The sequence below is a fragment of the Misgurnus anguillicaudatus genome, chromosome 9 (genome assembly GCF_027580225.2).
Source record: "Misgurnus anguillicaudatus chromosome 9, ASM2758022v2, whole genome shotgun sequence".
Classification (NCBI taxonomy): domain Eukaryota; kingdom Metazoa; phylum Chordata; class Actinopteri; order Cypriniformes; family Cobitidae; genus Misgurnus; species Misgurnus anguillicaudatus.
In genome coordinates, this window is record NC_073345.2 from 17488834 (window position 1) to 17633012 (window position 144179).

Genomic DNA, 144179 nt, shown 5'->3' on the forward strand with positions numbered 1-144179 from the left:
AAACTACGATAAAACCTGTTGGAGAGCATCTTTTGCAGCGGTTTTTGTGTGGGCGTGTCGGTGGGCACCCCTGACCGCTCGGTGGGTTTCACGTCTTTGTGGACGAAAGTTTGGTGCATTTTGGGAGGGATTGTTCCGGTGCACCTATGCAGCCGTTGTGGAGGTGGGGGTTGGTGCAGCAGACACCCGAGGATTCTCGGGCCGGCATCGTGTGTTCAGGTTTCGGTCAGACCCGTTCGATTTCATCATAAACAATATGAAAACAGGGCTTTAAGTGTAAAATACCGAACTGTCCTTTAATCTTTTAGAAGAGCACATTTGGAGTTATTTTAGGAAATGTGTCCTTCCAAGCTTTATAATGGTAGAAAACAGGGATCACGGAATAACTTCTGACTTTAAACCCCCAAAAAAGTGCATCCATCCTTCACAGAGGTAATCCACATGGCAACAAGTGGTTAATAAAGATCTTCTGCAGGTAATCAATAAGATTTTTATAAAGTTTGAAATATGGATATTTTTCTCACAAAAATGCATCGATTACCCGCAGAAGATCTTTATTAACCCCTTGAAGCCGTGTGGATTACTTCTGTTAAGGACGGATGCACTTTATTGAGCTTCAAAGTCAGAAGTTGTTCCCTGAACCCTGTTTTATGCCATCATGGGGCTTGGAAGAGCATTTACTAAAATAACTTGTTCGTCTGAAAGATGATGGACATACGCATTAGAGTTCTCAATGGGTCGGGTCGCCCCGACAAACCCAACGGGACCTGTGGGTTTGAGTCAAAAATATAAGCAAATGACTCGGATTGGACCTTGGGCTTAATCTTTTCCGCTCAGTGGAAAAAAACATTTATTAATCATCGCTGCTGTTCACCCTAAAGAAAGTCTGGCTGCTGCGTGCAACGGGAATCATGGAGAGGGGCGGAGGGAAACCTGACGCTGCTGCGTGCACACTTTAGCATGAAGAAGATGATGGAGTTGGTGAAAAGTAAACTTGAAGCAGGAGAATTCACCGTCGCTACAACAGGAGTGGGAAAATCAGAGGTCTGGAAAGTGTTTATATATTTAAAGTTTTTTGTTTCAGTTGTGTTTGTATTGTTAAAAGGCGTGAACATTAAATGTTGATTTGAATTCCCGTCTGCTGGTCGTGATAATGTGTATGAGGAGAAAAAAAGGGGAGGGGGCGGCGTCGGGCCGGGTTCAGGTCAGGTTGTAATTTTCAGGCCCGTTGAGAACTCTAATATGAGGGGAGAGTAAATCATGGGATAATTTTGATATTTGGCAGGAGTAATGCTTATACTAATACAATTATAAACTCTTTTAGCATTTGTAATGAAACTGAATTTTATAAATATTTTAACTGTATTTTTACTGAATATATTTAATGTTGACTGTATGAAAGATCACATGTGCTGCATGTCTAATTTTTGTGTCCATTACTGGGAATTATGATCTTAAATTATATGACTTTTTATTGTTACATTATTATATTATTTATTTTAAGTCTATATACATTATTATACGTTTTAATACAATTTGAATTAAAGCAGAAACACTGTTACCTAGTTATTATTGACTAGATTTACTACTGTATTCATGTTTTAGGCTCTTTTAGGTATGTTTACTGATGTAAATACGCTATAAAAATAATAAGCTTATGAATTTCTGATGTAAGAAATGGTATTGTTTTTGGATTTGATGTTATTGTTTGCTTTGTATAATAAGTACAAGACAGTGCACACATTGAAAAAGATTTGATTTTATTTGGTAGCAACTGTTGGTTGTCACCGTCCACAACAACACTGAACACTTTGACACAAACGCTTTGAGGAACCAAAAGTCTTATTCTCATAAAGACCTTATTCTTAAGTGCAAATGTAACCATTTCCCCTACAGATAGTCAATCGGATTATAAGCTTTGACAAGTATGTTATTTCTAGTAGTGCAGAGTTCGTTTCTATTTTAAAATAGGTTGAAAAGTATTTTTCGTGTTTGGATTACATAAATGCCACCCTCACGCAGCAAGTTCACTCTTGCCAGCACTTTCACACGCTTTCACATGTGGGAAGTGTGGGATGCGGTCCGATCCTACGCAGGAACAGAAACTTCTAATCAAACTCTATTTAATGTGAAACAATGGCAGCTGTGATTAGAAAAGCTGAGATTGTGACGGGGAAGGTAAAGCGCTGGGTGTTATACAGTACATGTGCGTCTATGTGTTCAAATGCGTTTTTGTTCTACATGTAGAGCATTTTATAATCACTACTTCATTCTCCACTTAGCAGCCTTTTGTTCATTTCTCAAAGTTCCTGTGGCTCATCGTGGTCTTAGATTTGTCCAATTAGATTTTCAAAGAATGCAGGGACCTCTTAACACCAGCAGGTGGCATCACAGGAGGCCATTTCCAGCAGCTGAGCCTCAACCTCCTCGGTATCGTCAGGAAAGCGTTCGACGAAAGACTGGATCAGCCCTGCAGCACTGCCTTCATACTCGACTAGCTCCACAGCATCATCTACATAAACAACAGCATGTTAATCTTTTTGTGTACTCCACCTGGTATTGGTCAATGAATCAAGCTGAAAACATACCTTTGATGTGAGTGTTGGCTTGGACAAACATCTTGCGAGCTTCCTTGCGGAGCAGAACGGTCTCTCTGAACTTCAGGAAGTCATGGGAGCCATCCGCAGTCACTGCAGAGTACCCTTCATACAGAGCCCTTCCTCCCTCCACATCAGCTGTGGACTTGTGCACCTTCACAAAATAATAGTACAAGCATGCTTATCCTATGGCTATGTTTGGAATAGTATTTTAATAGTAAATAAAATGTTCTGTATGCATGAAGTACTCAAAATAATCTGTGCAATTCTTGTATTCCTTCACGCACCTGCAGTTTACACAGAAACCTCTGGATGGCGTTCTTGCCCACCGTTTGGATCTTGCTCCGGTCCAGGGTTATAACGGCATCCGGCTTTCCGTCAGCCCCTGTGCACTCCTTCAGACCAACCAGGCCCTCTCCGGCCTCCAGCAGAACCCGCAAAATCACAAACCGGGCCTGCATGTGGGCCTGCGAGAGACACACAAACACATCAAGGACAAAAGAACTCACATGAGAGGTGAGCACAAGTAAATAATCGTTTCCATCCCACCTGTCTCCAGCTCTTGCTCTCCGGTGTGTAAAACTCGAGCCCCAGCAGACCGGCACGCACCATAGTCAGCCAGTTCACATAGACCACTTCCTCTGCATCCTCCCCCTCATGCCCGAAAATACTGAGCACACGTTAATCACTCAGCATCTGCATTTATACAAATCAATGAATAGATGAGACTAAATGATAAATCACTTACCTGAGCACCTGCTTGTTGAGACACAGGTAGAGGCCGACACACTCGGCTCGGCACTCCTCGTAGGAGGAGGCAATGGTGGAGAACTTGCTGTCCCATGTCTCGCTTCCCTTGTACCAGCTTGAGATCTGGATAGCAAATGGTTTATGTATGACTTATTATATCTTGTAAGCAATAGCTGAGGCCTGGAGATGAAAAATAAAGCTGTCACTCACCAATTCTCCTGTTTCTGGATTACGAACAGCAGTTTGCTCAAAGTTGAACTTTCCGTTATCATCCTGTTTTATGACAAACACACACACAAATAAGCTGAAGAATGTTTGTTTTAAAGGGCACCTATTATGCGAAATCCACTTTTACAAGGTGTTTGGACGTAAATGTGTGTTGGCAGTGTGTGAACAAAACCCTCCCACAAAGAAAAAAATTCACCCACTCATTTTCTTTTAATTCCCATTAAACCAAAGCAGTGTTATTAGATATGCTGTTTTGATTATTTTATCAATGTGATGTCACACTGATTAAGTCCCACCCATAACCACTGACTGACAGTCTGGCATTACCATAGTTTTCACTCTCAGCGAGCTGTATAGAGACAGAGTGCAGTTATGCCAATTTGAAAACCACGCCCACCGCGGGGAACAAACCAACCGCCTTCATTCACTTTGTATTGTGAAAGGCCGCCTCCTTGTCATTTCTGGCTTATAACAAAAACAGAATAATGCATAAAAGCAGCTGTGTGACAGGGTGTACAGCTAACAAGCCAAAACACCCAGAAATAAGGTTTTATAAGCTGTCGACTCCAAAAAAACGCGCGTTTTAAGACACAAAAGTGGAAAACACGCAACTTTTTATAGTACTACTATTAGTAGAAAAGCGCCCACTAGAGGGAAACATAGTCGGCGATCCACTTTTTTCTCCTTAAAGGCTGGGTTTTGTGGCTCAACAGCTTATAAAAACTAATTTCTGGGTTTTTTGGCTTGTTAGCTGTACATATTGTCACACAGCAGCCCCTAGGCACCACTCTGTTTTTGCTACCAGCCAGAAATGACAAGGAGGCAGCCTCTCGCAACACAAAGTCAATGGAGACGGATGGATTCTTCTCCACCGGTGGACGTGTGTTTCAGGTTATGACGCATTGTGGTCTGTATCTATGCTGAGACTTTTGCATATACTTATGCTGCGTTTACACCAACCGCGGTAGAGGCGTGAAGCCCGAGTGATTTCAATGTTAAGTCAATGCGAATGGCGCGAATTGAGCGCCTGGCGCGGTACGCCCGAATGGTGCATTTTGTGTTTGATGCGAATTGCCGGCTGACGCCCCAGTTGAAAAATTTGAACTTTGGCGGAGTCACTCATTCAACCTGAAGGAACGCTTGATATTGTCCGTAAGCAGTCACTCGGAGCTTTATCAACATCAGTCATCTTGCAAACAGTCAACCGCATAGCACTTGCCCCTCCCACAAGAAGCGTATTTTGCCTCTGACGCGCGTCAAATGCTTGCTTTATCTGCGCGTCTACTTTGCTCTAGACGCGCGAATGCATTCAAACTGTTCAAGCGGCAAACTAGGCGCGGTAGATGCGATTTTGACGCCTGAAACGTGGTTGGTGTAAACGCACCATTAGAGGGTTTTGCAGTGAAAGACAGTCAAATTAAATTTGTCATTAAAGTGAAATTACTGAACCTAAACATGAAAATGCCCTTTTATAAGAAACTAAAAGATTGTTTTGCATCTAAAATCTTCACATCTTTTTGAACTGCAAGTGTCTTTCTCACCTGAACAAAGAGTTTTCCACTGCCATGACCAAGCAGCTCATGGAGTCCCACCTGCACCTCAAAAGAAGGCCCTTTCCATTTGATATACAGGTCCTGCAAGACATACATTAGCATTTTGAGACTCCATTACATTAAGAAAGCTTTCATCAGTCTTATGTACTCAACGCTACCTTATCGTTCTCCTCAAGAAAGGTGAGCTTGTCTTTCTGCGTGGCATACGCGACCGTCAGCACGTTTCCCAGGGACACGTTCTTGAAACCTTCTGTCTGTCTGATGTCATCATCTACAGTAAGATAAATGTGTTTGGGTTTGAACTTTCACGGATCATTTATCAACAAAACCTAACTGCATAAGTTGGGTAAAACGGCTCACAGTTTGGAATGTTGATTCCTGCCGGGATGCCGCTGCCGGCAAAGGTGAGCACATCCAGAGAGGTGAAGTCTGGCTTGAGGAAGCGGTCCTTCTCGAAGGCTGCAGGCCAAGGCAACTCTGGAAGTAAGACCTCGGCTGAGCTCACCAACTGAGCGAAGCGAGCGCTCATGGCTTTGTTTACTACTGCAACAAAACCTGAGGATGTGGGGACAAAAAGGACACGGGTGGTTATATGCAAAAGGAGACTTTTAAAGCAATTTGTATGAATATTTGAGCTTACCTTCAAATTCACCCCTTGAGCCAAATGGATCTCTGTAGCTCTCAATGAAACCAATGTAACTGTTAGGAAGAAAGAGCAATTTTAAGCCTTGTTCGAACCAACAAATCTTTATGGATATTTCAATCGGCAATGTCAGATACGTTGTTGAATAGTGTCAGTCACCTTTCCACAATGGGTCCTTTGTCTTTGATCCAATAACGTGACCCTTCTTTATGAGCTTCCAGTGAGCCATAGGTAAAACTGCGAACATACTCCTCCAGCATTCGCCTCTGGTTCTCATTGGCTGCATAATCCTAAGAGAAAACAGCCTTTTACTTTTGCTACATAAGTTCAGGGCTATTCATTTGTACCCGAAGATACCACAGATTTAGCATTGCTGTTGCAAACACCTTGGCTTTCTCCAAGTTCTGGCTCACTTTCTCCATAAGAAAGGCATAATCGCCCCTCTGAACAATGAACACAGCATCCTCAAACTCATATCTGCCACAAGATGTTTCGCCTTCCCCCTCAACAGCACAGTCTGTAGGAAGAAATGTAAGTGGGAAAAAATGCTAGTAAAATTGAAACAAATGGCCCTGATCAGATTAAAGTAAAAAATATATTCCCCTTTTTTAACAGACAAGGCTTAAGGGTAGTCCAGACATGTATGAGCTCAAAAGAAAATAACTTGCACTGACAGATCTTAAAATATGCCAGTGCCAATGATTTGTTTCAAGATACACACCAGTAATGTCTTTTTCAAAGGCATGTTTATAAAAGATGCTTAAAGGAAAACAACACCATTTTTTAATATTTTACTATGTTTATACCTCAACTAAGACGAATTAATACATACCTTCTTTTTTTTAAAGCGTGCACTTAATCTTTGTACAGCGTGTTGTGAATGTGTTAGCATTTAGCCTAGCCCCATTCATTCCTTAGGATCCAAACAGGTATGAATTTAGAAGCCACCAAACACTTCCATGTTTTCCCTATTTATGGCAGAAGAGCACTTAGATTGCAGCACTTCGACCTCGGAGTAATATTGACGGAAGTTTGAGAGAGAGAGGGGGGTAGTCAGGAGTGATGATGTCACTGCGCGCAGACAGAGGTCGAAGTGCTGCAAACTAAGTGCTCTTCCGCCATAAAATATAGTTCTCATTTTTATCCGCTTAAAAATCGCCATGTTTTATGTTGTGCCACCATACTTACTCGTGTAACTACTAATGTAACAGTCTTTAAATAGGGAGAACATGGAAGTGCCTGGTGCTTCCAAATTCATCCCTGTCCGGATCCCAAGGAACGAATGGGGCCAGGCCAAATGCCAACAAACTCACGACACGCTGTAAAAAGATTGAGTGCGCACACATTGAATAAAGATAGGTATGTATTCATTCATCTAAGATGAGGCAAGAACATGGCAAAATATTGAAAAACTGTGGTGTTTTCCTTTAACTAAGGCCTAGTCCTGGCTTTAGCTAAGCCTTGTATATGAAAACAGGCCTTTATAACAGAAACACTCACCTTTTTTCACGGCAGACGCCAAACGCACCTCATAGCTCCGTTTCCCGTCTACTTCAGTCTTGAACAGTCGGGTGTTGTAGGCACTCAGGTTCTAAAATGACAACGTTTCAGATTTACAACACAAATGATGCACATTACAAATGTTATCTTTCATCTGTGCACTACAATGTACCTTGGAGTCCAGAAATTTCTGCGCAAACTCTGCGTCTTCCAAGCAGCAATTCCCTGAGAAGTATGTTGTGATTCCCTGGGAGAGCAAGGTGACAAACACCAAGTTATGTACTTGAGAAAAAAAGCGAGATGGCTTTAGCAACTACTGCTTGTGATTCCCTTCTCCCCTAGTCCGAGCTGTTTCTGCCTGTCCTCCAGGGAGTAGAGGGCCTGGGAGCAGTTGTTCCACAGCGCCTCCATCTCAATAGGATTGTCTTTAAAGGCCTGACTCTCCCAGACCAGGGCCTTGAACTTATCCTGTAGGTTTGAAAAAATTTCCTTTAAAGATACATTGTTACAGTTCCCTTTCAAGGGAACTCGAGCTGCGTCACTGCGGTGACACTTTGAGGGCACCTCCAAGGGTAAAGGGGATCGCACACCGCCCGCGCAGCTCAGCGCCGCACAGCACAGCGTCGTTCTAAAAAAATCTAACACATTGCTTTCTATGAGTATACGCACACCAGCGCCACCAGGTGGCGCCTGTCCGCGCCACCCAGCTGTGACTCAGGAAGTTGTTCAAATCCCTGTCGCGCCACACAGCGCTACTCACATAGTTTAACATTAAATAACATCATATTTGTCCCAAATCATTAAGGATTAACATTGGCTGCTAACGTATATTTTGCATTTTGAAGTAGACGCTATCTGACGAAGCTCGCGCTATTTAATGTGCACTTCCTGTTTACAATACGTCCGAGTTGTCCTAGACGCGACGCGGCGCGCCGCTGAGCTGCGCGGCCGGTGTGCGATCCCCTTAAGTGCGTCTGAATGTGTATATCAAATTCAACCAATGCTAAACGACAAAGACAGGGTGACGCGGGAGTGAGGAAGTATATCGCTATCTGAAATATTGCCAAAGACGGCGTTACAGGGACGCAGGAAGTATGTCAAGGGAGATGCAGCGTCACGTTCCCTTCTCAGGGCACAACAGTTACATACGTAACCCGAGACGTTTTCATGTGTCAAACACAACTACGCAAAAAAGCATTTTGGTATCTTGTATCTTAGGATATGGGATGCTAACAAACGTTATGAACGGGTGTCACATGCCACAAACAATACTACCACGTGCCACATAATATATAGGACAATTGATGTATTAAATCTATAGCTTAAATAAACTGTAACTTGCCTTGGTGACAAGTGTCAAATGCATGAATGTAAACGGTTTACCTTTGGTAGATTAGGAATAAATTTGGTGTCCCCGAACGACTTGTAGTTCCCCATGTTTGCATAAAGGCCGGCAGTATATACGAGAAAGGCCTAAAAACAGAAAAAGAACTTTAATGCAACATTTAACACAAACAGATTTTAACACTAATACTAGACTAGTTGCAAACCAATATAAATAACCAGTCATCCACCGCTGTTCGTACTGTTATTACATTTGTTTGTTATATTGGCCTCACATTGGCTTATCGGTTGCATTTTTTTTTATAGGCATCAGCATTGGCCATTAATAAAAATTGGTACTCCTGTTTTTCAACAGGTAGAGCATTGTGTTTCCAATAGCATGGGTAACATACAAACTGATGTAATGTATAATCTATTCCGTTCTTCGAACAAAATCCTAAATGTAAATGTTTTTTTTTACTAGAGATCTCACCTGATAGTCGTCTGCGCTCAGTCCGACTGCAGTCGCCACCGCCTCCAGCTGTGCTGGTGCCTGTTTGCGAAATATTTTTTGCAGCAGTACATAGATGTTGGCAGACTCAGGAGACGTCTGAATCAGCACAACCAGGCCGCCGTACCAGGAGGCCCGGGAGAGGTAGTGTGCGTATAACTTCTCCTTGGGTGAAAGCAGCCTGAAAGCCTCCCGACAGTCCAGAGCAGAGATCCCAATATCATTTGGGAGGTAGTACTGTGAGTCCACCATTTCACTCTGTAGGCAGCTTGATCTTTTCCACTGAAATACACAAGAACGTGGGGCTTAATTAGTTAAACGAAAATGAAAAAATCTACTAACTAGAATCAAAAACAGGAAACAACGCCGTTGTATCCATACAATTAAAGGGAATAGAAACTGGGGCTGTTATTCACCTATACTTTTATGTCATTTTGTGTTTCAAAGAATTAATAAGACTTACCACTTATGAAAATAAACCATGATTAATTGTTTAATTGGTAATAAAATCCATAGTAACTACAAATATAGTATTGTCTCACTATAGTAACCATATTTTAACCATGCGATGTGAATAAAATTACAGTAATACAAATGGTAAAATATGGTAACTATACTATTACTGTAACAAAACCGTGTTGAATTTCCTAGGGGACGTCAGAAAAGACGGCACTTTTAAAATTCATGAATAAACTTAGCCTATAAGTATACTTGAGCTCATTGGTTTTTATTAGCAGTTTATAAATCGCCTCACGTCACATCTCTACCCTTGAACTTTAATTTTTACATACGCGCGCGCGCGCCCACACATTTGGCATGATTTTATTCTATATTTTATTGCATTATAAGTTGAAACTTTGACCGTAAGGGTCTATTCTAGATTGTTAAGATCACGCCGGTTTCTGTTTCATTTCTGAGACTTTAACTGTCCTGCTAATACTGTTAGCACACTTGATAGCCGGTCTATCCTTTAACAGTACAGAGAAACAATGAAACATCACAAATTTGTGCCACACATACAAAAACGAGCTCGCCAACTGTACAAATTTGCTACAATCTTCCGTTGATCAATATTTCAGGTCTTATGTTAACAGCATAAGTTATACCTGAAATGTGCGTCCAATCCTGTCAAAATGCAACACCAGCGTCTGAATTCACTTCCGCTACTCATTCAATTGAAAGATCCGCCCTCAGCCAATCAAACAGCGAGAAAGATGACTGACAGCCCGACAAACCAATAATAGCAAAGATAGAAAAGGGGGCGTAGAGCTGTTGTGAGAAAGAAAGAAAGAAAGAAAGAAAGAAAGAAAGAAAGAAAGAAAGAAAGAAAGAAAGAAAGAAAGAAAGAAAGAAAGAAAGAAAGAAAGAAAGAAAGAAATTAGTTTATTTTTAAAATTAGTTTAATTTTATTTTTTTCAGCTTATTAAAATTTCACTAGCAAATTAATTTCATTAATATGGCCAGCTTTCTAAATTTTCGAGCTAAACACAGAATGTTTTTTTTATTATTAGAAATTATTACATTTCTTTTTTATTTAGATTATTTTTTATTGTTTGATTTTGCTTGTATTTGTTTAAAATTTACTTTTTACCTCAAACATTTGTTCTGAAAATATACTTCAATGTATAAATCTGTTCTGAAGAGATGAAGCACAAAGGGAAAAATAGCTCAAAGAAGCAATAGGATAATGGAAAGCCCCACAGCAGTAATACCATCTGTGAAATACATATTTGGGAAATAAGAGATGGATTAGTTTACAAGCCCAGACTCAAATATTCAGCTTGTGATCCATGTGGAGAACAGAACTTAAAGGTTATGTTTCAGTGGGCCTAATAGGCGCTTGTATTTTACACATTTTACCTTGTAATAGTTGAATAAGAAAACTGAAAATGTTGACTGAAAATGTGTTAGCAAATAAATTAAATTGTTTAAACTGTGACTTAAATAGTTACAACTAAAAAAAATATACATACCGGAAATTAAGCCCCACATCTTTCGTATTTATGTATCCTGATTATGTGATCACAGTCTTGTGCCCTTGACATTATTTATATGATGCTGCTAAATTATCTTAATATATGAAAATATGTTTATTTTTTAAAGTTGTTTATCAATTAAGGTATAATTTCCTTATATATTATTAACACATTGAAGTTATTATTGAAAACCACAGGCTTATCTATAAAAATCTGAGTTCTTGGAAAAGTGAAAGCCCATCTTGTTTTGACAGATACAAACCTAACTGTCACATGTGGTGAGAGAGGTGGGACTTAAGACCCCAACAGAGGATATGAGTTTAAGCATGATTATTCACACCAGAGATCACATTGGACAGATTACTATGAGTATGTTAATTGCTTATTTCTCTGACCATGACCACATGCCACCTGGTAACATGACATAGCTGTTTATAGTCATCTTACATTTACAATGACTTCAAAACATTTCGAAACGGTTAGGGAATTTTTGCATGACGACCACCAGGGAAAGGCCAAAAGACGACAAATATTTACTGACCAGAAGAAAAAAAGGTAAGTAAAAAATTAATCCCATTCCATGCAATCGGCCAAGTGAATTTACACACAAATATTTAATGTATTTCTTCGAATAAAAACAAAACAAGGTTAAGGGTTGTAAATATTTTTTGCAAATAATAAAATGCATTTGTTAGCACCAACTTTCTTAACCAAATCTATTGATCTTTTGTATATAATGACATCAATTTAATCCATTAAAGAAACAATGCTGATCATTTGGCATTTTTTGCACTTTGCAGAGATTATGTTTAAAATGACTACCTAAAAAAAGTGTTCCTTTTCAATTAACCATTTATTTCTTATGGTTCAGAAATTAAAATAAATAAAATTCAGCAACTCTGTTTACCTTTGAAAGCCAAAAAATTATCAAATGAAATAGTTTCCGAGTATAAATACACATGCACATTGAGTATCTCAGAATGCATGTCATTGTATCAGAGGTTGCAGGCAAACACGCACATTGGTGATAAGACATGGTGACGCAATTATGACATCGCTTTTTCCATTAGTAACAGTGTGGTTTCTTCTCTTAATGACGCTGCAAGGCCAACAGCAGTGTGGTCCCTTAAAATGTTTTTCATCCAACCAAGGACCCACATTGTAAAAAGCATAGAATTGAATAGTAATGTTAGGTTATTGTAATAATATGCTATCTTAAAGGGGACAGAGAATGAAAAAACATTTTTACCTTGTCTTTGTTGAATAATGGTAGTCTACCCACATTCACAAACATACAAAAAGTGCTAGACATGCTAAACATCTCAGTCTCACAGAAATTCCTCTTTTGGAAATGTCAGCCAGAAAACAGCCCAATCTAAAAAACTGATGCTTATGACATCACAGGCATCTAATTGCCCCTCCACTTTAAAATAATTGGCTACATTTTTTGAGTGGCAGCAAAGTCAGCCAATCAGTAATGAGATTGCAAGTTAAGCCAGTAGGGGGAGCCAAATAGGTGCAAAACCACTTGTTTAAAATCCCCCTCCCTAATAGAGCTATCTGAGAGAGGTTTTTAGGAAGCTTCTAAGGCATTACAGACCCAAACAAAAACATTTTTGTCTACATGTCACATCACAGAACAAGGATAAATAACCTGTTCAATCATTCTACGTCACCTTTAAATATGCAATATGATTATATAACAATAAACAAACCATTAGTTTGAAATTTAGATCTTTGATAATAAGAAATGTCATGAAAATTCTCTTCTCCACTTTAACCCAAAACAATCAAATGTAATGCAACAATTTCTAGTTCTGTTTGCATGCTTACTCCAGGATACAAAATCATTTAATAGTTATTGTAAAAATGCTGTATGATTTGTCAAAATTGTTTGTCATTTTAAACACAGGGCCTGCACAGAATGGAGGAAAACGTGTTCTCGATTGGCAGCACAGAGCAGAAGAAAGATGGAGAACCAGCTGTTCAATGAGTTAACAGCTTTGCTGCCCCTAGATCCGAGTATGGACGGTCAGCGAGACAAAGCTTCAGTCATACGACTCACAATCGCTTACCTGCACCTGAGGAGCTTCCTTAACAACAGCCCAGACACCTTTGCACTGTCCTCTCCATCTTCAGCAGGTAGAAAATATTTTAAGTAGAGATACAGGGTTGAACGAAAGCTCGTTTCTAAAGGCCGCTGTAATCGTAGGAGTGTTGGCAAAATCTCACGAAAGGGGTTTGCTGGGTTCTGCTTTTGGAGGGTTCGTGGTTCTGTTGTCTTTGAACGGCAAGGTCATCTTCACCACAAGTGATGTGTTTACACATACTGGAATTAGCCAGGTAATGCTATAAAACAGATTGTAATTATAAATCAGACTCACATGAGAGTTACATAAAATGTGGGATCTCTTTCCCAGATGGACTTGATCGGAAGAAGCTTGCTTGAGTTCTTGCATCCATGTGATCAGATGGAGGTGAAAGACATTCTCACTAAACTAATAGGTGAAAATCTGCACCTGCAGTGTCCGTATGAGCATGTTTTCTCAACTGTTATGTTTAATAGCATTCTGGATTGGAATTTACATTTCATTTCTTGCTTAAATTTTAGGAAACCAAGGACAGCAGGAATGTGAAGTTTTTCTCAGAATAAAAAGTGCAGTGAACCAGAAACTGTCTCCTTGGAAAGTAAGCATCTTTTCTCTCTGTTGCAAAAACAGAATCCACATACTCCTCAGTGATTTCCTTTCACATCTTTACATTCACTGTGCAAAGGTCATTCAGTGCATGGGAAAGAAGTCGTCTTCTGCTACACGCGGATCCGGCTGTCTAGTCCTTCAGTGCAGGCTGCTGCCAGTGCGGCAGTTCATTGAGATGGATGCAGCATCGAACACAAATACATTTATGAGCATACACAGCCCAGACATGAAGTTCACCTACTGCCACACAAGGTACAACCTCATGGATTGTGTGTTAAGGTGCATAGATAAATGTGACTATCTTTTACACCCTTTTTTTGGCTCAGGGTTGTGAAGCTGATTGGCTTCAGAGACTCAGAGCTGTTTGGCCAATCTGTGTACCAGTACTATCACCCGTCCGACTGCCAGAAACTCCGCATGGCACACATCTGCTGTAAGAATGAATGATTTTGTCATCTGTTTCCATATTTTGTTCATATTAGATGTGATTTGTTTGATGGTATAGCACATTTTGTTCTTCCCAAGCCTAATATGCAAATGGTTGATTTCTATGTTACAAGTATCACCAAGCAGAATTAGTAAAAACTAAAGCACCGCTTCCATCTTCAAACAGTTGGGATGAGACTATCTCTTGGTTCAACCAATGAAAGATGAAAGCAGATTTTTGGTTTTGTTTGGTGACACTAGTGACATAAATTACACATTTAAGCTTTAAACTTGCTTCAAATTTATATTTTAAACCCTAAATTCATGTATTCCTGTATAGCTCAGAGGTAGCGCTTTGCGTTAGCAGTACAAAAGGTCATGGGGTCAAACCTAAAAAACAAACATGCTGATAAAAGTTTGCAAAATGCATAAAAATAAACTGTATTCATATATTTTTCAAAACAGTGCTTTCAAAAGGACAGGTGTCCACTGGGAAATATCGGCTGCTGCAAAGACATGGTGGTTACGTGTGGGCCGAGACAGATGCATCATTGGTTTGCAACAGTCACACGGGTGTACCAGAGAGCGTCGTCTGCATCAATTACATTCTTAGGTTAGAAAATTGACAGTCACACTCACAGTGGATTCATTTAAAGGGCCGATATTATGTCTGTTTTTACAATATGTTATATAATTCTCAGGTGTGCCTGTGAAGTTTTAGCTCAAAATACCTCCCAGATCATTTGTCCATCCAAAATGTCCCTAAAAAGTGCTGTTTTCATGTTTCAGATTAAAAATAGATCTGATTCCTGTGTATATAGTCTGGAACAATAGTATCTTTAGCCACATTAGTGCTACAATGTGCTAACCAGTGTTGGGGAAAGTTACTTTTAAAAGTAATGCATTACAATATTAAGTTACTCCCCCAAAAAGTAACTAATTGTGTTACTTAGTTACTTTTTATGGAAAGTAATGATTACGTTACTTTTAAGTTACTTTTGCGTTACTTTTTCTTACTTGGCTGAGGCTTGATCTCTTTCAGGCCTTGCAGGTGTTTTTTATGATCGCAAAAATGTCAAGCTTTGGCCTGCCATCTCCGTTTCTGGCGCACAGAGTGTGTAATTGTACGTTAATATGTTCAGTTTAATTCGGTACATTAATTTATTTTTAAATTAAATTAATTAAACTGAAAAGTAACTTGCATTACTTTTTTAAAAAAGTAACTCAAATATTAATGTGTACATTTAAAAAGTAATGCGTTACTTTACTCGTTACTCTAATGAGACGGCTCTGGTTTAATTTGGATTGAAAGAAAAGGAGTGGGTGAATTTCTTTCATTTTAGGGTTGTGTTCACACACTGCCAACACACATTTATGTCCAAACACCTTGTAAAAGGGCATTTTGCATACCATGGGCCCTTTAAGAATTTCTTGATGCGTTTGAGAAATGAGATCACTATAAAACCGTTATTTCTACTGTGTCATTATAGTGGAGTGGAGCATCACAGTTTGGCATTTTTACTGGAGCACACAGAACAACTGCTGAAACCACATGACTCACTTTACACAGAATCCCAGGCTGTTTTTCTTCCATTGTCTGCAGCTCTGCGCGATAAAGACGACCTTAAATTCCAAAAAACAGCAACAGACAAACACAATGATTCTGTTACATCCACAAACCCTACAGGTAGACAGACTAGATATGCATATATCAAACTTTTCGCAGTATAGTATGTTTAAAGATGTCATATCAACGTGACTTGTCTTTTTGCTCAGAAGGTGATGGAAAGGAAGTTCATGGCGGTTCAGAGATGACACATAAGACAGAGGAGTGCTGCAATTTCAATTGTGTGAGTATACTGTAGGGGTGTCACAATGTAGCAGTATGTCAATAACAGTAATAGCAAAAACCATAATTATCAATATTGTGCTAAAACTACACGTGTGATAATATTGTAAATAATTCAGCACCTATTTAAACATTTTCCTTAAGAGCCATAATATCTACAAACTTGTCATTTGAGTATAATTCATTTAACCCCTTCAGATAATTTCGTACCTTTTTGATAGACATCAAGCATTTGCTTATTGATAGTTTGCATTTAGAAATATACAGTAGGTCAAAAAGTTGATTTAAATAGGATTATTAATTTGGAAACAGATGTAAGTGTTTTGACATTGTACATGTTTCTCACCATAGGATCTGTGTGATTTAGACTTGGACAGTCTGGCTCCTTACATTCCCATGCATGGAGAAGATTTCCTGCTGACACCCATTTTAGAAGGGACGGTGGACAGTGCACATCACAACCTGAACCCTCAGATGCCAAATTTGGAGGAAACAATCTTTCAAAGCATGAACAGCCTTACAAAAGATCAGCAATGTGTCAGTTATTGTGTATCTAACAGGTGTGCATCTTAAAGGTCATTGTCTGCTACAAAATAAATCACTCTTTATTTCTTACTAAACACTGACTTTCTCATTAGGGTTAGTGATGCATCTAATCTGATATCAGGCCATCAGTGGAATAACAGCCTCGATATTGTTAACCGGATTTCAGAGGTGTGGTGCTAATGATGCATTAAATTACCTATAAATTATCTTAATCCACCATGAGCCATTGAATAATAAGACTTCTCTTTCCAGGTTCAGTATAATTACGAACATGTCTCAGCTGAAAGAAGGACGTATCATTGGAGGACCGATGTAATAAAAGTCTCACAATATTTCAACAGGACACACTGGAACTACGGTAAAACACTGCTTCCATACATCACAAAAAATATATGCACATTTAGTGCATAGGGGTCTTTCAGACTTTTTCCATGTTTAAGTGCTACCCAGTGCTTCCTTAAAACCTAGAAAATGTGAAAAAGATCAACCCAGTAACTTAGTTTTGGTGAACCATTCTCTGCAAGCATTTAAAAAAATTGAAATTTGGTTCCCCCTGCGATGTCAGAAGGTGATAATACCACCCCTTAATCTGCACTATCCAACCACGACACCGCCATTTAAGGCAGAGATCAACTCATTTGCATTTTAAAGGACACACCCAAAACGAAACATTTTCGCTCACACCTAAAATTGGCAATTTTAACATGATATAATAAATTATCTATATGATATTTTGAGCTAAAACTTTACATACGTACCCTGGAGACACCATTTTTTTTTTACATTTTAAAAAAAGTCTTGTGAAATGTCCCCTTTAATACTGCATCAATTCCACTAGATGGATCAACAACAAAGTCACGTGGCAAAGACCAGAATCAACTCGGATCAAAGTTCAGGTCACTTCAGGACTCAGAGAAGCCTTCTCCTCAACACAGAAGACAGCAGACACGCGAAAGGCACCAGAAACCTTTGAATCTGCCTGTGTTGAGCAGGTTGGAGTGTGAAATTAATGCTCCACTCGACTCCACATCTTATTTACTCCAAGGGACTGAAATTACAGCCGTTCTGGACCAAGTGGTTTCAAGAATGCCTTGGTGCTGACGCAAAACAAGAACTTCATCACTCACCTGACCATTAAGTTATTTAAAATTAAAGGCTTGTTCGACTTCCTGTGGCGCCGCAGGAACCGACAGGCGGGTGACGTCAAGGTACCGCGAGGTAGTTTAATTTCTACTCGCTCTCGCGGTGCTTCGACGTCATGCGCCTGTCGGTTCTTGCGGCGCCGAATGAAGTCATACACGCACACACCTAATAACTCAAAGCCTATAATCGTATCTCAGCCTCTTGTACCTCAGCGTGGATGACTTAAACCTGTGTGATTTAAGTAAGAACCATGTTTTTCATCTAATATTAGACTTTGCATATAATTCGTTTAAAGTCTCTGCACCATTCTGATGTCAGTGTTTGGCTAGGTATGTAAATATGGCTTTGCATCCTTAACCATCACTTTTGTATTTTAGCATTTTACACATTAAATATTATATTAAGTACATTATATTTAAATAAAATAAAAAATATGAAAGACATGTTGCTTTATGTTAGCTGTTTGATTCGTTTTCTTAAAGCGTAACTAAACCCCTGGTCAGAGCCTGACTCCACCCACTGGCAATATTTGAAAAATGCAAGAAAAGTGGGCAGATCCTAACAGAGAGAGGGGACGAACTAAGCTCGTACCAAGCGTGTGGTGAGATCGTAACAAGGGCGTGGTAAGCTTGAACCTGCTTACGTCAAGAGTCATTTTTTGGACCCAACATCCAATAGGAAAATTCAACTGCAGTAGCCACCGTTCAACCTGAAGAGGGCAGCACTCAGACGTTTTTACACCATATATTGCAGTATTGCAACACTTTATATACAAATGTCAAAAAACTTACTAAAATCAATGAACAGCACTAATAAACCATCATTCTTACAGATAAGTAACTAAAAAAAAGTTGGATTAGGGTTTAGTTACTCTTTAAGTTATTTTCATTCGACTTGCATTTTTTAGTTTATTATTAAGTACATCATTTTGCACTATGGCTGATTAAGATTTAGCTATAAACACCCCAAAGTATATACAAAGTATTGTTTATAACAGACATGTTATAAACAAAACTCCTGCAGATCTACAAAAATAAAGTCAGACTGGTGTTATCGCAACAGCTTTTAATGACAAAAAAAAGTTTTACAGAAAATTGCCCGAATCAAGAAACAGGGGATATAAGTTCACACAAGACAATGTCTGTATATACATCACTAGTTGCGACAGATTTAAGAAATGGCTAAAAATGCAAGAGTTGAGTGTAAGATCCTCCGTCTTTGTGCTCGAGACTCCAGGTTTATTTCGTAATGGTATTCCTGTGAGAAGAGGTGAAAAAACATTAAAATCAGGATATAACTACAACACAGCCAAAGAAAGATATGCCATGATGTGATGGATTAAACTTAAATTACATTACTAAACTAATACTACAAAAAAACAGTATATTAAAATACTAAATAATGCATATCCTGTTATTATGATAACATAATGAAAGATTTAATGGTACGTTTATTAAAATTCCTCAGCATTTGGGGATTTTTATCACAGGAATATTGTATAAACACATACGCATTCATGCTCTTCCCGCTGCCGCTCAGCACAATATAAGGAGTTTTCTGGGATTTCTGTTTCTCCTGCAGAAGAGCGACGGTACCCAGAGGAGTATCACTACTGCTCATCTTCTTCAGCAGCTGTGGAAACAACCAGATAAAAAACTTGACTGTTTAGTGATAGGTCATTGTGGACAATCCCATTATGTCCCGTGGAATCCCCACGCACACTTGACATTAATATCACCAAAACATACCGCTTCTTCCTCTAGTTTCTTCATCCTCCGTTCTGTCTTCATCTTGCCAGAACCCTTCCCGTGAAAACGATGAGACAGCTGTCTAAAAGCCTGTAGGAGAAAATACATAAGATCTGAAGTAGTGCTGATGCATCTAAAAATGCAATGGTTGAAAAGCAGAACATATACGGACCTCTTTAGGCGTGAGTTTGCGACCAGACTCATCAACGTATTCAATCTTGACATCTGGCCTGTAGTTATCCTTTTCTTTGAAATCCTGAGTGAAGCCTCTGTATTCCTCCCTCCTGCTGTATTTGTCGTCAATATTCCTGTGAAGGCAACATCTCAGCTTTAATGAAGAGCTTACCAAAACTACATGACATGTTTGTCCAGTGGAGGCTACTGTAGCTTTACTATGTGCTTAAAAAAGGGAGAGTTGAGTGGTGGACTGAGCCGTTGGTTGCAATTCACAACCTCACTGCTAGATGTCACTAAAACACTTTTAAGATGTCCTTGTTATTTTGTCTTTACACAAAGACATGCAGAGTAATATTATTTTAAAACATGTTTATAAAGAAAGCCTCAATGGCTTGAAATATTGCATTATTTACTGTTATTACTACTGTAAGTACATTCAACTTTCATCCATGCAACTTTTTAATCCAAAAGAAAAATTTACTGCTACATCTACCGGTACTCACATTTTGTCTTCAATGCAGTAGTTATCATTGGGTAGAGCAGCTTTTGGACCTTTAACACGAGCCATCTTCTGCATCTGTGTATCTAGCAGCCCTAAAGGGGTTTAAAAAGAGAAAACATTTATAAATACATCCATAATTAATTTATTATGGCGTTTCATCCAGTTAATGTGACTGAAACCCCACCTTTGTTCTTGCATAGATGCAGAGCTGCAGCTAAACCAGCTTTTACAATGGGCTCTTCATCAAGAATAGTTGTAGATGCTGTAGCGAACTATAACACAGAACAAGAATTAAGAAAACATTTTATTGTACAACTTGTAGGTCAATTGGTAGAGCACAGCGCTATCAACCCCAAGGTCACGGGTTTGATACCCAAAAAAACAGCACTGTAAACCAACTATACATAAACATTAAAGTAATCCTGATATTACAAATATTGGGTAAATAAACTAAAAGACATACATCAGTGCTTTTCTGCTCCTCATCCAGGTTGACGGTGCTCCAGCCCACAGTGTCATCCATATCCGAGTCTGCGTCTCCAGCTCCCTCTTTCTCATCATCTTTTTCAAAGTCCTGTGTAAGCCACAAAAAAATTAAACGTTTAAAATCAGGATCAGCAGGTGAAACAACATATCTTTAGTGCGAGGGGTTGGGATATGTACCATCATGTCCTCCTGGTCCTCTCGATTGCCTGACAGCCCGTAAGTTGGAATATCACCAAGAGTGCGACAAAACTCAGAGGTGGCATTGAAGACAATATTATTTTTTCTGTCCGGGTCGTTGTCATTATCTTCTGCTGACTCAAGTCTATTTATGTGCTGAATCACCTGGAACGCAAAACACATGCATACATTTCAAAGTTAACTCGTCATTTAAGAGAAAACGCTTCCCTGTCAATAACGAGATTTTGTGGCAATCTGTATTTCCGCTTTTATCCTCCAGGTGGCGCTCCTACCCAATGTATAAAACTTAGGGCAAACAGTTCAAACTCCGTGTACGTTTTGAGGAACACTCTAAAACTGATCTCCAGGTAAGTCCTTCACAAAAATTAAATTATCTCAGCTTTTTGCTCAAAATTTAATAACAACTGAAGGGGCAGGGTTAAAGACAGGGTGCATGATCTCTGAAAACCAATGTTGACATTTGAAATCACCTAAACAAAACACCCCTACCCCAATAGAATCTGGACCTTCTTTTGATAGACCCACCCCACACATACGCAACCCAGGCAACGATGTCGGTTAGTAGACACGCCCCTTACTGCTGATTGGCTTTGTTTTGGTAGTTGGGCCGAAAGTGTTTTTTTAAAAATCATGCACCCAGCCTTCATTACTGAAGTGTACAAAATGATCACTGGAAAAACTGAAACTGACCCGTTCTCCTGAGTCTTTAAGCAACCGTTTCTGTCTGAGTTTCCTTTGTTTCTCCAGCTGCTTCTGGAGCTCCTGTTCAGCTTCATCTTCTTCGATCCCAGCAGGTTCTGGAGAAGCAAAGTCCTCTGGAGAGAAAGAAATCAGAAAATTTTTTATCCGAGACAACAGTGATGCCTTTTTAATGAGACATTGTCTGGTTTGGATAGAAACAGATGTCTTAAAATATAATGGTTCTTTAGGCATGATGAAGCTCTCCCACCATCATCACTAATGTCCATGTCAGCCATTCTAATGTCATCTGACTGCAGCAGTACATCAGTCGCCTTGCTGCTGGTTTCCACAGCAACACTTTTTGGCTCGTCCTCCTCTTCCTCTCGTTCTCTTCTGCCTCGACCTCGAGTCCTGAGTGTAAGAAACAGTTTTGGAGTGATCAGACAGCCGAGACATCTGATTGTGGTCAAATAATTTTTGGTGTTATTTACCTGGAGCCGAAATCTGTGCTGCGAGTGTCATCTATCAACAACTCATCTGCCCCGAGAACTTTCTCCTTCTTTCTAATTTTCTTTACTTTGCGTTTGGTCTTTTTAAAGCCCACCTGATGTCACAAAGAACAAAGAAAATCAAAAATTAAAACAAACAGGATAACTTTGGCAACCAGTCTTTTTTAACAATTTTCGAAATTAGATCCGTTCATTTCTCAGAACGAAGCACTAAACACATATAGAGCCCACCATCTCTTGTGGCGTGTAGTATTCAGTGGCAAGGATAAGCGCAGGCATGTCCAAAGACTGCGCCTGACTGCGCAGATTCTCTCTGATGGCCTGCAGCTCACGCTCTCTCTCACCCCCCACAAAACCCCCAGTGCTCAGCCTGAAGCTCTTCTTCTTCTCCCCGTCGATCTCCTCATCATACTTGGACAGCACAGATTTCTGCTTGAACTGGAAAGAATTTAAAGAGGAAAAACAAGTGATGCTTTAATTTAAATGCTACATTTATATATTTATATCAAAATTAAGCTGCAATCGAGAATGTCTGCCCATCTATCGCCATTGCGGTTTAAAAAGGTAGTACTAAACAATGATATTTTATGTACTTCCTATGGCTGTCATGGTTATGAAATTTGGCTGATGGTTAATTGTCTAATAAATTGTGACTATTATGACGATTAATTGTTTGTTTTATTGCTTTGAATACATTTTTTTCTTTGTTTATGAAATAATTTTCACACATTGTTGTGATATATATATATATATATATTAGGGGTGGCACGGTTCACAAAACCCTCGGTTCGGTTCGTATCACGGTTCTATGGTCACGGTTCTCGGTTCAGTACGGTTCTTGTTGTTATTTTTTTAACACTCCAGAAATGTATTATCTTATTAATGTATTAATTATCCATAATTTAGGATACAACTTGGCCGAAACTGAAAACCGAAAAAAGCAAACCAAGGCCGAAAACCCGAAACCGAAACACCGAAAGAAATTATTATGCCAATTAGTAGTACAATTGCATTTATGGCTTTCACTGTGTACTAACTAGGGGTGTGTGACGGATTAAAAAACTCACAGTTCGGATCACATTACAGTTTTTGAGGCACAGATCAGATTATTTTTCCGATCAGCAAAAAGCGGGTGGGAAAAATCTAATAAACAATAAAGAAATTGCAAACATTTATAAAAAAGAACAAAGTTGTACATTAATAAGGTCTGAAATTAGCATTACAGAAATCAAATTAAATGAATCATAACACAATAAATTAATATTATTATTTTTAGAGCTATTTGTCTCTTTGTCATGGGTTGTTTGATTAACATTAATGACACAGACTTAAGTAGGTTAATCTGACTGTAATCTATACATACATTTTAGACATAAACACATTTTTTATTAGAAAAAGAATACTGTGGAGAGAATTTTGTTTATATGTGCCCTATCAATAACAGAGAGATTTTATGTTTGCTTGTTTTTTTTTTAAACGCGTCTCTCTAGTATGTGCACTACCGAGGGCACTTAAACGCGCGCGCTCAAACAGAGGAGGATGAATCTCAAACAGCGCAACAGTCGCTCCACATAAAAACGTTACGTTGCGTTTCATTGCTTTATTCGCCAAATGTACGTTAATGGATTACAGTATGAGACACATTAGCGCGACTCTCTCTAAAGTTTACACATCAAGACATTCTTAATCTTTGCAGACGCGTGCAAACGGCTCGACCGTTAGTGAAATCTGCTTTAGCACGAAGGGGATGGGTGGGTGATGACTGGACTGATCACCGTGAGTGAAACCCAAGCGCTACCGCACAGATGAGAGGGGCGCGGTTGACATTCATTTTCGGTTTACATTTTCGGCTGGATTTTTTATTTCGGTCCCAAACCGATAATGCTATTTTCGGCGACCGAAATTTCGGTGCACCCCTTATATATATATATATATATATATATATATATATATATTTTATATGTTATATTTTAATAAAAAGTGTTTAAAAAAGTGTAAACAAATTGTAAAAAAAAGTTTATAGTAATAAACAACCTGCAGTTTAATGTTTGCATTTCTCCCTTACTGTACCGAAAATGAACCGAACCGTGGCTTCAAAACCGGGGTTCGCACCGAACCGTGATTTTTGCGTACCGTTACACCCCTAATATATATATATATATATATATATATAAATACACATAACACATATTTAAAAGTAATCTGATACAGTCTCATTTATACATGCGCTGCAGCTCCCCCTTGTGTTTTTTACAGAGATGTGCAATCATTGTGGTGATCTGAAATCATCGCAACGAGTTCAAACAATTGCGATGAGACGATCATTTAATCATTGCGACAGCCATAGTACTTCCTCTGATTTTTGTTTATTCCTAAACCCAAAAAAGTTACGAATTGCACCCATTACCTCACAAATTAATATGTTAATATCCATTTATGTTCTGGTATCAAAACTAGAAGGACGAATTTTACTTGCATTGATATCAACTACAAAAGATTTGGAATTGCCAAAAATGTATGACACCAAGTGAACAAGGTGAAATTAGTGGTAAATAAAAGTAATAGATGAGCTTACAGTAACCATGTCATCCACACTCTCCTCTTCTTCATATGGTTTATAATCAGGTTTCTTCTTTTTCAGCTCCACATTTTTCTCTGCTTTCTCTTTGTCCACAAGCCCCACATTCACCAGTACATCCTCCTTCTCTTCAAGCACGCCTTTATAAATCACCCACACAGAAAAACCGTGAGTGGGAAATGCCAGTAATGCTTGCTTTTTTAATGCAACAGTACATTTACTACAGCAAGAGATGCACTTTTAACATAACAGTTGCAAATTGTTTAGGATCATCTTACCTTTATCTTCTAAAGTAAGGATCACGGTCTCCCCCTCTCTGAAAGAATCCACCTTGTGTTGGACTTTGAGTCCTCTCAGATCATGCGAGCGATATGAATCCTAGTTAATACAAATAAATTGGTTAGTAAGCCTGTAACCAAAAACCTTACTGAGAATATTTTTTTTGTGCATGAGTTAATCAGGCAAGACAGCAACAATACCATATACAAACAAATTGTCAATGCATTAACCATCATAGGCCGAACTATGGTCCAGTGCACGTGAAGCAAATTTCGTCAATTTCGACACAAGTGTGTGTGCATACTGTACATGAACGGCTAGATTTTTGAAATCCTGCGTACATTTTGGCGTAGGTCGCGCATGCTCTTATAGGAGAATGTAGCCCAGGAGATGCATTGCATTTTGTCACAATGCGTATGAGTGGAACGTCTGTGTACATGTACAACTCAAATAAACCATACTTTGCAAGGCTGTGCATTCAACATTCGTGTACACATAAAACACAGACTATACTGCAGCCTTAATTCAAATGTATCAGTTGATTAGTGTTCAAACTTTCTCAATTTTTTCCAAATGTCAATTAAAAATAAGTATTACAAAATGTTGCGTTTCAATTAAAGGTGCATTGTGTAACTTTTAAAAGGATCTTTTGACAGAAAAGCAATATAATATACGTAACTATATTATCAGTGGTGTACAAAGACCTTACAAAATTAACTGTATTGTTTTATTGCCTTATTTTCTACGTACACATCAAGCGGGGGGCATTGCGATACTCGGTCTAGATTACACTTCATGCCATGCAAATTTTTCGCTCGAGTTGAATATTTTCAACTTAGGCAAAGACGCATTTGAAGCAAATAGCGCGTGTTTTCACGGCAAACGCGCCGCCCATAACGCATAATTTGCATCGCCCCACGCGAGGACGCATCTGATCGCGTCTTTACATTGACGTACACATCAAGCGGGGGGCATTGCGTTACTCGGTCTAGATTACTCGCGGGATTTAACTTCGTGCCATGCAAATTTTTCGCTCGAGTTGAATATTTTCAATTTGGGCGAAGACGCATTTGAAGCAAATAGCGCGTGTTTTCACGGCAAACGCGCCGCCCATAACGCATCATTTGCATCGCCCCACGCGAGGACGCATCTGATCGCGTCTTTACATTGACTTTGTATGTAATCTACTCGCGTTTGGTGTGTATGCCCCATTAGAATGAGCCGTTTTTATCTACATACACCGCCGGTCCTTGTAGATTGAAGTCGCCGTCATGTTTTTTTTTAAAGTAGCCCTAAATGGACAAACTGTTCTACAGAGTTTATTTAGTCCCTACGCTGTCTCAGATGACGATATGTTTGTCCTGTGACGGCAACAATATGAGTTTTGAAATTGAGGGGTGAGTTGTTGGTTGCAGTTCACAATTTCACCACTATATGCTGCTAAAATTGACACACACCACCTTTAATAGACCTCATGATACATCATTCCAAAAATCATGGCGACAGATGTTGTTAGGTTTACATATCGCAGTCAGCGAACTAGCTTTTCTTTTATTGAAGGAGATGCAGGTGTGTTAACCCAGCATTAATGGCAAGAACAGCCATAATATTTGGAAGCTGCCACATGAGGTGTTTCTGGAAGGTTATAGTACTTGATTTCACATTTTGAAATAAGGGTCATGTGACTTTTACACACATCAGGTTACATGTAAATGGAGAAAAAAAATCCATTGCAGTTTTGCGATTTATTCATTTTTTCCGTATGTGAACGTTTTTCAATATGCGGTATTTTTTACGAAATCAGTGTGTCTCCATTTTTTATTTAAATTATAATGGAGTGTAAAGGCAAATAGTGTCTGAATAGGGACAGTAAAAAAACAAGGTCACACACCCTCTTTTCCTGTGCAAACTCCTGCTCGACCAGATTGCTCACTCCAAACTCCTGATCCATCTCCTCCAGGAGCTTTGCCTGATGGAAGAACGAATGCACAGAAGGGAAAGATAAAGCCACATATGGTTACATGAGACCTAAAGCAACTGCTTGTTTCCACTATCCATACCCTTTTCTCAGCCATCTCCTTCTCCTTTGCTAGCTTGCGACTTTTCTCTACCCAAGCAGCTGTATCGTCCAGCCATGGTTCATCGTCTCCAAGTGTCTTCACCTTTCTGAATACATAAAAAACATTTTGTATTGTTTGACTTGTGTAAAAATTAAAATCCTAAAGTTTTATTATCTGTAGCCGATGTTAACCATATCCTACCCTAGTTTCTGATTAAGTAGACGCTTTTCTTTAAGAGCAGCTAGTTTCTCTCTCATCTCAGCCTGCTGTTTCATGTAGACAGGGTTTATGGTCTCAGCCACCAGGGGTTCCTCCTTAGTTCCAGCTTCTGAGGAACCAAAAAATAAAACAGATTTAGGTCAAATGCATTAAGTTGTACAATGAAATGCACTTAAGATAGACAATTAATGTAATATGACTAGGAAAACCTTACCTTTTTTGCTTTCATTGAGTTCAAGGGGTTTCAAACCCAGTTTGGCCCTTAATTTACTATAAGAGAAAGAATAATGACATTTTCACCTCACTGTTTTGGATGTAAAGAAACATTAAACCCATTTTTTTTAAGACAAACATACTTGGTCTCTTCAATGCTGAGCGAAGCGTCACCACTTGCAGATTTTGGACCAGGCTCTGAAACATAAGATGACATAATTATCCAACTTAAATACAAACAATGACATCTTAGATCTCTTGCAAGTCCCAGAAACAACAGCGAGCCACAGATGTACTATGAAAACGTGTCCCAAAAACATTATGGTGCCTATCAAAATAGCATACAATAAAAACACACTCACCACTGCCGTCCTCATAGGTAGGATCGGTTCTCTCCTTTTTGACTCGTGGTTCTCCATTACCCCTGTCTGCTTTACCGCGGCTGTCTTTCTCCGCGGCCCGGCTGCTTCTGTCTCTGGAGCGGGATCTCTTTCTCTTTTCTCGCTCTCTGTCTTTATCCTTGTCCCGGTCCTTGTGTCGGTGTTTCTTGTGCTCGCGGTGCCGATCCTCTGGATCCCGTTCCTTCTCCTTCTCTTTGTGTTTCTTGGATGAACCCATGTCAGGTTTGTTGAATTAAATAAACTGCGTCTCAGAGCTCTCTAGCGCACTTTAAACGATTAGCACGGCAAACAGTCACTAATCCATCTTAAACACCAGAAAGTGCAAAACACGTAACGTTACTATTGACAATAAAATGTGCTATCCTGGTTGTCATTAGTACATTTTAAGAGTTTATTTGTGTACAACAACTGACCCGACAGCAACAACACAATCGTAAGACAAACGCGGTGCTCGCTCTACATTTACTTCCGGGTAAGCGAGATTTGCAGCGCCAACTAATGGTGTGGAGGAGTGCTGTGCTTTATAATAATACTGCCCTGTTGGCGCAATGCTGTTTTAGTTTTGAACTCGAGATCTATGTTTATATGCTTTATAAATGCACAAATCCTAAATATGTACAGCTTTTTAGATTAATCTAAATATTTTTTGTTATTACCACTGACAATATTGCTCTTATTCATTTATTGTTAACCTCTATATTTAGAATTTGTTTGATTTACATTTTTATGTAGGCTAAAGGCTATGTGCATTCAAATACACTTTAAATAAATAAATATTAGAGCAAAAGTTTTTATAAAAAATAAATACTACATGTATTATAATTAAAATTGTTTATTGTTTATATTTTTAATACACACACAGGTTAACTGGAGAAGTAAACATTCTTTATTTCAATCCTGTCTGTACATAATCTACTTGAGAATGTGCAAGCTCCATTTGGCATAGTTACTTATATAAATTTGGAAGATTAATGATTTGATTAAATATAAATAAATAACACAAACATATACACATATTATTCAAGTCATTCAAAACAAATTACAGCAACACAGAACAATGCTATGAAATTTCACAAACTATAATAAAACTAAAATTAACTACTGTTAATTACGGACTATCATAAAACAGATTAATAAACAAAATAAACATCTAAATCGACATGTAAAATAAAATTAATTATATGGCAAATCAAATATGTTCATTATTGCTATTACTATTCATTAATATTCATTATTTGCCTTTGATGTTGTTGTTAATTCAGACTATGCCAACAAACAACATCAGGCTATAATTAGGCCCATAAGGCAAAAAGCAATCCAAATGAATGTCTATGGGGCTTTCAGGTCATTATAATATGTCAGGATATTTTTTATCAAAAAGCATCTGGACCATAGACTGTAAAAAAAGATCTGGACACTATAATCTCCCAAATGCCATCCAGATACTCTTAAATATTAAATTAGCATTATTTATTACATTTTTTATATAACATTCTTGCAAACAAATTTCAACAAGATGCACTACATACAAATAACCCATAGAACTGGAAAGCTTTAATTTTGTAATGGAGCCTAGTAAAGTCCTGTATGAAGCCTGTATGATATATGTTGATACATTTTTGTCAACTACTAAGTTATCAAATGGGAAAACTTGTGTTTAGGCCATAAACCTACTAAAAAATGTATTTAAATGCATTTCCAAAGTTCAAAAGATCAGGTCTGGTGAACTAAGAATTAAAATCACATGAATACCATTGTTTAAGTAATGATCTGTACATCACAGCGAAAATAACAGTATCACACAATCCTATTTTGTACAATAATAATAAAAGCAACCATAATGGTGCAAGCACATTGTAATGTGTAGATAAAAAACACTTTAGCACTTGATCTGATCTGATATGTCTGGTTGCTGCCCATATGCAGGTGTCTTCATATTACAGGCTGAAAGTCTAGTGTGACTGTGGCTTTATTCCCATGGAAAATGTATTTAGCTTATTTACTGTCATGCTTTCATATTTTGATCCTTTCATAATGAAAATTCTTTATACATAACATTAAAACTTTTTATGCAAATAGACATGCCTAATCTGCATAAAATACATTGTGGTAAACAAATTGTCTTTCCATATCAGTACTTGACATCCTATATTAGCACCCCTGCGGTGGAACTCGTAGCTCCCTCCACAATGTTAGCATTTCTTTCGGGGAGCGTTTATGCACTAGGAGAACATTATGATACGCGCATGGCTTTTCTCGCTGGTCCTCCGGAAGGTCAAAGGTGAGGAAACCAGAATGATGAGTGGGAGACACTCTGAGTCTGTGAAGGCACATCCCCAAGTAAACATCATCAATAGGAAACAGGCTCACCCACCGAGAAACTTCCCGTAAACGCATGGCCAAAGACCCGGTGTAAACCACGCCCCCACCTCCTGCATATGCTGGGTACGTTCCCTTATAGAAGCTTTCAGGTATGTAATATTTAGTACCAGGTTGCCGATTTGGCCAGGCATTGGCGATAACGTCCCCCATAACGAAATCATCCGATTGCTTTGTTTTGTTTCGGTCTGTCTTTTGTACTGTATCTTCATGTTGGTTTAGATAGTCCAGTAGAGCTCTCGTCCTGACAAACACATCATCATCTCCTTTAAAAATAAAGTGAGCATGAGGACAGTGCATTGAAAGCCAGTCCCAGAAAAGGATGTCCTTCAGGGTTAAATTGAAGAAAGTATCTCTGAAATCCCACTGTAGGATGTCCTCGTGATTCCTGCTCTCCAACTCCAGCAGGGCACCCAGGTCCGGGTGAGGGCCCGTCTCTGTGTCTTGCCTTGCGAGCAAGAAGATGGTGCGTACGAACCAGACTCTTCCTCCACCGTCTCCTTGGATCCATCCGCTCCGCCCCCATGTTTCTCTTATGGCCTGCCTGTTCTCAAAGTTTCCGACTTGAGACTTAATCGCCATTAGGAGAAAAGGAGTCTCTGTTGAAATGTCCTCCCCGGCACACAGTTCAGGTTGATTTAGTAGGATTGGATAATGCCTGCAGTGCATGGACAGGACAAAATCCTTCATTTGCTGAGGTAGGTTATTAAAGTCATGCAAGTGTGATGCCCACATCTCATCCTGTCCACAAACAGACACTTTCCTAGTTTCTTGGAGATGTACCGTGCCAAATCTCGGACTTATGGGCCTTGTCACGTTAACTCTCAGTATAGGATTGTGCTCTCTGTCCCAAATGTGTTGGAGGCGGTTCCACAGTGCCCCTTCTTCTGGTTGGAGGTTCCAGAAGGGGTTAATTGGATGGGATGCTAGATCTTCCGAGCTGTCAGAGGCTCCAGTGGCGATGAAATGAAGTGGCAGCTGTGGAACAGGAGGGGTGTAGGAGACGGCAACAAATATGGACACCATGATGTACACCAACAGGTGGCTTACCATCACACAAGGCAAGAGACACAGGCATAAGATCTTTCCATTGCATCTTGAGCGTGCCATGGACTGGAAAGAAATAGAAGAAATTGAGTGGGGAAATGCAGTTTTGAATTACAAATAGTGAGAAACCTCAGAAGCTGTTTTGATTTGTGTTCAATCGTAGGGCTTCTACCACCGGAATGGCGTCTCGGATGAATTTAGTCTCCATGGCTTTGCCTCATGAGACTCGTTATCTGCTCCTGACTGAGCAACGTCCACAGCATCATACCGCCCGTGATATTTACATCACGCACAACATTTACGCTGCTATGAAAATCTCTCCTTACTGTACTTTCATTTGCTTTCCCTGGAGTAACACTAATACTGAGATAAGTAGAGTACACTAATCTGAAAAACACCCCTAGCTTATAACTTTCCTGTTTTCTGTATGTTTTAATGTAATGCTGCTTTGAAGCATTTGATTTGAATTATTTGATTAATAGGAAATATATTTTTTATTAAGAAAAACATATTTTGTAACACATTACAACACTTCAAGCACGATCAGTTTCAGCTGAAATGCCTGATAAATAATATATGACTTGGTAACACTTTGCAATAATGTTGTATTAGTTAAAGGAATAGTTCACTTTAAAATGAAAATTATGTCATAATTTACTCATCCTCATGTTGTTCTCAAACCTGTATGAATTTCTTTTTTCCTAATAAACACAAAAGAAAATATTTTGATAAATTATTGTAAGCACACATTTGACGGTACCCATTAAATTCCATCATATTTTTTTGTTCCTATTATGAGGGTCAGTGGTCACTCGCTGCTGTGTCTTTGCCATCATTTCTTCTTTTGTGTTCATCAGAAAAAAGAAATTTATACAGGGTTAGAACAACATGAGGATGAGTAAATGATGACAGAATTGTCATTTTGAAGTGAACTATCCCTTTAATGCATACATGAACATTAAACAATACTTATTCAGCATTTAATTATCTTAGTTCATGTTCTTTTCAGAATTGACTAATACATTTTTTAATCTGTTAACATGCACAATGAACTAACATAATTGCATTGGCATTAACTAATATTAACGAATATTGAATGAGTATATTGCTCATTGTTAGTTCATGTTAGCTACAGTTATGCATTTACTAATGTTAACAAATATGTATTGTAAAGTGTTACCAATTACAAAAAATTCCCATAGTAAAAGTTTAATTTTAAGAATAGATTTTCATCTATTTAAGTGAATGTGACATAACACATTATGTAAAATAGCTTACATTTAAAAAAATGATTTTTCTTATAATAGAGAAATCATTTATAATACCTTTAAATTATGAAGTTCAGTTTTTTTCTGATGGTTTCAGTTAACCCTATCACTTATCTGGAATTTTCTCCCCGGCAGTTCCCATAACATCCTTTCTTCACCAGTCCTCCGAGATACCCAATGTTTTTTCATCCTGACTTTTGTGCTCTCCTGAAATCAGTAAATGAATTAAACAAATTAACTCGTTTTTTCCTCGAATCACCATTACGTCCTGGTTTTGCCAACGCAGCGTTTAAAATTAAAATTAGCCTCTTATCTCTTCACAGGTGCAGGTACTAAATGACAATATTTGCATGCCACAGGTGATTTGGAGCACATACGCCACACCCATCTATATTATAGGGAAAGCTATTTTGCATAAGCCCTGTTTTTATATGGGTAAATCTCAGATTTAACTATGTGTCAGTATGTTTTTCACTGCTACAGTATTGAGCTCCGAATGTGCATTGAGCTTGAACATTTATGTTTCCTATAAATAAATAAAAGTGTTGCTGAGCAACATGTTGGATGACCCTAGAGAGATCTAGTGAAACGTGCCTTGCAAAGAGAGCAAGCTTTCTTCAGTATCAGGTATCAGAAAAAATCAATCAGATGATAAAGATTTGCACATACACGTCTCTCATAAGCTATTTGCATGTTTTCCATTCCAGATTTATCTATTCTAACTTTAACCTTTGAAAAAATAAAAATATATTTATATACAGTACATCTGGTTAACCTGAAAAACTAATGTTTCACTTTTGATTAATGTATTAGTAAATGCTGCAATTAACATGAACCATACGATGAATAAATGCTATAGATGATAGGTTATTAGCTAATGCATTAACTAATGTTAACCAATACAACCCATATTGTACAGTGTTACCATGAACTGCATGCTTCTCATTTTAGTCACGCCACCAGACTGAGCTGCTGCATTGACTCATCAGGTTCCACCAATGTTAGGGTTGATTTTGAGGATCAGCAATGCAGTGCTAAGCATATTGCTTATGCTGGCTTCTCAGTAAGTTAACACACACATATATACTGCACATATTCATACAAATATAAAATATAATCTTGATATCTTTAATATTGACTATATTGACTGAGTAAGGTTATGTCAAAGATTTTAATCAATGTGGAATAAAAGGTTAAAAACTTTAATGCTCTCATCTCATTATAGATTATAAAACTTGATTTCAGAGGTGTGGTCACATAGTGATGTTCGACTATATTTGTGATTTTTTCAATTTCTCCTTCACAAGTATCAACCCAACTATAGTAAAACCTGTACACAGACTCTTTTAACCCCCCCCCCACACTAGTTTTCATTCCTGTTATAGCACCAGTGCTGTAGAAGTTTGTAAACACTGACAGTAGACAGCCACCTGTCAGCTCTCTCTCTCTCTCTCTCTCTCTCTCTCTCTCTCTCTCTCTCTCTCTCTGTCGCTCTCTCTCTCTCTCTGACACTGAGCATAAATCAGATTGTGATGAGGGCACTGATGGAAACTGAGCTCTGTTCTTTCCCAGAGAGAGATGCACTAGATAGGCATACAACACATTCATTGTAAAAAATTTGCTGTATATGCAGCTGTTTGCCAGTAACTTACTGTAGCTTTAAATTTATGTTATTTACAGGCAACTGTTCAAAGTAAAATGAACATTAAACATTAACAAGTTTTTATCTTTACAGAAAAAAACTACAAAATAGTAGCAAAGCAATCGGGAAAACCGTTTTCATTTTTTTCCTTCAGATTTTGGTTCCCAGAATGCTACTGTAAAGACGTGTTAATGTTTAATGTTCATTTAACTTTAAACAAACAAACAAACATAAATAACATAAATTCAAATCTACAGTAAGTTACTGGCAAACAGCTGCAGTAATACTGTAATTTTTGCAGAATTTTTTTACAGTGTTGAAATGTTATACCCTAAAGTTATAATGTACACAATAGGGACACAATAGGTATAAGTAATGTACCTAAAAAGGTACAACATCGTATTATGTTTAGTATTCATGTGAAGGTTCAAAACAGAACCTTAGGGTACCACCCCAGTGTAGGTGTTCTGTTTAAGGCCATGCTGCCTATTGATTCAAGCCCTCAGGGTGTGAAATCACAGCTCAAAATACAGTAACCAGCACTTATGTAACCATAGCCAGCTGCAGTGGTGGGCAAGGCCACTACCACTGGAGATTTGTCAATGGTAATCTGTCTGACTAGATTGTAACAAACTAATAATTTCCAAACTGATATCACTGGTTCTGAATGAACTGGTTCTGGTAACACTATAAAAAATAAAGAAAAGGATCATGGAAGAAGCTTTTTTTACCTTTCAGTCAAAGTTTCTTAAAGGTCCCAAAAAATGCATTGAAATATTATGTTAAATTGTTTATTGATATTGACATAAAAAGTATGTAACTTTAATAAAGGTACAATTTGTAAGATATTTGCAGTAAAATATCCAAAAACCACTAGTCCGGTGTTATATATTGTGTACAGCTGATTACTAACAATATGTTTTCAACTACTTGTGAATTATGAGAAAATTGCTGCCCCAAACAGTGACACGGGGCAGTCGCCTGTAAATGACGTTAATATCTACGTTACCCTTTGTTACCGCCTTTACTGACGTAAAAACACATGACAACAGTGTCGTGGACAAAAGTGGAAGTAATCGCGTCTGTCGGGCCACTCGCTTGTTTATGGTAAGTTTGTTCATCTGAACACTTAATTCTGTGCTGTGTTAACAAACCATCGTATTGGACTAATACTGTAACATCTATGATTAACAATTGCGTTTTGAACATTACATGAAACCTTACATAATGAAAAAAAAAAACGATGTCATCAAACACAACATTTATAAAACTTGATCATGTGTAACATGATTTCTCGTTCCCGTCTGATTGATGGGCATCAGCGTTTGAGTTAAAGACAACAAATCCCATCAGTCCACGCTGCTTCAGAGCATCATTAATCTACATCATTGTTATTGATTTGATCTGGCACCCTCTAGCGGCGCGGATTATACAAATTGCATCTTTAAGGGCAAAAATGATCCAGAAACGTTTTTACATGTCCATATACAACCCTTTGTCCTTTGATAATAATGTTGAGCTCTGCTCTAATTGCTCTGCTCTGAGGTCAGTAGCTCACATTAGTAAACATTTTAACAACTTTGTACTTAATTTAATGTGTAATTTAATTTTGGGGGCGTACATCTTGACTGTGACATTACAGTCTGTGTCATGTTGGCCTGTTTTCCAGCAATCTTTTACGTGTACGAGGTTTACATAAAAATGAGGAAACAACCGCCTTTGGGGCTCACGATATGTCATTACCATGTACAGAGAGCTCTTATTATTCATCTATGCAGTTTTTTATTCTATGGCACCTTTAAAGGGGCACTCCACTTTTTTTGCAAATAGGCTCATTTTCCAGCTCCCCTAGAGTTAAACATTTGATTTTTTACAGTTTTGGAATCCATTCAGCTGATCTCCGGGTCTGGCGGTACCAGGCTGTAATCCATTGATCTGATAAGACCATTAGCAGCGCTAAAAAATAACCAAAGAGTTTCTAGGCAAGTGTCCATACAATCGTAACTTATTTAAGTAGATTTTTAATGCACTTGCGAAACTGTGATATCAGTTCTGTCACGGTGATCCGTGTCATGTTTTGTGTGTCTCCGATTACGTCACCTGGACAATTCATGGACTGATTCATCACACCTGTTCCCTGTTAAGTGTTGTGTATTTATACTGCTGTCTGTTTCTCACCTGTCGCCGGATCATTGTCATTGTCATTGTGTTCATGTCTGTTCCTGTTCCTTCTGTTAGATGTTCCTGAGTTTACCCGCCTGTTGTTTTATTTTACGTTCTGTTAATAAATGTTATTTATTTCATGGTGAACCCTGCACTTGCGTCCTCACTCCTGTTACCAGTCGTGACAAGTTCTTGCCAGTCTGTTTTAATAACATAAAAATTAATCGGTGGCTAAACCAAAGAGGAGTCAAAAAAAAGATCAAGCATCAACTGAAAGCAGCTAAAATCCACAGATCTATTAGTTTTGTAATGTAGTAGTTTTTGTTCATGTGTAAAATCCCTGTAATTTCAGTGATTTTGGACATTAAGGGGAACGTTTTTTTCAGTATTTTATTGTTACCATAGTTACAACCATAGACTTAATATACCCACCACCTCAGTTTTAAGTTAATGGCTCTTTGGAATGACATTAAGTGGGACCTAGGCTGTTATAGTATGTTTAATTGCATTTTTTTTCACATGTGCAGTTTTTTGTTCATATTAAGCTGAAACTCATTTGACATTTACTTTTTCAAATGAAATAAAATTCATATAATAATTTCTGAACATAGCGTTGCATTTGTTTTTAAAAAATTAGTTTTTGACTTGAAACAGTTATTAAACTTAGCTTATCCTTCCTATTTTGTTGTTTTTTGGGGGAGTGTTAGAGTGGGATTCTGTTAGGTGGTCCTCAGAAAAAAATTGGAAGATAAAGTGGTCCTTGGGCTGAAAAAGTTTGAGAAACACTGGCCTAGAAAATCACAACTTTTAATTTGGCATCAGTCTTAGTACACGATGTAACTACAGAAGAGTCAAGTTTTAAATAGGAAACACATTGAAACTCTTTGGTTATTTTAAAGCGCGATGCTAACGGTCTAATCAGATTCAATAGATTGTGCTAAGCTATGCTAAAAGTGGTACCGCCAGACCCAGAGATCAGCTGAATTGATTCCAAAACAGTAAAAAACAAATGTTTAACTCTAGGGGAGCTGGAAAATTAGCATTTTTCAAAAAAAGTGGAGTGTTTTCTTTATGGATCCATAAATGCATCCAGACAAATGACCTTTTAGTAACCTTTAGTTTTAAAAATGTAGGCTGTGTTACAAAAATTGTAAGCTATCCTCTTAAACAAACATCACAGGATTGCGGATCTGTTGTAAAAAAATTTATTTCAACAAATCATTTTAGCTTTGCAGATTTGCGAGAACCTTATTTTGAGGGACAATTTTATTATAACCCAACTCTCTTTTCTCTGCAAATCTTGTTTTAAAGAGGTACATTATTCTCATAGTCATTCCCGGTAAGAATCTGCCTATAACACTTTGAATGTTTTTGCTTCACAACAGTATCACAGTCTCTCAATCACAGTAAAGTTTGTGGAAACAGGAGAAAAAATAAAGCCCCATCATTTGTCAATGATAAAAAGCAAAGTACACACAAGTATATGGTCAAATCGAGACAGGCCGCCACGTCCAACATCTTCTCTCCGAAGCAGCATTAGATTCATTGAAGTCAGTAGGAATGGGAGAGAAGACTGGTAGGTCAGTTTGAAGCAACATGCATTCAAAGTACATCAAACTTCCTCAAGGGATCTATTTAAATCTCTATCCAAAGAGATAAATTCACAATGATCAAACAAAAAGAATGTCAACATATGAAAATATAAAATCTTTTAATAGCATTGCCATTTAGCGGATAGGAAAATCTGCACAAAGTATAAATTTACAGTAACAAAGTACACTGTACAAAATTTAAATCAAATCATCATTTTTTGTTACTTTAACAAATTAAGTTAAACAATTTTAACTTGATTTTATAAGTTATGTCAACTTATCACAAGTTAAAGCTTAAAATACTAGGTTGAATTGACTTGCAAAACCAAGTTGCTTTAGCTTCATGCTGCTTTTTTATACAGTGTACTGTAACATAACATATAACATTACAGGTTAGATGGACACATGTTATATTTGCTCAGGGGAATAAAATGCTGATCATTAAGGAATAGCATTTCTTTTTTTTAGAGGGCACTTCTCTTTTACTTTCCCCAACTGCATTAATATGCAGTTTGTACAAATATCATTAGCCCAAAGCCAACCTTAATTTCAACATTTGGCACAAAAATGAGGCTATATCATTATAATAAATAAACAAAACAGGCATTACACATACATGAATAAAGAAGTCACAAAGTATCCTTACACAAATGTACAACATGTTCAAACAAATTTGACACCAGACTTCACATGTAATTCATTTCTATGTGCAAGCCATAAATGGTATATTCGAGATTATTCAAAAGGAAAAATCTTTACTGTTTATGTATACTGTACTGTACAGTTCGTATGTTTTGCACACGTTATAAACAAATTTTTTTATAAACCTCATCACAAAGACGTCATCACCATTCTGTATTGTCTAACATTATTCAATCCTGTTCAGCCAGGTGGTTCTGGCAGGCCAACACAGTTTGATTATATTATCTACAGTGAAAGGTATGATTGAATGTACAGAGAGGTAAATAGTTCCCAAATATCTGGAAGAGCAAAATCTTGGCTAAAGAAGGCATACAGTTGTGGCTAATGGCATTGACAGATGCAAGCTCACAGCAAGGCTTGAGTTGTGCCAATGGACATCTAACAGGCCTGAGGTTGGGATTCCTAAAATAATGGGATTTCTCATTTCTCCACATGCATGCAGGGGCCACTTTATCTTTTCATACACACACACACATACACACACACACACACACACACACACACACACACACACACACACACACACACACACACACACACACACACACACACACACACACACACATTTTGCGCAAAACCAACACGCAATCTCATAACAATTCATTCATATTTAAAGTGGTGGCTATTTCATATTAATTAGACCACATTCGTATACGTTTGTGTCCGATTTGCTTTTTCCCCGTGTCGTTTAAGTTAGGGACAGGGTTTCATTCATTTTTTTTTAAATAGTCACTTTGTATGAATAAATATGAATTAGCCAACCTGTAATACGTACGAATTCCCCATGAGATCAGGCTGACAAAACATATTCAAATAATTTCAGGACTTCCAAGTGCTTTGATAGTTGATAGGTGCTACATCGACTCGGAAGACAGTTATTGTGTTTTTAGCATTACCAAAAGGCATCCCTGGCGAATCTTTTCTTTTATAACACACTTTATACATGTAGCCATGTGAAGAGAGGCAGTTGGCAGATTTATTGAAATGATAAACATGAGCAAAAAAAGAAGAGGAACGAAACACAACAGCAATGGGGAATAAAACTTGGTACTTGATGCAAGATTCCAAACAAAAAGCACAAATAATTCAAGTTTTAAAAACACAAAATGCTCGAACTATTCAGCAGCATCCATGTTAAAGGGGCGTGTACACCAAGGAGTTTTTATTGTTTTATTTGTGCTGCATGCTGGCGCACTGCGGTTTTTCAACGTTAAGCATTGAGCGCCCAGAGGTAAAAAATGTTTTGGGTGAAATGCTCAGCTCAATGTCACTTTTCACTCAGCCATCCAATCACAATGGAGGAGGGGCGGGACAAATACCACAACAAGCAACCGGAGCATCGTACAACGACTTAATAACAAAACAGAATTATAGCAAACAAAGCACTTAGCTAAAGAAGCTCTGGCAAGCACCCACAATTGCCTTCCGCTTGGTGCTTTCAGCCGCGTTTAAACGCTTTGGGGTACACCCCATCTAAAGGGGGTCGCACAACAGACGAAAAGCGCACCGTCGCCCCATGAATCTAAAAACAGAACACATTATTTTCTATGAATGTACGCGCACCGGCAGGGCCTGGCGGCGGCTGTCCGCTATGACTCTGGACACGGCTCAAATCCCTGTCGCACTCACATAGTTTAATATTAAATAACATCATATTGGTCCCAAATCGTTAGCGATTAACATTGCGTCGCTGTCCGATGAAAACCACGTATGTCCATTTTGCCGATTTTTAGATGGATTGAATGTCCAGGTTCATCTCCGTATACAGTATGCTTTACATATCGTAATGGCCAATGAAAAGTTGTGAAATCATGCCATCTTATTTTCACGTATATCCATTTGGTGTCAAAGCTGTCAATCACGCGGCGTATCTCCCACCCTGTGGAAGCATCTCGCCGGTCTCGTGAAGTTTCATCGAAGCTCAGCACTGGATAGCCGAATAAACATAGCCTGGTGAGCCATTAATTTCCCTTTATCGGGGTAAACGTTTCCTCCTGGCGCAAGTCTAGGAGTGACAAAATTACGGTAGAGGACTGTGCCAACCAAATATCTGTCTAGCATTACCATGTCAGTGTATTGATTCATTGTCCCTTCATAGTTTGCCAGAGACATTTAATAAATTTACAATTAATATTAAATAAACCAAGCATATTTAATAAACTAAGACGTAGGCTATTTAATAAACTGAGCGTATTAGCGTATAGAACGCGTATCGACCACGTTACTGTAAAATATGCACGTATGTCGATTTAAACTCAATTTAGGTCAAATGTGGATTATATCATTACACTGGCAAGAATATGGTTACATGTAAAGATGCTGTACCAAGTATGACAACGCTACATTCAACTGCTTTTGAAATACGGTGTTCCTGAAAAGTAACCGTTTTGGACATACGTGAGTTTCATCGGGCAGCGACGATTGGCTGCTTACGTATATTTTGAAGTAGACGCTATCTGACTAAGCTTGCGCTATTTAATGTGCACTTCCGGTGTACGATACCTCAGAGTTGTCCTAGACGTGACGCGGCGCTTCTCGTCCGTTATGCGACCCCTTAACACTACAATTTGTCTTGTTTCTCAAAGCTCTGACACCTCACCGAGGTCTTTTTATTAGATGATCGCCCTCATTTTTCCTCCGGGCATAATAAAGCTACAATCAAAAAACACTCACAAAACCTTGTCAGCAAACTAAGAAAATGAAAAAGTCAGCTTGTTACTGTACTGTACTGATAAATACAGCGCTGGATCAGCAATAGCACTGGGCTAGTACTGAAATTAGGGCATTTATTGTATCATGTACCAGGGGAACACTGTCCTGGGCACCAGCCCTGCCTTTAACAGCCTTTATGTCTATCCTCACATTTTAACCTTCACTGTAGGTAGGAAGCTTTTAAACTGGAACTCATTTGAAGTAAAATGCAAAAGCGCACTATGTCATGCACTGCTGCCCAGAGTTGATTAATGGCGACACAGCAGCGGTCTGGAAAGGCCCGATGGCTCACTGAGGCAGATAAGAGCTCAGAGACGGCAGACAAATTCCCTGCTTGCCAAGATGGATGCGTAAGAGCTTCAAAGACAAAAACTTGACAATATGTAGGAAGAAGGATGCATTTCACAGTGAACTAAACCCGAGTCTTTTCCCCAAAATGTATTACTAAAATGGTGCATAGTCTCTTGGAAGAGGTCCAAGACCAAACAAAGGGAAAATATGCCTTGGATAGAGATGCTCTGGTTTCAATTGTGAATCATAATACAACTCCGGATAAACCTGAGAGCACTAAGCACAAATCTGATGATTTTTTTGTCAAATTAGGCAGAACATTTCAAGTGTTAATGGTGTTAAAGCTAAAGGAGTATTCATTTAACTTTGTAAGTACAGAAAGCATTGCATTGGCTGCACCTGCCGCATTGAAACCTTAATGCTGATTTTGCATAAACTAAAGCTATGCATTTGCCACCTTAGGTTGATGTGCTGAAATGCAAATTTGAACCATACCGGTAAAACCATGAAATGAGAGATGCATGATGATGACTTGGCCCAATCTGCTCCAGTCACAGTAATTCTGCACAGTAATAAAAAGCTGTATATCATAGATCTCCCCCATTATAGCATGTCAATTGGGTTTCTCTTTAGACTTCAGGAGTTGCTCTCCTCCAATGTCTCAAACACCATCTCGAGCACAAAAAGTGAAGAGCAATAAAACACATATAGTAAAATAAATGTGTCTGAACAAAGCAAATAATTAGTTAACTATAAAAAAAACATAACAATAACTATTTTACAGTTAAGCGACACAGGGCTTTATACAAATTGTCCAATATAAGGAATCGAAATAAAAAATACTATGTTTTTTGATTTTATTCAGCCTTGGAATAGCTGATAAATGTCCCGTGAAAAAATATCCAGTGTCCATAAATAAACAAATCGATGTCAGTCTCTATTGCACACCTCCCACATAAAGACACCAAGATAAAAGATGCAAAATCAAGTAACAAAAATAGCAATATCCAAAAAAATTCAAAGGCAAAATAAATCAGTGAAATTTATAAATAGCTGGCAGCTAACACAAAGGTAACTGAGATAACTTAAAAAAGTGCCTTTGAATTATCTAGAAAAGTGCTGTGCACAGTGAGAAAGGAGTTTAAAGTTTGCTACAGGTCTTGGGTCTCGAATGTGATGCTTGTCACAGTTCTGTGATTCTCAGTGTGCATTGTTCTGTGCAGAGTCTCAGTACTTTACCCTCAATATTTGTATAGTTTATACAGCATATCTAACTTTTTTTTAATAAAGCTTCATAATAGTAGCAATTATAATACAATAATAATTTAAGCAGATTGAGTTGTAATGGTAATTTCATTCCTAGAACGCTATGAGTCTGCAATAAAACTTGGCACATCATTAACACAGTATCAGGATAAAGGTGGGTAGCACAAACATCAATTAAGCGCTATTTTTATGAAACAAAGACTCAAACTAGTTGAAGTACGTCAATTAATTTAGACCAAGACACCTGTTTCGTTTCGACTGTTTGCCTCTCGTGTTATCACTGTTAGCTCTCGCTTTTAATTTCTTATCTACAGTCTGATTTCATCTTTTTACAATTTTCTTGCTCCACTCTTCACTCTTTTAAACTTGGGTTTCTAGGCCACTCAGTTTGGGGGTGAGGATACGAGGTGTTACCCCGGAGTTGAGGTCTCTCTCGAATTCTAGCAGCTGGCCCATGAAGTTGAGGTTGGGGGAGACGACTGGCCGCCGACCTCGTACGTACTTATAGGCATCGGTCATGGTCATGAGGGTGTGCTTCATCAGATAAGCAATGACAATGGTCGCTGAGCGGGACACGCCTGCTTGGCAGTGTACAAGAACGCCCCGTCCACACTGGCGAGCTTCCTCTGAAAGAAAAACAAAAAGTGGTAGACATCAAAAATCAGCCAAGTGCCGCCTGATAATCTTTATGTCTGTTTTTAATTTGTTTCAGTCCATTTATAGTCTTAGCAGTCCTTTAAATAACTACAAACAGATACACAGAACAAAGAGATTTCTATGAATACATTTTAGCACCAACCTCATGCCAGCTTTTAGACAGAGTGAGGTAAGAACTAAAGCCTTGATTATAAATAAGTATTTGTATACATATCAAGTGGTCAGCTTGAATAATGCATAGCACACCACTGTTTACATCTGTAGTGACAGCTTCTATATTAATTGTGCCAAAAACATATTTAAGCCTTTTACCTTATTTAGAAAGGACAGTGAAGAGTGACTGGAGACTTTTTTATATGGAGATTTTGGATGCACTTAGAGGGTTTTGCAGCAAAAGACATTTTCAATTAAACATGTCAGGTGCACTTAAAGGGTTTCTTCATTTTGTAAATCCATTGTTTTAAACAATAAACTGATCAGTTTTCTTACCAATGAACTCAAACACCTCCTCAAAATACTGCCGCAGGTTCTGCTTGCTGTTGTCAGTAGCAGGAAGCCTTTTGTAACGCACCAGGCCCGTGTCAAGATGGTATAGGGGAAGATGGGTTGTGACATTGACCACAAAACCAATGTTGAGGCGAAGCAGAAGGTCCAAATCCTGTGCATCTCTCTCGTTCCCCAGGAAAAGGAAAGGAAGGATGGGACTGATTACGGCATTTTCAACATCCGGGGTCATCACACTCTCCTCGGACAGTGATGCTGGGAGGGAGGAGGAGAGGGGGAGGTAGAGGTGCACTGATAACGAAAAACAAAACAGGTTGATTATTTAAGTCCTTTAAACATCAAAATGCTTCCTAACTACTTTGATTTTTGAAGTGTAGGGCAGTAAGTAAACGTCAGTGGGTTGGATAGCAATGAGCTCTTATGTAAGAAAATCTAATCATTTTACTTTTTTATTCCTCTTATCTTATCTTCCCCCCCCAATAGCATGGTTAAAATTAGCCAATATCACCTAATTCTTTAACAAAAGGAACTGCCGTTTAAATAAGACATGAAACCGAAGATGGGATAAAGCAGTCTGGATTTTAAGAAAATGAATATCAAGTATAAAGGATTTACAGCTGAAAAACTATTTGAACTCTGAGATGTGAAAACTCCATTTGAGATAATGGTAATGTAACCCTGGCAATCATTTGAAGCTGGTAAGGATTATGAACTCCACAGATTATAATTTTAATTTGAATACTATCAGTGCACAAAGGCCTACAGCCTAATGGAAGTCATAAGAAGGTCAGTATATTCAAGTGGCAACGAGAACATGGAGTGCTCATACATTCACAGGTAGTTGCACATTAGGATTTTTACCTCGACCATTTTCTTCTTCTTGTTCTCTGTTGAGGACCAGGTGGAGTGATTGTGCAGATGGCAAGGTGTGTCCGCCCTCTCTCTCTCTCTGTTTAGGTTTGGGCTTATTGAGGGTGCTGGGGGCAGAGGGTGGGGGTGAAAAAGAAGGAGGAGAATCTGAAGAGGGAGAGCGCAGGGATGGAGATTGTGGAAGAACTTCATCATCAAACCCATTGCCATCCCCCATGCAAGCATCTCCTCCTTTGTTCCAAAGCCGCTTCAGGGAATCTCTCCCCTGGTCTCTACTGCTACCTGATCCGATAAAGTCCAAAACCGCCATCTTGCCTTGCTGGAGCCTCCGACGTCCTGCCTGATCTGTCAGATGAGAACGTGTAAACTCCATAAGGTTTCGGCAGTCAAGGATTACAGGATTGTTGCCAGTGCCATTGTTCTGGTTTTGGCCAATGCGGCCCCTCCCTGAACCCATCCCGATCCCTGCATTGTGATGGTTTGGTTGACTTTTAGAGCAAGTCATCTTTTTTGCTAGTTCCTCAGGCCAGATTGTGCGTACACTGTAATCATCATCATCGGGCTGGTATCCTTCCATGGTATGTGCACCAACATTAAGGCCCATATTGGGAGGATTCCCTCTGTGCGGGTTAAAGGTCACTACAATGGGGTCACTACTGCAGTAGCTGCATGTGGAGCTTCCAGTTTGGCTTGCTTTGGGATTGCAGCCACTGACGCAACTTTGGAGTGCTCGAAGAGGTGCAGATGAAGAAAGGGGTGTACAGGGAAGACAACCGCCAACAAGCTTCTTACGAAAGGCTCCAGGACTTTCAAAACCTCCAGCTTCCCCAGAACAGGATGCACAACCCAAGGGTCTGAGAAGCCCTGTGCGGCAGTCTGAGACAGTGCTGTTTGAAGAGGAAGTGTTAGTGGTGGAAGCAGTAGACAGACACCCTCCTAAAGTCTTCAGTCCCATGGTTCCGCCACCTCCGTTCACAGCACTAGTTCCTTGGGTGTGAGAGAATGACGACGATGTGCTCGTGCTATATCCGTGGCAGCCAGCTGAGTGACCTCTCCCTCTTCTACAACGCACCAGTCTCCAGCAACCACAAGGATGGGAAAAGTCAATAGTACATGTGTGATCTGGACTAGGGAAACCTCCTCGAGAAGAAGTGGGTGAGAGAGGCAAGGCGTGAAGAATTTGGGGACGATGTTCTCTAGTGCGTGAGGGACGAGGCTGACCGATGTGCTGATAAGAGGATGGGGCCCGGGAAGGGAGTTGGGGTGGGACAGCAGGGTAATGTGAGTTTAGGATGGCAGCATGGGGTAACGGGACTGAACCATGGTGACGGGATAGGCTGTGGGCGTGGGGCAGTTGATGACCGGGTCCCAGTTTGGAGTTTTCTTTGTTTCCTACAGATAATACTTCCTTGTCACTACGAGAGGGGTAGCTGGCAGTGGCGGAGCAAGACTTTAATGATAACTCGTTCTCTCTTGATAGCTTGGATTTGGTTTGCTGTCTTTGGGCTGGAACAAATTCCAAGATCCCACCAGGAGAAACAGTGAGTTGGTTCTGAAGATGTCTACCGTGCTGAATCCTGTTTTGATTCTGATGATAGTTCTGGTGATTCTCCACTAACTCGGAAGACTTTCCTTTGCATTTCCTGTCACCTTGACCTGGATCTAAGTGAAGGGATACCTTTTTTGTTCGACTGGTCTTAATGCTTCCACGTTGGGTAAGACTACTACTGCCCCCTTTGTCTATATACGAACCTCCTCTTCCACCCTTGTCCACAGACACTTTAATGTCAATGGTATGTGTGTGCTTGTGAAGTCTGGGAGCCAAAGTTACAGTCCCATTGCTGTGACAATGGCTAGCATTGTGTCCGCTGCCCTCAAAGAGGGCACCTCGATCTCTTTTATCTCTCTGAACATGGGACGATTGCCTGCGCTTGCATTCCAGAGACAGGAAGTTAGTACCTGGATGGGAGCGGGATGTAGGGGGTTGGGATTGTGGTAAGCGGGATGAGGGGTCGTTGTATGCGGCCGGTCGGTGTGATGAGGAAGAATGAGAGGTGGTCGGTGGGGAGGCCACACGCAGGGCCAAACTTTTGGGGCGCTGAACAACCACTATGCGCTCGTCAAGAGGGAGTGGAGGCATCTGGGGCTGAGAAAAGCTGAGAGTTGATGATGCAGAGAGAAAATAAGAGAGACAAATAAATCCTACAATGCTCTTTGATTTTGATACTTAAATAACTAATAATTAAAGTACACATAGAAGACACATAAATGTGAGTATTGCACATACAGTTAATAAGTTTAAAAGTTAGTTACACACAAAAATACATAATTGTGATGAGTAACACAAAGAATAGAGGGTCTTCTGTTAGTCATTCACAAACTTCCTGGTAATTGATCTCACAAAGTTCCGTGGGATAGTCACAGAACCCTTTGATCATCCCTCCATGGCACCCCCACGGACCTCCACAATCCTCCACGACCCTGCCATGGACTGTCTTTTTCTGTGGCAATCGCACGGATTGGTTACTCAACTGCTTTTTGCTGGTTGGTTTATACTTTTTTCTGGTTTATTCTTTTATATTTTCTAAACTTTAAACAATTGTCACCTGGCGTTGGGGTTAGAGTTGGGTTTGGGTAAGGATGTCATTTTATCTAACCCTAAACCTAAACGACAATTGTAAGAAAATAGGACAAAACAGTTGAGTAACCAATCCGTGAGGGTCACAGAAAAATGCGGAGATCCGTGAGAATGCCACCGGAAAAATGTGCAAAAAATTCCGTGACCATCCCACCGAAATTCGTGAGATCAGGCTGAATTTAACACAACAATAAAGAACAGCACACAGGGTACAAATAAAAAGGCATTTCTGACCCATTACCCTTGTAACAAAAGTCAAGGGTTCATGTCTGCCAAAGCCATAAAGTAATCATTATTACAGATACACAAGCAACTCATATAAGAAACTGTATAAATAAGGAAAAGGGGGCTGGGGGGCTGTTATATTGTCACATTTTGTAAGGATGTAACAATACGCATTGTGTTCCTTCATACTGAACTATACCCTAAGTGACTTCCTATAAGATAGTATTAGGATTTACAGAGTTTATTTTTTAAAGCTTATATTATAATGAAACATGTAATGGAATGAAATAATGATTTATTTTATATGACAATAGAGATAAAATCTGGCTCTCCTAATCTCCAAATAGCAGAGCAAACAACTCATTATTCTAAATGTTAGCAGTGCCGGTCTTTCCTATACGCAAACTACGCAATTTGCATAGGGCCCCGCACCACTAGAGGGCCCCCTTGATCTCAGAATTATTTAAAACCATTATATCAAAGAAAAATTATTATTATGTTTAATGAAAACAAGACGCTATAATTTAAATAATTTGCAAACTTCCGAATTTATGCGGGTTTTTAAAAATACTTAATGATTTCTTAAATCAGTGATATACTCGGACAACATGCAGGCAGTTTCTCAATCCGAAGGCTGCAGCCTTCAGAGGTCACATTTGTAGGCTGCATATGCGTCATAAAAACGTATTTCAGAATATTAACAATTATAATGTTGACTATTATTCTTAGTTAATGGTTAATTGTTATATTATGTTTATGACTTGCAAATGAAATGCTCATTTAACTTAAATAAATCAGCCTTGATGACGTATGCAGCGCGCATATGCGACATCCGGAGGTTGCAGCCTTCAAATTTAGAAACGGCCGCGTGGATGACGCAGAAGAGTGATTTGGTAACGATGCGCATATTATATGCCCACCATTGATTTAAAACAAAGCTATCCGTCTGGGGCAGAATAAAGGGGAAAAAACGTGAAGCAAGGGAACAAGATAAAGGATTTGCGCGAGCAGATTACATATATAGTCAATGCAAAGACGCATCCACACGCGTCCTAGCATGGGGCGATGCAAATGACGCGAATTGGGTGACGCAATTGCCGCGAAAACACGCGCTTTTCCCTTTGAACTTCAAGAACGCGCTCTCGCGCAGGATAATTTGACATCATGAGAGAGAGAGAGAGAGAGAGAGAGAGAGAGAGAGAGAGAGAGAGAGAGAGAGAGAGAGAGAGAGGTAAGAATGGTGCCCACGTTGAGAAAACTTATTAGAAGACTTGAAATTTGTAAAGGATTAAAGTCCTATGTCACTCGTTTAATAACTGGATAACACTGGATATAACTCATTGTATAGTTTAATAAAATAATGTATTTTGATTACACAAATCAAACCTAACTATATGATTGTTTTCAGCTGCTGACCAGCATAGGGAATCTCTATGGCTAATTTATAAGACATGTTGCTGATACAGTACCGTGTGTTGTACCTTATCTTGTTAATTGAGTCTTTTGGGCATCTTATGCCTAGAATTATTCAAGGAGATTGATTCTTTTAACTTCCTTTAAAGTTTGATCAATTGTGCATAATGACATGTGCAACAAATGGATATAGGGTGTCAAACTCATAGATTTGCAATATTTAAAATCAGAAACTATTTTTAAAATATTTGGGGTCAACCTCTATGACAGCTTTAAAGGGACACTTCATCATTTTGCATCATTGAAAGAAGGAAGTGCAATATCTTTGTTGAGGGAGTGAGACTACAAACACCCCTGTTACATTTCGACTACAAATATAACACTTTCAATAAAGATTAATGTTTCTACGGGTGAAATGCTCTTTTAAAGCTGAAACTTATCAAATCCTATCAGAGGTCCAGAATGTCATTGAAACACACCAGTGGCTTTGCTGTCATCAGTATTAAACATGTTACCCCTCGAAGTACCCCTCCCCACAGAGCCCCCCCCCCCACATAACAAATCCCAATTTAACCCCTGTGTATTAACAGTATGTATTTATATTCAATTTAATTTGATTCATTACATTCATTTAGATCAGGTTAATTTTGTAGTGCTTCTCACAACACATTTTAAATCAAAACAACTTATCAGCAAATACATGTTTCATGTTATAATCAGCAAGTTTATCAGTCAGGGTTTCAAAGTAATGTGCATATGGGAATAATATACAGCTATAAGATAATACACTATGTGGTTAGTTAACAACTAACTAACAGCAACATTGAGAGAGCGAGAAGAACAGAATAGATAAAGCAGCACAGAGAGAACATGTGCATTTGACATGGCTGGACTTCATAGAAAGGGGATGCATGCAAAACAGCACTATAGACATATACCCACACATACACACAGATCCTATAGGACAGAGCCAGCACACCATGCTCATATTTTCACATGCATACATTCACGCACAGAGCCTGGTGATGGTATCCTCATCCTGTTTGTTTTTTTCAGTCTTGCCTTTTGTAGCCTGCAGTAGTGAAGGGGGGTGGGTGGTTACATTGACCCAGATTTGTCATATTGCAAGTCAACATCACTTCAGTCAGTTTATCTCACACACTTAACACCTCATTGGCAGTGTTCTGCACACAAACTGTATCTGTAATGTTTTATATCAATGCATCAAGATGCACACACCCGGGCATGTGCTTGAGTCAGAGGGTTTACAGCATCAGCATCTATGAGCTCAGATAGCGACTGAGCGCCAAAACAACTACACAAACAGTGATCATGTTTCACTGACATCACCAAAAGAACAGTGTGTGACCAAAACAAATACGGTAATATTGCAGTGAAATATTATTAAATGAAAACAAACACTGTTTATGAGAGGTGTATTACAGACAGGTGTAAAAGACCTGTCTTCAATAAGAAAAAGAAAGAAAGCTTTTTAACAGGTCACACGTGCATTACACCATATATTCAGATTACTTATATATTTAGCTTCTATCTTGAATTTGAAAACAGGTTAATCCAGCATGGCTCATTTCCAGGCATGTTTTACATCTAAACAGTCTGCGACAGACCTGGGCCTGCACAACAACTGGCTCGGTGACTGGCTGGCATGTAGCCTACCATTTGCCTAATAAAATTACTATAATTGTCTTAAACCTGAAAGTGGTATGATGTGTGGTAAATGAAATGGAAGGTGAACAGGATTAAATGGAGAAATGCATTTCTGAATCTCAGTTTTGTCCATCACTAAAAAGCAATTACAGCAGTTATCAAGTCTGAGCCTTTGTTTCAGAAACCGCAACATTGCGCTTGGTCTACTGTCAGAAACCTGAAATATTCGTCTATTTTTATGCTTTATTTTATTTATTGAGTGTTGTTAATTTTATTATTAACACTGAGATGTTTTTTGGGCCTAACTCCGAATTGTATTGACTGTCACTTGTTAGGCCACGCTGATGCTGTCGCGCATATTTAGATGCGCTTTCATTACGGTCTAGTAGATCTCTATACGCCATTTGAGCTCACTTTAATTGGTTATAAAGATGTTATTATACTATTATATTTTAAGTATTTATTTTCCTGTTTACCATTTAAATTCGACATTGCAAATTTTTGATGCATATATGTTTCATAAAAGATCTGAAACGTGCGCCTCGTAACAACTGTAACATATGTAAATAATAGGTGGTTGAAATAACGGCGACATTTCGTTAAAAATATATATATTAAATAAACGATTTGATATAGCAGGTTGCATGTAGGCCATAGTAAATAAATGAAATTACTTACGTTATAATCTGTATGTCCGCTGTATCATCATTATTGGTGGTTCATTGGGTCCCCTTGTGTTTCTCCGCGCTCCAGTGCCGCGAGACATTTACATAGCTGCAGATATCTGCGGTCTGCAAAATGTGAGGGTTGCGCTTTAAACATCCAGTGGTGTCCATTCGTATATGAGATTCAGGCAGTGAGTTCTCATATTGTTCAAAGCATTTGTCCTCATCTGTATGCACAATAGTAATACTATGCACCGCAATACTATGTGCGCTTACTGTGCACAGTGTGCATGAGACAGCTCTGTATGTGGGGACGGGGGCGTTACGCTGATATGAAGGCGGGGTTTCTGTATGGATGACATCATCCTAGACCAATGACAGGCAAAATGTGACGAAATGTCCACACAACGTAACTTAAATGGACCTACAAACAAGTGCAATAGAATTTAACGGCAACCAATGTGTAATGAGTAAAATCACATTTTCGGTTAAGTAATGTTTTTTAATGTCAAATAACTAAATATAAATCACAGTAAAATGCTAGTTAATTTAAACAAAATCATATAAAGCAGGCGCAATTTCCTTCGTTAAAATTCGAGTAAAGAAATTAATTACAAGTCAGATGACAGCCATGTGAGCCAGCACTAATAAACAAATATTACTGATTTCCTCTATTTTTTTTTACATTTCACCAGGTAGGTAATCTCCCAGATCAGTCATTGTGCATTGTGCAGTCATTGTGCATTTAACAAATAAATAAACATTTGGATGAAAGAACAAGTTGATATATGTAGCAAGGGATTCTCCTATTATTAGTCTTCTTAAGTGATTTTATTATGGTGATAAAAGGCTGATTTAAAGTTTAGGTTTTCATGGCCCCAAATACTTATGAACGATGTACATCTTGAGCATTTGCATTAAGATATCAATGCCTGGTAGACACGCGCATAGTTTGGTCCATAATATCTCTCATGACTGGTCCCCTCGTCCTGATATTTTAATATAATACATGTATCTTAACACACATTCTTAACAAATGGTCGTCAAATGGAATGTTTTATATTTTAATTTAAAAACTACTGTGATTTAAAGACTTTTATTTTAAAACATATTATGAGAGAGACAGAGGAAGTCGATCCGCGCAAGCTGGTTTCACATTTCTCTTGAACGCAAACAACACTCACTGGCGTCCGGGCGCTTCTGCGGTACCAGTCGTGACCGCCCGACTGCTCGCATTTTCACCGCTCACAGATGTTATTTGTCTCCTATCACCGACTGGAACGGAACCATTTAGAGTCGTTTACAGCGGAGTAACGGTTAGAGCTTATTCTTACTACCGTACTGTCAAAATATCAGCGACTTTTTCGAAGTCCCTCGGGCAGCTAACGCTTGTTAGCAGGTTAGATGTGATTTTCTGAGGCGCACAGAGCCAGTGTATGGCCATCTTCACGATGTTTTCGTGCATGGATTATTAATTTGCCAGCTCGACACCGAGACAAGTGTTCGACTGGGCTTTTAAACGATTGAAAACATGGACATGTAGACACCTGTATGGCGGATGATTTCTCACAGTAACGCTATACTGAGTTTGCTAACTGGAAGGAGCAGCTCGATAACTTGCCCTGAAGTTTCTCCATACTAAACAAGACTCTCGTCTGTCTTTCTTTTCTGGCTTAAGGAGGAAAAGAGGACTTAAATTTTGACATCACAAATGCACAATAATATACAGCCGATCATCGATAGTTTGGGCTAAATTCGGGACCTTCCAGACTTTTGTCACCCGGCCTAATAAAACTTGGAGACCTCGGACTCGATTTTGCACATCGGTGCTGGGAACAGTTATTTTCTGTACTAACGAATTCAGTTTTTAATCGTTTATCCTTCGATGGTCATATTCACTGGGTATTTCCCACCGAAATTTTCCAGTCTGAATACACCAAACCCCGTAGGAAGTTGAGATTCAGTGTTGACACCCAGTCGGTAGTGTTTGTCGAATAACTGATACCTACTTTACTCGGATTGTTTCAGGAAAGTTTGCTTATTTGTTTAACTTCCTGATATATCGCGTAAACTATGACTTAATGAGAGGGCCTTATCAAAACTGATCTTTAGTGATTCGGGATTTACCTAGAGCTCAGGGTGGCTCTCTAACAGTTGGACTTCGGACACTTCTCATCTTGTTGTACCGATGTCACGTCTGATTGAATTTTGAGGACTGTGAATACATTCAGTTTTTAGAAAATAAACTGTCATCTAATTTGGGAAGATGTCGACCAGAACACCACTGCTACAGATCAATGATCATTCAACTGGCCAGGTGAGTCTATATGTATCTAAAAGGTGAGATAGGTTTATCAATCTGTCTCGTGTTTATGGTTTGTTTGGTTTGCACATAAGGTATTTTTCAAGAGGTGTTGTTTATATGCATTACTTAAAAGATAATTTATTTGGCCTGGCCTGGCCTGGCCTGGTCAGGCAAAATAAAATACTGCTTTTTATTATAGAGATCAAGTTTTTGTCATTTTTGTCTTTTTATGTTATCAACAATCCTAAATTGCTTTTTTTTTTTTACATATATTTATAGAGTATGTAAAAAAGTTTGGAAAAATTGAGGGGATGTACATGTATTCATTAATATTAGGAATGCACAGATTTTAACAAACTTTAACATAACAACTTTTAACATGCCAGTTTTAATAATTTTTTGGTCGATACTGATATGTCACTAGCTAACTTGTTATAAAATATTGTCTTTTATGATGGTTATAAATCAACAAATTTAAAATGCATGCATTATTTTAAACTAACAAGTTCATGGATTGGATCAATGTATCATTTAACAACAGGCCTTCATTACACGACAAGCTGAATTTTGTACATATTTTATTCTGTTTTGGCAAGTGTTTTTATTTTACACAGAGTTAAACATTGGATTCCTGCAACAAACATACAACTCCATGCCCTCACACTGTTACCTATCAATTTGATATACCTACCCTTTTCATGCTATAGCCCATGTCACTATTTGTAATTCATTAGAATAAATAAGCTTATAAATATTGGCAGCTGATAAATATCGGTGGCCTGTGCATCTGTAATATATATACAAACACATGCAGACAACAAAGCCCCTTATAACTATTATTGATTTAAACGCAGTTAATAAAATAACTTGATCGTTTAGTTAAAGTTTCTGTAACTTTTTAAGATCAGTGGTTAGACCTAGTATAGATGTATTGTTGTCTTGTTACAAAGTTCTGCTTTTACAAAAGACCTGCTGTGGGTGATGATGTAGGTTTTGTAATAGCTTTCAAAATAACTATTTTAAACACACACCAATTTGTCTGTCCTCTTACTTCAGCTTTTCACCTGCTTGTTATCGTCTCTAGACACAGAAATAGTTTTTAATGCTATTTCATACATTCTGACTTATTTACACTGTTAAAGATTTGGAAACTCATCCTAAACATGGACAAAGTAAAAAAAAACAGTTGGACATATGACATGCAAAATAAACTTAGTTAGGGTTTGTACAAGTTTTGAAAAGTTTTCTTGAGTATGGTTTTTCTTGCGTCACAACGAATGGAAGTACAGTGGAAGTCCTTGTGTAGACTCTTCTGACGTAAAACGCCCATCAATGTGCTTCATTCGGGTTACAGAAGTCGTACAGGACTTGGTGGAAGCAGATTTGTTGCTTTTTTTTAGATCATGAAAACTACTGAAGTAGTTGGTTTCTGTTTGTGAGGGAAATTTAAGCTTGTTCAGCTTCCCATATAACCCAGTATTAAGGTAACACATTGGATGCAGTTTGTTTTTCAGAGGAAGCAACAGATGTGTGCAACTAGAGGCGATTCTTATGCGTATTTCAACAGTAAAGCTGGTTTCGTTATTAGTGGTAAAGTGTCTCATTGGTGTGGCTGTTGATGAACTGCACAACGTTGTCCTATGGTGAGTAATGTTGTTTATTTAGATGCTATTCGGTTGCGGCTGGTTATTTCAATAACTGACTTGTTGCAGCCGGCTCGTTGTTGTGGGGAGTCCGAAACGTGACGCTAGACGAAACAAACTGTGATTGGTTGTTTGACATGTCGGTCAAACAGCTTGTGGGCAGGCTTTGTCCAGAAAAAGCAGCAAAAAACACCAGACCTTCAGTATTGAAGGTCTGGCTACGCGAGACTAGATGCCCCCCACCCCTCGTTCAGACAGCCAGCGACTTTATCGCTGTGTGTTGCCTGTCTCTTTCAATGAGGCGTTTCTAAATCTGCTTGTCATAAACAAATGAATTACGTCCACTCCAGTAACTGACGAGAGATGGATGACATGAACTCCACTGAGTGCGTTTACATGCACAGTCTTACGCTGATTATGCGTAATAAATGGATGGATAACACGTGGGGTCATGTAAACGCGTAAATCGTTTTTCTTTAATCGGGGAAACCCCATAAACGGCATAACCAAAAACCGATCGGCACAGGTAGTTTTTTGCTCATTACGCCGATTTCACGTGGCATGTAAACACCTTAACCAGCTTTCTCACGGTTTTGTCCATGTGCGCATGTCTCCGCATATGAAAGATAAAAGTCACACGCGGAAGTAAGTGGAAAGTAACGCATAAAAGTCTCCGCTCGACTAAAGCAGTTGGCATAGAAACTGTTAAAATAGCAGCTCATGTTACATTTACAGGTTCTGCAGACACGAGAAGAGATACAACAGTACAGCTTAAGACAGATATGCCGTCGGCTTTTTGAACGACTATTGTGTATTATAGGTGGTGACGTCACTGTCTGCGAGAAAACTGATAATTTTTCAAGTCTCATGTAAACGCAGTTGTCTGCATAGCCGGCTTATTGATTTGCATGTAAACGCATGAAAACAGTTTTCTGTAATAAGCAGATTTTTGATAGTTATCCGCTTATTCTGTGCATGTAAACTTACTCAGTGTCTCGTTCTCATTGGTAGTCGCTCCCAAAAGTTGCTCATAATTTGCATACAACTTTGATGCGTGACAGAACCCCCCCATCCAGTCGCCAATGGTCACTGTTGTTCGTGTCGCTGGAAGTTGTCAAGCTTCCATTAAAATCAGTGAGATCGCGTTGCTCTGCTACTGCTAGTCGCTGCTTTTCTGATGCCGCCTTAAGTGCATATGTAAAAAATATGACTGTATGGTTAATCAGAAATTATTCAGAGATTATCCAACAATGTATTGTTTGTTGCGTGCTCATGACTTGCTCCGCCCATGGTATGCCTCCAGGAGCCTAACTGTTTTTGGAAAAAAATCAGAAGATTCAACTTTTTTTTTTTACTTTCGGTTACAAATAAAAAGATAAATGTAAAATTAAATACTGATCATCTGCGTCTCTCAGGTACTGTACCAACAGTAAGAAGCTGGTAGTTTAAATCTCATGCGGCAGATTTGGAGTTTGTTTTGAACTGTAAGACTGTATAGTATGTACATATTTTTAAAGCCAAAATGAAATGTTTATTAATGTTTTTTTGCCAAGCCATACCCCATGCATTTGTGATCTGCTGTCAAAAAAGTTGGTCAACATTTTCCCTCAATAACTTTTTATGTGGCTTAAGCAATCAGATTTAATCTGTTTGGCCTGATGTAGTGTAGCCTAATAACTTTTAATAATCTCAGCCTGTTCTTCATGTAAATCTGTCTTGGTTCAGATCAAGACTTTTTTATTTATTTATTCCTTAAGCGATACTAGCATTTGTGGTTGTGTGTTTCTGGGAGAAGGTTTGTAATCCTCAGCCGCGTCAGTCTGGACTAGCATTTCCAGTTGAGCTGGGCATGGTTTGAGGAGTGTCACTGGGGGTGTGTTTTCATTTTGAGTGTTTACAAAGATTGATCTTCATGCACAGTGTGTATTTTTTAAGTCTTACCTAACCAGAAACGCCCGCAAGCTGAAAAAAGCAGCCTTCTACAGTATTGCCCATGTTTTTTTCCTTTATGATGTATTTAAATTCCTATATACTTTTTTTTGATCATGCCACAGCAAAACAGACTTCCATTCCAACTTGATAATAAATGTTTCAATTTCCATGAATGTAGCAGATCACCTTTAGCCTGAGCTTGGCATTAGCCAGTTTCTTTACAGTACAGTAGCCTTACAGAGTTTAGTAGCGTTTTACAGATGGGGGGTGGTGGTGTTCAGCTGGTGTCTATTTGTGTACTTGGCTGCTACCTACCAACTCTGGAAATAGTCATGGTGTAATAAAAATACTGATGAATGACAAGCCAGCACACCCCTCCCCTTTATTTACCCCTCCCCTTTTTATGTACCCCACTGTTTTCCCCACAGTCTTAGAAAGTTGCCCCTCACACAGGGGCGTATGAAGCGCTGGCATTGAACGTGGTTGTGAGCGGTCGCTCCGCAACATTCCCGTAACCGGTGTCCTCTTTCGGGTGTGCATTACATCTTGAGGTGGTTCATGTCCTTGTCGGATATTAGCCATTCACGCAGATGTGAATGTCCTCCTTCAAGTTTCTGTAATTAAAAAACAGCAATTCAAAAGGATGTGTGCAGCATGCATAGTTGCTTTTGACAAATGGCACCTCCCCAACCCTACGGTGACAAAGTTGTCTCCTGGCCAGCATATTTGTTTTCTGTTATTTTGTACTTCTAAGGAAGAGTGGGGTAAGCTGTGCCAGATTTTACCTGATTGTCTCTAGGCAGAAAAATGTTATATAATATAGATGTAATAATTCATTTTATAGGCCATGTTGTAGAAATTTTCTTTGATATGCAAGGAAATTTTAGTTCAATCAGAGGCAACTATGAATAATAATCCTTTTCTGATGCTTGATGTTCAAATAATCTTCCAAACCCTGTTTGATCAGTCTCATGTCTTACAATGTTAAACTAAAATGTCATATAAATATGTTGAATTGTCAACATTTTTTAGAAAAAAACAACTTTCCACTATTCCAACAGGTATAGTCTCTTTTGTTGAAAGTTTGTAACTTGGTATAGCACTTCTTGTATTATTGCCTCCTTAAAGGGATAGTTCACGCAAAAATGGTGTTATTTACTGACCCTCATGTTGTCATTTCTAAACCTGAACAGAAAAGAAAACACTTTGATAAATAAATGGTTGACGGTACCCATCTGACGGTACCCATTGACTTCCATAGTATGTCTGACTGTATGCTTATCATCATTTGTCAAAATATCTTCTTTTGTGTTTAACAGAATAAAGTAACCCATACGTATTCAGAATAAGATGATGACAGAATTTTAATTTTTGGCTGAACTATCCCTTTACAGGAACAAATAAGTGAAAATTCTGTCATAATTGGCTAGTTGCACTATGTGTGATTTCCGTTATAGCACGGGTATATGCATAAACACTTCCTGTTTAATAATAAGTATGTAAATGCAGACTCGCACAGTGATTGATAAAAGATATCAACAGATACTGACAAGCACAAATGTAATGTTATCGCAATCATCATTAGAAAACTACCTGGTGTTAAAACAAATACCAGGCACAATAACGTGACGTAAATCTGTGATGGTTGTCTTAAACCAATACATTAGTCATGTTTATTTGTATAGTGATGATGTAATGTTTTATTACAGTGTAACTTCTCATCTTTCTCGCTTTAAGAATGAGTCTACTTGCATATCCGTCTTCTAGCAAAGCAACAACAAACTCTTATAGTGCTAGTAGAGAAGTAGATTTTTTTTTTATCACCTTACTGCCTCTGGGTCTATGAGGTTAGCTAAAGGGTTTTTTGAAGCTTTGATTGTGTTAACAGTGAGCAATATAACGTGTTCATGTTTCACGTGTTAAAAAAACACTGTATTTTTCACACAATTTACTTATCTGTATAGCGCTGTTTTCACTGTCCTCAAAACGGCTGATGTCTTCCTTGTTCTATGAAGTCCCTTCTTCAGAAATACGTATCGAGTTCTGATTGTGTTTGTTTAGTGTGTTGTAATTCGACAGCAGCTTAGCTTAGCAGAGCCGTTTGAGCCAAAGCTGACATTTTCCTGTGGGCGGAAGTTAGTAAAAAAACACTGACGTCATTAATGCAGGAAGTAAAGGGCTGTAGTCCAAACCGTCCGTTCGCTGTAGGATTTGAAAGGCGAATTCTGTTAAAGGAACACGCCCAGATTTTGGGAATTTAGCTTATTCACCGTATCCCCCAGAGTTAGATAAGTCCATACACAGCTTTCTCATCTCCGTGCATGCTGTAACTCTGTCTGACGCAGCCCCCGCTAGCTTAGCTTAGCACAAAGACTGGAAGTGAATGGCTCCAGCTAGCAAACTGCTCCCAATAAGTGACAAAATAATGAACACATACTAGATTATAAATGAAACTAAAGGGTTAATAAACACAAACTAAAGCAGATGTTGTAGAATGTCTGGCGAACGATAATAGATAGCGCAAAACTTGTAAAAACTGATTATTTCCCACTATTAATTACATTATCTTAAAGGAGTGTAACAACTGTAGCATGTAAATAATGCACATAAATAAAGCGTCCCCGTTCGCGGTTTGATGTGCGTACGCGCTATTCTCCGAGATGCACTTGACAGCCTTTTGCAGCGAATATTTTTTTTTTTTTGACGATCTTGTTAAGGCGGTAGGGTTTCCAAGCTTAGGGGGGGCCGCCTTAACTGATATATGCTGCGGGAAACCCTGAATAGTACACACTAACTAGGGTTTTAAAAATGGGATCAGAAAGAACATGAGTCATGACCTTTAAGTTCTCTACAGTGAATGTCGTTTAGCTGATGTACCCTGCGCTGTCAATTAAATGCATTAAAAATCACTTTCTGTTAGCTTAGTTTTAGCATTTTGTGTTGCTTAATGTCGTATCTTTCCCGCCTGTCAAGGCAAATTACCTGATGTGAAAATGTACAATAACACAAAATGAATGGTTTTTGGTGTTCGGTTAACCATTCTGGGTGGATTGTAGTTCTTCGAGAACATTAACAATACATTATGTATTAATTGCTAAATAAGCACAAAATGCTATGTGTTTCTTTTCACAAACATATAATTTCACTTTTGTAGACATTTATTAACCGTGTATGGTTGGATGGTTTACTTTATGGTAGATCTTTCGGCTTTTTGATGCTTCGGAAAGCTCGGATACTCTTCAGTGCCATTACAAAGCTAAGAAGAGCCATGACATTATTTACTATAACTCCGACTGTGGCATGAGTAACGGGATGGTTGAAAAAGCAAGGTCATGCATGTGTGTGTGTGGCGCCTGGCATCCGTAGTGGATCTGATAGGGTCCGATACAGAAAATGCAAATATGGTTAGCCTATTGAAAGCAAAGACCCTCTTCAGGGAAGCCTGCATGCTTAGCATAAAAACCCTGCTATACACAGGGAAGGAGACCAGAGGCCGTTTTTAATGAACAGATTAAAATGTAATCTTAAAGACACTATATGCCACTGCAGTAAAGGCTTATTGCACTATTACAGTTAACGATTTTATTTGATTGATCTTTAAAAAAAACTAGAATCGGATAATTGGGGCTCTTTAAGATGAATAAAAGCGCTCAGAAAATGCTAAAATTTTATTTGCAAAAAATTATTTTATCAGACTTTGCCAAAAAAAACTGTATTTTTTTGGATGGTCTGAGGCTGGGATTTAGCAGATTTGAAGGGAAAGTAGTTGATGAACGCATAATACGTGTCAACAGCATTCAGTTTATATCATTGACTTATGAGGTTTGAGGCTTGTGCAACTTGGCTTCTCAATTGCTTCATTTTCATCCAAAGCGATTTAGAGGCTGTTTACACTTGGCATTAACATGTGTTTTCGTCGATTGGATCACAAGTGGACGACGTTAATGCCAGGTGTAAGCAGTGTTCAAAACGCTTTGAACGCGTCCACTTTTGACCACTTTCAACCACATTCCAAGATAGTCAAAACCCCTTTTGATCGTATTGCTTTTGTAGTGTAAACGCACATGTGGTTGAATGTGTCCGAACAGCTACACGTGACTGCCTTCTCTCCGCCCATTTATCTAATCTGAGGTACTTAACACAAGTTTTACGTCTTTTTTTGACTTCTGGCGTGAACACTCGGTGAACAGCGCTATTTTTAGCCTTTCATTGATAAAACTAAAGCGGCTGATCTCCGTAGTTTCGTTTTGATAATGCTTGAAAGTTGCGCGATCCTATTTCATCAATTGCGCTGAAAATTCAGAGAAAGCTCTAACATATACACGTACAAAACTCTGAGCAGCATGTTTACTTGCTAAAAAAGCAGCAGACCCCGACATAATATTAGTTTCTATCCATATAAACTCATAATTACTCCCGCTCGCGTTTGAATGACAGCAGAGAGACTTGCCCACCGTCTCACAGACCACCCCCTCAAAGTATTCAGGACAAAAGCGGTCGAAAGTAGACAAAAGAGATGGATTTAAATACCAGGTGTTAACGTGATGTGTCTCTCTCGTCCACTTGTGATCCGATCGATGAAAACACATCTTAATACCAAGTGTAAACAGCCCCTTAAAGTGCCTTATACTTTTTTCAGTATATGTGTTCCTTGGGTTTGAACCCATAACCTTAAGCAGGGCTCCAGACTGCCACCAAATGATGGCATTTTGCCACCAAAATTTGAGAGTGTGCCACTGAATGTCACATCCATTTAAAGTATTTATTAGTAATACAGTGGAAATAAGTAGAAATGTGAATATTTGGTTCGCATGTTGATTTACGGTGGGTGCCCCTAAATTTTCTGGTTGCGCCCCTAAAATTTTCAGTTGGGGCCACTGTGCTTCTAGTGAAAAAAGTTAGTCTGGAGCCCTGTTTAGCACTTCTAAGGCAGTGCTCTACCACCAAGTATTTGTTAAATATTTAAAAGTTACATTGAAGTCTTTATAGCAACATGAGTTATGCTTTAAAGGGGAATTTTATGAACGCTAACGTGTGATTTTTCTCCCAGGCAGTGGCTTTCAGTTATATTGTACATCTTAGATGTCCCAATAAAACATACCGCTCCTGAATGTTTGTCACCATTGACGTCTGTGTTACCAGCCCTCTATAACCGGCCATAAACATCACTGTCAAACAATGAAACTAGTCTTGTTCACAGTAGAATCAGAGAACTCACTATAACCGGTTTCACAAATGTCATAATTCGTTTGGACGTGAGACTTGTCATTATTACAACAGTATCTGAATGGTCTCAATAAAAGATTGTGTTCTGGGAGCTTGACTGTCTGGTTGGTTTTCCCACTGGTGCTTGGTTGAAGGAAATAAAGGTGCTGGGCAAAACAGGTTTTTCTAGGAGACAGGTAGAGCTATTTAATGTAGCTCATGAAAGAAGTGTTGTGTTTGTGTCCTCCCCTTTTCCAAATAATGTCCTTTTTATTTTGGCTGAGTTTAATTGATAAGATTTTGACTAGATTATTGGTTTTGATTTGTGTATGAAAGAGCAAGATTTCACCTGGTGTGGCCCATTCTGTGCCAGAAGTAGTGAGTATTTATTGATGTTTATTCTGCGGGTGTGGCTCTAAACTGCACCGATCTGATTTGGGCTGATGTTGTGAAATCACCACAGAAACAAGTTGCTGTTATCTTGTTATAACACATCAAATTTTACAGTTGCTGTCTTGGAGATCCAAAAAAAGAAAAGGGGACTTTAAAGGAAAGTATTTTGAGGACCATGAACATAGATCGCATTTTATGGATACACCGTTGTTTCTGAAAAGCTGTATATCTATAAATCACATCATAGATTTTAAACTATTGAAAAATAGTTTAAGATTGTAAAAAATAAAGTTTGCCTAAATTTAGAAAGCATTAAAGGATTAGTCAATTTTCTTAAAAAAAAAAAATCCAGATAATTTACTCACCACCATGTCATCCAAAATGTTGATGTTTTTCTTTGTTCGGTCAAGAAGAAATTGTTTTTTGAGGAAAACATTCCAGGATTTTTTCTCATTTTAATGGACCCCAACACATAACAGTTTCAACAGTTTCAACGGATTTTCAAAGGACTCTAAACGATCCTAAACAAGGCATAAGGGTCTTATCTAGCGAAACGATTGTCAGTTTTGATAAAAACAATTAAAAATATGCACTTTTAAACCACAACTTCTCGTCTGTCTTGGTCCTGTGACGTGCCAGCGCGACCTCACGCAATACATCACGTCAAGAGGTCACGGATGAAAGAGGACTGTTCTGACATTGTTGTATGTCGAATGATGCTAATTAATGTCTTTGTGTCAGTTTATTGTTTATAATGGTCCGTAAATTTGCGTTTCATATATGTAAAACATGACCTTTCCACGCCATTACGCAATTACTGAGGTCGCGCTGGCGCATGACAGGACCGGAGATAGACGAGAAGTTGTGGTTTAATTAAAAGTGCATATTTTTTATTTTTCTTGTCAAAAATTACAATCGTATCGCTAGATAAGACCCTTATGCCTTGTTTGGGATCGTTTAGAGTCCTTTGAAACGCTTCATTAAAACTGTTACGTGTTGGGGTCCATTAAAGTCCATTAAAATGAGAAAAATCCTGGAATGTTTTCCTCAAAAAACATAATTTCTTCTCGACTGAACACAGAAAGACATCAACATTTTGGATGACATGGTGGTGAGTAAATTATCTGTATATTTGTAGTTATAACTTACAGTGAGTCATACAAGTTCTCAAAAAAATTCTAAGCAGGAATTTTGTTAAGAGATTAAAATAACTTAAAAGTAACTTTATAGCCTAATTTTAGTCCAAGTACAATGTCTTCATAAAAACTATTTATAAAAGCAGTGAAAAAAGGAACCCTAATATCTGGAAGGCCTGTCTAAAATTATTCTTTGTAAACCAAAGGCCTTAAAGTTTTTTCCCATATTGCATCATTATTTGTCAGCCTAACCTATAGAGACAGCATTTGTTGCTGACCTAAATACTTTTCAGTGATGCCAATGTAGTTCATTCAACATTTTTATTATAAAAATTTCCAACGCCTTTCACTTAGTTTAAATTATTTAGATAAATATGGCAAACTATTTAAGTTCTTAAGTTCCTGCTTTTCTACATCATTTCCCTTGTAATGACATCATTCATCTAACCCCCTTATAAGTTTGAGTCATTGTGCCGGTGGATCATTTAAACTAGTGAAACATTCAGAACAGCTCAGTCTGCAGTTCGTCCGCCCCATTGTCTTGGTTCCCAGCTGTTCGGGCATGTCAACGCTTGTTTCCCAAGAGCTTCTTGAAGGCCTCCTCTCGCTCCGGCAGCCACTCCTCCTGACAATCCTAGACACGTCGCTTCCTGTGTATGGCCTGAACCCCAAATCATTTCATGATTTTTCTTCTCTCTCTCTCTTACACTATCCTCTATCACTGTACTTCCGGGCATTAGCTCAACTTCCTGTTGTGCTGCAGTGTTTGAGGAAGCTGCTTTTCTCAGTTTGGACCCCTGAGAGATCCGCATGTAGATCTTTTTTTAGGCAGATGCCTCCTGTAAAATCCTCTTCTGGGTTATTTATCAGCGTGGGTTTTTGCTTTGAAACTATGGAATATTTGTCTTCACCTTTTATGACCGTTTGAGGATGTTTAACACTTTACAGGACATATTATAATGTATGCAAAGACTAAAAACTAGAGGTGCAGGATTTGGCTATGTTATGATTATTAGTGATGCATTTCTGAAAAGTAATTATAAGGACATGGAATTACAGCTTTTTTGGTAAATTTATGTATGCTAATTTATTTGTTAATGTTAATTTAAGACCTAACCAGTCTCATCTCACTGTTTGAAAGTCCAGATTCTAAGTTTTCAACGGGACTAATTTTGCATCACATGACTGATTTTAAATTAATTAACTATTAACTAGTCACTAACTAGTCAATCCAGTTAAAATAGCTGTATACTTCCTTAGTGTATCACACTGTAAGGTTAAATAAATGACCTTCGAATGCAGTACCACACATCTTTAAAAATGCCTGAAATGTGCTGTTTGTCCACTTCTGTTTTAATTTTCTTAAAAAGAGGCTGCTTTCCTCCTGTCTTGACTTGGGTCTAGCCTTTCCACTCATAGCTGTTCATCATGGTGTGCAGAAGCTTTTCTGTGGCTTTTCCTTGCTGTGTCTAAGATATTTATTAGAGGTGTGAAGGTTTCAGGTTTGTCAGAGTAGCTGCGCAGCCGTATTGAAGGTCAGAGCTGCATGCATTTGTGTGTGTTCCCCTTTACTATTGCCGCAGACCCTGCTTATACGTCAGCACAGAGTGACGTGCGCTCCCTGCAGTATCATTACAATTTCCCTCTCGTACAACCACGTCAGGGAGGTCTGTGTAGAGAGCATGCATGTGTTTAAAAAGTAGAGATGACAGAGTAGGCAAATACCACAAAGGAACATCCAGGACATATTTCAGAACAAAGAATAAACAAGTGCTATGTAAAAATATATTATGACTTTTTGGTGAAAACTAAGCACCTCCCATATTCTCCTTATTATAATGCAAAATTTAATTCTCATTGTAGTTAATGCAGACTTGACACTACGTTATAGTTTTTATGAGATTCATCTATGTAAAGATTTTATTCTTTGCTGGCTGCCTCCACTGTTACATGCTGTTTACAGGGTTCCCACGGGTCCTTGAAATCCTTGAAAGTTTGTGAATCTGGGGAAATAATTCAAGACCCTGGGAAGTTTTTGAAAATATACATACATAGATACAGGTCACTGAAAGTGCTTTAATCCATTTTATGCAAGAAGTTTTATGGAAAAAAATCCATATTATTCCATGTGTAGTGTAGGATGATATCATCAAATTTCTAGCCTTACTGTTCGCTTTAAATGCTTCAGTATGCGGATGTTGATTCATACCAAAATGCTTTTTTGCATAGTTGTGTTTGACACATGAAAACATCTCGTGTTACGTATGTAATAGGGATGTGCATCGATGCATCGCGCTCCCATTAAAAAGACCTGTCTAAAATCGATTGGTGAATCGTAAGGTTCCGATTCAGTGTTTCATGCACAGCTCGTCAAACACAATCATTTAAAATATTCTTTATTATCATGAAAATACCTGAAACAATCTGAAGAACAGCGATATAAATATTCCTTTAGACATTTCCTGGAATAGTGTTTGGTATGCTACTTCTTCTGTGGCACAAATTGTGATTCTAAGTGAGAGCGCCCCCTCGCTTTGTGATGTGGCTGCATTTCACCGTAATTCATTCAAATTCATTCATTGAGAAAACGCGCATTTGCCCGATTATTTGTCACAACCCTAGTATGTAACTGTTGTTCCCTGAGAAGGGAACGAGACGCTGTTTCTCCCTTGCCATACTTCCTGTGTCCCTGTTATGCCGTTTTTGGCAATATTTCAGATAGTGATTTATACTTCCTGGCTCCCACGTCACACTGTCTTTGTCGTTAAGAATTAGTTGAATTTGATATACAGCAGTTTTTAAGCCGTAGAATTGATCCAGGGCAGATCTTTCTTGACACAGTTTTTAGTCCGTAGCCTTGATCCAGGGCGGATCTTTTCGCTCACGTTTTGCGGCCGTAGCCGAGTTCCCATCACCCAAGAAAGCTTTTGTTTTTAGGCCGTAGCCGAGATCCTGTCACCAAGGGATGTTTTCCTCTCTTTAAGGCCGTAGCCTGGATCCAGGACGGATCTTTCCGCCGAGGCGGCATGCGGATATGGGTTTCCCATCTTTCGGGTATGAGAGCTCTTTATGAGCTTTTGGCCGTTCCACGACCGACACTCGCCCGGGGCCCTGCCTCGCATCAGACGCCCTTCGACCGTTCCAACCGTTCCACTTTTTTCACTAGGAGCACAGTGGCCCCCAACTGAAAATTTTTGGGGGCGCAACCAGAAAATTTAGGGGCACATATCGTAAATCAACATGTTAACCAAATATTCACATTTCTACTAATTTCCACTCTATTACTAATAAATACTTTGATGATAGATGCAGAAAGTACATTGAGCCGTTTTAAATTCAGTGTTTTATCAACAAAAAAGGTCAAATTTACTGGTCGCACATGTGCGACTGGATGTAAAATTCAGTGGCACACTCTCAAATTTTGGTGCCAAAATGCCACCATTTGGTGGCAGTCTGGAGCTCTGATATAAATATTCCTATAGACCAGCGGTGCCCAACCCTGCTCCTGGAGGGCTACCATCCTGCAGACTTCAGTTCCAACCCAGCTCCAACACACCTGTATGTACAACCCCAAAACAGAAAAAGTTGGGACACTGTAGAAATTGTGAGTAAAAAAGAAATGGAGTGATTTGCAAATCTCATAAACTTATATTTTATTCACAGTAGAATATAGATAACATATCAAATGTTGCAAGTAAGATATTTTGAGGTGTCATGCCAAATATTGGCTCATTTTGGATTTCATGGGAGCTACGCGTTCCGGGGGGGGTTGGGACAGGTAGCAATGGGAGGCCGGGAAATGTGGATGTACATATAAGGAACAGTTGAAAGACCAATTTGCAACTTATTAGGTCAATTGGCAACATGATTGGGTATAAAAAGAGCCTCTCAGAGTGGCAGTGTCTCTCAGAGGTCAAGATGGGCAGAGAATCACCAATTCCCCCAATACTTCGGAGAAAAATAGTTTTCTGAGTTTCTCAGAGAAAAATTGCAATGAGATTGAAGTTATCATCATCTACAGTGCATTATATCATTCAAAGATTCGGAGAATCTGGAACAATCTCTGTGCGTAAGGGTCAAGACCGGAAAACAATACCGGATGCCCGTGATCTTCGGGCCCTAAGACAGCACAGCATCACATACAGGAATGCTACTGTAATTGAAATCATAAAATGGGCTCAGGATTACTTCCAGAAAACATTGTCAGTGAACACAATCCACCGTGTCATTCGCTGTTGCCAGCTTAAACTCTATAGGTCAAAAAAGAAGCCATATCTAAACATGATCCAGAAGCGCAGGCGTTTTCCCTGGGCAAGGTTCATTTAAAATGGACTGTGGCAAAGTGGAAAACTGTTCTGTGGTCCAACGAATCAAAATTTGAAGTTCTTTTTGAAAAACTGGGATGCCATTTCATCAGGACTAAAGAGGACAAGGAAAACCCAAGTTGTTATTAGCGATCTTTTCAGAAACCTGCATCTCTGATGGTATGGGGTTGCATGAGTGTGTGTGGGATGGGCAGCTTACACATCTGGAAAGGCACCATTAATGCTGAAAGGTTTATCCAAGTTCTAGATACATATGATCCCATTCAGACGTCGTCTCTTTCAGGGAAGACCTTGCATTTTCCAACATGACAATGCCAGACCACATACTGCATCAATTACAACATCAAGACTGCGTAGAAGAAGTATCTGAGTACTGAAATGGCCAGCCTGCAGTCCAGATCTTTCACCCATAGAAAAGATTTGGTGCATCATAAAGAGGAAGATGCGGCAAAGAAGACCTAAGACAGTTGAGCAACTAGAAGTCTGTTTTAGACAAGAATGGGACAACATTCCTATTCCTAAACATTGGTCCTCCTCCAGCTGTTCCTTATATGTACATTTAACTTTTCTGGCCTCTTATTGCTACCTGTCCCAACTTTTTTTGGAATGTGTAGCTCTCATGAAATCCAAAATGAGCCATATTTGGCATGACATTTCAAAATGTATCACTTTCAACATTTGATTTGTTATATTTTATTCACAGTAGAATATAGATAAGTTTATGAGATTTGTAAATTATTCCATTCCTTTTTTACTCACAATTTCTACTGTGTCCCAACTTTTTCTGTTTTGGGGTTGTAATTATCAAGCAACCCTGAACACCTTGATTAGCTGCTTCAGCTGTGTTTAGTTGGGGTTGGAGCTAAAATCTACGGGACGGTAGCCCTCCAGGAACAGGGTTGGGCAACCCTGCTATAGACATTTCCTAGAATAGCGTTTGTAATGCTGCTACTTCTGTGGCACAAGGGGGGTTCTTGCACGAGAGCGCTCCCTGGCTTTGGGATGTGCCGGGATTTCACCGTAATTCATTCAAATTCATTAATTGAGAAAACGCACATTTGCACGATTAATTGTGACAGTCCTTATCATCTTGCTCTGAAAAGGTGTTATAAGAAATATGTCTCAAAACTAAACCACTGACAATTTTTGCAATTACTGAGTTTCTGTTAGGGTTGCTCGATTATGGGCAAAATCATAATCACAGTTATTTACCACAATTACTCTGTGACTTTAAAAACATGCATTTATTTAAGAAAAGATTAAGTAAATGGTGCAATATGCTACATGTGTCAAAGCAGTGGTGCCTTCGAAGTGCCTTAGAAACACAATGGTCCAGCGGCAGGCAATTTATATTTTAATTGCACAATAATTGTTTTACCTCGATTATCTTGTTTCTGTAATTGTTTGAATCGAAAACGATTAATTGCACAACCCTAGTTTCTGTAGATTATCCCCAGGGGTAGGCAAGGGGCAGTTTTAACACACTAACGTACAGGCATATCAGACTGCAGGGGTGGACACACTGTCACTTGTACAAATGTGACCCTGGATCACAAAACCAGTCATAAGCCACATGGGTATATTTGTAGCAATAGCCAACAATACATATGGGTCAGAGTTGTTGAATTTTCTTATGCCAAACATCATGAGGATATTAAGATATTTAGTAAATTTCCTACCATAAATATATGAAAACATAAATGTATTTATCATTAATGTGTGTTGCTACGGAATTCATTTGGACAACTTTAAAGGTCATTTTCTTAATATTTCTCAGATTTATCTCGGACAAATATTGTCCTATCCCAACAAACCGAACATTAATGGAAAACTTATTTATTCTGTATGACTGGTTTTGTGACCACAAATGTGAATATGGGACCATTAACATTAGTTAAACAGTGTGATGATCCAAACAATAGAGAGTCTGTTGAAATAGATGTGCTCACCTCATGGGCTGACAGCCTGTCCTCAGACATTGACTCTAATGTGAGCTCACAGAGAGAGAGACATGTCTTCATTCATGCACTGTTACCCTTTCAACACAGAAAGATCACAGTGTACCACAGATCAGGAGATTGAGAGTCCTCAGATTGTAGGAGGTTTTCAAACAAACAACACTGACAAATTGATGTTGATTTTAAATGAGCTTTTATTTAACTCATTTTTTATTATATTATATTAACTGATTTTATGAATGAGAATCATTTGGTGACTGGCGACAGTCCTATCCAATCAGAATCACAAGCTTTGATAAGAACATGATTAAACCAGTGCTCTGCTCCCATAATGTGAATTTAGGTTCAACTTTGTGCAAAATGTTGGTCTGTAACATTCAAATGAATAAACATTTGCCTGATCCTTGTTTTGTTTCCTTTCTTTGTAGTCTCACTCCGAATCGAAGTCCAGCGTACGCTCCAACATGCTTCACTCCGCAACAGATGAACAGCCCCACATAGGCTGCTATAGGCTTCTGAAAACTATCGGCAAGGGAAACTTCGCTAAGGTCAAACTTGCCAAGCATGTCCTCACTGGAAAAGAGGTGAGGATTTTCTTTAAACATCCCTCGGAGATCTAACTGTCCACCTGATCCCACTTAGAAATGCATTCGGTTCACACTTTTGCAACACACTGGAAATTGCTTTTTAATTCCACAAATATGTGATTGTGTAAGAATAAATATGCATTGCAATATAATGCACGTCATAATTCATTATAATTTCCAAATATGATATAACAATTGAAACTTTCGCAGATTAATGAGAAGTAAATCTTTATCATCCACTTTTGTCAGCCATAGATTTAGTTTTATATTTTCAAGCTAATTTTATTTTGCATCCAAATTCCATATATAATATTTTAGTACAGATAGTATATGAATTGGGACACAGACATGCATTTCATGTGACTTTGCTGTGTAGTTTTCATTGGCTGACGTTAATACATTGCTTATTAGCTTTACTTGGGATGTCTTTGATTGTTTATTTAGCATGTATTAAAGGTTCAAATGAGCTTGTTTTAATTCCCCGTGACTGCATGATGTCTGACGCACCGATACCGTTCAATGTGACTCCTGGCTGTAGAAAGTAGCTTTAGATCGACAAAGGGAGTCAAGACTTAGTAAAGACTGTGCACCCGCTGCAGTAGCGTCGTACTGTAATCTCAATGCGGCGTGGTGAATTGCTTCCTGATGACGGGAGATTGTGATCTGTAGGAAGGCAGGCCGAGGCTGATCTTCGCCTGCAGCCTCAGGCCTTTTCCCAAGTCTTCATCAGACTTTTTACTTTCTTGGTCAGGTGGCGGTGAAAATCATAGACAAGACTCAGCTCAACTCCTCCAGTCTTCAAAAGGTGAGTCTGATCCTTCCCACACAATTTTAGAGGTTTACTGGTAGTTTTTGTAAAAAAAACTCTGTTGGGTCTCTTCCTGTTCCCTCATAGCTTTCAGGAGGCAAACCCTTTAGTCTGCAGGGTCCACGGCAGGCAGTTAATTATAGGAAATTAGTCTCAAATGCTTCCTGAAATATAGGGTTGGGTTGTGGTTTTAAACCACCTCGTGTCTTCTTGGAGACGTGTGCGTACATTTACACATTGAGATGTAAGGTTGCCGCAATGTCAAAATGTCGATGATCTCTATACAAGTGACATTTTAAAACTATACAATTGAGAATGTTGATGATATTATAAAAAGGAGTTTTATTATCGAATTTTGGAGAATACATTTAAACTTACATTATATACAGAATGATGACATATGAAGAGTTTAGATGCAAAAGCCGCTAAAAGCCACCTTCGTCAAAACTATGAGAATGATACTAACCGAATGCCCTTTGCACGTAATATTGTTAGTGTTTTGGACCATACCAGTTAATATCCTTAATCCTAATGTATTTATACTAAAAGAAAGTTTAATTTTGATTTCATGGAGACTTTGAAAATCAGGAAACATGTCTGGGTTTTGCATCTGAACTCATCATATGTTCTTCATATATTCTTGTTTTAATATTAACCTAATACTGAAATGCTAGTTCTTTTGACTGATATAAATGACAAAAGCATCATGTTTGCTCCACATTGATATCTCCTGTCTTTGGTTTTTAGCTATTTCGGGAAGTGAGGATCATGAAGCTCTTGAATCACCCGAATATTGGTGAGATTAACTGACAGACAAATCACCCATAAGTCTTTTAGCTCCAATCTCCAAAGACTCTTCTGGTTTTGGCTGCGCCTGCAGGGTTTTTCTCCCTATTTGGGTTTATTAATCCTTGTCCAAATGTCAGTGTTCATCTGTGCAACTGGATTTAATAGTAAAACCTCTTGTAAATAACTCAAATCAAATTTACTCTCAGTCCTTATTCATCATAGGACTAGGCACACCATTTTTTGCCTGTACAATATTCAATATGTGGATAAGTGTTATTAATTGTTGTTATTGTTAGTGTCTCCGAAATGGCTTAAAATTGTTTTATTTATGTTTATACCATGGGCCTATTGAATGCTTTATTCTGATTGGCTGAGAAATGTTCCACGGATATGCATTATTTTTCGATAAACGCACATCTAACCTGTCAATTTTTTTTACAGAGCAATCCATGTGGTCTCAAACTCTGGGCCTTTGAATTATTTAAAAATAATGCATTATTTTGTTGTCAATTATTCCTTACATAATATTGAGTCCCTAGTCCAGCATGTTAAATTTAAAATGGCTGCTCTGCTTATGGAGTAAAAAAATACTGCTAATGTGTGAATTTAGCCTTTCTTATATTCCTCTTTTTTTCCTCTTGCAGTGAAGTTATTTGAAGTGATTGAGACGGAGAAGACCCTCTACCTGGTAATGGAATATGCCAGCGGAGGTTAGATCTCTCTTAAACCCATTTAAAACTCATTTTGTCTACCATATTACACCTCATTTTCTCTTAACTCTTGTGTTTTGTGAATGTTCAGCTCTTCTGTAGACACCTCTAGATTGTACTGCAGATAGGACATGACTGTAGTTCTCTCTGTGCCAATTAAATAAAACATCTTGCAGTCCTCAGCTCACCTTACCACTGTGTGTATTTAAGTGCCTACAAAATACAGCTTATTCTGCGTCGCTGAGCTCTGCACATCTATTCATTTAAATGAGGAAGTTAAAAAAGCAAGGTTTTGACAAGTTTGACCAATAATAATTTTAGGTTGCTTGATTTCATATGGTTTTAGTCTTTTCATACCTTTCAAACTTGCCTTACGCAAGCATCCTGTCTCTTTCGTGACTGCTGTTTCTCTCATTGCTCTGTAGGTGAGGTGTTCGATTACCTCGTAGCCCACGGCAGAATGAAAGAGAAAGAGGCCCGAGCCAAATTCAGACAGGTGAGATGCTGAGCATTCGGTTTTATTCACTTCTGCACAATTTAGGCTGACATCTGATATCGCTGTTGAATAAATACAAAGCGCTATAGAGGCTGTAAACACATCGGTGGTGTTTGAGTTTCTCGGTTACAGATTCATTTTGTTTCTGTGACTTTAAGGCCCTATTTACACATGATATTAACCATTGTCTCTAGGGATCCAATCACAATAGTCATGACTACATAGAGGTGTATTGGAATTCTATCAAATGAAAGTCCCCCTTTAGTCAGTATTTTATCAGCTGAACACATCAAAATATCATATGTTTGCATTTCATCACAAGACTCGGAAGAACCAATGAGATTAAAGTTATGAGACACCGCCTTATTTAAATTTAATGCTGTGACTTGTGATTGGATCCCCTAAAAAAGATTCTTATACCTAGTGTCTAGGGATGCTCCGATCGATCGGCCGATAATGCTTGCTATGTTTCTCAATGAATTACGGTGAAATGCCGCTACATCCAAAAGCCAGGGGGCGCTCTCGTGCAGAAACTCAAAATGCGCTGTAGACGAAGAACAATACACACGCGCAGCTGTGATGACACGCAGCTCCACGAAATGGCTGAAGGACATATTTATATTGCTGTTCTTCAAACCTTTTCAGGTATTTTCATGATAATAAAGAATATGTTTAATAATTATGTTTAACGAGTGTTGCTTTTTCAAATGCATTTTATAAACGACTCAAACTAACAGTGATTTTAGATCGATAAGGACTTACTGATCAAAAGCCGTAGTATATGAAATAGCTGTAATAAGATCGGCTGTCCGATTCAGAATAGTGATCGGCCACGTATTATTAGTGGAGATTGGCATTGATCAGAGCATCCCTACTAGTGTCTAATGGTGCGTTCACACCAGACGCGGAAAAGGTGGCAAGCGCGAGTAATTTACATGTTAAGTCAATGCAAAGACGCGAATCGACATGCTGTGGCACTGTAATGGCGGAACATGCAAATTGAGCAAGTTGATAATCTGAACTTTAATGAATTTTCGCACCACATTAACCAATCGGAAGCTTGATCTAGCAATTTCGTGATTACAAGAAGCGAGCAGAGGCAGAAAAATAAAGCAACAATGGAGGACAATCATGACCGCTATACGAGACATCTTCGTACTTTTACAAGATTTAAAAGGATCTTGTTTGGAAGAAAGTGAGTAAGGAGGTCGAACGATCTGGTATGTTTACTCAATTTAACCTATATAAGCCCCTCCCATGACACAAATTTACGCGTGAATGTCTCGAATAACTAGAATTTCACGCGCGAATGAAGCAAATACTCAAAATGTTTAAGTGTTCAACTATACGCGAATAACGTGTTTTTGCCGCCTTTTCTGCATCTGGTGTGAACTCAAAGTAAGGGGCCGTTTATGCCTGGTATTAAGATGCGTTTTGGTCGATCGGATCACAAGTGGACAAGAGAGACACATTCGTGCTTACACCTTGTATTTAAATCCATCTCTTTTTTTTGACTGCTTCTGTCCTGATTATTTTGAGGTGGTGGTCTGTGGGTGTTCGTTCAAACGCGAGTGGGAGGAATTACGTGTTTGACGCAAACTAATATTATGTCATAGTCTGCTTGTATTGTTGCACAGAGTTTTGTACATGTATATGTAAGGGCTTCTCTGATATTTCAGCGCAATCAATGAAATGCGCTTGCACAACTTTCACATTTTCGCGACAAAAATGAAAACAAAAATGAAACGGGCGAAGAGCAGCGGCTTTAGTTTTATCAATAAAAGCCTAAAGATCGCGTTGAACACTTGGTTCGCGCTAGAAGTCATGTCCGATGTTAAAAAAAACTGTGCTCGGTACATTACATTAGTTCTGTAGACTGATCTAGTCTATTGTGGCTGTTTGAACACATTCGACCACTTGAACTTCTACACCACAAAAGTAATCCGGTCAAATGCGTTTTTGTCTACCTCTGAATGTGGTCGAAAGTGGAGGACCTCAAAACATTGTACACCCTGTTTACACCTGTATTTACCGTCGTCCACTTGTGATCCGATCGACCAAAACGCATCTTAATACTGGGTGTAAACCCAGTTTACACCAGAGATTGCTCAAAGTGGCTCATTAACTGACTTATTTAAAAAAAATTCAATATTGCCTTTGTTTTGTGTGTTTGCAGATTGTGTCAGCAGTACAGTACTGTCACCAAAAGTGCATTGTCCACAGAGACCTCAAGGTACACAAGATGAATTTTTAGTTTTTTTAGAGAGTTTCATTGTACCCACATGTTATGCACCTGGCCCAAGGTTAAAGGAATAGTCTACTCATTTTCAATATTAAACTATGTTATTACCTTAACTAAGAATTGTTGATACATCCCTCTATCATCTGTGTGCGTGCAGACACTTTGATAGCATTTAGCTTAGCCCCATTCATTCAATGGTTCCAATCAGAGATAAAGTTAGAAGTGACCAAACACATCAACGTTTTTCCTATTTAAGACGAGTAGTTATACGAGCAAGTTTGGTGGTACAAAATAAAACGTAGCGCTTTTCTAAGCAGATTTAAAAGAGGAACTATATTTTATGGCGTAATAGCACTTTTGGGAGTACTTCGACTCGCCTGAAAAGTCCGCTCCCCTTCTCACTCTCAAAATTGGAGAGGGAGGGTGTTACTGCGCCGAGTCCAAGTACTCCCAAAAGTGCTATTACGCCATAAAATATAGTTCCTCTTTTAAATCCGCTTAGAAAAGCGCTACGTTTTATTTTGTACCACCAAACTTGCTCGTATAACTTGCTCGTTAAAGCGCATAGTTTATTTGACTTAGACATTTGAAGCATGTGCATTGCGATAAAATGCAATGCATTGCCTCTGTGCTACATACTACATTCTCCTGTTTGTGCATGTGCAAATTACGCATACAAAGTATGTGCGGTTACAAAAATTGTAGCGGCATTATGCTTCTAACTTTAGCCATTATTTAAACTAAGGTTTATTTTTGCTTGTTATTAGAAGTAATCCACCTTAGAGAGACTATGTTGTTATTAATACTTTGCACAGAAATCTACTGAAAGTTTGGGCCACAAAAGCAGTTTATTTGTGCAGTTACCACTGAAACAGTCTTAATATTTTTATTCTTAACATTGCTAAAAAGGCTCCCTTGCTTATAGGCGGAGAACCTGCTCCTGGATGCGGACATGAACATAAAAATAGCAGATTTCGGCTTCAGTAACGAGTTCATACTGGGCAACAAGCTGGATACGTTTTGTGGCAGCCCTCCCTACGCTGCCCCCGAGCTCTTTCAGGGGAAGAAATATGACGGCCCGGAGGTGGACGTCTGGAGCCTGGGGGTCATACTGTACACACTGGTCAGCGGTTCTTTGCCATTTGATGGACAGAACCTAAAGGTGGGCTGAGGAAAACTTGGGAAGGTTTCATCAATTACTAATTAAATGCTAATTGGTTGTGTTTGTGTGTTCAGGAGCTGCGAGAACGGGTTTTGAGGGGGAAGTATAGGATTCCCTTCTACATGTCGACGGACTGTGAGAACTTACTGAAGAAATTCCTTATACTCAACCCAACAAAAAGAGGAAGTCTTGAGGTTTGTGTACACATAGTTGTGTACAAATGTTTTCTGTAGGTTCTGTTTGTTTAAGTTTACTGGGCATTTTAATCATCTTGCTCCCAGCCACAAACATATAGACCATCAGTCTTCATCTCATATAAACTATGTGTACCTTGTGCATCTTGTATCCTAAAACTTCTGTTTTTCTGCTTCCACCCAGCAGCAGATCATGAAGGACCGATGGATGAATGTGGGCCATGAGGATGAAGAGTTGAAGCCCTATATTGAACCCCAGCCTGACTACAAGGACCCTAAGAGGACAGGTCAGCACCCCAACAGTGCAGGGGGTTGGAAGAGAGGTGGGGCAGACGTGGGCCGGGGCTGTGGTGATGATGGTGGTGGTCATGGGTGGGGTTTGAGACGGGGATAGGTTGTGATTGGGTGATAAATCTGGGTAATGGTACTGGAACTGAATTCCTTTCAGCAGCTCATCAGGGCGTCTTTGTGAGTTGAAATGAAGATTGATAATGTTTTCTTCTTTTAGATTTAGTTTTTTGCTTGTCTATGCATGGTTTGCATGAACATTGTTTCTGTTTATTATTATTACAGTTCTTTGACAATGTTACAAAATTGCTTTCTAAGCAATGTCACTTGGTGGACAATATAACGGATGAAAAAGTGGTGGCATGTTTTGCACAGACATCTGGTAAGAGGTTTCTTCTTCTGTTTATTCCTCAGACATCATGCTGCGGATGGGATATTCTCTAGATGAGATACAAGACTCCCTTATCAACCAAAAGTACAATGATGTCATGGCGACTTACTTATTATTGGACTATAGGAACTCAGAGGTATGCTACATCTTATGATCACGTGCTTCACGGTGCGTTAAAGCTTGAAGTCTATAAATGCTTTCTTTTCTTTTAGTTGGATGAATTGTCAATAAAGCCCCGCCTAGGCACCGACCTCACAAACAATGCCCAATCACCTTGTCACAAGGGACAACGCAGTACCTCCAGTCAGAAGTCCCGCAGATCCACAGACCAAAGTAAACCATCATTCTTCTGATACATTACCCACCATGGCCCGTTCGATTTCTCACATTGTCTCCTACCCCCTCCACCTCAGGTTCCTCCGTTTCCTCCAAGCGTTCTCAGGGCGACGGTAAGCACATCGGCGGTTCAGGCAGCTCCAGTAAAGTCCCACCCAGTCCACTGATCTCCGGAGACCATAAAAAGACTCCTACCCCTTCCACAGTGAGTACCTGAGGAACTCAAGACCGATACACAGCAGAGTTCAGATGACTAATCTTGCTGTGCTTTCTCTCTCTCTCTCTCTGTGTGTGCCCTACAAATAGCATCCTCTCCTCAGGCCGCAGCAGGACCTCCCCAATTACTGAAAGAGCCACATTGGGAGTACAGAATGGCAAGGACAGGTACTACCACATTCATTTTTATGAACTTCCATATGTGCAATGCATCAGATGGCTCTGTTCCAAGACCTGCATGCTGCCTACGGAGGGAGCAATTTATGGAAGGGCACTCCTGACATTTTTTTTCGCATTATTATGCTTGCTTTGTAGGTGCCTTACTTTAGCGAAATTGTATGGCAGTATAGGATATAGCCTTGATAGAGAGTGTGTCTCAATCAGCTCCCTAGCTCGTGAGGTCGTGAGTCAGTATGTCGTGTACACGGGTTCGGGCACTGTTAAGGACTTTAGCTCACTTCACATTGGGACACTATTTACTTATTTTTCTGTGACGCTACTGCGTATGCGCGTTGTGATTATTCATCAACAACCGGCAAGACCAACATCTCTCTGACCTAAATTTTAACACTTGTTAACTTTATTATAAAAACACTTTCATTATTCTTTTGCATATTCTTGCATAAATTTTGAAGAGTATTAAATTCAAATATTAAGTAGATTGTGGTCCCTTCCTGTCTAGCAGTGCGTGTTTATATTAATATTATATTATATTATATTCAAAAATTCTGTCATGTTTCATGAAGAAAATAAGTATTTGAACACCCTGCTATTTTGCCAGTTCTCCAACTTAGAAATCATGGAGGGGTCTGAAATTGTCATCGTAGGTGCATGTCCACTGTGAGAGACATAATCTAAAAAAAAAGAAAAACACCCCCGCTACCACCCCCGGCATCACAGTAGGGATGGTGTTCTTGGGATGGTATCCATCATCATTCTTCTTCGTCAAAACACGTTTAGTGGAATTATGAACAAAAAGTTCTATTTTGGTCTCATCTTACCACATGACTTTTTCCTATGACTCCTCTGGATCATCCAAATGGTCATTGGCAAACTTAAGACGGGCCGGGACATGTGCTGGTTTAAGCAGGGGAACCTTCCGTGCCATGCATGATTTCAAACCAGGACGTCTTAGTGTATCACCAACAGTAACCTTGGAAACGGTGGTCCCAGCTCTTTTCAGGTCATTGACCAGCTCCTCCCGTGTAGTTCTGGGCTGATTTCTCAACTTTTTAGGATCATTGAGACCCCACGAGCTGAGATCTTGCATGGAGCCCCAGTCCGAGGGAGATTGACAGTCATGTTTAGCTTCTTCTATTTTCTAAAGATTGCTCCAACAGGGACCTTTTTTCACCAAGCTGCTTGGCAATTTCCCCGTAGCCCTTTCCAGCCTTGTGGAGGTGTACAATTTTGTCTGTAGTGTCTTTGGACAGCTCTTTGGTCTTGGCCATGTTAGTCCAATTTAGGATATTAAATGGAGTGGAGGTGGACATTTTAAAGGCAGACTAACAGGTCTTTGAGGGTCAGAATTCTAGCTGATAGACAGGTGTTCAAATACGTATTTTCAGCTATATCATACAAATAAATAGATTAAAAAAATCATAAATTGTGATTTGGATTTTCTTAGATTTCTCTCACAGTGGCACAATGACAATTTCAGACCTCTCCATGATTTCTAGATGGGAGAACTTGCAAAATAGCAGGGTGTTCAAATACTTATTTTCTTCACTGTATGTATAATAAAGGCTAGATGTTTAAGGCGGAGTCTCTAACGTCATCACCTGGCTGCCATCTTCCCTCATACAGCTCGCTCCTCTAAGCATTGTTTTTTAATGGTGCATGTACTTTTCAATGACCATAACTTGCTCAATGTCTACCGATTTTCAAATGGTTTGGTTTCTTACAAACGTTATTAATATGGCTATAATTTTGGATGCTTTAACATGTTTCATGAAAATTATTCATAAGTATGCAGTGTCATAGGTACATCTCTGACGTTTATAACAAATCAAACCTTTTGAAAATCTGTAGAAACTTGAGCACGTAATGGTTATTTAAAAGCACATGCACCATTAAAACACAATGCTATGAGTGTGCGGGCTGTCTGAGGTAAGATGGCCGCCAGGTGCGGATGTCGACCTCCATTAGCCATCAGCGCGGGCAAGACATCTAGCCTTTATTATACTTATCTATAGACATAAGGACCATCGATTCTCTCTGTTTTTTGCGCTGAATTGGGGGAATTTTTAGGGAATAAACACTGAAAAGATTTTGCAATTGAGACAACCCTTAAAATGTCAGACTACCTGATCAGTGCCCCGAATACTGAATAAGGGAGCTGATTGAGACGCAGCAAGAGATGGTAATCCCAGAATACATTGCAACTAGCTTAGCGAATAATTACGAATAAGTTGATGGGTAAGGGAGAGAAATGTTGATTTATAAGCATTTAATATCAATATAAAGTAGTATTTTAATTAGAAAATAATATATGTGACCCTGTCTGTGAAATCCAGACTAACCTTGATATCTTTAATATTGACTGATCAAGGATCAAGTTTGATTTCATTCATTGATTTCAATCTTTGATATGACCTTACTCAGCCAATATTAAAGATATCAAGGTTATATTTCCACTAAACGTAATTTACATTATGTAGGATGATTTTATGTAGTAAATCACAAAAAATGACTCTAGCTGGGTTTTCACAGACGGGGTTAAATTTTACCCAGTATTTTTTTTTTAAACCAAAGTATATTGAAAGCATTTGGACGTTAAGCCCCTAATGTTTTATGAATTAGGTGCCTATATAGTGAGATGCAACTTTTGAGGTTCTGAATAAGGATACTGATTTTAAAGCCTATGTGGGCCGTAAACAACAAGCAGTTTGCTAGGTTTTGGAACTGAGCTATGGTCTTCAATCTGGACCTGTATTAAAAGTAGTGTGTGCACATGTGTGTATATTTAGACTGTTTGGAAAGCCTCTCTGCTCTCGACTCATTCTGGCAGGCTGCTGCCCTGCCAGCATGGAAAACATAATCCTGTTATGCACACATACATTCTCACATTAACAATTGCACACATTCAGCCACTGTACCGAGCTAAAATCTGTTCAGCTCGATTCGCAACACCATCGGGAATGTCGATTTTTGAGCATGAGGATTAAATAAATGATCACACGCATTAATTCGGAGTTAAGCCTCTGCGCAAGAGACAGCTTGGGTTTGTAATCTTTTTTTATATACAATAAAATCAAATTTTGGGTTATTCACAACTTTGTGTCTAGCACCGAGAATTATTTTGATTCGAAGAAGTTGAAAATACTGACCCAGAAACATCCTATAATCATGAAGGTCTGCTGAGATGCTGACACACATTGACGTATTACTACTGATTGACCGTGATGTGGTCCATCTCATCCCTTAATCTGGAGTTACCGTCTCGCTCCACCAGGTTGCAAAGAGAGAGAGAGAGAGAGAGAGAGAGATGAAGAAACTGAAAACAGCAGCAGCGCAGCATAATATGGATGGAGGTGTGGCAGTAAAGTCGTATAGTGCTGATGAAACATCAAAATAAAGGCAACATTATGCGACTTACCAAACACCTGTCACCATATCACACGTGCAAACACATCCATCAGCGTTTTGTATTCTGCTCTCCATTCTGCATGTGTTATCTACTGTTTCATATTGTTTACCCATTTAATAATTGAGACGATATCAATAGCTTTTTTTAAGCTCACATTGTCCCTTTTGAGAGTCATGCTGTCAGTTGTTTTAATCATGAGTGCACTTCATTACCAATTCGCACTTAATGCTCAGAGACAGAGAGCTTTCCAACGATAATGCGAGTTTGTTTAGAGTTTGACAGGTTGTGATAGCTAGGATGCTAAAAATAAAACTAAGACTAGAATAGACCAAACCAGCATTATTGAGAAGCAAGTGTTGCAGTTTTATTATTTGATGTGTGCTTTTTGTATGATAACCCCCTATTATTCCTCCACTTTAAGCCATTCCTCATCTTCGCTGAATCTAACCTATCTGCTTTACATCCCCACCCATACATCCCTCCACTTGACATTCGTCATCTCCCCAGCTTGAACACTCCTGGGTCCCGCTCCTCCACCGCCTCAGCAGCCGCGGTCCTCGTCGCTTCATCCCGCACTCGCCACCACAAGTCCTTGTCCACTTCTGCCCACCCCAGCCCCTCAGACATCCACGCACACCGCCCAAGGCAAGTGGCAGATATTGCCAGACTCAATAGAGCAACTTTAAGAACACAGAGAAGAATCGTTTTATGATTAATTATTGCGGAAATGCAATGTATCGAAAGCTTGTTCAAGTTTAAGATCCACAGACAGAGATCCAAATCTGTCCAGCAAAGACAAGATAACACAATTTAGGGCTCGGTGGTATGACATGTTTCCCAATAGACGGTATAAAGAATGATGAGATGAGATACTGCCCATTTCTCCCCTAAACCTTCTTTTTAACCCTGTCTATATTTCTCTGACCCATTCTGCGTCAAAATAACACCCCTGTCATACTCGTCGACCCCTTCACGCAAACACACCACATACGTCATGTACCTAACAGCCTTGTCCCTTCTAACCCAAAACACACCCGGCTCCTTTTACTCACAGCCTTTTCCTAAAACCAGGATTTTCTTTACATCTGCATGTGTGCACATCATCATGCTGCAGCTCTATAAGTTTGCTGCCCTTCCTTTAACTCCATTATAATTCTCAACTTCTGAAGTCTTAACAATAGATGTGTGGTTTTGTCTGCTGTTTTGCAGACAAACCACATATCACATTAATACCCACAGGCCAGCTTAAATGCTGGTCTAAAACCTGTCTCACTGCTTGCTCAACCTCTCTAATAACAGCAACTGCATTTCTAAAGACCTTTGTTCATGTAAAAAACTTGCGTCAGTTGCAGGCATGCTAACAAAGGTTTCCTTCCCTGAAGAGTTTCTTCGGATTTTAGGTTCACTGTGGTTGTTTCAGGCTGTTTGTTTGGTATAAAAGTTGCATGATAACTGTTATTAAAGGAAAACAGCACAGTTTTTCAATGTTTTACTATGTTCTTACCTCAACTTGGATGAATTAAAGGGACATTCCACTTTTTTTGAAAATGAGCTAATTTTCCAGCTCCCCTAGAGTTAAACAGTAGTGATATTACGCACTGCCTGAAAATTGTCCCCTTGGTTACTTTCAATAGCAGGGGACTATTTTCACTATATATGCAGCCATGTTACATCAGCAAAGTCCTTGATTATTACTCCAGAATGAGAGTATAGTTCCTAGATTTTCTGCCTAGAAAATTGCAACTTTTAATTTGCAATTAATTTGCTGTCGGTCTTAGTAAACGATGTAACTACAGAAGAGTCGAGTTTTAAATAGGAAAAATATTGAAACTCTTTGGTTATTTTGTAGCGCGATGCTAATGGTCTAATCAGATTCAATGGATTGTGCTAAGCTATGCTAAAAGTGCTAGTGCCATTGATCAGCTGAATGGATTCCAAAACTGTAAAAATCATATGTTTAGCTCTGGGGGAGCTGGAAGGTGAGTATATTTTCGGGGGAAGTGGAGTGTCCCTTTAATGCGTGCCTATCTTTTTTCAATGCATACACTTAATCTTTGTACAGCGCATTGTGAATGTGTTGGCGTTTGGCCTGGCCCCATTCATTCCTTGGGATCCAGACACGGATGAATTTGGAAGCCACCGGACACTTCCACGTTTTCCCTATTTGGGGACTGTTGCATGAGGAGTTACATGAGTGGCACAAAATAAAACATGGCGAGTGGATAAAAAATGAGAACTAGATTGTATGGTGGAAGAGCACTTAGTTTGCAGTACTTCAACCTCTGGCACAGTAACTTACTTGTGTAACTACTCATGTAACAGTCTTTAAATAGGGAAAACATGGAAGTGTTTGGTGGCTTATAAATGTAACCCTGTTTGGATCCTAAGGAATGAATGGGGCTAGGATAAATGCAAACACATTCACAATGCGCTGTGTCAAAGATGAAGTACACGCATTGAAAAAAAAATGGGTACGCATTTATTCATCTGGGTTGATGTAAGAACATAGTAAAATATTGAATGTGTTTGTGTTTCCTTTAAAGGTGATGTGTGCAGTTGGTTTTCAAAGATAAAATATGAATTTAAAGGAACAGTATGTAGGATTGTGGCCAAAACTGGTATTGCAATCACAAAACTTGTGGCCAAAACTGGTACTGCAATCACACAACTGGTGGCCAATACACAAAATGACAACATAAACATCAGTTGAGGGCTGCAACTCCACTTTTTAAATGACAATATCCTGGCTATACCACTGTTGTCAGTAATATAAGTATTCAAAATGAAAATGATTTCTTAATGTCTAGTGACATATCAGGGCCATTTTATGATTGATTGATATAAATTTCTTACATACTGTTCCTTTAAATCATAAAGCCATTCGTAAAAATCTCAATGCATCCCGTCCCAACCAATGGTGTTGGTCACACAATGACATATGCCCTGTAGTGCCACAGAAATTGCACACTTCACCTTTAACTCTTATAAAAATGCCTTAATGTATTTTAAAAAGATAAAAAAATAACAGGAATGCTCTGGTTTGACTAACTCTGGCCCTCGCTAGTCAAGTGCCTGGCATGTTTTCGAAGGAACTGATGGCCGATTATACTCGGATTTCACAATTGCATGCTCTGTTTCTTTCATTTAGGTTTGAAATTGGTTTTGGAATTAACCATTGATTAATATTTTTATATGCATTAGCAGAACGAGCTGCAGTTGTTGGCGTATGAAATAATAGCCTTTATGAATTACAAATGGCCATTACATGCATATTTGACCACCACTGTGAAACCCAGCTAAAGCCATTTATTGTGATTTTACTGCATAAAATCGTCCTACATAAAGAACATTTTGTGAAATAATATAAAAAAATTTTTTCATTCAGTTTTCTTTAATATATTGACTAAGGCCATTTGAAGTCAGTGTGAAATAAATGATTGAAATAAATTTTTTATGCTGTTAATCTTATAATTAGATTGAGATTTTAGCCCTGGGTTTCACAGACATGGTCACATTGTCTGTTTATTATTGCACCTTGTTGCATCTAATTGTTATTGCACCTTGATATCATTCAGTACGTAGCTATTTCCTGACTGGCTACTAAACTGAAGTCCATAATGAACAAGGTTTTAATCTGTTTTCTTTTATATTTATGGACAACACAGCACAACCACACAGAGAAATCCAGTGGTGTCCCCCTCGGCTCAGAACATAAACATTTCCACAGTGACAGACCGTACCAACTTCCCCAGAGGGGTGACGAGCAGAAGCACTTTCCACGCAGGCCAGCAGAGAGCCACACGAGACCAGCAAGCCTCCGCATACAATGACCCCTCAGCCTCCCCCTCTTTTTCCCACGGCAATAGCCAGGCGCGCCGTACAGGGACGGGCATCTTCAGCAAGTTTACGTCCAAATTCGTACGGAGGTGAGTTTATTATCGGTCCACATGGGTTACAGAAGGATAATGCATACTTTTATATAATAAATATAATATATGTACAGTACTGTGCAAAAGTCTAAGACCACCACCACCAGACTTGTTGTTTTAGAAGTTTTAATGTCCATCTATATTTATTTTTCTATATATTTTATTAAGATACAAACAGAAAGTACAGGAAATATATTTTAAAAAAATTACATTTCCAGGACTAAATGTCTTCTTTAGGCATCCTCGGTGTTTAGTGTGACCTCTCTTGGCATGAAACACATCTTGAGCAGAATGAAGTAAAAAGACTAATTTCTTTAAAATTAGAAATTAGGATTTAATTTTATTTAGGCTTAAGAGATCCTGCAGTTTCCTGTAAGTCTCAAGGGGAAGGGGAGTTTACCATAAAAACTTGACACATCAGTTTACATTTTTATACAGTTTTTAATACTATATACACATTTCCTGTATTTTCTGGATGTATTCTATTAAAGAGACTGAGAAACAATTATAGATGATCACTATAATATTGCAAAAACAACAAATCTAATTCTGGCATGGTGGCCTGAGAATTTTGCACAGTATTGTATATATATCATGGTTGTCAACAAATCCATGTATTATTTTTATTAAAACAAGAAATCAACTTGAAAAAGTTTTTAACTAAGTAAATAAAAAATAATAACCTTAAACAATTTATTTAGTTTTAAATAAACCTGGATCTTGCAATTAACATAGCCATAGAAACTAGCATGGCATTAAAAAAGCCCAAGAAATCAATTATTTTCTGAAATTTGCCAGTTGTTTTTTGTCAGTTTTAACATGACCTCTTGTAGGCTTTTGTAAACACAATGTAAATGAAACCAGAGTTCACTCCATTAATTTACAGTCGATTTGACCGCTAATGAAATGTTTACATTCTTCAGGTCATGAATGTGTTTGTTTCGTTGTGTGTATCAGTGTACACATGCTCATGACCCTCACCAGTACTCCCCTCTTACAGGAAGAGATGGTTTGCAGTGGCACAGTTATTTATGGCTAAGATCAGAAACTGAATCTAAGAGTCGCTGGAGCAGGGATGGTTTAAGTGTGAAAGATGCCACTAAAGATAACTAACCTATTAAATCAGACCCTAATCTAACATCCATCATTCATGCAATGCATTTACAATTCAATTTCTTCACTGATCCAGATTTTCCCTCTGTAACTTTATTAGGAGTACTTCCATTTTTTAATACGACTACAAGTCCTGGTGACCTTTAGGTCTCATCAGCTAACACCAAGACCTTATTCAAATAAAATTTTCAGGAAAAACAGGAAGTTTTGAACCTTTGTGAGATTTTCAATGGTCCTTACACATTTGAGAAACGTTTTCTTCTCTGAATTTTTTTGTTTATAGAAATCTCTCATTCAGATTTCCCAGAAGGTAGGCAATAACATCACCCTTGAGTTTCTCGACAAAAATCTTTTTCTCTGCTTTCCTCTTTTGGTGTCTTGACGCAAGGTTTTTCTTTATTTGTTTTCATATACAATTATCTTCATGGTATTATCCTGTACTAATGCTCCGCGTCCATTGCCTGACTCACTCCTCCGCCACACATCCCACTTTCACGCATCACATCCTCACCCCCACCTCTCGTCGAGACCCGTTGGGTCCCCGGTGTCATGTACATTGTGCAGCTGATCTTGTGAATGGCGTATCTGCCCCCCATCTGTGATGCCATCATGCAACATGACTTCACTTCTACAATGCAGTTAAATGATAGTCAGATGCTCACATTTTTTTTTTTTTTTTGGATATATTGCTCCTGATAAACTCTCAACTCTGTACTTGACCGGTTTTGTAGATGGGGTTGAGAATTGAGAACCATAAAAGGCTAATATACAGAACTTAATGATTTTCTGCCTTCACTTTTGTAACATGCATACACTGTCAGAAAAAATACTCCCAAACTTGTCACTGGTGCAGTACTCTTTAAAAGGTCCTCCTAATATACATCATTTAGGTACAGATATGTATACATGTGATATCACTATGTACTTTTCAAGTACTAAAATGTACTTTCTGGTACCAATATGTAACTCTGAGGTACTAATATGAATTCTTTAGGTGCAAAGGTGTGCTTTTTGAAAGGTTACTGCCCCAATGACAACTAGGGTTTCCATTTTTAGACCATTATTTCTGACAGTGTACTAAAATACTGTTTTGGACTGCATTTTCACATCAGAACTTAACTGCTAAATTTACAATGCCATAGTACTTAATATTTAAGTATGCTGAGAGATAAAGGCATTTGACAGACAACAAATCCTTATATTTTGATGACTGTTCTGGCATCAATCTCAGTTTGATTGTTAAAGCGGTACTCCAGCCAAGTATCGGGGTTCCCCCATGATTTGCTCACCCTCGGGCAGTCCGAGATGCACATGTCCATCATCTTTCAGACAAACACATTTGGAGTTATTTTAGTAAATGTCCTTGCTTTTCCAAGCTTATAACGGTAGTAAACAGGGAAATCAGGAAAAAACTTCTGAATTTAAACCCCAAAAAGTGCATCCATCCTTCACAGAAGTAATCCACATGGCTTACAGGGGTTTAGTAAAGGTCTTTTGCGGGTAATCAATGCGTTTTTTGTAAAGAAAAATATATTTTTTCAAATTTTACAAACTAATAACTAGCTTCTCGCAACTGCGCCATCTTGGATTCAATGTAGCGATTTTGACATAGTGAGCATTCGTTGCCATAGGTAGGTTGCGCAAGTCCAAGATGGCGTCCCACCGGAATCTAGTTATTATATATTAGAGGTGGGAGAAAAAGTCAAGCGCATCACGATTCATTATCTAACGATTCTAAAGCTTCTCAGCAAGCTCTAAAGTTGCCGTCAATGTCAAGGCTGTTATGCTACGTTTACACCAGCCGCGGTAGAGGCGTAAAGCGTGAGTGATTTCAATGTTAAGTCAATGTGAAGACGCGTTGATGTGCGTCTGGAGGTCTTGCGGCGCGGATGAAGCGTTTGGCGCGGCGCGGAAGGCGCGTTTCCGCCTCATTTGTGAGTCTAGTTCGCGTGAATGCCACGAATTGAATGCCTGGCGTGGTACGCGCGAATGGTGTATTTTGTGTTTGACGCGAATTGCCGGCTGACGCCCGAGTTGAAAAATTTGAACTTTTGCGGAATTTCGCGCCGCGTTAACCAATCAGAAGCCTGCTTGCGGTTGTGGCGGCAGCCCCACCCGGAGTCACTCATTCAACATGAAGGAATGCTTGATATTGTCCGTGAGCAGTCAACCGGAGCTATACGACACAAGTTCTTATTTCTATAGAGACAGGAATAAAATGGACCTCGCTTGGAAGAGTGTCAGTGAGGACATTGAGCAACCTGGTAAGTTGTAATACACATTTCACTTTTGAGTCACGTGACGTTTATCGACCCGCGCCGTTTATTTTCCCACTATAGTAAGGTTACCAAATACAAACTGGTAACTCTCTCGATTAATGCACAATCAGCATCAGTCAACTTGCAAACAGACAACCGCATAGCGGAGTTTGCCTCTGGCGTGCGTCAAATGCTTGCTTTTTCCGCGCGTCTACTTCGCTCTACACGCGCGAATGCATTCAAACTGTTCAGGCCGCAAACTAGGTGCGGTAGACGTGTAAACGCAAACGTTTTCCAAAAAAATAACTTTTTTTGCTTTAAATGTGTTTTTTTTTTGTTAAAAGATTCTAAACAAACTGAAATTTTTTTTAATAATTATTCTTTGCATATTGCATTCAGAGCCTGTTTTTCCTAAATGTTGATATTCTAAATGTAATTTACTTTGTTAATATAATAAAAGTAATGAAAGAAATCGTTATTATCATTTGTAACGTAATACTGCAAACAGAGATCTACCATATACAAAACTATAAAAAATATTTTTTGTTAAAATGTAAAGTTCATGTATTTTAACAGCAGATTTATTACCACCAACAATATATGTAAAGAATCGTTTTGGAATCAAATCGTTACTCACGAAATCAGATCGGACTGTGAAGTGTCCAAAGATTCTCACCCCTAATATATGCGTGTTCGTCTGAAAGATGATTGACATTTGTATCTCGGATGGCTTGAGGGTGAGTGAATCATGGGGTCATTTTGATATTTGCCTGGAGTATCACTTTAAATGGAATGGAAAAATAATATCCTCACAGTTCAAATACCTATTTTAAGAACCTTGAGACAGAATCTACCAACTAGTAGAAAATAATGAACAGCATCTTTGGGTGCAAAATACTTTTCGTGAAATATTCTAGAGCTACAAGCTTAAGTTTATGATAGCGGGTGGATACCGGGTGTGAGTAGTGTTTATGGTGAGGGTTCTGAAATGGCTCCTGTCTGTTTCTTCTTTTGGTCTACTGCTTGTAACTCTTATATGGCTGAACTAAAACAGATGTGCTTTGTCCTTGCGTTCTTGTGCTGCGCTGTTTTGGAGGCAACTGGTTCGATGTTTTCTTTCTCCCCGTCCGAATCTCCATTCTTTCAACACACACCTCAGTGCAGTCACTTGTACAGCTAGTGTACCAGTATGAGAAGACAAAATCGATTTGATTCACATAAAGCATAAGTCACACAGCATGGCAGCTACATTGTTATAGTTCATCTCTGATGGGGAAGCTTGTTGGATTAAGGATTTAGATGGTCCCCTGGTGGTTGTGCTTCAGGCACTACACTGAATTATTGCATAACGTTTATGTAATTGTACTTTCAATTTAGATATGAAATTTTAGTGCCTTAAATTTTACTAGGCTGCCATTTAGTATCAATTTTGAGTATCCACATTACACATCACAACTCGAAAGGCTGCTAATGTGGGTAGGTGTGTATGCTAAATACAGGGTGGCTTATGGGAGTGTGTGTGTTGATTTAAAGGTTGATGGTGAAAGAGGAAAGTTTGTCGAGAGGTTGGTGAAGGGACTATAAAGAAATGTTCTGGCTTTTGCTTCTTGCCATCTTGCTGAAGGAATAGTAAAGGAATAGAAATGCTATTTAAATTATATAAATGTTTTAAGAATATACATTTAAAAGGACTATCGGCACTAAGATAGCGAACTTCTAATTGAGAGACTAAACTTGTTGGTTTTCTTTGAGGAGTCCGTATGAGGGAGAATTTCAGGATGAGGCCAGCAGGTGAGGACATTGATTGTATCATAAAATGACATTTATGTAACATAAAAAAATAAACAAGATTATTAACCTGTATTTTAGCATATTGTGAAATTTTAAATGGACATTTCTCTAAATCGCTGAGTGACCTAAAACGAGACACCCAATATATATTTTTGAGCTGAAAATGGGTGTTATGTGTGTCTGGCCAATTATTAACACAAACGCAGTTTACTTCTTTTCTAGCACCTTGCAAATGTTCAATTTGTTAGCAGATGTCTCTTTTTTTGACTGCATTGTAGTCCTCCATAGCACCATGTTAATGTGTTTGTGTTGCTGGTGATAAAACAAGAATTTAGTAGCTCCTATATCTGTAATATTCCTGTTTTCCTCTTGTTGACTTCTTTCGTTTGTTATCATTTTCACCAAAGACCCATGTTGAGCACAGCAGACAAGATGGAGAAAGGTACCCAGGGACTGCCAGGTGATGAAAACAAGGACTCCTTGTCATCTTCACCGGCATCCAGCACCCCTTCATCCACCCAGGCCTCAAAGGACACCAAGCCACGCTCCCTTCGCTTCACCTGGAGCATGAAGACCACCTCCTCCATGGAGCCCAATGAGATGATGAAGGAGATCCGGAAAGTTCTGGACTCCAACAGCTGCGAGTACGAGATGCGCGAGCGCTTCATGCTCCTCTGCATTTCCGGCAACCCGGCGCAAGACGATTACGTCCAGTGGGAGATGGAGGTGTGCAAGCTACCTCGCCTCTCTCTCAACGGGGTGCGCTTCAAAAGGATCTCCGGCACGTCCATCGCCTTCAAGAACATCGCATCGAAGGTCGCCAATGAGCTAAAACTCTGAGGAAGCGAATGAGGTTACTATCTTGAGGAACGTCTGGAGCTCGTATGCTGGGAGGCACTGTGAGGAAAATCAATGGAGCTGTAAGCTTTATGGCAGCAGTGAAGAGTCTGCAAAGAGGGAAAAGATGCTAGACAGGTTTATGGGGGACATTTGTGCATATAGACATTTTCAGGTGGTTTATTTTTTCGGGGAGGTGTTCTGTCTTGGTTTGGGTTTTCTGTTCCTTTATCACCCCCCACCCAATGCTTTGTATCTTTTATTTGTGGCAATTTTGTTCAAGTTTTGTGGTTTTTCTTGGACCTCACAATTGTCCTCAGTTCTAAAAGTTATAAAAATGCCGGAGGTTGGAGATCAAATTGAACTGTTTGTAAGTGGTTTCTCTAAAAACACAAACCAGCTACTGCCCCCCATACCCTGAATCTTATCCTTTATTCAACCACAGAAAAAACAGAAAATGATAAACCACCGCATTACTTGATCTTACTTCCAATTCCAGGTAACCTGTATAGAGCAGAGGGGAAGAGATGCTCTGAATGTACAACACAAAATAGTGCTGGGCATCTTAGATCTGTGTGGTTAAGCACATTCAGTAGAGCCATAGTTGAATTTTTATATTCACTAAATATGATCTGATGGTTTTGATCTGACCAATAATATATGGTAGGTAATCATTAACCTCTGCCCCATTACTACATTCACAGTACAGCGTTTTATTATTAATATATTAAAGCTGAAATGGAAGTGTTGACTTGAACCCTCGGTGTGTTGGAGGTATTACCTTTTGACACTTTATGCCCAGACGGTTAGTTTTGTTGTTGTTTTTCCTCTACTTCAGGGGTTATATATCTGAAACTAATTAAGGGCCAATTAAGTAATTATTGGTGGATTGTAGTGTAATTAAGAATTGCTGGTTGGATCCAATCTGCTGCACTGGAATAAGTCTGTGTTTCGTTGCCTTTCTCTGGAGAAGATAATATTATTATTATTATTATTATTATTATTATTATATGAATAAACCAAAAGTTGGATGATTTGTGTTCAAGTTAGTGAATAATATTGTTTTTTTTTTATCATTGCCGGTTTTATTTCTGTTGTTTAATCTTTAAGCAAGATTTTAAGTGTCTTTTTGTTCTTTCATTGATTTAAAGCACGCACAATACAAATAAAACTATTTACTTTCTAAAATATTTTCAACTGGGCGAACAAACTTGGGTAGATATAATAGTTTTCATTACATTTCAGATTCACACTTTAAAGGAACATTATGTAGGATTGTGGCCAAAACTTTTACTGCAATCACAAAACTGGTGGCCAATAGACACCTTCACAGTTCACAGGCGTTCCCACTGCGCATGTCGGGGTCAGAAAAATTCATTACAGCAGATTGAGTTGCGGATTATTCGGTATCGTCAAAAATGACTACTTGCGTCATGGGCTTTGTAAATCGCACCAGGTCTGCCGTTAAGTTTTTCGGGATTCCTGCAGAATCTCAAAAAAAAAAAATACAACATCTGTGTCTGGGACAATGCAACGATCAAAGAGGCCTGTGTTTGTAGTGCTCGCTTCATTTCAGGTAAGTCATCATTTTTTAGCCCTGTTAGATTAAACTTGAAAGTCTAAATGGTATGAACAGTCTGACCCCCTGCTGCGTGTTCACCCGATAGTCATTCAATGTTTACAAACCTTGAAGGGGTCTATACACAATGACAATATCCTGGCCGGACTAGTATTGTCATGGAAGTATTTGAAATGAAAATTATTTCTTAATGTCAAGTGACATATCAGGGCCATTTTATGATTAAATAAGTGTCTTACATACTGTTCCTTAAACATTAACCAACATTACAATGACATTAAATGCGTAAATATTTGGTGAATATTTTTTTAAAATTAACCAATCTCAGTCATTTTTGATATATAGTACTGTGCCCTGATTTGCTAAATTAGATGCACGCTTTATGTTCACCTTCAAAAAAGCAAAGTAGTTTGACGAAACATCAGTCTCTAAATCAGTGGTTCTCAAACTTTTTCGGTGTGCGGCCCCACGTGTTCTTCATGGCCCCCCAAAGAAAATGTGTGACGTAAAACATAATACGTTTTGTTTAATTTAAATTTTAAAATATACAATGTATTGCTGTTGGTTGGTAGCCTTTTTTTCTGAGGTTAAATTACGCAATGATAAATTAATTTATTTGATAAAATGTCCTCCCGTTTTGAGATCCACTGCTCTGAATGACAGCTTGTAGTTGATAATCCATTTGTATCCATTAATCCATTTTAATAATAAACTATGAAAATGAAAGCTCTGCTTTAAATGTAGAGGATGAATAAGAGTTTAAAAGAGTAGTATATTTTTAAGGTATTAATTGACCGTGTAAGTCCGTATTCCAACACGCACGTTTTGGAATCGCAGTGTACGCGGTTCAGTTAATGTAACATTTTGAATGGGCTGTAACAGAGGAATAAACACATGCACCGGCTGTTATCTACAGGATAAAAATATAGGTATTACCATGATACTGCAGTTGGCTACAAATGGGAGAAAGTTGCGCATGCGCAGTAGCCAGAGCAACCTAAAGTGTGTTTTTAAAGCGCAAATTATTTTAGTCATACAAATTAGGGTAGACTAATATCTTTAAAATATCTTGCTAAGGTAACAAACCACAATATGTACCATCAAATATTAAACCTGACATAAACTTTACCACATTTTTTTAAGCTTATGCTGCGTTCCAGAGGAGTTCCCACCTGTAGGCTACCCGGAAATAATGTCTGAAACGGCGCTCTTTAATATTGTTTAACCTTTGAAAAGTTTTAATGTTAATAATAATAATTATTAACGTTAATGTCAATAAATATGTTTAATGTTACGTCATTCAGTTATCTCCGGTTTTGAATTGGGAAATATCCTAAATCCCAGTTGTCTGGAAAATATGTGGTACAGTTTATGTCGGTGGGACATATGTTGTTTTTTGTTACCTTAGCAAGACATTTTAAAAATATAAGTCTACACTGATTGTTTGACTGAAATATCTGCCCGTTAGCGTTGCAAATATGACAGATCGAAATATTTTGCCTGGAGTCAATCGGTAGGAGGCGCTAACTCTCAAACGCTTCACTGTGCATGTGACCATAACCATCCCCCATCACTCAAACCAACCACTGGCACAGACAGCGTCCATTATCCGCAAGGCAGCGCGCGGTTTCGATACAGTTGCTTATTAAAGGTGAGTTTTAAACATTAAACTTCCTACGTTTCATGTAAAACACCATCTTAATTTTTTGATGTTTTTATTTGATTGCAACGATACGGCTGTTTGAATTATAGTTACAATATTTGGCTATCATTAACATTCACTGTTACTCAGAATCTCTTTCAAAGGTTAGCGTCGTCCTCGTATGAACGTTAACAGTTAACTATTGTAATTTAGGAGCACAAATTACTCTTGTGGTTACTGGTTTATTAGGACTGTAAAATATTGGATATCTAAAATAATCCATTCACTTCCTTGATCGTGCAGCTAACGATACTGTTAGCATTAGCACGATAGCTTTGATCAGATGTGTTCAGATGCGCATGATCAGCTCTATGACTCTAAAGTAGATTAAAGATACTTTTTATCAGTTAATCTGACGTTGTTCACATAATTAGATCAAGTCTTATTTGAAATCGTCGACGTTCATATTCGCATATCCTCTTCAAAAGTGAAACTACGCCATGCGTCGTCATTATAACACGGTTCTCTTTCGGATTGGCCAGTCGCGTAGTTTAACCGTCAGATAATTTATAATATGATTTTACTTATTAAGAAGGGGTGTTATGTACATTTAAACTAGGCGTTATTACCAGAATAAACAAAATGTAACTTACTATGGTCTTGCTACAATAACCATAGTTAAGCCATGATATTTAGAAAATTTTGTATACAAATAGTAGTTACCATTACACGGAAACAACAATGGCTGCCCTTATGTGAATGTAAATAATTGACATGGCACTTATGTAATAAAGTAACTATGATTTTTAAAGTGCGTACAGTACGAAGCTAGCATTAGTCATACATTACCCCTTATATACTCATAATTGTTATTTTTAAATATTTTAAAGAAATATGGTTCACCTTAGGGAACACACCTACTATGATATAATGTATGTTGTGAATGCCCTGCAAGTTGCTTTGGATAAAAGTGTCTGACAATAGGTTTTCCTGTTACTTGGACTAATCCTTTAATTAATGATTTCACACCCATTTTCTTAAAAAAATCCAGATAATTTACTCACCGCCATGTCATCCAAAATGTTGATTTTTTTTCTCGACTGAACAAAGGAAGACATTATGGTTTTTGAGGAAAACATTCCAGGATTTTTCTCAATTTACTGGACTTTAATGTACACCAACACATAACACTTAACATTTTTATTATTAACAGAGTTTCAAAGGACTCTAAACGATTTCAAACGAGGCATAAGGGTCTTATCTAGTGAAAAGATAATTTTTGACATGGAAAAAAAGCACTTTTAAACCACAATTTCTCACCTGTCTTCGGTCCTGTGATGCGCCAGCGCGACCTCATGCAAAACGTCATCACGTCAAGAGGTCACGGTTGACGTATGCGAAACTACGGCCCAGTGTTTATAAGTGTGGAGAAAGGGGACCGTACCGACGTTGTTGTATGTGGAATGATACTAATTAATGTCTTTGTGTCAGTTTATTGTTTAAATGGTCCGCAAATGTGCGTTTCATATATGTAACACGTGACCTTTCTACGTCGCTACGCAATTACGTGAGGTCGCACTGGCTCTTCACACAGCCGGAGGAAGAAGAGAAGTTGTGGTTTTTAAAGTGCATATTTTTTATTTTTCTTGTCAAAAATTACTATTGTTTCGATAGATAAGACCCTTATGCCTCGTTTGGGATCGTTTAGAGTCCTTTGAAAGTCCGTTGAAAAAACTGTTAAGTGTTGAGTTAAGTGTTGGGGTCCATTAAAATGAGAAAAATCCTGGAATGTTCTCCCCAAAAAAACAATCTCTTCTCGACTGAACAAAGAAAGGTATCAACATTTTGGATGACATGGTGGGGAGTAAATTATCTGGATTTTTTTTAAGAAAATTGACTAATCCTTTAAGACTTGAAAAGACTAAAAAGTAGGAAGTTGTAATTTTTTCCCCAGCCTGCCATTTGCTGTCCTAATTCATGGTTGAACTATAATTGATTTGCATAGATTTTGCATGCTTATTCATATTTGTTTTTTGCCTTAGGAACGGCTGAGTTTGAGACCTTGCACCTGCGATCAACCAAAGACTGATTTATCAAAAAAAATCTGTTCTTCCCGTCCAAAATGGTGAAGATATTTGTTGGCAACGTAGCTTCCGAAACCACTGAAGATGAGCTCCGTGCTTTGTTTGAGAGCTACGGCCCTGTGTCCGACTGTGACATTCTGAAAAACTATGGCTTCGTCCATATGGATGAGGAAGTGTCTGCCCAAAAGGCCGTCTCAGCTTTGCACAAGCACGAGCTTAATGGTTCCCGTATCACTGTTGAGTATGCCACCACTAAGGTACGCAATGCCACCAAGATCTACGTGGGCAATGTTCCAGACGGTGTCAACGCATCCAAAATCAAGGAGCTCTTCCAGCCGTTCGGCAAGGTGGTGGAGTGCGATATTGTGAAGAACTATGCATTCGTTCATATGCAGAGAGAAAATGAGGCTATGCAGGCTATTTCAGAGCTTAACCACTCTAAATTGGAGGGCCAAAAGATCTTTGTTTCTCTGTCTCGCAGTAACCCATCCAGAAATGGCAGAGGGGAGGACTTTTTTCCTCCTCCACCACCACATCACTATCCACCTCACCCACACCACCATCCCGACTTCCTCCCCCCTCGCCCGCCGCCCCGTGACTACTATCCGCCTCGTGGCCGAATTCCACCCCCTCCTCCCCCACCTCCGCCACCACGCGCCTACTATGACCGTGTTATGTACGAGAGAGGAGTCCGCCCTGACCCGTACGCTGCCGCCTCCCCGCGTTTTTACGATCGGGATCCATACGACAGACGCCCTGTGCCCCCCCAACGACCGGTCACGCCTCCTCTAGCGGCCCGCTACTACCGTGAGCGCAGCCCTCTTGGTGGTCGTCGCTCTCTCCTACCTCCGCCTCCCCCGCCACCCTCTTCTGCCGGCTTCGCTCGCGGTTTTTCCCGCAATGGCGCTAGCTCGGCACCCCCACCCCCTTCCGCTGCTTCCTCCCACTATCAGCGCTACTCTCTTGGCTCAGGCTTTGATAAGGATGATTATTTGGAGGACAAATACAGCAACGGTTTCGGCCGTAGCTACTAAGCATGCTTTGTCCTGGAAGTTTGTTAGTCCCTTTTTTTTATTTGGGGGGACGAGTTATCAGAGGGGTACCTTCAGGGAGTTAGGGATGAATTTTGTAGTGTTCTGTGTTTGTAGCTATTTTAGACAATGGATCAAACAGCTAAATCTATACTCATTTATTAATAAAAAAATACCTCTCTGCCCAATGAAGGAATAGAAAAAGTTTTATAGCATGTAAAAATTCATCCATATCAGTTTAAATATTTTTTAAAAGACCCTTGTTTGCTTGTTTATATTATTTTTTTGCTTTAAACATTTGCTAAGGTTCTACAATACAAACGATCGACTAAATGGTAAGGTTAAGATAAAGAATGTTTGGGTTATTATTACTTTTTCGTTAGATAATTTAACAAGTGCATAGTTAAAAATTGAAGTAAGTCCTGTTCAATGTTTACCTTCGTTTATTCTTTTTTTTTATTTAGGAGTGAAATTTAATTTTTTCTCACCTTGTTATCCATGAGTCTGGAAGGGAACGCATCTTTGCAGATATAAGATTTTCTATCATGTCTTTGTAACCGACGAATCAATCCTGCATCGCAGCAGGTGCTTTGCTTTTTTATTTGAGTTAATTTATTTTATTAAATTTCTTTCCTGGACTACCTTTATGTAGGGAAAATAATTTGCTATGTTGGTGTTAAAAGTAATGTTCGATGAGAGTGGGATGGAACAGAGAGGAAATGGGCAAAGAGGTGGTTGTGGGCGGAGCTGTATGCTTACTGACTGATCAACCAATCACAACCGAGCACATGACATCTACAAGGCGCTCAACTATCGGATCCGCCACCGCATCGTAGGATAAAGCACCACCGGTCGAAGGAAGCTCGGAAAAACACACGACCAACCAGACCCGTGAACGTCTAAAAATTAAAAACAACGCTGATTGATTAGTGCAGTTTGTACACTGTATTTCGATATTACGTTGTTTTAGAAAATAGCTGATTTTCCGACTCCGCAGACTCTTGAAAAAGTTTTTAAAGATGATAGGCTTATTTTGACATTACATTACAATGGATGTGTTTGTGATTCCTATTTCCTGAATACTCAACATTGTTACCTGTCCTACTTGTACTACTGCTGTTTGCATACATTGTTAGCGTGCAGTTCTGTTAAAATGTACGTATGTTAAAAAAAGTCTTTAAGCCTGTTTCTTATCCGTAACCGCTAACTTTATCATCTTGTCCATTCGAGCAGCTATGCGATTGTTTGCAAATGATTCAAACTATATGCTTGTTTTTGATTAAACGTATAAAAACATGTTTTACCAATCGCTGTTCACCATTTAGCCGCCTGAATAAAAATTCGAATGACTCAGACGCAACGTTTCTCATGTCACTAGTTATTAACTGGGTCCCTTTCTACCTGTCTCACTCGCTCACGTTGTCATTCGTGTAATACAAATGTTCTTTGACTTGGTCACTTATGTCTGAAGTAAATAGATTCGTATAAAAACTTTCCGCTTGCATCATACACAATGCTAAAGACATTAATTTAAACCTCAGTAAATCCAATCATTGTCTTCCTGACCAAGATAAATTGAAGGGATAGTTTACCCAAAAATGAAGATTCTGTCGTCATTTGCTCATTTTCATGTTGTTCTATACCGGTATGAGTTTCTTTATTCTGTTGAACACAAAATATGATTTTTAGATTAATAATAGTAAACACACGGTTGACCGTACCCAGTCAACTGTTTGCTTACCATCGTTTATTAAAATATCATCTTTTGTGTCCAACATGATGAAGAGACTCATGCAGGTTTGGAACAACGTGAAGATGAGTAAATGACGACAGAATTTTCATTTTTGGGTGAACTATCCCTTTAATATTTGATGGCCTGTTTTAAATGACTGTAGCAGTTGACCACACAGCCTTGTGTAGCTCTTCAAAATGGGTGAGTTAAAAGTGAAGGTAAGTAATATTTGGAGGTGGACAGTATGGACTATTGTTCTCTTTGTGACATTGCATCTTTTATGTAATCATGAACTGGCAGAGCCTGTTTTTATATTATTTGTTTTGGTTTCACTGATGATCATCAATTCATGTAAATGTTTTTTTGGATTGTGCTGGCTTTTCCTTGTGTCCTAATGTGTATTTATTTTTCTCATTTTTACATTCACACAAACACAATGTTTAGTAAAAAATCAACATTTTAAAGAGGAGGAATTGTTTTAAGATATTCTTAAGAGGAGATATTTAATAACTAATCATAAAATCTTTTCCTATCTGAATTTTCATACCAGGATAGTAGTCAATGAAAATAAAGACGTCTTCACACTTAAATCCTTAGCAGCAGGTTTTAATAACCTTTCCAAGCTTAGGATAGTAGTGAAATATTAGAAAGTAATGCAGTTCAGGGAGTGTTGTTAAACTCGAAAAAATAAGATTAAATGATAAACTTTATGGAATGATAAACTTTGTAAATAAATATATAATTCAATGAATGTTTAGTCAACTGTTAAAAAGCACATGCAGTATTCAATCCCTTAGCTGTATAAGTGATTATCGGTCAGTTAACATTCATGACCATTTCAAGAGCAAAAAAGTGAAACCAAAAGAAGAGTCAAAATGAGTAATGATCAGCACTGCAAAAAATTAGTTTTATGACATTGGAGACATGAAAAGTATATCTGATCTAGACAGTAGTGCAAGATATTAGAGTCATTCTCAGGAAACTGTTAGTTTTATGCTAAGTGTGCGCATATGATTTAGTACTCCTATAACTGCCAGGATACTAAACTTGGGCACATTATTTTATAGATTTGTCTTTTACATAAAACTTAGGTAATTTGCATGTACTCATTTATACATAAATTTTATAGATTTATAAAATCTACTAAAAAAAGGCTTTTATCAAAATGAGACCTTTAACAATATATTTTAAAGTAATATATGTTTTTTGAGTTGTCGTTACACTTTCCAACACACATCACATTGTAGATTGTCTTATTTTTTATCTTTGCAAATTAGAGATTTTACATTAAAACCTTTTGGTAGTCCAAATACTTTCATGGGGGGGATTCTAAAAGCACACTTATATTTATATTAATATAATATAGAAAAAAATATTTAATGTAAGTCTTTAATTGGAAAAATGAAATCAGTTTCTATAGTGTTCTAGCTCCAGTGGCAGCGTTACAGATAATGCCCAATAAAAATGTAGTTTTCTCCTGCAGTACACTTCCTTGTTCAGTTTAGATCTGCATTACATAACTCACTAAGGTTTGACAATAAAATGTCGGTAATATAGATGTTTTTATTGTCTTAAAGTGATTTATTGAGGAAAAGCTATCAGTCTTTGCGCTATTGAGTGTGAATGAAATGTGAAATAGTGTACGAACTGCTTATTTCGGCATCGTTTGCTAATGCTTAGTTTCATTTTTGTGTTCCATATCTGTTGTTAATTTCTTTAAGTGAATAAAGGCAACGTGATGGTTATTTAATCACTGTTTTGTGGTGTGGATTTATTAACCTGATGAACTGCAATTCATTTATATCTAATGTCAATATATCCCAATAAATATTGCCCAATAGACACCGAAAAAAAATTGTGTGTTCGGCTGTTGAGCTACGCAGACTGTGTGACGTAAATCATGCAGAGCAGCACAGACTAAGCAGCGTATGGCGTTAAAGTACCGCGATAGCACGGCTCTCACGATATTTCGACGTCATACGCTGCTTAGTCTGCGCAGCGCCGCATGAATGACTCTTTTTACACTCTATGCGTTGAACACATTCAAGGTCCCCAGCGCGCGCAGGAGCAACACGTGGGGGATTATCAAATCGCTGCTTTAAACGCAACACTTTTAACTGACGAATCAAGGACAGTTTATATGTATGTAAGTATGGTGTAAACATTTTTCGTCGTATAATTGAATCTAAACTAATGCGCTAAAATGTTGGCAACCGCTACTGTTTTTAATAGCCTATAGCATGGGCTGCGTTGAGAGAAAGTGACATGTTTACCAAGAACATTTTTAAAATATCTATCTGTTCATATATTGTTTTTCAGGGTTGAAAAGTTTGTTGAATAAAAATGACACCCTGTGAAATACCGTCAGTAACGCTGACGTCAGGAGTGCAGATGCCACTCTTGGGTCTGGGCACGTATAGGATACAGAGCTATGAGCAGTTATACCAGTGTGTCGACTCTGCTCTTGAAGCAGGATATCGTTGCTTTGACACAGCTGCAGTTTATGGAAACGAAGCACATCTAGGGCAAGTCATCAGAGAGCTCTTGCCCAAGTATGGCCTTAGCCGTAAAGATGTGTTCATCATTAGCAAGCTTGCCCCTTTGGACCACGGGCCCAAGGCAAAACAAGGTTGCCTCAAGAGTCTGGAGCAACTGGGCTGTGAATATATTGACCTCTATCTGATACACTGGCCCGGGATAGAGGGTTTCGAACCAGGGGATTCTTGTCATGCACAGTTTCGGGCGCAGAGCTGGGCAACCCTAGAGGAATTTTACACCAGCGGGAAATTCAAGGCAATAGGAGTCTCTAACTACAGTGCAAAACACCTTAGGGAACTGCTCATGATGTGCCATGTGCCCCCAGCCGTCCTTCAACTGGAGTGTCAACCGAAGCTGATCCAGAGGGAATTGAGAGATTTATGTACAGAGAAAGGCATTCACTTTCAGGCCTATTCCTCTCTTGGTAAAGGAGCTCTTCTGGGCGAGCCAGGGGTAGTGGCTATAGCAAAGAGCTGTGGTCGGACACCTTCACAGGTTTTGCTGAGGTGGGCTGTACAGCAAGGCATTTCAGTTCTGCCTCGTTCCTCACAACCCTGCAGAGTAAAGGAAAATGCAGAGGTTTTTAGTTTTAAGCTAAGTGAGAATGATATAAAGATGCTGGATGCCATGAATTGTGGAGCAAGATTTTGTAAAAGAGACTATAGCAATATAGCTTGAAGTGTTATAGCTGTAATACATTCCAAATGTTGCAAGAAAAAAAGTATGTAAAAAATCAGGATCTGAATAAAGCTTGCAAACTGTGTGTTTAAAAAAACATTAAAACTAGCTTAAGCCAGAAAAGCATTTATTTGAGCAGAAATTCTTAAAAAAAGATAAAAAGTTGATCAGTTTAAAAAGTATTTAAACAGTTCATTAACGGTGTGAATTATATTAAATATGAATATGTACAAGATGCTTAAAAACAATGCAAACATCAAGTATAAGATTTATGAAAACAGCTTTTTTTGTCCAACTGCATTTCATTTATTACAAACTGGTCTGAATGTTTTTACATACAAGACCATTCAGACAAGACTGCACATGGCCTGCAGTCTGAGTTTAAAGGAATACAAATGTACCAGACTATCAACAACTTTACCATCAAGAAATATGTACACAAAAGGCAGTGATAAATTACAAAGTTTTGAAAGAATCTGATATCAATTTCTTTTCCAACTGGAAATCCAAGCATAAAAACATGAAGATCTTATATGTCAGAAAAAACGATTTCATCCACTCTTACTTTGACTATTCACCACAACAGTTTGGCATCATAAACAAATAAACCTGAGATGTAGCAAATATTAACAAACTAACTGAAAAAATAAAAACTTACCCGTATTATTGTTACCATTACTAACCTGTCCTTTCACAACTTACTTTATCCAATGTCACAGTTTTTGAAATATGTAACCCTGCCTGTGATATTAGGAGGGGACCAAAGTTTGATTTCAATCTTTGACATGACCTTACTCAGTGAATTTGAAAGATATCAATGTTTTATTTTCACAGAATATTCTTTACCTTATAGGAAACAGTAAATTGCTAAAATTACTTTAGCTGAGTTTTCACAGGAAGGTCACACATATTTACATTTTGCAAGCAACTGCTCCAGCCTTTAATAAAACAAAAAATGCTCTATAATTCACATCTATATATCTGTACAATTTATAAAATACATCATAAAACACATTTCTTTGCCAAATATGAATTTAAATAATACATATTAATAAATAGTTTTTCAATAGAGGCATTTAAAATCCATAAACAAAGATTGTCCAACAATTTGTATAATTTTATGAGAGATTGTCCTATTTAAGATTGAAACTAACAAATCTTTTAATCAGAGACGCATTATTGCGTTGGTAAAAAGTGATACAGCACCTTTTCTCTCTCGGATTGACAAAATGTATCTTTTTTGCTTAAGCTTAAAGGCCATGATGGTGATCAAACCAGCCTTCACCCAGCACTGTTACTTCACTTTGAAGAGCAGTTCTCTCTTATAATTGTCTTTATGTTGTTTTAAGTATGATCGAAGACTTGGTTATTCTCTTCCCTCCTCCTCTTTGGGGCTCCAGAGGTATGAGAACCATCCACGGTATGTCTGTTTCTGAGCTCCTCTCCCATTGCTGCTCACTCTCTTCACCTCCTAGAAACAAAAAGTACACTCATTTGTACTGTACATAAAGTCTGTCACTGAAACATATCTATTTACCTCTGAGTTTTCTTTATAATGTAAGGCTCAATCAACCCTTTGTCGAGCCATGTGTCAAATTCATCGCTCATTCTTCTCAGTTGTCGTCCGTACTTCTTAGCTTTCCACAGAGCAGCGGGTGCAGACTGAGAGCGACCTCTGAATGGAGCTCCATCTCCGACTCCTCCGTTCTCCTCCACTGATGCTCCATCCTGGGGCTCCACGTCCTGCCAGCGGCTCACCGTATACACCTGAGACTCAGAATACAGCCGTACACGCCCTGAGACGGCATAATAAGGGACAATTAAGGACATGGTAACAAAACAAATATTATCTAGGACAATCTGTGACGCGTTTCTTTACACTATGACCATTTAGAGCATTATTTCCTGGTTCAACGATGAAGTTTAGATAACATGCCTGAACTTCTCACCTTGAGGTGAACTGTTTGGCAAGTGTTTATCCTGATGTTGTCCAGCGGTTTTGATTGTCTCTCCTTGATTTGATTCATTTTTGCTATCCAAGGTGCTGGAATCATCTTGATGGTAATGCACTGTGTTATCCATTGTGGGAGCTGTTAGACAGTCATTAATATTGGACACGCGGTTAAATAATCACATTAATCTAATAATCTAACATCTTTTACATTTAATAAAGGACAAGATGAAATTTCCTTAACCACATAAATAATAAGATAAACATTAATGCAAGCACACTCCACGACATACCTGTGGATCTAGACGAATACCAGGACAATAGATTGAAACGTGTTTGTCTCTCCAGAGCTTTCACTCCACTATATGCTTTCAGTCGTGTCTCCAGTACAGTTCTCCACAAATATTGATAGCCTCATGGCATGTGACACACCCAAACAACAACAATAGATGTTTTTGCTAGTTTATACAAGTTTCATATTTCTAAAATTGAGTGACGCGCATCTAAAAACCTCGATGCCCAGAAATAATGCAAAAAATATCCAGTTTTCCGTGACATTTAGACGGAGTGATTGTCTTTTCGCCGCAAGCAGTGACGTACTAAAATTTCAGACCGGTTGTTGTTATCGCCACGGAATGTGTATGATCTCATTTCTGCTCGGATATTGTTGTTGTCCATCGTCGTTTACAGCAGCGCTTTACTTCTCAGCCAATCGGGTGGCAGACAACTTCTTCGCTTAGCCAATCACAGTCCGCTGCTAGGGTGTTTTGCGCGCACTCTGATGTAACGTCACTGTTGCGATAGGGTTTGGCGAGCCTTTGCTTTGCTGTCCCGTGACTTGTTTACTTCATCTTGGCCACAGTCTCGTGGAAGCGTGGGAAGAAAAGACAACGCGTGCTTCCCAAAGACAAGACATCGCGGGAAAATTTACAAGGGAAACATTTCGTTGATCTTCATTTGCATTGAGGAAATTCAAGTCCATGGGTGTTGCTTTTCTCATTCTCACACCAAGCACAAGACCTCGCTGCCCAATAACAGTTTTGACGTATCTCTTATATTTAAGAGTTTTGTGCCTTTTTATGAATACTGTGTACTTATTTACTGTAGAAAACGTCGTGTTTCTTAATCTTGCCATAGTCAATTTTAAAGTATAAGAGTATTTATTACAGTTTAGCAGTACACTATTGATACTATAAAATACTGGAGCATATACATTAGTAAAATTGAGTTATTTCTATTATGAACAACAGTATACTACCACTTCTACTATTTAATGTGGCACATAAACTGATAATTGGCTTTGCTTTGTTTTGTTTTGTTGGTTTAGACTGTTATCCGAATTAAATCTTTAAAGCGAATTATGATTATGTTTTATTTATTCTATTTAAGAATATGGCCGTTTCTCAATCTGAAGGCTGCAGCCTGCGGAGGTCGCATATGCAGGCTGCTTACGTCATTAAGCCTGGTTTATTTACGTTTACTGACTGAGCATTACATTCGCAAGTCATAAGCATTACAGCAATTTACGACTAACTAAGAATAATAGTCAATTTATAATTGCTATTATTCTGAAATAAGACAGTCTTGATGACGTATGCAGTCTAGAAATGCGACCTCCGGAGGCTGCAGCCTTCGGATTGAGAAACGGCCTATGTCGCTTTTGTATCTTCTCTGTGCAATTACCCAGTTTGAGCTGTAGATGGCAAGACACCTCCATGCACTGGTGAGATTGTACTTTTCTCGCTTATGACTCATGTCTGCAGCACCTATATGTTTCTGCGTGAATTTACTTTTCATAATTGCTTCATTTAATATCAATCTTATTAATCATAAAATATTAAGATTGAATAAGCAATCTCTAGTTCTGTATACTAACATGCTAATATATATTTGTTATCTGCCGTCGGTTAATTTAACAACATGCTGAAGGAAAGTGAATTTTGTTGTTTACATTGATTATGTCAGTGTAATAGGCCTAGTACATTGGTCTTATATATTTAATAGATCCTATAGTATACTGCCAGAATGATCAACATACAATACAATGGAAACTGCTTATGTCCAATTAAACATTTGGTCGTGTGGTGAAGTTCAGGTAATTATCAAATAAAAGACATCTGCAGGATTGAGAAGCAAAATAAGCAAAAACATTTTAAACAAAATACTGCCTCAATGGAGTCAAATTTTCAGTTACATTAAATTTGGGATGCAATAGAATTGCGCATTCTGTATAAAGATAAGTAATGTTTTTTTTTAAGATAAGTAATGTGTACATGTGAAATGAAGCATCTGTTTTTACGCGGTTGGTGTAAACACAGTTTTGGGTCATTCATCCTTACTGCAAACGTGACTCAACCTCAAGGTCTCTTTAAAAGGTAGCCCAGCACTTCCCTTCAGGTAACAAGTCAAATCGTTTTGTGACAAGGGGAAAACAAAGTTTAAGAATCTACTGATGCTAACTTTTCCAACATGCAAAGTTTACCCATGTTATGTGGTAATGAGTCTGTGGTCACCAGTGGAAATGTGTCAGGACGCAACGTCAAAAACGCATCAGCACTTCTGATGATGTGTTTATAATTCTAGCACATAAATTGCATTTACAATATCTGTGTACACCAATTCCCATTCTTTCTGCAGTCCACGCGCCACTAAAACAATACAGCAGGTTTGCAAAAACCCGTTCGCTGAAAACCAGAGAACAGAAGGTGTTCGTTTACATATTACCTTTTTCATCCTACTCCTCCCGTCTCCCCATCCTCATGGCTTGTGTGTGAAGCTGATGTGAGCGAATAGTTAGCGTTTTCTCATTCACTCCCACTGGCTCATCACGTCCGTGTGGCTCTAACCATTTTTCCGATATGTTGCCTTTCTCCTCACAGAAATAATGTTTAAGGTCTCTGCTTTTACGTGGAAAGCATTTTGTTTTTATTTCTAAAATGCAATTGCTATAGAATTTGATTGATTATATTTGATTTGCAATAGATTTTTTTTTCCATTTTTACTCCAGTGTTTGGGACGCATGGGCAACAGCTGGTGTTGCCAAACATCGCGAAAATCATTCACGTTTTTATTTTTATAAATAATTTGGAATTTCCATCCAAGTTTAACCATCGGAGCAAGATTTTGCCTTTTTATCTTGAATGTAAGAAGACTCATTTTCTTCCTGCTTGCTGTGAGTTTCTCGTCTCGACTGGATTGTGCATGTTTGTGTCAGCTCTGTTTGTATTGTTTGCACCGCCAAATCAAAAGCATCGCTCTACAGCTCGTGCGCATCACGGAGAGATGAGCCGCGTGCACCGAGTTAATTCACTGTGAATACCGCCGCGCTACCAGCGAGTGTTTCAGTCCAGCATCCAGACTCCGTCTTTGTAAGTACACTGAAATAATTCATCACATCACAGCACGATACAACACAACTAATGAAATGTAATTTATTGTTTTGAATCATTCCGTGGGTAAATAACTTAAGATGAATTGAATACAACAAATCAACTAACAAGCAGCCTTCGCGGTTTTCACGTTTCTGTCAGAATTAAATGAGCTAAGAAACAGAAATGACAGGTAAAACCGCGTCTTGTATTCTCCCGCGTTCAAATACCTCAAATTGTTTCATTTAGCCTAAAAACTAAATGGACATTGAATAATTAAGACTGATTATTTTTCCAGGAACAAAGTTGCTCGTGAAATATCTATACCAGAGCTACCCAGCACGATGAACCTCTGTTAACCGCAACATCTGTCTCTCAGAGCAGGTAAGACGGATCAAACTCTTTTACTAGAATGATATAATTCTCATTTCAACGATGCATGTGGCTACTTAGACCCTCTTAATGCAAGCACTCAATACGATTTGCTATACTGTATGTTTTTACTGGCCCCATATAAGTATGCATCACATAGTTTTCATACTAGCTGTGTAAGCAGGCACAGTTCTCATGGAAACGCTTTCATACTCTCACTATAGAGGCAGCCCACCTGTTTCATAAAATTTCATACATCACTTTGGTATGTAGTATGTACTGTAGTAAAATCCAAATTTTTCCACTGCTTTGACTTAAGATCAAAGTCCTATCTCCATTAGGAGGCTCTAGAAGTTATACTTTTGTTTTTTTATTGTGCATTTTTGTCCCATCCCAAATATTTTGGTAATGCAGAAGAATCATCTGGCATACATATATATATGAGTGTGCTGTTTTATCTTAAATTATTCAACTTTTCCTGCAACCAAATATGACAGATGGCCATTTTGACAAACAGAGGGCAAGATGCATCTTCGATCTGCATGCTGCTCATATGACACTCAAAATGCCATGACCTTTAAAAAACTATCATGCCTTTAAGTTTCTTGATGATATAATTACACAGCAATGAACAGATTAGAGGAAAATTATATTTTTGCATCTTTTTCTTCAGACCAGTCCATCATGATATGATATTAACTATTTGATTAGTGTTGTTTTGTGCACAGTAGTTGCTATGTGGCATAAGTATGGAATAATTGACGACGGGCCATTGAATTATAAGAAAATAATGCACACCCAAGGTGCAATGCGGCACGACGCGAAGCGGAGTTGCACCGCGGGTGTGCATTATTTTCAAATAATTCAAGGGACCGGAGTCAATTATTCCTCTTATACCACGGTTACCACAAACATTGTTCTGGTGTCTATTTTTACGACATATGACAAGTTAGGTGTGCGATTATCAGAAATTAATGCATACCCACGGAACATTTCTCAGCCAATCAGAATACAGCATTTAACAGACCTGTGGTATAAATGAAAGAAAATTTGGTTATTAATGAGAATCTGATCAAATCAAAACTGACATCTTTTAACTCCTCCTCTTGAGCTGTTAGTCTGCTACTTTTTACATCTAATCAATTCACATTGAAAGAAAAACATATTTTTTCTCATTCTGTATTCCATTTTACTTGAAAAAAACATTACATTACTGAAGTCAGTCACAATTTCTGGTTTAATTTTCCTGATGACATGTAGGCTATTTATAGTGACCAAAAATTAGTGCCACATATAAAATGTTTTTGCATCGTTTTTTTGTTACAACAGTTCATACATTGGTCTAAAAACAGCTCTATGTAAACCCTGATCCCCTGTTGTCACAGCCATTATTTCTTTTCCTCTATAATGCCTGGAACCATTACTCACAACTTGAGCTAATCTTAATGTTCCTGGCGAACTGAAAATAATCCCACTCTTGCTAAAGGCAGAATTGAGAAAGTGGTTTGTTTTCTCCGCTTCTGTTCCTTTCATTGTCTGCCGTGCCAAAACATTCGCACAGCCTCTTGTTCATAAAGCTTCCAAAGACGCAAATCATGTTGGCCGAGATTTAGAAGCCTATACATTGGTTATAAATGTGGCATAAAATGTCTGTGAAAAGAAAATTGCGCATTTAAATCTTGTTTTGTTTAGATTAAAGTTCTGAATCTGTGCATTTATGAGTCAAGGGGTGTTCATTTAGCTTGTTTTGTTTAGGTTTGGCTGCGGATTTATCTGGGATTGTTTTAGTATCAGCATAACTATAGCACCACTTGGGGTTCTAAGTAGCACCATATGGTTCTACAGTACATAAGTGCTGTACATGTGTTATATAGTACTTAAAGTGGTTCCCTTATGATTATGAGCCAGTGAACCACTTTTAGTGCTATTTAGCACCATTTTATTTTTTGAGTGTAGAACAATGGCTATGTTTACATGCACAAAAGTTTGTCAATCCGACTGAATTTAATCTGATTAAAGGTTATGACAATACAGTTTACATGCACCCTAAACATTACAATCTGATTAAAATGTTTGTTTACATGTACATTCTATATATTCCGAACCAAACTTTTGCGCAGGCGCACAGCCAGGGTTGCCAGATTCGCGTTTCAAAACCATCCAAATGAACATTTAAAAATAGACCAAAAACATCCCAATGACTATTCACACCCCAAATACATATAACTAATCAACGAAATTCTTTCATCTTTAACCTGCTGAAATAAAAAAAACTGGTGGAAACAGTTTAAACAGTAGCCCAAATCTGAATTAGAAAAAAAAGGATTTGGCAACGCCACCCAGTGCACAGCATCTCTCGCTGAGTTCACACTTTATCTCTAGATAAAAGTCAAAGTTGAGCTGTTCTTAAGAAGTTTTCAGATATAGGCAATGAAAACACAATTTTCGAAAGGCACAATGCTATTTTATTGCTTTATGTAGCCTATTGTTATGAAATTACACATAAACACTGAAGAATGTACAGCACGTGACCCCATTACCTTGCTATTGCCTTGCTATTGCATGTTTCTGTGAAGAGAATCATGTGATTCGTAAAACGTGAACTTGAGCACAATTCTTCTCCGCATGTGCACAAAGTATTTTTGCATCTGATTGAAAAAATAGCTGGTCGGATTACAGATCGGACTACACCACCCCTTTCAATATGATCGAAATTTGCATCTGATCGACCTCAGTTTTATTGATTAAGGTGTTTACATGAAGGCTTTTCAATACGATTGAGGCTTCAATACGGATTATTTGGTGGCATGTAAACGTAGCTAACTAGTGTTTCCCAACTCCAGTCCTTTCTGTTTCACAAAAAGTTCCTTGTAATGAAAAAGGTTTTTATTTTATTAAAAGATTTAAAGAAATGGTTCTTTGACTCAATGGTTTTTTAAGGTACCTAAAGTTCTATGGCATCGCTCTGAAGAACATTTTAAGCACAATTTGTTTGTGGCATGTTCATGTTCTGTTAGGGTTTCAAACTTTTGACAATGAAGTCCAATCATGTATAAAAATAAAGGGTATCCCGCACACTTATAACTTGCAAAAGATGCAAGTTAAAGGGACATTCCACTTTTTTTGAAAATATGCTCATTTTCCAGCTCCCCTAGAGTTAAACATTTGATTCTTACTGTTTTGGAACCCATTCAGCTGATCTCCAGGTCTAGCGCTACCACTTTTAGCATAGCTTAGCACAATTCATTGAATCTGATTAGACCATTAGCATTGCGCTAAAAAACCCCCAAAGAGATTCAATATTTTTCCTATTTAAAACTTGACTCCTCTGTAGCTACATCGTATACCAAGACCGACAGAAAATTAAAAGCTGCGATTTTCTAGCCACCCCCATCTGTTCGCTGATTGGACCTGCAGATTTTTGCAGGAGAAAACAAAACTCTACACAGCAGTCCCAGACGTTGTACTGAAGCGAAATGAAAATTAAGCGGAAGCACGTATAACAGGGCGGAGCCAGGCTAAAATGATCTGGCGAATATAAACTATCAAGTTAATGCAAGTGAGATAATTCAGTATGTCTTTGATCTCCCTGTTTGTTTTCATGTTGCCGCTTTCCTTCAGGAACTTTAATTTGGATTGATATCTTTACACTCACTTGCTTGTAGCTTCTCATGTTTATTTGGGGCTGTTTGACTGTGACATTTGTGTTTGTACATGGAATGATAAATGTCAAAACTGGGTAATTATAAAGTATAAAGTAACATCTATCAAATACATTTGGAAGCATTGGGGAGTTTGGTAGATATTTAAAAAAAATATAGCTCCCCGGCAATTGTGGACCAGTTATTGTATACCATTCATCAAGGTGCTAAAGCACACTTTTTTTATTAACACAATCAAAAACACAGCTTGCCTTTTGCTTCTCCAGTGTGTGCTAAGGAGCTTTTTAAAATTGCCTTTTCAGACTTCTTTTAATTGAGGTTAGTTTTATACCAGGCAAATAATTTTATTGTACTAGCAGCATAAAATTGTCCACAATATTCCAGTGCTTTGTAATGCTCCTGCGTAGGAGATTTATGAGTCCTGTAGGTGATAATAGTTTAGCTTGTGTATCTGTTGTGTAATATGCTCAGTGATCAAGCATATTATGCAACATGATGTAAGACAGTAGCTGGGGAAGTAAAGCACATTGGTATTTGCAATGCCTGGTTGCTGTCCAGGGTGCTGAATCTTTACATGCTACATGAAGCATGCAGAAACAATTGAGGAACTCAGATGCAAACACCTCTAAACGGCACCTCCGTCAAAAATTAAACATGATATTAACCGGTACGTATTCAAATACTTTCGCTTAAAATCTTCTTAATCCCGGCCTCAGGTCATTCAGAAATACCGGTTTGTTGACAGAATCCATTAAGAGTCTGAAATAAAAGCTCATTAACAAGAAAACATGTCAGATGCACTTAAGGGTTTTGCATCTGAGCTCTTCAATTGTTTTGTTTGTGTTGCTCGAGTGTGGAAAAATAAAGATTCAAGTTTTGTCTCAGTAGACTTGCAATACTGATTTATTTTTGGTTTTGTGATCTTGTGAAAGGCTTTTTTTTCGGATTTCAGTAACTGTGTTGAGCAGGCTGATGCAAGATTGGTTTGAATGCTAGGTCAGTATCTTCTATGAGACCCATCAGTCAAAGCACCGGCTGCGAATCTGTGAATTTTAGATTGGATTATAAGAACATGGGAATTGTAGAACTGTGGGTCATTGATTCCCTCTCGCAGATTAATGATTGCAAATGAAATCCGAATGTTGTTGGACATACCTAAAGAAGCACTGCGATATTGTTTTTATCACTTCATTTTTATTCTATCCTCTTTTCTGTCCCAGTGGTGACTGACATGCTCGAGGTTACCAGAGGAGATACGGGGTTTTTGTTCTCGGCTGTCTCTTCCACAGCCAGAATGCAAATTGGGATGCAGAACATCTTGTCAGTTTTCACCCTTTCGATTTGTCCGTAGTGCTACAATGATGGGAATATTTTCACACATGACTGCGCATCTTCAATGGGATTTTTGCAGTCTCTGATGACCACCGTGCACACAATGCTCCACAGCACACTAATGGACACTGTGTCTTTCATTGAGAAATAATTTGTCACACCCTATTGCCTCACCCTGTTATGTGTAGATATCTGATCTGCATGTTTAAAACATGATAAAAACAGTTTTGGTCCTAGATACAGATTGGTTAAAGGGAAGTCACCCTCTCATGTTGTTACAAACCTGTATAAATGTTTTTGTTCTGATGACCACAAAGAAAGATATTTTGAGGAATGTTTAAAACCAGACTGATCATGAGCCCCATTGACTTCTATAGTATCCTTTTTTTCTAATATGGAAGTCAATGGGGCTTATAATCAGTTTGGGTTCAAACATTGCTCAAAATATCTTTCTTTGTGGTCATCACAACAAAGAAATTTATACAGGTTTGTAATAACATGAGAGTTAATTATGGCAGAATTTTTAAAGGAAAAGTCCATTTTCTAAAAAAAATCCAGATAATTTACTCACCACCATGTCATCCAAAATGGTGATGTCTTTCTTTGTTCGGTCGGGAGGCAATTGTGTTTTTTGAGGAAAACATTTCAGGATTTTTCTTATTTTAATGGACTTTAATGGACCCCGGCACCTAGCAGTTTTAATGCGGTTAAAAATTGCAGTTTCAAGGGACTCTAAACAATCCCAAACGGCGCATAAGGTTCTTATCTAGCAAACCAATTGTCATTTTTGACAAGAAAAATAAAAAATATGCACTTTTAAACCACAACTTGGTTTAACCACTGGCTAGATAAGACCCTTATGCCTCGTTTGGAATCGTTTAGATTCCTTTGAAACTCAGTTGAAACTGCAAGTTTAAACTGCATTAAATCTGTTACGTGTTGGGGTCCATTAAAGTCCATTAAAATTAGAAAAATCCAGGAATGTTTTCCTCAAAAAACATAATTTCTTCTCGACTGAACAAAGAAAAACATCAACATTTTGGATGACATGGTGGTGAGTAAATTATCTGGATTTTTTTAAGAAAATTGACTAATTCTTTAATAGACTTGCTGTAGTCAAGATAAAGCACAGCTATAATTTCTTTACTGAGCAATGATTTCTATCACTGCACAGCACTTTCATTGCATTTTTTTTTTTTGCATGTAAACAGAATGCTTTCAGTCATGACTTTATTTGCATACCTTTTTGTTTAACCACATAAGACCCGAGCTTTGGTTCGTCAAAAAATATTAAGACTTATAAAAGACTAAATCACAGATCACCTGCAAGTGTGCGTACATGAATCATCCTTAAATCCCACCCTGCAAGCCCATTCTCCCATTAAGTTTGTTTTTTATAGATCAGAACCTTTGCGTGGGAACTGGCGTACGCACAAAACGGGGCTGGAAATGTGTGTACGCCAGTTCCCACGCAAAGGCACGGTTTATAAATGAGACCCCAGGTCTAAGGAGGTAAAAAACAGCTAGTTTAAAATTAGATTCTAGAAAAAAAAGGCTATACGGGTTCAGATTTGTCATATAAAAGATGAAACCAATTTATCTCAGCACGTTAGCAAATTGACACTAAACTACCAATCAAAATGCTTTTAGAAAAGCCAGCTAAGTGTAAGAGACCTCACACCTGCTCCGGTGCTGTGGAATTACACGGTTAGACTACTTTAAATTCAGGAAGTGAATCCTATCCAGATAACGTTGTCAATATGAACAGTTATTACGGGGAGGTTTGGCAGCAACATTTGTATATGTGTGTGCGAACGTGAGAGTGATTGATTGTAAATGAAGAAGGGGTCGCCTCATGGGGCTTATGAGAGTATACAATCCCATCTACACTGTCAAATCTCGAAGCAAGCGGCAAGGGCGCCAAGAGCTAATGTCATCGTGGAAAGAAGCTGCTAAGACTGCCGGCATAAAGCCGCAGGTGTTATTTTTGGCTGGCAAATGCCATATGCTGCCTGTTGAGGGTCCACAGAAGGCGACCTTTCCACTGTGTCCATGGTTGCCATAAAAAAGTTGACAGGAGCAGGAAATTGGATTTAATGAGAATGAAAATGTTATCCAATGTATCAACTCTGGGGCAGAAAACAAGTCTTGTAGGGCCAACTTGAAGTGAACATTGATTTGTCAGTGGCTTGCCAATAGCAATAATACATGACAACAACCCAAAAAAATGAAGAAAAATACCAGACATTCATTGCTTTCAATGATAGATCTGTCTCTAAATAGACTGAAGCAGACAGGTCATTAAAAGCCTGTAGAAATCTTATCTTGCCTGCCTTTACATATAATCCATTTCACAATGTCTTTATTACCATGTGCTCCATTCTAACCCGTAAAGCGACACTCCAGCCAAATATCAAATTACCCCGTGATTTACTCATCCTCAAGCTATCCGAGATACATATGTCCATCATCTTTCAGACGAACAAGTGTTATTTTAGTAATGTCCTTGCTTTTCCAAGCTTATAATGGGAGAAAATAGGGATCAGGGAACAACTTCTGACTTTAACCCCTTGAAAAGCACCCCCACTCTGGCCCAAACCATGAAAAGACCTACTTTCACTAAAAGGGCTGTTTTTACTAAACCATTTAGAGTATAATCATAACTGTGGTTACATTAGAAAGAAGACACTTTGAGCTTCATTTTCCAGGTTTCTAAGATAAAAATTAAAAAAGTTAGAGAGGCTGAAGTACATTGTAATAAAAATTTTCTTTGCATAACATCTTTTTAATACTAAAAATCTTAATGATAAATATGTGTGTGAAACCTAGAAATGCAATGATGCCAAAGCCACAAGTCTGAAGAAGTTATGTTTCATGTTTGAGGTCCATAGGCCCCAAAATGAGGTTCTTGCAAGAGTTTTTGTAAGACTAGAGCCTTTTCTAAGTGCCAGTCTTTTGTTCACATGATACACGTTCGTTCTTATTATTATTTATCCTTATGTAAGCATATAAAATGCCTTTTCCACACCAGGACCTAAAACGTCACACAAAGATTGTTGGATTCATTATCTAATTGGCTACACGTTCTGTCTATCAATATTTTCCATGAAGTCATTGGAGGAACGAGCGAGTCAGATGACGTCACGATATTTGACAGCGCTGTTTGGATATTATGTATAATACTCCCGCCTACTTTTAGAAACAAAGTTTGACCGCAGGTTTGAACGCGAGTGTAATCTCATAAAACAAGTGTTACGACGTAAATAGTCCTCAGATTGTATATTATATTATATTACAAGACGTTCATGTGAAATCTGATGTAAACAGTGGACAATATATCTATATTTCACGGATTATACGCATTTGTGGTCATTGGATGTATTTTATTGGAGAGTTTATTCACACATCTGAAACAGACTGGATTCGATTCGTGATCGTTATACCAACACAAAGTTAAGGAGTCCCATTAATATTTTGCATGTTGTCATCTGGACTTCTGTAACAAAATACTATATTTATGATGCATGATTATGAGCATCTGTATCTCAAAACAGAGACCATACACTGATGCTAAACCCGTAGACCTTTAAAACGATGTATAGTAGGCTAATGTTAATGTTATTCATGTTTGTAGACAGTAGGCTATATAGATATTGTTAGTAGCGTTAAAAAACTGACATCTTTCCGCCCCGAGCTAGTGTGCGTTGAGAGGTTTATCCCCAAAAAGTGCATTCATCTGTCACAGAGACAATCCACACGGCTCCAAGGGGTTAATAAATGTCTTCTGCAAGTAATCGATGTGATTTTGTAAAAAAATGCATATTTTAAACTTTATAAATATTTTAATACTTTTATAAAGTATAATAACTAGCTTCCGGTAAAGATGCCAGCTTGGATTCGATTCATGAGAGTCACTGCGCAATGTACCAGAATAAAAGATGGCGTTGTTACAGGAAGATATTAATACAGTTTATAAAGTTTTAAATTTTGCTTACAAAATTGCATTGATTATGCACAGAAGACCTTTATTAACCTCTTGGAGATGTGTGAATTACCTCTGTGAAGGATGAATGCACTTTAAAGTCAGAAGTTGTTCCCTGATCCCTGTTGTCTACCTTTATAAAGCTATGAAGGGACTTTTATTAAAATAACTCCAAATGTGCTTGTCTTAAAGATGATGGACGTGTGTATCTCGGATTGCTTGAGGGTGAGTAAATCATGGGGAAATTTTTATATTTGGCTGTAGTATCGCTTTAATGGCTTTTCACACTTGAAATAGTAACCCCAGGTAATTCTAATTCCTGGGTAAACATAATGCTGGATTTTCTGTTTCATGTTTCACACTACTCATACTTTAGCCGGGGTTAAGATATAACACAGGGTATTCCTAATGTGACAATTTACACTGCACTGTTCTTATTTACGATACCAACTGTCATGATTGGATAAATGCAGCAGTGTCAGACTGACTGCTTTAAATAACTGCTTGCATCAGTGCAAAACAGGTTGCCTTGTAAATCCTTCTTGGCTGTCTTATCCCTCCTGGGACATTTTTTACTACAATTCAGGTGTTTTCCATCACCTTTGACAGTATTTTCACAGCATATAACAGCGTGCATCTGTGACGGTAATCACAGATTGTGTTATGAGGAATGTAGTTTTTAAATGTCTCTCGAGTCTCATTAATCTAACCCCGATTAATTTCACACTGCACACGTTCGGCACCACAATGCAGGGTTAACTTCGCTAAAGCCGTGCTAACCCTGCTTGAGAGCAACACTTCACAACCTCAGGTAAAATGTGGTGAGTTATCCTTTTGAATGAGGCAGATCACTTAGTTTTGGAGCAGAGCTATGGTATAGCTACTGTACACGGTACCAATAAGAGATTACAGACTAGGGGCAGTGGTAGCCTAGTGGTTAGAGAATCGAGCTTGTAGGTCTCGAGTTGCCAGTTCGAGTCTCATAAACTTGAGCAAGGCACCTTAACCCCAACTGCTTGAAGAAATAGCTGCCCACTGCTCCGGGTGTGTGTGTTTACTTCTCACTGGGATGGGTTAAATGTAGCACAGCAAAATCACGACCCATATAAACTCACCTAAAGGATTATTAGGAACACCTGTTCAATTTCTCATTAATGCAGTTATCTAATTAACCAATCACATGGCAGTTGCTTCAATGCATTTATGGGTGTGGTCCTGGCCAAGACAATCTCTTGAGCTCCAAACTGAATGTCAGAATTGGAAAGAAAGGTGATTTAAGAAATTTTGAGCGTGGCATGGTTGTTAGTGCCAGACCGGGCCGGTCTGAGTTTTTCACAATCTGCTCAGTTACTGGGATTTTCTCGCACAACCATTTCTAAGGTTTACAAAGACTGGTGTGAAAAGGGAAAAACATCCAGTATGGGGCAGTCGTGTGGGCGAAAATGCCTTGTTGATGCTAGAGGTCAGAGGAGAATGGGCCAACTGATTCAAGCTGACAGAAGAGCAACTTTGACTGAAATAACCACTCTTTACAACCGAGGTATGCAGCAAAGCATTTGTGAAGCCACAACACGCACAACCTTGAGGTGGATGGGCTACAACAGCAGAAGAACCCACCGGGTACCACTCATCTCCACTACAAATAGGAAAAAGAGGCTACAATTTGCACGAGCTCACCAAAATTGGACAGTTGAAGACTGAAAAAATGTTGCCTGGTCTGATGAGTCTCGATTTCTGTTGAGACATTCGGATGGTAGAGTCAGATTTTGGCGGAAACAAAAATGAGAACATGAATCCATCATGTTGTTACCACTGTGTAGGCTGCTGTTGGTAGTGTAATGGTGTGGGGGATGTTTTTTTGGCCAATTTGGGCATCATTTAAATGCCACGGCCTACCTGAGCATTGTTTCTCACCATGTCCATCCCTTTATGACCACCACATACCCATCCTCTGATGGCTACTTCCAGCACGATAATGCACCATGTCACAAAGCTCGAATCATTTCAAATTGGTTTCTTGAACATGACAATGAGTTCACTGTACTAAAATGGCTCCCACAGCCACCAGATCTCAACCCAATAGAGCATCTTTGGGATGTGGTGGAACGGGAGCTTCATGCCCTGAATGTGCATCCCACAAATCTACATCAACTGCAAGATGCTATCCTATCAATATGGGCCAACATTTCTAAAGAATGCTTTCAGCACCTTGTTGAATCAATGCCACATAGAATTAAGGCAGTTCTGAAGGCGAAAAGGGGTCAAACACAGTATTAGTATGGTGTTCCTAATAATCCTTTAGGTGAGTCTTTACACCAGCAGTGTACATTTTACACTGGTGATTTTGCTGTGAGAGGTCATATTTCTACTTTCACACATTACCACACCTATTTGCTTTGCACCTATACATTTAACCTCGCCATATCACTAAGCACAGATCTTCCCGAATTGAATTGTGGCAACCTGTTCAGTCATCCTCGCATACGCTTCAGTATTCCTGCTTGCTCTGCTGCAGCCCTGCTTATTATGTATTTAAAGCACTGGATGATTCCCTGCTAGTTTCCAGCCATCGACTTCCCTCCTGTCAAATCCACCGTGAGACAGATGAAAGCTTCATGAAGAGCGAGAGGCTATAGAGCTACTATAATATCTGTATTTAACCACAGCACAAAATATCCACACATATTGCGTCTTATTAAGGTGCCTGTTGTTATAGATCGCAGAGGGCAATACAGTAATGTTGCATGTGTCATGAATATTGATGAGTAAAGGCGGACATGAGGGCTGCGTATTGAGGGAGCGCTACATGACAGTGAATATGCAAGAATCTGGGGGTGGGAGAAGCTTCATGTTTTTGCAGTACACAGGAGAGGAAGCTGACCCATTTAAATGGCAGATTCGATGCGTGTGGTGCCTCACAATAAGGTGAGATGGCAGACAACCTACTAGACTGTGTCAAGAAAAAGGAAACGTGGGCATTGATGAGATCCATTTCCACCGAGCATATGGAGAACGATTGTATGGATAATTAAAATAGACATCACAATATGGGAGGAAATGGTATAGGCTTTCAGTGATTATGTAAATTTTTTTTGCACTTTTTTGTTTTCCAGTCAGGTCTGTACAGTATTGCGTGTTTGGATAAGAAAGTCATTTATTTAGTTCAGTGACTGCCAACCCTCAAATTTCTGCCCTCAAGTATATGCAGCTTTAAAGCCAAAGATTTCACTATGATGTTAATTTGTGTCTAATTTTTAATCTGGCATTTCCTATTCTTCTAATCTCAGTCTCATCCTAGATAAAGCAACACATTCTGATTAGTTCACGAGATGTTCATCGAATAAAGGGGGTTGTTTTTAGATCAAATTAAGCAAATGACGCAGATGCCTAAAACGCCATAGTGTGCAATGACGCTTATATAAACTAGCAACATTTTTAGCTAAATGACTGCATATTTTAATGATTCAGTGTATCTTCAATTATTTAATCTAAAATGACTCTCTTTTAAACTATATTTCATGCAGTTTTTATATAAAGGCTACTTCATACAGCATTAACAAGTGACAACAAACTTTGGGTTTTATTAAATCAGTGCTGCCCTGCAAAGGCAAAATACATTAACCGCTAAAACACTGAAACATAAAAACAGTGATTTTAATTGATCTCATAATAAATTTCAGACTGAATTTTGCTATTGCATAAATGACTGTGTAAGCGGGCGTGCACACCAAAGCTTTTAAACACGGCTGAAAACGCAAGGTAGACAGCTTTATTTTATAGCCGACTGCCAGCTTTCTTCAGCTGAGTGCTTTGATTGATTTGTTTATCAGTCGTTTTAGGATGCACCGGTTGGTTATTCAAAATGTTGATGTCTTTCTTTGTTCAGTCGAGAAGAAATTATGTTTTTTGAGGAAAACATTCCAGAATTTTTCTCATTTTAATGGACTTTAATGGACCCCAACACTTAACAGTTTTAATGCAGTTTAAAATTGCAGTTTCAAAGGACTTTAAACGATTCCAATCGATGCATATGCCTTGATATGATAAGGGTCTTATCTAGCGAAACGATTGTCATTTTTGGCAAGAAAAATAAAAAATATGCACTTTTAAACCACAACTTCTCGTCTTCCTCTGGTTGTGTGACCTGCCAGCGCGACCTCACGTAATACGTCACCACGTCAAGAGGTCACGGATGAAAGAGGACCGTTCCAAAGTTGTTTTATGTGGAATGACACTGTGTCAGTTTATTGTTTAAAGGTAAAGGTCCGGAGGAAGAAGAGAAGTTATGGTTTAAAAGTGCATATTTTTAATTTTTCTTGCCAAAAATGACAATCGTTTTGCTAGATAAGACCTTTATGCCTCGTTTGGGATCATTTAGAGTCCGTTGAAACTGCAATTTTAAACTGCATTAAAACTGTTAAGTGTTGGGGTCCATTGCAGTCCATTAAAATGAGAAAAATCTTGGAATGTTTTCCTCAAAAAACATAATTTCTTCTTGACTGAACAAAGACAGACATTAACATTTTGGATGACATGGTGGTGATTAAATTTTCTGGATTTTTTTTAAAGAAAATTGACTATTCCTTTTACGAGCTGAGCTTTTCACGCAAAGTTGAATATTTTTCAACTCTCGGCGCTCATTGCTGGGCGCTGAAAAAACAACAAGTGCCGAGTTTCAGCTGCTGATTTTTTTTTTGAAAAACGCTGCGCTTCCATTGGAAACAATTGAAAAAATACACCGGCCGCTGAGGTAAAAGCTTTGGTGTGCACGCACCCTTAATCCTTTATGCGTGTCAGTCCTTTTTAAGTGTTTAAAATGTTGCCATTATTTGGTAAAAAAATAAGTAGGAAGATCACTTCAAGGTGTATTTCTGAAGATTGTGATGGGAATACAACGCACTGTTAAAAACCCCAATGTAATATCACCCTACTGTTTCATTGATGTTTTTTATGTTACATAATCCATCAACATTATTGACTTAGACAGTACTGGGTTTGTCTATTGAAATTGTTATCTTACAGAATTATGCTCTTGGCCCATGCTGGTATTTTCTACAATCATCTGAGCTGATGAACTAGGAATATAAAATCTGCCAGTTTTCCCCCCAGCCAGCCAAACGAGCACTGGATTAATGAAGAAGTATGACACCACTGACATTAAAAGACCCTTTGTAGGGACGGCCTTAATTTCCCGGCAATTATGACATACCCTGTCAAGAGAGCATGAAGGGCCCGCGATACAGAAAAGAAAGGAACAAATGAATGAAGAGAATGTGGAAATAAAAGGCTTTCACGGGACTGAATGTAGAGTCACGAACGATAATGATGAAGAACAAGCGGTGGTTCTGTTGTTAAACACTGAGCTGACCTGCTGCTTTTCTCAGTTTGTCTCCTAATTGGGTCTCATATGCTACTGAGGCACGGATTCACCCTGCTGGGATTTGTGTGTGTGAGTGCCGTGCTCCTTCGCACCTCTCAGAAGTGCAACATGACTGCCTGCCGTCATTGCCCCTAATTGATCGTCATTGTTATGTCTGCACACATAGGCTATTGTGAACTTGGCATTTTGAAGGGGTTTGAGGGGTTTTTGACAAAAAACAGATTTTCTTTTTTATAAAATGGTCTGCAGTTATAAATCACAACATTTAAAGGTGATGTGTGTAGATTCTAGCAGCATCTAGAAGTGAGATTGTGAATTGCAACTAACGGCTCAGTTCACAGCTCAGCCCTCCCTTTCAAAATGCATAGAGAAGCAACGGTAGCCCCCATAGGACAAACATGTCGTCGCCTGGGGCTATGTTTACATTAATGAGTTTACCTTTTAAAACGCAGTACTTTTGCCACGTTTATGCCTTTCATTTACACTACGCCGCTGTTTTCGACCCTCATAAACGGAGTCGTTCATACACGCTGAAAACCCTGTTTTAGTTTGAGAACTCCGGGGTTGCGCTGCAGTGTAAATTAACATAGACGGAGTCTTATGTAAACAAACAGCGCATAATTTTCAAAGTAAAAATTATTTTTATTTAGGTAAATGGAGGTTTGCAATGGAGGTTTTGCCAAAAATAGTAAACATCTACCAACCAGCTATTATAAATGCTATATCAGATTGTTTTAACATGTATCCTTATAGATCATGTCTGTTTTATATTTATGTTTGAGTATTGTTGGGTTTGAATTTTGTTGTAATGTTGTTTATGTTTTGTTTAAATTTAGTTCGCTTATTACGTAAGATAGACTGTAATTATAAACGCCATATAGGGCGTTGTAAAGGCCAATATATGAAGGGAGAATTGTAATGGGTCAGACATTATTTTCGAGTTTAATTTAAGTTTTGTTTGTTACTTTAAAATGAATTTCGTTTCATATAATTTGTCTCTTAATTTTAATCTATGTTTTGTTGATACGTTTTGTGGATATAAATTAATAAAACAATAAAATCAACGTCATATTAATATTTAATGCTCGTTTAGCCGATTGCGCTTTTTGCTATTTCTGTGTTGCTAGCGGAGGACGTTCACAGATAAATTTTTAATACTTTAGCCAGCCACGATTTTTTCTCGGAGAACGCGTGTGAGGCAACACACACACACACACACACACGCACTGAACAGCGACAGGTAAGATAAGTTATTTTGTGTTTTTCTGAAGAATACAGTCAGTTCGTATGAAAATTTTCAAATGGGCTGTAAGATTATAAATATGAACTGTGAACAATAATCTATTATAAATATAAAAGCGTGAAATAGCTGAATAGGAACTCCCTACATTAAAGCAATAAGCATTTCTGTAGTCTAAAGCTATACTTCACCTCTTATTATGTTTGATTGAATTTTGCATTTGATGACATTTATTTTTGCTTCAATTTCGTTACTGTTTAGTACTGTTCACATCAATGCTTCCTTTTTAAGTCATAAAGACCTTTCTGTTTGGTTTATAACATCAACATTAACCTATTAATCATATAAATATGTTGTAGGGGGGAGCTAGAACAATATTAGACTTTCCCAAACACATTTCTATAGGTTAAAAAATAGTGTCTGTTGTAGTTGACGGCAAAGGATCCAGGTTTGAATTTTTGTCAATATCGCACACCGCTAGGTTGCATAAATGCCCAAAGGTAAGCTATTATTAGAGTAATAAGTTATTTTACACTTTAATTTCGCATGCCCAGTTACATGATTGGTAATGTTTCCTGCGTTTATGGTCGTGTATAGTGTGGATGTAGATTCTTTTTAAAATGCCAGTATAAACGAGGATCGTTTTCATTTTAATATGCCGTTTTAAAACGCAAATGCTCTAATGTAAACAGGGCCTGAGACAACGTAGTGACAAAACACGCTCTGTAGAGTAGTTTGTCTTTTTAGGGCTACTGTAGAAACATGGTGGCATGAAATATGGACTTCCATCTTAGGCGACCCACAGTGTATGTGGATAAAAACGGCATTCTCATGTGACAGGAAGTGCGCTTTATCCACTCGCTCTGTAGGTGGAGCTTGTAGGCTGGTTTGCTAACCGCCAACAAAGACCACAAGAATAAGATCACACTCATGAGTTTGCCAAAGGCTCTGCATTAATTTGTACCAGTTTAATTTTAGTGGAACAAAAAGGTTATCTGAATCTTTAAAGGGACATATCATAAAAAAGATCAACCCAGTAACTTAGTTTTGGCAAACCACTCTCTGCAAGGATGTGAAAAAATAGGTAGTTGAAATTTGCCCCTCCTTGTGGTGTCAGAAGGGGATAATACAGCCCCTTAATCTGCACTATCCAACTACAGCACTGACATTTAGTGCAGAGATCAGCTAATTTGCATTTTAAAGGACACACCCAAAACGGCACATTTTGCTCACACCTAAAAAATGGCAATTTTAACATGCTATAATAAATTATCTACATGGTATTTTGAGTTAAAACTTCACATATGCACTCTGGGGGCACCAAAGATTTTTTTACATCTTAAAAAAGTCTTGTGAAATGTCCCCTTTAAAGGTAAACAAGACTAATTAAGGTACAGTAATATACACAAAAATGTACAACCTTGTATCATGTTTAGTATTCCTGTACAGTGTAAAAGTTAAATATTGGCTGACCAGACACAGTGTTTAATATAAGTTTAGCCTTGCCATTAACTTTACACAGAGCTTCATTCAATTTAAATGGGATGATGGTGGGGGAGACTCCTGAGAGGAAGCTAAATTAAGACGGAGGGATGTTTGGTAAATATTGACTGCTGTGTAATAAAAAGGTGGAGGACAGAGGGACAAATATTGACTCAATAGGTTTTCTCTCAAAGTATTCACTTATAATCATTTTACACCAAGAAATTGAGGTGGTACAGACCCTAATGGGAGAATTTCTTGAATCTGAAATATTACAAATGATAATGAAAATTAAGCTTAGGACCTTGATGTAATAAATATATATGTGCAAATGTATATTTACAAATAAATATATTTGCATAAATCTGCAAAAATGTTTAGTATGAGTGTCATCATGCTGAACGATACTCTCTTTCATCATTTCATAATTGGAGCAGCGAAATAAGAAAATTGTGGGGTAGAGGCAGGAAAATGTCTGTTTTAGATATGCAGATTTATGGGATACACAGAGAGGATGGTCCTCAGAACCCACTCAGCACTGAAGTTTTGACATTGCTTGAATAGGAATAAGGTAGAGGGGATCTTCTTAACAAGCACTGCATCCACCCTAAATTTGACTCAATAAATGGTTCACTCCCAAATCAACTGCTACTTTCTGTCTTTGCCTCTCTTAACCCTCGCACACAGAGTAAAACTCTTTCACTTTTTAAGCTAAGGGACCCTCAAGAACTTGAGCATTCATATTTTACCACCACTAAAAGCCTTAGGTGGGATTAAGGATTTAACAGTCAGGATAAGCCTCTTGATATGTATTTAAAACACCTCTGGTTACATATTTTTTAATTTCGCTGCTTCACTGAAAATCGGTCCGGGATTTGTTCGGGTTTGATTTTTGGTTCATTCGCACTGCCAATGATTTTCCACAATCTGTCATTCACACACACATACCGTAAAGATGCCGTAAAGTCATGTGATTTATTTTTTACACAGTGTCTGATGCTTGCTAGTTATCCGTGATTTCTCTTTCGAGAAACCATGCGCTTGCATTTTAGTTCATGACAAGGAGTGCATGATGCATGCGCTGTTCTGTCATGCTGGTGAATGATCTCAGCTTTACCGCGGATTGTGACCTCTGATCTTTGCTTCAGTTCAGTTTTCAAACATTTCTCCATGTGAATGTTGATCTGCGTTTAAATCCCTGTGTCAAAGACCCAAACCATAACTTCTGACGAGAAGGATGACGAGATAGAAGAACCATTTTTGCTTCCCCATCAAACCATTCAGTCAAATTTCTTTTTATGTTTTTATAGTCTGTAAAACCACTTAAAAGCCCTTCATTTAGATCATCAGCTCTTTAGCAGAGATCCATGAACTACTGATCCATAAACATTCATTAGAGATCACAACAGAAGTATTTCTGAAGGAATTATTGGATCTCTTTAATAAGAAACTGCTTTATTTGGTTCACAAAACTAGTTTGATTGATTCATGGCTTGGTTCGTTTTAAAAATAATGTGTGTGTACGCGTGTTGTGTTGTGTCAGGACAGACAGGAGCATATTGGCAGTGAATTGTGGTTGATGGGTACAGCTACAGTCACATGTGGAAACAGCAATAGATTGGTCACAGCAGATTATAGCCAGAACACTGTATTTTTTATCACACTGTGCCACACACATGCAAAACACCATCCTGGCAGATGCCTTTAAGATAAGCCAGACTGTTGTATTTGTAAGTAACTATAGAACTATGATTTTTTGAGTTAGCTTTAGATCTTTATATAAGCAACATATCTGTTTTTGTAAGTTTGTAATAAGAAACTAGCATTAAAATATTCAAAGTCACTAGCAGGCTTGTGCACAATTCAGAATTTCATAATTGGACTCCATTCAATTCATGAATTGGAATTTGAATTGAATTGACTCCGCCCTACATGAAGTTGAATTGGAATTGGAATTGGAATGACAGGAAGTGGAATTTAATTCATGGCAATTCAAATAAATTCCACAGTCACACAACAGAAAGAATCTCATATACATTCAGTGTTAGGAAAGTTACTTTGGAAAATTGTTTGGCAACCATTCCAAATACTTGGTTAAAGTAAAGCATTCTGGGGAATGAAGTCATGTTCCACAAAATTACAATTACAAAAAAATCTAACTTATTATTTGTTATGTGACTAAAGTTTTTAACATTAATTGCTGGGGGAAAACATTTCCTGTTAATGTAATCTGTACAAGTAATTCAAACTAATATAATTTTTAGAATATGTAATGCAATCATATCTGACATATACTGAAAGCTTCATTTTTAACACTTCACTTACTGTATAATATGTATATTAATTTCTTGGAATTTCTATTGAATTGCAATTCTGCTTCCTTTAATTCAAATTCGATTTTTAATTCTAGATCCTGTTTTTGACATCAATTCAAATTCAATTCAAAATCAAGAATTGAATTGGAATTCAGGAGTCATTCTCAATTCAATTCTGAATTGTGCACAAGCCTGGTCACTAGCACAATGTTATATTTTTTCTTTGCATGTGTACATACATTATTCCAAGTGTTTTCAATTCAAAGTAATAATTTTGTCTTTTTTTGTACAAAACTTTTGTGCTGTGAAACTTTCCCCCCTCATTTACATAATCCTCAGATGTTTTTAAAGTTCTATTACAATATTAAATCCCTTAATATTTATTACAGTAAGTACAGAGCAGAAATGTATAATGATGAGCACAACATATGTTAAGAATATTTTAGCCAAGCACCTCAAAACCAAAAAGAGTAGGGAGTTTTTTGTGAGTGCGTATATGAATCCTGTACACCGTCAACAGTAATTCATACTGAGTTATTTGCTTCTCATCCCCAGGCTCACTTACATAACTGAGGGCTTTACAATGCTCCTCACTGCTCTGCCATTTGCCTCCCACCCCGCCGCTGGCCATGCTGAAGTGGTGAAGCTGCTCAGCATATGCCAATTAATGCAATCAGCCTCTTGATTGATGCATCTATTATACGTCTGCAAGGACTGCAAATGTAGCCATACTGCTGCTACGCGTCGCTCTGGTCTGTTTCTGCAGCTGCTTAAGTTTTCATTCATGCATTTTGGCATTTTATCCAAAAATGTCAAGGTATACACTTTTGTCAGTATGTGTGCTCCCTGTGTTTGAACCCATAACCTTTGCACTAATGCATTGCTCTGCCTCATTAACAACTATAAGTTGTGTGTTAACGTGGACCAGTGACTTCTCTTTCAAGGGACTGGAATTCAAAATATGTGTTTGGTCCGTCATGTGAACCTATGTGCATCATGTGTCGTGTCAAAATATGTTCCTGCTGCACACCCATCAAAAGGGTTTATGCTAAAAAGGGGAGCTCCCATTCACAAAATACACTCATGATTACACATGAGATTAAGCGAGTATTTGGCAAACGCGAGCGTCTCTTTTATCCTAAACCCCTTCGAATCGTCTGAAGCAGGCACATATTTTGACATCATGCGTGATGCAAATAGGTTCACATGACACGCCAAACACATATCTTAAAGCAGTGGTTCTCAAACTTTTTCAGCGTGCGGCCCCCCTTTTGTATGCCGCATTCCTTTGCGGCCCCCCCAAAGAAAATTTAGGACATGAAACTGTTTTAAAACTTTTGATTAAACAAAACATATTAAATGATACGAAGTAGTGCTGTTGGTTAGTAGTCTTATTTTTTTAGGTTTAATTGCAAAGAATTCATGATAAATTAATTTATTTATAAAATGTCATAAAACTGGGGCCTCCCTGGCACCATCTCGCGGGCCCCAGTTTGAGAACCACTGTCTTAAAGGGACATTGCACTTTTTTTTGAAAAAAGCTCCCCTAGAGTTAAACATTTGATTCTTACCATTTTGGAATCCATTCAGCTGATCTCCGGGTCTGGCGTTACCACTTTTAGCATAGCTTAGCATAATCCATTGAATCTGATTAGACCATTAGCATCGCGCTCAAAAATAACCAAAGAGTTTCATTTTTTTTTTTTTGTGATATTACGCACTGACCGAAAATAGTCCCCTTGGTTACTTTCAATAGCAGGGGACTATTTTCGTTCAGTGCGTAATATCACTACGTCTGCTGCAGCCATGTTACATCAGCAAAGTCCTTGATTATTACGCCAGATTGAGAGTATAGTTCCTAGACATATCGGCCTAGAAAATTGCAACTTTTAATTTTCTGTCGGTCTTAGTAAATGATGTAACTACAGAAGAGTCAAGTTTGAAATAGGCAAAATATTGAGAGGCTTTGGTTATTTTTTAGCGCGATGCTAATGGTCTAATCAGATTCAATGGATTGTGCTAAGCTATGCTAAAAGTGCTAGCGCCAGACCCGGAAATCAGCTGAATGGATTCCAAAACTGTAAAAATCAAAGTTTAACTCTATGGGAGCTGGAAAATGAGCATATTTTCAAAAAAAGTGGAGTGTCCCTTTAACATGACAAGCCACACACATGACGGGCAAAATACAAGTCACCAGCCGCCAACTAGCCCGTAGTGAGATTGCCAAGTATAGGACTTTTATGTATCTTTAAACTCCCTATTAAAACACAGCTGATGAAGCCATATACATGGGCCGTTATTTTTACACTAATGATGCTATGAACAGCCTTGATGCTATTTATAGACCTGGCATGGTGTTTGGCAATAGTAGAGAAGCTTAGTTGATGCCAAGTGCATGATTTTGTGCCCGGGAGGTGAGGAAGGGGCGAGGGTGATGAATATAGTAATGTCATTAAATCGGGTATACATACACGAGTAACTATCAAAGCGTTAAGAGCGCGCAAAAAAATGTTACATTATGCTTGAGATACGAATGATTGCATCATGAATGCGCTGGTGCAAATAGTGTATGCTTTAAGCTTTTAAAAGGTACTCAAATACAACAGAGGTTTGCTAAAGTCACATTAAAGATCAAGCTGATGTATATTTTGGGAGAGAAATCTTTCGTCACCACATAGATCCGTGTAGTGAAAAAGATCCCACAATGTTGAGGGAGATGTTGATGCGTGTTCTTGTGAGATTTAGTCAAGAGGTCTAATGCAGCAGTCATGCATGTGTGATTCCAGCTCTTATATAAACTTTCCTCTGTAGCGATTCTTGAAGATGGGGTAGAATTTGGTGTTTGTTAGAGGCACGCTAGAGGCACATATGATCTGATATTGGATGCGAGAGAGAAAAAGTGGATCAAAGGAAAGTAATAAGAAGAAAGTAGGGAAGATGACTTTCAAAGCATTTCTGTTTTTTGTATGATGTTTGTGGCCTAAATTCTGTTTTATTGCATGTTTAAACAAAATAGAAAAGCTGCATTTTTACATTTATAATTACCCCAAAGGTTCTTTTAAGCATATTGAAATATGTCAGTGTTGATTATTTGATAAAACAGGCAAATAACTTTAATTCATTTTAAATCAAATCCATTTTGCCCTGGAAACAGATCACACATCTTTTAAATTCAACTAAAGAGATATCACAGAGGCTGTGTACAATATTAAATTTATGAGTGTAATTACGTTAAAGGGGTCTTTCCTGCATTATGTGAGGTGTAATTTAAGTTTAAATATGGAGTGTTTTTGGGGCTAAAACATGCCAACAAATATGGCAAAATGCCTGGTTTAAAGTTTAGCATTTTAATGTGTAAGATTTATTACATTCAAGTGTGTTATATTCAAGACCTGTGTTGTGCATTATTTTATATCTACTTTTATATATTTTATGTAACAGCCGTTGATGCTTATATATCCCCTCGTTAAGTCTGACATCATGCACCGCTTTCGGGTCCAATCATCTCAAATGCCATAGAGAAATAACAAAAAAATCATGCCAATATGCACTCGTATCATGATGCAAAACTACCAAAACCACCCGATCCTAATTTTTATCTCCATAACAAAATCTGAGATGAGCAGACATGGACTCATAGACATGAATATTTTATGAATTATTAATACATTGCTCTCGGTGATTCTGTAAGTCTGGAGACTGCATCGTACACTGTGAGTTTATAAATTTTTCACTTAAATGTGTAATAGGAATAAATAGTGCTCATAAACAGCTGTTTGAATAATGTCCTCTATTGAAATGAGTGGAGGCATGGACCCAGTTTTTGTTATGTCCTGACTTAACAAGCGGATTGGGAACTGCTTTCATTTTCTTGCTGCTTTAACTCTTTCGCCGCCAGAGTTTTTTTTTTAAATTGCCAGCCAGCGGCAGCATTTTTCATGATTTTCGCAAAAGTTTAATGCCTTCCCGAAAATTTTACATACACTGTAAAAAAAATCTGTAGAAATTACAGTGTTATTGCAGCTGGGTTGCCAGTAACTTACCGTAGATTTAAATTTATGTTATTTACTGGCAACATTTTGTTCAAAGTTAAATGAACATTATACATTTACAAGTCTTTGTCTTTACAGAGTAAAACTAAAAAACAGAATCAAGCAAAACATTCTGGGAAACAAAATCTGAACCAAAAACAGAAAAAGGTTCCCATGCTTTGGATGAGGCTGTTATTGTATAGTTTTATTCTGTAAAGATAAAGACTTTTTAATATTTAAATTGTATTTAACTTTGAACAAATTCTTGCAGGTAAATAACATCAATTTAAATCTACGGTAAATTATCGGCAACCCAGCTGCAATAACATTGTAATTTCTACGGGTTTTTTTTACAGTGTACAATATATCAAATTAAAGAACAGACCCTCTGCTTTCAAAAAAAAAACGTTTCATCCTACCTTCATAAGTTCTCTTTTTATCACCTCTCAAATATGGGTAGGTTTCTTCAAAAACACAAAATTTTGACCAACGCTACGATAATTAAATTTTCGTGAAGGACTTTTGATAGAGATCAGATTCAGAGTGATCCTCAAAACATGCTCAAATACATCTGCTTGCCCTATGGTGATACTTCCGGGTTTAATAAGTTGCGGAAGAGCGCTACCGGGTGGATAATTGCGATATTGCTGAAAAACTAAAATACTTGTCTTTGGCAGGAAAGCGTTTTTGCTTAATTGACGAGATAACTTGTCAATGGCGGCAAAAGAGTTAACATGGTTAGAACCTGCCCCCATAAAGGTAAAAATACTTTTAAACAATCACATATTGATCTTTAATATTGACAGTGATTCATTTATTTTTCACAATGACACATCCTTTTAAAATCTTTTGGTTGCTGAAATTCTGCTTGCACAAATGTGACCCCTTCAACTATCTGATGCTTTTCTCTGTTTTAAAGCTGCTCAGTGCATAATTTGTATAAATTAACATTGGATGTTCATTTTTAATTTGTCAGAATGAGGACAAGCGTTACAATTAGATTAACAGACTTGTTATTGTTGAAATTATTATATGTTTCCTTTAATTATGTGTTTCAGAAGTTTATTGGTTCTGGACACTGATACCGTTGCACTGCCACCATGCCTCACATGCGCCTGCCATCCGTCCCTTGCCTTTTCTCTCTTCTCATCCTGATCTTCTTCTTGGGCCTCACCAATGTCTCTCAGGCCAGCCTCGATGTGTCCCACACCAGTCCAGCAAACTGTTCAGGAGAGGACAGCTGCTCAGAAGGCGTAGTTCTGCCGGTGTGGAACCCCCAAAACCCCTCTGTCGGTGATAAGGTCGCACGTGCTATCGTCTACTTTGTGGCCCTCATCTACATGTTCCTGGGCATGTCAATCATCGCTGACCGGTTCATGTCCTCCATCGAGGTCATCACCTCTCAAGAGAAGGAGATAACGATCAAGAAACCCAACGGTGAAACCACCACAGCGACCGTCCGCATCTGGAACGAGACCGTGTCCAATTTGACCCTCATGGCTTTGGGATCATCGGCTCCTGAGATCTTGTTATCTGTAATTGAGGTCTGTGGCCACAAGTTTGAAGCGGGTCACCTCGGTCCAAGCACGATTGTGGGGAGCGCAGCATTTAACATGTTTATTATCATCGCCATCTGTGTTTACGTGGTTCCTGAAGGTGAGGTGCGAAAGATCAAGCACCTGAGGGTTTTCTTCGTGACCGCAGCTTGGAGCGTGTTCGCCTACATCTGGCTGTACTTAATTCTCTCCGTCTTCTCTCCTGGTGTGGTGGAAGTCTGGGAGGCTGTGCTCACGTTCCTCTTCTTCCCGCTGTGCGTGGTTCAGGCCTGGATCGCTGACCGCCGCCTGCTCTTTTACAAATATGTCCACAAGCGCTACCGTGCTGACAAGAATCGCGGTATTATAATTGAAACGGAGGGTGACGGTATGTTTACCAAAATGGATATGGAGATGGACGGGCAGGGCATCAATTCCCACAAGGAGGCTCTTGATGGCATGCTAGCTGGAGTAGAGGAAGGAGGAGGTGGTAGTGGAGGAGAGGAAGAGGAGGCCAGGAGGGAAATGGCCCGTACGCTTAAGGAGCTCAAACAGAGACACCCGGACAAGGACATGGAGCAGCTGATTGAGATGGCTAACTATCAAGTTCTGGTGCAGCAGCAGAAAAGTCGAGCTTTCTACCGCATCCAGGCCACGCGCATGATGATCGGAGCGGGCAATATCTTGAAGAAGCATGCAGCAGATCAGGCCAGGAAGGTGGTGAGCTGTCATGAATCTAATGCCCAGGAAGAAGACCCTCACACCATCTACCTTGAGTTTGAGCCTTCGCACTACCAATGCTTTGAGAACTGCGGCTCCTTAAAACTCTCAGTCACCCGGCATGGTGGTGACAGTGGCTGCACTGTTAAGGTAATGATTAAATCTCTACGCTTTATGCACAGATGTACAGTCATTATATTACAGTGATTGTGCTGTGGTTGTCATTTTTGAGGTCAGAAACCCTAATGAGTACCAAGGGTAAGGAAATACTCTCAAAGCTATTTTAAATAATTACAGCACTTAAAAGATGAGCGATCTAATGACAGCGTTTGGAACAGACTTTACGTTCATTAATTTTATCATTTTAACATCACCAGAGGAAAATCAGTCAAAAATGAGATCATGATCTTGAAGTATTATCAGATTTTTCATTTTTCAAATATAAGACGTTAAACAGAACTAAACAATTAAAACAGTAGTGTTGTTGTTACATGACTGCATTACATGTTTTCTTAAGATGGTTTTTTAGCATTTTTATTCAAGATTAATCAGATATTACTTCCTGATCTTTACACAGTCTTCCTTCTATTGTGCTCTGTTGCCTATACAATACTATACTGTACTATGCCAGTGTTTCCCACAGATATGAAACATAATTGTGGTGGCAACCGGTGAAAAAAGGCAATCATTACCAATAGACAAAACAATGGTCTACGTGTGACAAACAACTAGTAATGTGTGACACAACTCAGTACTTTGATTTATTGAACATTTATAATAATTTCACAATCATTTCACAACAAATCCAAACACCCCAAACTCTCCTTGCCATGGACAAAGCTGACACTGTTTGTCAAAGCACCATAAAAACACTTTACTGTTTTTGCACTAATATATATAGTAATACTTGTAAGCCACAATGCTTAAATAATCGTCTCATCACGATTGTTTGACCTCATTGTGATGATTTCAAATCACCGCAATGATTGCACATATCTCTAAAAACACAAGGGGGAGCTGCAGCGCCTGTATAAACGAATATTTTAAACGAATGTATAAAATAATACTTTTAAATATGTGTTATGTGTATTAATATTTACTGCCAGGTAAACCATCCAAAAAATTTAATTTAAATAATCACAACAATGTGTAAATTATTTTATGAACAAACAAACAAAATGTATGAGAATTAAATGTCAAAGAAACAAAACAGACAATTAATCATCATAACCGTCAAAGCTCCAAAACAGGCAATTAATCGTAATAATGCATAAGCAATGACGGCTCGTAACTGCTTATCCGAGGGGCGCAAATTAAAAATATGTGTTCGGAGTGTCATGTGTGTTGCTTGTGTTTTCAAAATATTTGTTTGTTGCGTCATGTGAACCATGTGCATCATGTGTTTTGTCAAAATTAGTGCCTGCCGCACACGGGTCAAAACCGTTTATGATAAAACAGACGCTCACGTTCACAAAATGCACGCAAGACACTCCCTTAACACTAAACTCTGATTACACATGAGATTATGCGAGTATCTGGCAAACGCGAGCGTCTCTTTTATCATAAACCCTTTAGACGCGTCTGCAGCAGGCACTTTTTTGACAAGACACATGATGCACATAGGATCACTCGACGTGCGGAACACATATTTTGAAATTACGAACCACACACATGACGGGCTAAATACATGTTGTCACGAACTTCGCATCAAGCACCCTCGAAAAAAGAATTCACCGGCCGCCACTGCGTGCAAAGTGCAATGGGCTCGACATTAACATTGCTTTTTTGCTATCATCTTTGTGCTCTCTGAGCAAACTTTTTAGATATGAAAAGATAGTTTATTAATAATAATTTTAGAAAGAAAGTGCAGCGTGTGGTCGTGACTTTCAAAACAAGAGCCAGTTGTTATCACTGACTGGCTCTGATCATGGCCGTTCTGCAATCGACTCAGGTTTTACACAAAATGTTAATCAGACCTAGGACCCGAAGTAATTAAACAGGGACCGACCCGGACCCCATTGACCATTTAAAATATAGACCCGGAACCGTACAGTTCTCAGGTCCTCCGTAAATATCTGTAATCATGCATACAACTCTGCTCAAATTTAGAAGCATAGAGGGATACAATATGACATGGAGCTCGCTTCGCCTCGCACTTATTTATTGAGAAACAGTGAGCACGCAAACGCACACCAAACTCAACAGGAGAGACATGACTCACACGCAAAATATCATTATCAAAGAGTGTCATCACGGAAGAACAAAAAAGACTAAATTTGATGCCAAATATACTTGGGCGGTTGTTAATACATCTGGGCGGCCTGTCCAAGTCAATGTGTGGGAAACACTGTCATGGGCAATACCTGTATAATCCCAGAAAACACATACTGATTTAAAAATGTATCCCTTGTGATGCACTGTCACTTTGGACACGTTGGGGTTAATGTATTAATACTATGCTATGCTATGCTATGCTGTACTGTACTACTACTGTACTACATACTGTACTTCACATTTGTACTAAATATATTGCTGCATCAGCACTTTAGCTGTATGACCGTACAAACTGTTTCTGTGTCTAGGTTGACTATCGCACAGAAGACGGAACAGCTAATGCAGGATCAGACTACGAGTTTGCCGAGGGCACTCTGGTCTTCAAACCGGGCGAGACCGTGAAGGAGCTGACAGTTGGCGTGATTGATGATGACATATTTGAGGAAGACGAGCATTTCTACGTAAACCTCAGCAATCCTCGTGTCGTCCATCGTGCTGAGGTCTCAGTCCTAGACACCAGTGCCGTGTCTCCAGGCAGCATCGTCATAGGGTCCAGCCACGTTCCTCCAAAAGCCGCTCTGGGTAACGCTCATAGCGCCACGGTGACCATCTACGATGACGACCACGCAGGAATCTTCACGTTTGAGAACAATTCGACACGAGTGAGCGAGAGCGTGGGCATCATGCAGGTGAAGGTTCACAGAACGTCCGGAGCACGAGGAAAGGTGGCAGTACCGTACCACACTACAGAGGGCACGGCCAAGGCTGGAGAAGACTACGAAGAGGTGGCTGGCAAACTGGAGTTCCTCAATGATGAGACCATGTGAGTTAAATATTCTTTTGTTTTGAGTGTGCAGGTGCGAATTTCAGAGAGAAGGCATTTTGTCATTGCCATCACTCAGTATGCCAAATACGTGCACAGAGCATATGTTTGTCTGCTGGAAGCCAAACAAAATCAAATCTTCCTTGTCTTAAAATGTTTACACAAATCCTTTTTCAGTTTTATTCTACACTTACAGTATATTTGCATTTCCCCGATGACAGACCTGGGGCGGTACTTTTTTAAAATGTACGCTTTTGTACATAAAAGGTACATATTGGTACCTTTTAGGTACATGCTGATACATTGGAACTTTAAGGGGTTAAAAGGTCCCATTCCAGTGACAAAAGGTACAACTTTTGCACCTTTTTTCTAAAAGTATACCATTATTTTAATTAGGTTGGGTTAATAATGTCCCATCATAAAAACTGTGACGTGATACCACAGATCCCTTTAGCACACTTGCTTTGTGTTTGGATGTAAGTGTTAGCATCCTGATAAATTCTAGTAATTAATCCTTTATTTAAATTCATTAATACTTTTCGGTCCATACATTTAAAACACCAGAAAACATAATTCGCAAAACTAATTTTAAAGGGTGGGTTCAATGGTATTTCTTGCATTCTGACTTATTAACACAGTTATAGAGTTGTTTCCTCATGCTAAACGTAGGCAAAGTGTCAAAAAAGCAGTTAGACGTGTTACAGAGTATTTCTGTGCCGTATGTACTTCGCCAGGGTTCAGTTTTGGAAAGTTTTTTTCAATTACGGGTCCAGCTGTCGTTTCAGGGGTTTTCTATACGTATAACTTCTTTATATGGGCACTTCCCCCGGAAAACCTTTGTTTAATTTCAAAACTCAACAATGACACGAAAGAAGAAAGTCAGCCTTATGAAAACAATGGATATAGTTTATTATAGTTACCCAACCGGGTCATGAGTTGCATGTGGTAAGTAAGACTTCTGTCTTATGTTGGAAATATGCGCGTGCATATTATATAAATGACACAAACATGTAGTGAATTATAAGTTAAACAGTGTTGTATAGTGTTGCATTACTCGTACTTGCTCCTCCTGCGGTATAACTCCTCCTTCTTCATTTATTTGTACGTTATCATAAAGATTCGGTAAAGCTAATCTTTCTTTTAAAAATCTAATTAAACTAAAGACTCTTCGGAGATATAAAGGATGTCATACTACTCTATAGGTACTTCAGATTACCCTCAGAAACAGCGTGTGTTACAGTATGTGAGCTTTAAGAAGAAAACCTGGGCAATGTTGAATTGAAGTCATTTTTCTTACCTAACTGACATTTATTTCTTCTTTTAAGCAAAAATATAATACAAATTAGAAAAGTGTGCTTACACCAAGAAAAAACTGTTTACCAATGGCGTGTTTTAAAAACAAGTCTTTAAATACAGTTTTATCCAGCTCTGCATCTCAAGTAAATGTATCTCAAGTAAATGTATCTTCTTTTAAAAGTTTTATCACTGAAAAACAAGACAAAATACTTATTCGAAAAATGATGTTTCTATACCACAGATTAGAAGTTATAGCTACATATACTTTGAAAATCCATTGAAAATTGATAGGCTAATTTTACCCAAACCATGGCCGAATGACTGCTGTTTGAAAACACTTACACTTGTCTTGTGATGTTATTGGTGCAGAAATAACACAGTTCAGTTGATGAGATGATGAGAGGTTATGGGATATGAACAGAGACGTGTAATAGGCAGAATCATATATATGACTTTTAAGGATAAAATTGAAGAAATGCCTGGCAGACAGCCAGCGAGGGAGATTAAGAGTGATAAATATCCTGACTTTTTCCATTCTTGATCAAATCAAACGTGGCTGCACATGTAGCACTCAGTGCTGCCGCAGATCTGAGGTGATGAAGTCAACTGTAACAAAAACATGCTGGAAGCTGTTATTGTGAGAAGTGCAAAGCTTGTAGGTAAACAACTTAAATAGCTGTCTGAGAATGTCAGTCATGGATAGAAAGTATTTACATGAGAGACACAGGACAGGACAGAAATGTGTTGAAATGGAGACGTTCGTTCCATGCTTATTGTAGTTGGCCACCTGCCCCCTTTACTGTATATATTGTCTGTAGGCAGCATCCGAACTAAAAAGTAGTTGTGTGTTTGTTAATAGGGTCGTAAGAAAATATAGACACTTGAGAGTATTGTGATATTTAGTTGCCATACTGTATCAATAAAAAAAGCAATATCAATATTTTTTTCATAAAAATCATACAAGATTCATGGCAGTTGTTTCATTTTGACTTGACATCCTGACCGCTAGATAGCATTTTTCTTAGCTCTGAACATAAACAGTGACAGGAAGTACTAGCCACAATTTTTTGCTAAGGTTTGCATATGGTGGTGTCCCTTGAGCTGGACACCTGAGTTTACTTCAATAATGCATGTACATTTTTATCTATCACGACAAACTATGTATCATTGGAAAGGTCTAAGCCTCTAGAATACACATTTAAACAGTGTTTTATAAAAATAAATTATGTAGGGAGAGTAATTGATTCATTTATGAAAAGATTGTGTCTCAAAACATTTATATCCTGCGAAATGTCACTGTCCCGCCAGCGGGATGCCTACGTTTACTTCAGTGTTTTGCATGTGAATTCTTATCCAATCATGACAAATTATATATCATTTGAAAGCTCTAAGAGTGTAGTTTATTATTTATCACCAGCATTTTGGTAAAGGAATGACATAGTGAGAGCCATTTTCTAAAATATATATCAATTATGTAGGGAGAGTAATTGATTCATTTATGAAAAGATTGTGTCTCAAAACATTTATATCCTGCGAAATGTCACTGTCCCGCCAGCGGGATGCCTACGTTTACTTCAGTGTTTTGCATGTGAATTCTTATCCAATCATGACAAATTATATATCATTTGAAAGCTCTAAGAGTGTAGTTTATTATTTATCACCAGCATTTTGGTAAAGGAATGACATAGTGAGAGCCATTTTCTAAAATATATATCAATTATGTAGGGAGAGTAATTGATTCATTTATGAAAAGATTGTGTCTCAAAACATTTATATCCTGCGAAATGTCACTGTCCCGCCAGCGGGATGCCTACGTTTACTTCAGTGTTTTGCATGTGAATTCTTATCCAATCATGACAAATTATATATCATTTGAAAGCTCTAAGAGTGTAGTTTATTATTTATCACCAGCATTTTGGTAAAGGAATGACATAGTGAGAGCCATTTTCTAAAATATATATCAATGGAAAGCTGTAAGAGTGTAGTTTTCATATTGCATCACCATTTTGGGAAAATTATGACATAGTGAGAGTCAGTTTCTAAAATGTCACACGGCCACAGGTGGAACCAATTTGTTTTATATAGGTATAGCACTAATTCCCTATTCTAAACCTAAACAATTTTGGCAAATTATATATCGTTGGAAAGCTCAAATGGTGTAGTTTTCATATTTCAGAGGTAGGCCAAATTAGTTTTTACATATTTATAACACTACAACCCTACTCTAAACCTAAAAAATCATTACATACTATATATCACCAGAAACCTCTCAGAATGTAGTTTTCCTATTTCAAGGTCATTTGATGATAGAAATAATGTTGTGACAGTTTTTTTGTTACATGACCCCCCATAGGAATGCATATTAATTATTATTTATTCATAACACTATATCCTATTATAAATCTTCAAAAATGTTAACAAACTATGTATCATTGGATACCTCTAAGAATGTAGTCAAAACCTTTTTGCATTAATAATAATGCAGTGACAGTAACTTATTAATTTGTGACAAGAGTATGCAGCAAACCGTTGACACCTAGTGGCCATTGTTGATAAAACCACCAAAAGTGTGACACAAATCTATTATTACTTACATTTTTACATTATTACTTTTGTGAAACATTTTATTTATAAAATTAATATGCTATTGCATTATTTTTATTTATTACTTATTTCATATTCTCACCTCCAGACACTTCTGTGAAAAACCCTAGACCAAAAAAAATTTGGGTTATATTAAGGTGTACATAACCCCCCCCCCCATTTTGGGGGCCATTTTGAAATGTTCGCCAAAAAAAATCAATTCATACTCCACACTCCAAACAGATGGGGGCAGTATACCTCCAGAAAGTGAGTTGGTCTATTTTAATTTAGCAGCTGCTAATTTAGCAGCATATATCAAGTTTGATTTACATTAGCAACTAAGTAAGTTATCATTAGTCACCAAAAAAAAAAACATTCGGTCTCATTAACATTGCAATGTTTTTTTCCGCTACGTTTGCGTCCATTTGGTGTTCATTATCATCGAAGACATTTCAAGCTTCTTAGCTAATGTTACATTTTAGCATCAGCTTGGTAGATAATGGGTGAAAACCGGATCGGATCTGTGGGTAGAGCTAACTATTAAACGCTAACAGCTAAGGATGCGCGATAATTTGCATGCGTTAGTCATTGCGCTTCTCGTCAGTGAAGTCGGTTTCTTAAATTAAAAGTGAATCACCATCGGCTGCTTTCAGATGGAGCCACATTTACTGCACAAAGCCGTAGTTCATGTACAAGCTGAGCATAGGTTATCGCAAGGCCTATTATAAGTGAACTTCTAGCGAAATACTAACAGCATCTTACTTACCAATCGAAAAGAAATGTTGTCATTTCGGAGTCGAACATCATTTCTTTCATGTCCATTAGTTGTCTTCAGCGATGAAAAGCAGTGCCAGTATTTACTCTGGTTCGGTTCCTTTATTTATCAGATTTTATTTGTGATTCAGAGCACGTTTTTTCCCTGCAGCGAATGGTTGTGGTAGTGGTAAATGTCTCTTGCTTCGGCCATTCTTCCGCTCTCTTCCCTGAACTGAAATGCGTCCGAAAACCCAAGGCAGGAAGGCATCAAGGCATGTCCGAAACCATGGCTGTCCGAATTGCATTTCTCTGAGCTGCCTTCATGTCAACAAGTCAGCTGCCTTAGTTTTCGGACGCAGCGGTAGTAGTGGGCTGTACTTCCCACACATGTGACTTATTCGTGTATTGCATTTTGGCTGGCGGTTATATAAGTGACCCGCATACCGCCTCCCATGGTCGAAACTGGTATTACGACACCTGTCGGGCTGTAGCTAGTAATTTAGCATGCTAATTCAGATTGATATCTCTGCAGCACTATACCTTGTAATTTTTTTATGACATCTTTGCCCTTATTTCTTCTCATTCTTTTGATGCGTGTAGCTCATTTTTAAAAAATCTTTTACCTGAATTCTTACAAATGGCCCCTTTAAAATAGGAAATATGCCAATATATCTCCTCGCTTTACAGCACCGCAGTTTATCACAGCCCATAGCATGTGATACATATCGCATTGCGAGATTCTTGTCGATACACAGCCCTATTTGTTAATAAAGTTAATAATTATTGTAGTTTAAAACTACAGAAATCCCCAAGTATGTACTTATTTGGTCGGCACGATCGATTCCAACCTTCTAGAGAACTTTGCTTGACTTTATTAAAAATAATATACAGATGGAAACCGTGATCAAAGTTATGAGTTGAAAAGTGAAACAGTAGCGAGATGAAGAGAGGTGCAGTGCATCATGGGATCGATGAAATGAAACCGTGAGGTGATGATAAAGCAGAAGCAATAATTCACAAAAGAGGAAAGAGAACAAGAGAGTAAAGAGGTGAGAGGCAGGTGCGCGGGCGGAAGGAAAGGTGAAATGAGGGAGGGCACAGAAAGATGAGAGAGGAGGGTAATTTGTTTGAACAGTTCGCTTATATCGCTCCGTGTGTGCTGGCTGACTGGTGAGAGATGCCGGAGTCAAGCACCATGTGGGAGTTTGTGTGTTTCACATGGATTGTGCCGCATTGAAGCTGTCTATCAGGGAAAGATCTGAATTGTGTGAGTGTGTATGTGTGTATTTTTGGCCTAGTGAGGGATTGAGTGCCAGTTTGTGTCTATATGTGCAGTGTGTGTTATCACTCCTGATACTGTATTGGGGTTGGCTGGAATTGTGTATTGTGTGGGTGGATGAGTGAATATGAGTCCACATATGATTTTCTTTGTCGTATTTATGTTCAGTTGGTTGTGTTCAATGCAACCAATTTACATGTTTACACATAACTTAATTTATGGACATCTATGGTTTGATTTCTATGCATATGTGGATTGCATAGGTTGTTATCACATCTTATAAAAATTTAATGTCAATAGACGTAAAAAAGTGGTGTTCAGTAATCATTTTACCTGCTGTATTTGTGTATGAGTGTGTGACTCTGTCAGTACATTTCTGCTGAC

The 144179-nt window shown here is 38.4% G+C and overlaps 10 protein-coding genes across 25 annotated transcripts in view; 5 read left to right on the forward strand and 5 right to left on the reverse strand.

Moving 5' to 3' along the window:
• Nucleotides 1-1743: 1743 nt before the first annotated feature.
• Nucleotides 1744-10364, reverse strand: dpp3 (dipeptidyl-peptidase 3). Its single transcript, XM_073871215.1, has 18 exons — nt 10212-10364; nt 9088-9387; nt 8655-8744; nt 7592-7739; nt 7444-7508; nt 7272-7362; nt 6158-6288; nt 5931-6061; nt 5769-5827; nt 5489-5683; nt 5287-5399; nt 5117-5209; nt 3558-3620; nt 3346-3470; nt 3147-3267; nt 2885-3064; nt 2589-2751; nt 1744-2512 (listed from the first exon to the last, which is right to left on the reverse strand). Exons 2-18 carry the CDS (start codon nt 9355-9357, stop codon nt 2370-2372), a joined length of 2181 nt encoding a protein of 726 aa, XP_073727316.1. The 5' UTR covers nt 9358-9387; nt 10212-10364; the 3' UTR covers nt 1744-2369.
• Nucleotides 10365-11419: 1055 nt separating this feature from the next.
• hif1al2 (hypoxia inducible factor 1 subunit alpha, like 2) lies at nt 11420-18171 on the forward strand. 2 transcript variants are annotated; one of them, XM_055180253.2, is made up of 14 exons: nt 11420-11636; nt 12994-13223; nt 13294-13424; nt 13502-13586; nt 13693-13769; nt 13857-14032; nt 14107-14213; nt 14672-14819; nt 15697-15893; nt 15983-16056; nt 16407-16615; nt 16694-16769; nt 16854-16959; nt 17440-18171. In XM_055180253.2, exons 1-14 carry the CDS (start codon nt 11536-11538, stop codon nt 17700-17702), a joined length of 1980 nt encoding a protein of 659 aa, XP_055036228.2. In that variant the 5' UTR covers nt 11420-11535; the 3' UTR covers nt 17703-18171. The 2 variants fall into 2 exon arrangements, with proteins under 2 accessions (XP_055036228.2, XP_055036230.2); XM_055180255.2 differs by having other exon boundaries at nt 15986-16056.
• A 623-nt stretch (nt 18172-18794) lies between these two features.
• Nucleotides 18795-28283, reverse strand: sart1 (spliceosome associated factor 1, recruiter of U4/U6.U5 tri-snRNP). Its single transcript, XM_055180252.2, has 20 exons — nt 27757-28283; nt 27538-27592; nt 27396-27451; nt 27164-27290; nt 26963-27068; nt 26794-26871; nt 24902-25001; nt 24621-24763; nt 22277-22483; nt 22028-22140; nt 21805-21947; nt 21546-21670; nt 20835-20999; nt 20635-20745; nt 20356-20443; nt 20173-20263; nt 19665-19800; nt 19493-19582; nt 19255-19376; nt 18795-19001 (listed from the first exon to the last, which is right to left on the reverse strand). The coding sequence occupies exons 1-20, from the start codon at nt 28010-28012 to the stop codon at nt 18983-18985; spliced, it is 2331 nt and encodes a 776-aa protein (XP_055036227.2). The 5' UTR covers nt 28013-28283; the 3' UTR covers nt 18795-18982.
• A 363-nt stretch (nt 28284-28646) lies between these two features.
• LOC129423084 (N-acetyllactosaminide beta-1,3-N-acetylglucosaminyltransferase 2) lies at nt 28647-33639 on the reverse strand. Its single transcript, XM_055179216.2, has 2 exons — nt 32547-33639; nt 28647-31287 (listed from the first exon to the last, which is right to left on the reverse strand). The coding sequence occupies exon 2, from the start codon at nt 31282-31284 to the stop codon at nt 29947-29949; it is 1338 nt and encodes a 445-aa protein (XP_055035191.2). The 5' UTR covers nt 31285-31287; nt 32547-33639; the 3' UTR covers nt 28647-29946.
• A 5482-nt stretch (nt 33640-39121) lies between these two features.
• LOC129423953 (uncharacterized) lies at nt 39122-51815 on the reverse strand. Of its 2 annotated transcripts, XM_055180494.2 has the most exons (5): nt 51511-51815; nt 50179-50236; nt 44880-47044; nt 44004-44309; nt 39122-43483 (listed from the first exon to the last, which is right to left on the reverse strand). In XM_055180494.2, the coding sequence occupies exons 3-5, from the start codon at nt 47026-47028 to the stop codon at nt 43218-43220; spliced, it is 2721 nt and encodes a 906-aa protein (XP_055036469.2). In that variant the 5' UTR covers nt 47029-47044; nt 50179-50236; nt 51511-51815; the 3' UTR covers nt 39122-43217. The 2 variants fall into 2 exon arrangements, with proteins under 2 accessions (XP_055036469.2, XP_055036468.2); XM_055180493.2 differs by lacking the exon at nt 50179-50236.
• An 816-nt stretch (nt 51816-52631) lies between these two features.
• mark2a (MAP/microtubule affinity-regulating kinase 2a) lies at nt 52632-93164 on the forward strand. Of its 13 annotated transcripts, none has more exons than XM_073871216.1 (19): nt 52632-53814; nt 70823-70978; nt 71733-71786; nt 72537-72585; nt 73223-73288; nt 73714-73784; nt 75961-76017; nt 76952-77188; nt 77263-77382; nt 77567-77705; nt 78085-78197; nt 78274-78394; nt 78475-78599; nt 78696-78781; nt 82710-82847; nt 85868-86128; nt 87528-87554; nt 91255-91293; nt 91701-93164. In XM_073871216.1, exons 1-19 carry the CDS (start codon nt 53764-53766, stop codon nt 92131-92133), a joined length of 2343 nt encoding a protein of 780 aa, XP_073727317.1. In that variant the 5' UTR covers nt 52632-53763; the 3' UTR covers nt 92134-93164. The 13 variants fall into 13 exon arrangements, with proteins under 13 accessions (XP_073727317.1, XP_073727319.1, XP_073727318.1 ...); XM_073871218.1 differs by having other exon boundaries at nt 91258-91293; XM_073871217.1 differs by having other exon boundaries at nt 77570-77705.
• A 2037-nt stretch (nt 93165-95201) lies between these two features.
• Nucleotides 95202-99821, forward strand: LOC129423703 (uncharacterized). The gene is made up of 2 exons (XM_055180103.2): nt 95202-95360; nt 97394-99821. The coding sequence occupies exon 2, from the start codon at nt 97474-97476 to the stop codon at nt 98467-98469; it is 996 nt and encodes a 331-aa protein (XP_055036078.2). The 5' UTR covers nt 95202-95360; nt 97394-97473; the 3' UTR covers nt 98470-99821.
• A 2335-nt stretch (nt 99822-102156) lies between these two features.
• Nucleotides 102157-103948, forward strand: LOC129423704 (uncharacterized oxidoreductase YtbE). 2 transcript variants are annotated; one of them, XM_055180106.2, is made up of 2 exons: nt 102157-102340; nt 102518-103948. In XM_055180106.2, the coding sequence occupies exon 2, from the start codon at nt 102542-102544 to the stop codon at nt 103412-103414; it is 873 nt and encodes a 290-aa protein (XP_055036081.1). In that variant the 5' UTR covers nt 102157-102340; nt 102518-102541; the 3' UTR covers nt 103415-103948. The 2 variants fall into 2 exon arrangements, with proteins under 2 accessions (XP_055036081.1, XP_055036079.1); XM_055180104.2 differs by having other exon boundaries at nt 102161-102344.
• bada (BCL2 associated agonist of cell death a) lies at nt 103525-106426 on the reverse strand. The gene is made up of 4 exons (XM_055180107.2): nt 105659-106426; nt 105364-105504; nt 104987-105210; nt 103525-104885 (listed from the first exon to the last, which is right to left on the reverse strand). Exons 2-4 carry the CDS (start codon nt 105494-105496, stop codon nt 104781-104783), a joined length of 462 nt encoding a protein of 153 aa, XP_055036082.1. The 5' UTR covers nt 105497-105504; nt 105659-106426; the 3' UTR covers nt 103525-104780.
• Nucleotides 106427-108006: 1580 nt separating this feature from the next.
• Nucleotides 108007-144179, forward strand: part of slc8a4a (solute carrier family 8 member 4a) — a 63819-nt gene continuing 27646 nt past the window's right edge. Inside the window, exons 1-4 of the mRNA XM_055180088.2 lie at nt 108007-108733; nt 109032-109117; nt 133588-134934; nt 137367-137881. Coding sequence (XP_055036063.1) covers nt 133630-134934; nt 137367-137881 — 1820 coding nt within the window. The 5' untranslated portion in view covers nt 108007-108733; nt 109032-109117; nt 133588-133629. The remainder of the gene's footprint in view (nt 108734-109031; nt 109118-133587; nt 134935-137366; nt 137882-144179) is intronic.

Coding starts and splice junctions, on each gene's coding strand:
- dpp3 (XM_073871215.1), bottom strand. CDS start 9,357: ATGGTGGACTCACAGTACTACCTCCCAAATGATATTGGGATCTCTGCT. Junction 7,740..8,654: donor TTATTCCTAATCTACCAAAG/GTAAACCGTTTA, acceptor TCAAACCTACAG/GATAAGTTCAAGGCCCTGGT. Junction 5,684..5,768: donor CTCAAGGGGTGAATTTGAAG/GTAAGCTCAAAT, acceptor CCACATCCTCAG/GTTTTGTTGCAGTAGTAAAC.
- hif1al2 (XM_055180253.2), top strand. CDS start 11,536: ATGACTTCAAAACATTTCGAAACGGTTAGGGAATTTTTGCATGACGAC. Junction 14,033..14,106: donor TTCACCTACTGCCACACAAG/GTACAACCTCAT, acceptor TTTTTGGCTCAG/GGTTGTGAAGCTGATTGGCT. Junction 16,960..17,439: donor CAGGACACACTGGAACTACG/GTAAAACACTGC, acceptor CAATTCCACTAG/ATGGATCAACAACAAAGTCA.
- sart1 (XM_055180252.2), bottom strand. CDS start 28,012: ATGGGTTCATCCAAGAAACACAAAGAGAAGGAGAAGGAACGGGATCCA. Junction 21,948..22,027: donor AGCACAGATTTCGGCTCCAG/GTAAATAACACC, acceptor TCTTACACTCAG/GACTCGAGGTCGAGGCAGAA. Junction 19,377..19,492: donor AGAAACTAGAGGAAGAAGCG/GTATGTTTTGGT, acceptor TTGTTTCCACAG/CTGCTGAAGAAGATGAGCAG.
- LOC129423084 (XM_055179216.2), bottom strand. CDS start 31,284: ATGGCACGCTCAAGATGCAATGGAAAGATCTTATGCCTGTGTCTCTTG.
- LOC129423953 (XM_055180493.2), bottom strand. CDS start 47,028: ATGCCTCCACTCCCTCTTGACGAGCGCATAGTGGTTGTTCAGCGCCCC. Junction 44,310..44,879: donor AGAAGAAGAAAATGGTCGAG/GTAAAAATCCTA, acceptor TTTCGTTATCAG/TGCACCTCTACCTCCCCCTC. Junction 43,484..44,003: donor GGAGGTGTTTGAGTTCATTG/GTAAGAAAACTG, acceptor TTTTTCTTTCAG/AGGAAGCTCGCCAGTGTGGA.
- mark2a (XM_073871216.1), top strand. CDS start 53,764: ATGTCGACCAGAACACCACTGCTACAGATCAATGATCATTCAACTGGC. Junction 77,706..78,084: donor TGCAGGGGGTTGGAAGAGAG/GTGGGGCAGACG, acceptor TTTATTCCTCAG/ACATCATGCTGCGGATGGGA. Junction 78,782..82,709: donor GTACAGAATGGCAAGGACAG/GTACTACCACAT, acceptor TCATCTCCCCAG/CTTGAACACTCCTGGGTCCC.
- LOC129423703 (XM_055180103.2), top strand. CDS start 97,474: ATGGTGAAGATATTTGTTGGCAACGTAGCTTCCGAAACCACTGAAGAT.
- LOC129423704 (XM_055180106.2), top strand. CDS start 102,542: ATGACACCCTGTGAAATACCGTCAGTAACGCTGACGTCAGGAGTGCAG.
- bada (XM_055180107.2), bottom strand. CDS start 105,496: ATGGATAACACAGTGCATTACCATCAAGATGATTCCAGCACCTTGGAT. Junction 105,211..105,363: donor GCCAAACAGTTCACCTCAAG/GTGAGAAGTTCA, acceptor ATGCCGTCTCAG/GGCGTGTACGGCTGTATTCT. Junction 104,886..104,986: donor ACACATGGCTCGACAAAGGG/TTGATTGAGCCT, acceptor TTTTGTTTCTAG/GAGGTGAAGAGAGTGAGCAG.